General features: G+C 43.2%; 1 protein-coding gene across 3 annotated transcripts; it reads left to right on the top strand.

Annotated features, from left to right (window-relative positions):
• Positions 1-8,703: 8,703 nt before the first annotated feature.
• LOC137334794 (proline-rich protein 5-like) lies at positions 8,704-109,730 on the top strand. Of its 3 annotated transcripts, none has more exons than XM_067999772.1 (9): positions 8,704-9,046; positions 36,936-37,049; positions 38,723-38,803; positions 41,059-41,107; positions 54,539-54,596; positions 55,048-55,139; positions 67,966-68,106; positions 102,061-102,199; positions 106,480-109,730. In XM_067999772.1, exons 2-9 carry the CDS (start codon positions 36,946-36,948, stop codon positions 107,070-107,072), a joined length of 1,257 nt encoding a protein of 418 aa, XP_067855873.1. In that variant the 5' UTR covers positions 8,704-9,046; positions 36,936-36,945; the 3' UTR covers positions 107,073-109,730. The 3 variants fall into 3 exon arrangements, with proteins under 3 accessions (XP_067855873.1, XP_067855874.1, XP_067855872.1); XM_067999773.1 differs by lacking the exon at positions 8,704-9,046 and adding an exon at positions 36,402-36,701; XM_067999771.1 differs by lacking the exon at positions 8,704-9,046 and having other exon boundaries at positions 36,711-37,049.
• Positions 109,731-117,489: the final 7,759 nt, after the last annotated feature.

The following is a 117,489-nucleotide window of genomic DNA, read 5'->3' as shown; positions in this document are numbered from 1 at the left end:
TGATCTCCTAATTTCTTTTTTAAGTATCCCCCTGCACTTTTTGTACTCCTCTAGGGCTTCCTCCGTCTTTAGCCTTTTGTATCTGCCAAAAGCCCTCCTTTTTTTCCTAATCCATTCTCGTATATCCCCTGACATCCAAGGTTCCCTGGAGTTCTTGGAACCACCCTTGACCTTTACGGGAACATGTTGCCATTGTATGGTCTCAATCTCCCTTCTGAAAGACTCCCATTGCTCCGATGCGGATTTTCCTACAAGCAGCTGATCCCAGTCCATTTTGGCCAGATCCTGCCTTATCCTATTAAAATCGGCCTTCCCCCAATTTAGAACCTTTATTTCCGGCCCCTCCCTGTCCTTTTCCATGACCACCTTAAATCTCACCGAATTATGGTCACTGTCACCAAAGTGCTCACCTACTAGCACTTCTTCCACTTGGCCGGCCACATTCCCTAGAATTAGGTCCAGTACCGCCCCCTCTCTTGTAGGACTTTCTACATGCTGGCTCAAAAAGCTCTCCTGGATGCACGTTAAGAATTTTGTACCCTCTAAGCCTTTTACACTCTGAGTATCCCAGTTAATATTGGGGAAGTTGAAATCCCCCACTATTATTACCCTATTATTTGCACAATTTTCTGAGATTTGCCTACACATCTGTTCCTCTATCTCCCCCTGACTGTTTGGGGGCCTATAGTACACTCCCATCAAAGTACTTGCCCCCTTTTTGTTTTTAAGCTCCACCCATATGGCCTCATTAGAGGAACCTGCTAATGTATCATCCCTCCTTATGGCAGTAATTGATTCTTTAATTAATATTGCGACCCCCCCTCCTCTTATACCTCCCCCTCTGTCTCGCCTGAAGATTCTGTACTCCAGAATATTGAGCTGCCAGTCTTGCCCCTCCCTCAACCATGTCTCTGTGACAGCAACAATATCATACTCCCATGTGTTTATCAACACCTTCAGTTCATCCACCTTATTCGCAAGACTCCTTGCATTAAAATAGATGCCATCCAGCCTTGCCCTTACATATTTGCCCTGTCTTCCAAGCTGACTTGTTTTTTTCTCTATATTTGGCTGCACATCACCCCCTATTGTAGCTCCACTCTGTATCCCATCCCCCTGCCAAGTTAGTTTAAACCCCCCCCAACAGTGCTAGCAGTGTCCGTCTTCCACATCGCCTCAAACACCTCACAACCCCTTCTGCACTGCCACCACAGCGCTCCCGCATCAATCCTCACAGCCACTCAACTATCATCCTCACCGTGCCTGCACATACCCACCGTCCCTGTCCCCATTCAAACACTACCACACACCCCAATCCCCATACAATGGGATGGGCATGTGGCACACACATCCTCCCATCCATCTCCCACACGCTCAACCCACCCACACCAATGCTTGAGGCGTCTCACAATGCAATCATCACTCAATCACGCATCTGTGTTTTGCCTTGACAGGAGAAGAGATGCAAGAACGCCCGGGAAGGGGCACGAACCGGAGGGGGCCCGCCACACGAGGTGGTTCTAATGCACGCAGAGCTGGACGCCTTGGAGATCAGCCACACGCTGCATTGCCTGTCCGTGGCGGATGGCGAGGCTGGGGCTGCAGAAACGTCCAGTAACGGAAAGCTGACACTCAGCACTCATGATCGCGAATGATCTTAGCATCACTTGGCATCTGCCACACCTCAACATTTGTCCACATGCCTGATATTGCCCTTTGTTCTCTTGCAGGGCCGTCTGCGAGCGCCGTGTCTGTGGAGGGCGATCCCTCAGAGGACATGCCGGTCTCTGAGGGTCCATCGTCACATATGAGCCAAGCATCCACCAGCGCAGATACACACACCTCGGTGGGTCCCCCTCCTCAATTAGTTGGGATTGCACATGGTGAGTCACCGCGCACATGTGAGCATGAGCAGACCCTGGTGGCAGGGGCAGCCGCGGAGGGTCCGCGTCGGTGGGAGCACTCTTCTCCAGGCTCTGCTCAGCCGGACCCAGATGCTGAACCCAGGGGGCCACCAGTCAAAAGGAGAGTCGTCGAGGGGCACCAGCACATTGCCGAGGTACTGGAAGAGGTGCCACGCGCACTCTCCAAAATTGCGCAGGTGATGGAGGAGTCCAACTCCTGCATGAGGGCAATGGTGGCACAAGTACAGGAGGGTATCCGCGAGATAGTGTCGCGGGTAGGTGCGGGAACGTCTGCGGTGGAGGAAAGGCTAGCCTCCCTCGAGCGTCACGCACAGCTCAACATTGAATCCATCCAGGCCCTGACAACGGCTGTTCGGATTCAGGGTGAGCAACATTCTGCCGCCATAAACAGGCTGACAGATACATTAGAGGTGGCCTTGCAAGGCCTCACACATGCCATCCAAACTGCCGTCCAGCAGGGTGGAAGGGGTGATGTGGGCCTAGGCCATGAGAGGGAAGATGGTGAACGGGGACATGGAAGTGGGGACGCTACTCAAAGTGCCCCCACGTCTCACCCGTTGCCCCCCTCTCAACCAGTATCCGCAATGGTGCCTCCTCTCCAGGTGGCCAAGTCTGCCCCTGCACAGGTGCAGGAGGAGCAGTCTGTGGAGGTGCCCTCATGGGCACCGAAACCCAGAGGGCGTCGGCCCAAAGCATCTACCCGGTCAGGGCACGAACAAGAGCAACCTGCCACTACCTCTGCTGGAGCCACAGGGGTAGCACCACGTAGGGCTTCCCGCAAACGTAAGGCTAGGGTGTTATGAACACAAAGGGAATGCACCAGGGTGTATGACAATTTGTTATGTTTTTATTTATAGTCGTTTACTGCACATACACAATAAACACAATTGTTCTCACCACTACTGCCACCCCTTGTCCATTCTTGAGCGGCTAATGCAATAGGTCCCTTTCGTGGGGCTCATCATGACGACGAACACCTGGTCCCACCCATTGGGCACACTACAGTGGGTGCAGGAGTAATGGCACCACTCTTCTGTGGAGGGGGCTGGTATGGCCGCTCCTCTGTGCACGTGATGAGGTCTGGACACCTCAGACAGTCTGATGTTAGGAGAACCGTTGACATATGAGTGCCTCCCTGGCCTGACGAGCATCCAGGTGAGACGGTGTTCGGCCCATGGGTCCTTCCTCCTCCTCTTGCTCCTCCTCCTCCTCATCGTCGTCCTCAATATGGGTGGCGGATGTGCACGGGGCCTCCTCCAGCGGCACCCCTCTCTGTTGTGCCATGTTGTGCAGGGCACAGCAGACAACTATAATTCGTCCCACTCTGAGTGGCGTGTATTGGAGTGCTCCCCCAGAATGATCAAGGCACCTGAAGCGCATCTTGAGCACCCCTATAGCCTGCTCAATTGTAGACCAGGTAGCAATGTGGCTGTCATTATATCGACGCTGCGGCTCGGTGATGGGGTTCCTCAGAGGTGTCATAAGCCACGTGTGCCGAGGAGCCAGCCGTTGCCGGTGTTGGGTGAGTGGAAGAGGGCCGGGACGGTGGACTCCCTGAGGACGAAAGCATCGTGGCAGCTGCCAGGGTATCTGGCGCACACATGTAGGAATCTCTGGCGGTGGTCATGGAGTGATACCCCTTCCTGTTGATGAACAGTCCTGGCTCATGTGGAGGTGCCCGTATTGCTATGTGGGTGCAATCGATTACACCCTGCACCCGTGGGAAGCCAGCCACAGCATGGAATCCAACCGCCCTCTCCATCTGGCTGCGGTCATCCATGGCGAAGTTGATGTTGTGCGAGGCCCTGTGGAACAACCCATCGGTGATCTGCCTTATGCGCTTGTGTGCAGATGACTGACAGACCCCGATGATGTCCCCCGTGGCACCCTGGAAGGATCCGGAGGCGAAGAAGTTGAGGGCAGTGGTGACTTTGACGGCGACGGATAAGAAGATGCTGCTTGGTCCATCTGGGAGCAGCTCGTCATTAAGGAGGCTGCAGATGTCGGCGACTACCTGGCGACTGACTCTGAGCCTCCGTATGCACTGCTCCTCAGAGAGGTCCAGGAAGCTGAGCCTCGGTCTGTAGACCCTGTGCGGAGGGTAGTGCCTCCTGTGACGCATCTCTCTCTGCGGTTGCCCTCCCTCCTGCTGTGCAGGTGGATGTGCCACAGCACCGTGTTGTGGGGCTCCACGTGTCTGAGGCGGACGGCGTGGCCTGCGAGGCTGCTGAGGCTGGTGATGCTGTTCGTCCTCCGAGGAGGTCAAGGCGGCCCCCATCTGGAAGGTGTAGGTCTGAGGGGTTCTGCAAGGTAGGTAAGTGTGTCCTCGCACCGGGGTTGCGGTTCCACGTCGGTGAATCTGGAGGAGGGTGGTGGAGGGCAAGCGTTGCCCTATGTGACGGAGTGGCCTCCTGCGTTGGTGAAGGGTCTCCCCCGCCCCCCCCCCCCCCCACCTGTGGAATGCACCTTGGCAGCTGCCACAGGCTGCTGGCTGCAACACGTCCGTTTGAAGTGAGAGTGTTTCCCCCAGTATGGGAAACATTCTCAGTTCAAGGTAAAATCCCACCCTTCCTAATAAAACAGCTCAATCAGGCCTGTAAACGACCTGAACGAGCAAGATAAATACTTACAAGTGGCATCCCGCTGGCTTTAATTGCCTGCGGGATTCCCACCTGCGGGGTCTGCGCGCGCACGCCGGCGCATCCGTGGGGAACCCGGAAGTGGGCGGGTTCAAGACGGGATCCGGTCCCGCTCTGGGATTCTCCGATTTTCGGAGCCCCCCCGCCAGGAATGCACCCGATAGCGGGTGCTAAAATAGAGCCCACTGTCTCTCATCATAAATGCAGCCTTTCTCCCTCATCCTTTCTCTCTCCCTCTCTGTCTTCCTCTTTGTCACTCTGTCGTTCACTACCTCATGAACTGTCTTTCTCTCCCTCAAGCTCTCTCTCTCTCTCCATCTCAAGCACTGTCCCTCTCTATACCTTACTGCCATTGTCTCTGTCTCTCATTTTTCTCTGTGCCTCACAGGTACATCTCTCCCTCATGCACTGTCTCTCTATTTCTCCTCCTCTCTCTAATTACATTGAGCTACGCATAACTATTAATTCCATTGTGCAACAATCAGGCTGCACGTAATTCAGTACCAGTCATCTTGTAAGCCCCACAGACTTTATGGTAGAATGTTTATACTAGTTAGGGATATTTCTATCCCCCCAAGATATGAGAAAAGTTCCAGCGTTTTGCTTGATTTCCTTTGAGAATCATGGAGTATTTATTTATTCAGGAAATTAAATGGGTAGAGTAGATTCTATGATAAAGCAAATTGCGCCCTTGATGAACTGAATAGCCTTTTTGTGTCCCATGCATTTCATAACATGTCCTGAGCAGGGCAACTATGATGCACTAACCACAGGTACTGGATACTCCTTGATTCTGCATCCATAAGCAAAAGTACATGAAAAACTTTACAGGAAAGATGATTCCAGTTTAAGCCACATGATCCCTATTTTATAATTGCTCTTTGAGTAAAGCCTATAAGATGCGCAGGTAGGCAAGTCCCTTCTTCATATTTAGAGGACATTAAAAACGTGTGCGAAGATACAACTTGTGCACAAAATTTCACTAAACACGAAAGCAGAGACTGTGAAAAAGGTTGACAGCTGTAATTCTCACACACTCCGATGTTGATTGAGGTTTACAAAAAAACATTTAACAGATGCGCTTGCATTGTGCAAGAGCACTTTTCATACAAGCACTATAACAAAGTTCACTTATGTCCTTTGCTACATAAAAATGACATGCAATCCAATGTCGGTTCAGTCAGCCATTGTGGATGTTATCAGCACTCACCTTGAGTTAGCAGTTTCAAGTCAATCTACAGTTAACAAACTGCTTTTGATTAGTGGTTTATGAAATGATCAATTTGCTGACTGAATTAAAACCTTTGAATGTTTTCCCAAGTATTCATTATTTCACATTTATTCACAGTAGTGGATTGTTACTTCAGAAGCACAGGAGATAATATTGTGAAATAAAAGGGCAAAAGGGTAAAAATGGTTCAATGCTGTATTTTTAAACAGGGTAAGCGTCCAGAATAGTCAAGAACTTTGGGGTGATTTTCATCTTGCTGCTGCTGGTTTGTGCTCAAATGCAGGGTGAAAGGGGAACCAAAATCAAGCATCAGGTAGTCATGCCAAATTACCACTGCATTGACATCTGTTCACGTGCAAATAGTGGACTTGCACAATGCAAGCCAAGCGCATCTGTTAATGTTTTCAGTAAACCTCAATCAACGTCTGAATGTGTGAGAATTACAGCTGTTAACCTTTCTCACAGTCTCTGCTTTCATGTTTAGTGAAATTTTGTGCACAAGTTGTATCTTCGCACACGTTTTTAATGTCCTCTAAATATGAAGAAGGGACTTGCCTACCTGTGCATCTTATGGAGGCTTTACTCAAATAGCAAATAGGGATCACATGGCTTAAACTAGAATCATCTTTCTTGACATCATTTGGGCCCCAATGCCATTTTCGTCTCTGTGCGCCTGAGTACCACCAGCTCCTGCTCCCACCCACCTACCATGGATGGTGCAAGCTGGGAGCTGGCCTTTATGAATGATAATTAAAGGGATCCTCAGCTGCTGTCAGGTAAAGGTGGATGGAGCTTTTGGAGACGTTTTTTCTGGCAGTCGCTTGTGGGTTTTCCAGCTTAATGGTTCTGAAATCTTATGTAGTTGCTGCATTAAATTCGACAGTCATGTCTGCCGCTCGGCAGTGCTGCTGCATTCCATTCCTGGAATTTTAAAGTGCTGCATGTGAGCGTATCTGGTGGACAACTGGTTTAGCCATTCATCACCAGATCTGGCTAGACCACATCAAGCACTATCAGGCCCTGCTGTCCCCTCCCAAAACTGCTCACTACTTCATGATCATCCTGAGAGCAAAGATGGGCCCCCGGCTTCTTTTCTCCTCTACCAACCGTCTCCTTAAACCCCTCTCCCTGGCTCCCTCCACCCTCACCTCTATGATGCAAATGCAAGGAGCTCATGGACTTCTTTGTCACTAAGATTGAGACCATCCGTTCAGCTACCTCTGCCGCTTCCCTCCCTTCCCTGCTATAGCCCTGAACTTGCATCTTTCTCTAGTTTCTTTCATATCTCCCCTCATGCCCTCTCTGAGCTCATCTTGTCCATGAGATCCACCTCCTGCTTTCTCGACCCTATTCCCAAAAAACTGACCATCCAACTTCCCTTCCTGCCCTCTATGCTGCCTGATGTTCTTAACGGTTCCCTCTCCTCGGGTACTGTCCCCTCATTTCAAATCTACCATCTTCACCCGCCTCCTGAAAAGAAACACCTTTGACCCCTCTGTCCTAGCAAACGATTGCCCCATCTTCAACCTCCCTCTCAAGTCCTTGAACATGTTGTTGCCTCCCAAATCCATGCCAATATTTCCCGCAACTCCACGTTTGAACCTCTCTAATCAGGTTTCCGCCACTGCCACAGTACTGAAATGGCCTTAATCAAAGTCACAAATGAGATGCTATGTGACTGTGACCGTGGTGCACTATCCCTCCACATCCTTCTTGACCTGTCGGCAGCCATTGACACAGTTGACCACACTATCCTCCTCCAGTGCCTCCCTTGCATTGTCCAACTGAGTGCCCTCTTATGGTTCCACTCTTACCTATCCAATCATAGCCAGAGAATCTTATGCAATGGCTTCTCTTCCCATCCCTGCACCATTACCTCTGGATCTATCCTTGGCCCTATTCTCATCTACATGCTGTCACTCGGTGACATCATCCAAAGATATAATGCCAAATTCCACATATACGCTGATCACACCCAGCTCTACCTCGCCACCAACTCTCTCGACCCATGTGACATCGCCTGTCTCCGCCTCTGCCTCAGCTCATCTGCTGAAACCTTCATCCATGCGTTTGTTACCTTAAGACTTGACTATTTCGATGCTCTGTTGGCCAGCCTCCCCTCTTCCACCTTCCTTAAATTTGAGCTCATCCAAAACTCTGCTGCCCATATCCTAACTCGCAACAAGTCCTACCCACTTACCCACTTTGGCTCCTGGACTAGCAATGCCTCGATTTTAAAATTCTCATCTTTGTGTCCAAATCCCTCCATGGCCTCACCCCTCCCTATCTCTGTAACCTCCTCCAAATCTATGTTCCTCCAACACTGGCCTCTTGTACATCCCCCACTCCCTTCGCCCTCCCATTGGTGGCTGTGCCTTCAGCTGTCTAGGTCCTAAACTCTGGAATTCCCTCCCTAAAATCTCCACCTCTCTCTCCTTTTTAGGCGCTCTTTAAAACCTACCTCTTAAACCAAGCTTTTGGTCACCTGTCTCCTTCTTTGGCTCGGTGTCAATTTTTGTCTCCCTGTCAATTGTGTGAAGAACCTTGGGACGTTTTTCCATGTTAAAGGTGCAATATAAATGCAAGTTGTTGTTGAAGTTGTGACAAAATGACACAGGGCTATTCTCCTTCTGCAACATAATGAAATTACAAAAAAAAGGACTGCTTTATAATGCAAGTGTACCTGGCAAATTCACAAATCGCCCTTTATTTAGAGCATCCCTGCACAAATACAATAAAGGTGTTGTTATGGTACAGTTATCTCATTAAATGACAAGAGAAAGAGAACCAGCGGAAAACTAATCACTTATTCATATCTTGGCCCTTGCTTCTGACGTACCGTTTGTGCTCGTGTTGCTGTGGTTTGGGGGCGGATGTTGCCTTGAAGTCCCTTCTTCTGGCTGTACTCCAGTTCAGTTTGCAGTAAGCACGTTGTGCATCTCCCCACAAACATCTTACACCAGCCGGACGGCTGCAAAACGGGCAAGAAGAAAGAGGAAATAAAATTATAATTAAAATATAAGACAACCAGCAGAAGAACTGTTTTCATTCAAACGTACGCTCATTTGCAGAGGGGAACCCTCTCCACGCCGAGACCTCGATGGGTTTGCTAGCGCGGTGCGGTGAAACTGACGAGTTCGTCAATTGCATCGTTTGATGAATAAAATATTTGCAGTTGGCTGCAGGAGCTTCTGGTGACTGTTGCTGTTGGCATCTCACACTGTCGCTGTCTGCAGAGGCTGTAAGTTACGGTAGGTGAAAAGGATATATATCTTTTCAGCAAAAAAACCCCAATGTTTTTTAATTGCTACTTTTCATGATAAAGACAAGTGAAATCCCAGTAGGCAGATAGCGGGGAAGTCTTACAGTAAAAGCCGAGCGAGGTGTTAGAAGGGGTTGGATTGTCTTGGAAATTAGATGCAGTCACAAGAGCTGTTTCCTCCTCTCCCAAGCATCAAGGAGCCATATCTTGGCTGAATTTAAAGCTAGAATGTTGGAACTAGATTTTTAATGCAAACTTGGAAATGTTTTTAAACTGAAATGCAAGTGTGTGCAGTGTCAAATTTGAATAAATAGTATACAGTTAACATGTTTTACCGCCAATTTTGGGGAGGAAAGTCTATTGGAAAGGTCGTGTTGATTTCACCCACTGATGCAGTGTTTAAAAAGTTCATGTGCATCTTTAAACATGGGGTTGAAATGTTACCCCACCGATCTTTGACACACAACTTTGTGGGATCAGACCATGTCTTGTAGTTATATAACTAAGAATTGTGGTTAGCTACCAAACAGGGTGACTTCAGGGGACTGGGTGGCACAGCAGGTTAAATTGCAGTCCTTTCATCTCTGATAACCTGAGTTCAAATTCAAGCTAGACTGGGGTGGGGTAGTGTCTCACTTCTCTGCAGGCTGTGAGGGGTAAACTGGAAACGAGATTTGGCCAATATGGAGCCAGTTCTTGGTGGGTCCACAGCCCTGAAATAAACACTAAATTGATACTAATTCAAAGAGACCACAAGGATAGCTGTTGTGTGACAGGGAAATGTCACACCAATGCAGCAGGGTGCGCTGTTCTGAGATGGTAGGTTAAGACAGATTGTTGCGAAAGATACATCAAACTGTATACCTTTACCTGGGAGCACTTGACATTGACACTGGATCGCAAAAGACTTCGATTTCCTAGCGGTGACAATTCACTTTCATAAGCACAAAAAATCATCCAAATAGATGTATAATGAAGGCAGTGTGAATTTGAAGAGCAGATTGTACTTTGTTCATTAGCGAACCAGACTCTTTATGACTTTAGCTCCACAACATCAATCTTCTATTGGCATTACATAATTCAGGCTGACACTCCAGTGCAGTACTGAGTGGGTGCTGCACTATTGGAGGTGCTGTCTTTTGGATGTGACATTAAACAAAAGCCTCGTTTGTCATCTCAGTTGGACATTAAAGATCCCATGGCACTATTTTGAAGAAGAGCATGGGTCTTCTCAGTGTCTTGGCCAATATTTTTCCCTCAACCAACATCACTAATACAGATTACCTGGTCATTATCTCATTGCTGTTTGTGGAACCAAGCTGCGTTTCCTATGTTACAACAGTGAATACACTTCAAAAGTACTTCATTGGCTGTAAAGCGCTTTGGAACATCCTGAGGTTATGAAAGGTGCCATATAAATACAAGTTCTTTCTTTCTGTTGCAGCAGTATAAGTGATTGAAACCTGCAGTATTTAAACAGCAACATTAGTTAAGCCTAAAACTGATGGTGGATTTGGAGTGCTAGGCTGAATAAATGTGTCAGCATGTTTTTTAAAAATCCACTTTGGCATTACTATGCACCCAACTAAGCTATTGGTGAGAGTCTTCCCAGCAATGCTGGGAGTGTGAAGCAGAGGGCAGCTTTCCACATCACAGTGCTCCTAAACTCTAAATTGTAGTTTAGACTTTTGAAGAGCAGGAATTTCTCCTGATGTCCTGCCAAACATTCCTCCCTCAGCCAATAACACCAAAAACAGATTAACCGTTCATTGCTGATTGTGGAATCTTGCTGTCCTATTCTCCTACATAATAACAATCACAGTAATTCATTGCACATTTCAGAGAGATGCAAGTCTTTTTTTATTGGGAACTTGCTCAGGACAATTCCTAAACCTTTTAAATTTACACTTTAATGAAAGCTTCAATTCGAAGCACCCATATGGCCCCCATAATATTGATGCCAAACTGGTTCTATATGTTTACAAATTTGTACTGATGTTAGCTACCAAAAATTAAACAGAGGAAGCCAATGTGTTTGGTGCATGGCAGCAAAATATTACCATCATAAAATAATCTGTTCAAAACAATTACCCCACCATAAAGAGAACAAATTAGTGAAATAACATGAAGACAAAAACAATAACTTACATATGTGTTTATCATATGGAAATTCAGGCACTCAACTACAGCAGTATAGATAGACTGAGGACACAGGAGCAATCCTCCCAAAACTTAAAAATTTACTAATTGTGGTATGATCTATCGATCAAAGTATTGGGCACCCAAATTTGAAATCCTATTGATGTTTCTGCTCCATCATGTTGCAATTTGCATCAATGTGTAATCCTTATGGTAAACTCAGTTATACAAATTGTTCACTAATCCTTTACCAGCCATGTGCTGACACCACATCTGGCTTCATAAATTGAACAGATTGCTGTGAGAACACAATCAAAGTGTAGGTGAGTCACCCTTACATCAGCATTGTACAGTAACAAAGTTCACAAAAAAACAGCCTTCAAAACCTCATTTAAAATAAAACTGGAAGGCTGTTTTCACTCTAACTCCCATGTATAGTGCAATAGATATTCTATCTCTCTGTCGCTCTCTGTCACTCTCTCCGTCATGCTCTCTGTGTCTGTCTGTCTCTCTGTCCCTCTCTCCTCCTCCCATCTGTCAAATAATATTTCCTCAAAACTGTTTAAATGTAAAATGGATTGGTTCATTTAGCAAATACAAGCTGCCCTAAGGCGATTCAGTCTTGAAAATTAGAAACTGTTTACAAACTTTATGCACAAGGTTGTCTGAGAGTCATGTGAAAGATCATAATAGTAAGGAGTATGTAAAAGAAAGTGGGATTAATATGGTTTTAAATGAGGGAGGCATAATTATTGTGTGTTTTATGCAAGGTCAAGGTACATCATATTGTTATGAAGCGAAAGGTGTGTTGCAGCGATGGTGTTTGATGTGGTTTCTCCATTAATGAGGGATCTATAAATAATATGTCATATCAGAAAGAATTAATGTGAAGGCCATGTTATTGATATGGGGCATGGTTGTCATAGCAAGTTATTTCTCTAATCGTTCTGCACACACTTGTGCAAATCCAACAGTCTTCCTCCATACCATACCAAGAATGCTGGGGAAAAGTTCTGCATCACTGTGGCTGATTTGTTCCTGAGGGGGACCCTGTGAAAGGCTTTTCCACTGAGAACTCCTTTCAAAGCTCCACAGACAGCAATCTGTAAGTTTTTTAAAATAGTTTTAGAAAACCATGCGTTCTTGAACCCACGACCTTCTGACTCAGAGGTAAATCAATGGTTTACAGCTTAATATAAAGTTATACATTTATAAATTTTGAAGTTGGAGTGATTTATATCACGGTACTTTAGCACTTTGAAAAAAGTTACACCAGACAAGATTGACTGACTTCTGTTTTGTTTTGCGATTAACTGTTTTATTGCCAGCAGCTCAAGGGAACTTCCAGCTGTCTGAGTTGGCCAAGTTTTGGAGATTTTCAACCCACAAATTGTAACTCTGAAACAAACAATATTACAGCAAGAATGCTACTGAGTGTGACGGAGGGGTGGATAGTGAGTCCAGTAGCGGGGTGCTGATTAAGCACACTGCTCTGTCCTGGATGGTGTTCAGCTTCTTGAGTGTTGATGCACTGCACCCATCCAGGCGAGTGGTGAGTATTCCACTGCACTCCAGACATGAGCCTTGTAGATGGTGGAGAGGTTTTGAGAGGTCAGGAGGTAAGCCATTCATTGTAGAGTACCCAGCTTCTGCCCTGCTCTTGTAGCCATGGTGTTGATGGGGCTGGTGCAAATCAGCTTCGGGCCAATGGTAACATCCAAGATGTTGATGGTGGGAAACTCAGTGATGGTGGTAGCACTGAAGGTCACAAGGAGATAGCTGGGCTTTCTCTTGTTCGAGCTGAGTCAGAAGGTCATGGGTTCAAGAACACATGGTTTTCTAAAACTATTTTTTTTAAACTTACAGATTGCTGACTGTGGAGCTTTGAAAGGAGTTCTCAGTGGAAGAGCCTTTCACAAGGTGCCACTCAGGAGCAAATCAGCCACAGTGCTGCAGAACTTTGCCCCAACATTACCTGGCACTAATTGGCACAAATGTTACCTGCCACTTGTTAGCCCAAACCAGGATATTATCCAAGTCCTGCTGTGTGCTGTGATGGGCTACTTCATTATTGGAGGAGTTGTGAATGATGCTGAACATGATTTTTAACACTGTCCTTATAAAACAGCATATCATCTGACTTAACATGAGCAATGCAACAGAAGATCTGCTAGAAAGTACACAAGGTTTTCTTGTTACAGATGCAGAGAATCTTTTTTAAAATTATAAAAGAAAACCAGTTATTTCCCAGAGCTGCTAATCTACAGAGAAATAATCACTTTCTAAATTACTTCAGAAGGTGCGTAAGAGGAATTGATTCTGAAGATGCACCTATTTACAGCAGTTAGATCTTGTGACCTTAAAATAACAGGCCAGCTTACACACAACTGCAGAATAACACTTTACATGGTACAGTGCTCCTGTCCTTGTATTCTAAAACTTACCATAAGTAACACCATGAGAGATCTGCTCTCCATTTCTGAATAATGATGTGGCCTTTCTCTAATTTTATTTCCTTGCAGAAAGAAGGTTAAATAGTTATATTACTGTTTTCTAGTGCTTCTGAGGTCCAACAATTTGTTTTGCAGGTGAGACTCATTCTCAAAAAGTAGCCTCTGATTGACTTATCACTGGTTCCAAAAACAGTTTTTCAGCCAGGACATTGGAAATCAAGCTGGTGATGTTACTGAAGTGATTAAGACGATCTTTTAAAGTTTGTTTCAGTGCAACATCAGGCACTGCCAACTCACTTGATGAGCAGAGAACTGCAAAAATGAGTTATCTGGTTGCAACATTCCAGGGGTTAAAAGTTGCAGAGATTTGATCAGGTACTTCTTTTTGTAATTTTCCCCCAATTTTCTCCTCTCTCCTGAGGAGATACTTTTTCCTGTCATGTGGTCCCATAGCTGCTGACAATCCTTTAGTGCCTTGTCCAAATTGCCATTCTTAACATGTGAGCATAAGTGGTGAATGTTGGCAGCGTATTTTACCATGGAAGGGCACACAACTGGGCTCAATTTTGTCCTCGCCCGTGTCCACACCCACAGGCCCAGGAAGCCAATTGGTGCCCTAGCTGGGAGCAAGAAATTTAACACACACATCAAGAATCTTCCTGGCATGTACAACTTAGTTCCACATCAGGCAGTACCATTATCCATTGGGAGAGCCATAATGATTGTAACACTTATTGTACAATGGAAAAATTTAGTATAATCAGGTTTTAGGAACTGCTGCTGACTTTACTCATTCAACAACTGGCCTGTCAAGTATAATGCATTTCTATGCAACAAACATTACTCTGGTGTGACCAGAGCAATCTTTATGGCTTCGATTTTCAATTATGTGAAAAACTGGCCTTTACAACCAATTGAAAGAACAATTTTCTTTAAAGTTACTCCTACCATCCATTATAGTAACTGCTTAGGACAGGGTGGGGTCCACAAGTGTATAAGAATCAAAGTGAGAGCATAGCTGGCCTTCACATTTGTTCTGTAGCACAGCAATATTATAGTGGAATCTATTCATTAGTTCTTTAATGTCAATGGAGTTCTTAGTCCAATGATGGAGGATGTTTTTGGTGTAAACACTAGAGATGGTGTTAAGTAAACTAAATGTACAAGAAATAGAAAGTGTGAAAGTTAGTTAAAGGCTTATACGTATCAGACTCTACTGAAACCTTTGGAGATGCACAAATGAATACATTTTTATATGTTAAAAGTTTAAAATGAATTAATCAAGATTTATACACTTTCTTGACTTATATCACATTACTTGCAGATGCATACATTCAAGTTCTTATATAGTTCTGTACATTTTGATAGCACTACTTGTTGAGGGTTGCCAGGGCCAGAATTGTTCCTCGGTAGAATGGAGCTTAGGTTGAGTGTGAAAATTGGTGGGTTTCCTGGACACTGGGTGTTATAGTCCCAATTTGGACTTCCAGCACCATCTGTGTATGGCTGAGACTGGAGAACTATGGGAAGTTAAATTCCTCTGGTAGGGTGCGCATTCTCCATGCGACATTGGGTGTCTAGCTAGATTTAATCTGCAGATAAGCAAAAACACCGAAGAACTCAAGGTTTCCCAGCATGACCTCTTGAATTATGAAACATATTTAACCTTGGGATTTACTACATAAAGGCTTCTGTAAACTTTTATTCCATGTTTAAAAAAAGTGCTGGCAGTAAAATATACAGTTGTTTCTGATGAGCTGAAAACAGAAATCTACATGTATTTAAGAACTATATAGAAGTAAAACTGCCTGCCTGTCACAAATAGGCACAAATATGCTGTTTAAAGTTAAGTAAATGCCACCATATTGGCTCATTTTATTTCAGATGATAGTAGATGTTTAGAGAAGGCCAAGGTTTGGTATGAAGTGAAATTATACTGTAAGTCCATCCATGTGATGTGTTGAGTTTCATCTGGAACACTTTCAATTTAAACTAGGTCAAGTGCTTTTTATGAAAAAAGGGAAGCAGTCATGTTTTTTAGTATGGCTGTTAGACAGTAGAATTTTAAACCTGCCAAACAAATGCATTCTATACTCCCCATACTCACCCCAACCCTATCCCTTCCTTTTCTCCTGTAGTGTGTCTTCCATCATAATTGACATATGCTTATCCAGCCTGTTACCATACCTAACCTAAAGATAATGGGGACTGGCTGAATTGTGGAAGTGCTGTCCTGCTTTTTTTAATTAAAACAATGTACATAAAATGCATACTTCAAGAACAATACTTCGAATTTACTATTTCTTTAAATGGAGCAGTTTCATAGACAAAAATCCCACCAAATAACATTCCTGCAGAATCCAGCTCAAATATTAGAAACGGCCAGTTCCTTTAAAACCTACCATAATATTGTTTACAATTTGCACCGATATTCATATAATGCCAAGAACTCTCGAACATGGTAACGCCCACTATGTAGTATCCAGGCCGCTGCATTTATCCAAGTTACTTCTACTCTTCTCTATTGAACAAACATTTTCTAAACTGTGCAACTGATGTGAGGGCCAGGTATTGGAGAGAAACCAATTTTTTTCCTGCTGAATAAAACAGTGATTTTATCAATAGTTTTGTGCCACGTACAACATCCATTGGATGTCAACTTGTCTGATTTTGAAAGTATATGTAACTACACTTAAAACTTTTTAACCTTTTTTTTAATTTAGTATAATTAGGGACCGTCATAATTCTCAATTTTTTTCACAAAAGTACAAAGATTGTTCTTCAATATTCCCTCTCTTCCCAAAAATGGACTGTTAAAACAGTTGAAAATCATTATATTGTACTAGCTGATCTCCTGTGACATTGCTCATTGGTGGTTGGAACTTGGTTGCAACATTTAGCTCTTAATTTTATTTATCCTTTTAAGGTCACTGTTCAGATGCTTTGTGTCGGAAAGTGGCCCAAATAGGCATACCCCAGGGCAATTAGAAGCTAATTACTGTTGCTGTTGGAAGTTTCTCTGGATTGGTTGGTTCCCCTCCTTAGGGTGAAGCATTAAGATCAGGAAAAACAGCAGGAATTTATTGGGCCTTTCTGTTAAATGTCTTGGAACATTTTTCGACATTAGAAGTAATATATAAACACATTGTTATTGTTGTTTTGAAACTTCAGGCATATTAGCATGTAAAGGGCATCATTATACATGCATGGGGGATAGGGTTACCGACCCTCCAGAATTGCCCTGGAGTCTCCAGGAATTAAAGTATAATCTCCAGGACGTTGCTGCGAGAAACCTCCGCAGACTCCTTAATTGAGGAGGGGGGAGGAATGTAAGTTCAAAATTAAGTCATGTCTGATTTAGGATTGAACTTGTTTAAAATGCATGTAAATACCACAGTGTAATATTGAGCAACTTTTAAAGTAGAACAATTCAAAGAAAGCAGTATTTTTTGAAAAGGTGTATTGAGAATAAAGCTGGAAGAACTTTGTGCGCCATGAGTAGACACATGAATTTAGATGTAAATGACGTTGTTTAACGGTGACAACACACACGGCATCTCAGCGCCACAACGAGCTGCCTTCGAGACTGCAGCGGGGACGAGACTGTCATCCACCTCCTGGTGGACTGCCAAATTTGCGCAGAAGGCGTGGAGAGACACGCATTGGTATCTGTCCCGGTTCATCCCCAACAGCTCAGTAACATAGGACGCTGTGTTCTGCGGGCTGTTCTCCGGGACGCACACTGAGACAGATATTAATTGCTGCTGAAAGACTATCAACTCAGTGAAGGAGGTCCTTTGGTCCGCCCCAAACCTGCTGGTCTTCCATGACCAACTGCTGCCAACTGGCACGCTCCAAGGTCCAGGAATATGTGCTGCGGGACGCACTGAAGCGAAGTGCAGCCTATGTAAAAGCTCTATGGAGAAAGGGCACCATGTAAGGCCATTTCACCTTATATTGTACAGCATGTATTAGAAGATGTGTATGTGTTTTAAATTGTAATAATGGGATCGTATTGTTTATGATCTGTAATGTATTGATTTTGAATTGTAATTGTGACATCTACATTGAACTGTATGTATCTTTAAATTTTATGAAATAAAGTATATTTAGACATTTTTTAAAGAGACAAACGGTCCACCTGATAGCCTTTCAAAGTTGACAATGCTGCTTTAATGAAGTGACGCCTATTGTCTTCTGTCATGTTGGATGTTAGCTGCTACATCAAATTTGTACCATACTGCGCCGTGTTCATAATGCTGCCCTGTTGACATCTAAAGCAAGTCTGTTTTTATATTTGCAACTTTACAAAACCTGTGATCTGGAAACTGTCCTGATCTAGTTTTGCCAATATAGATAGAAGTAATTGGCCTTTGAAATTTGGTAAATATTTCTTTTCAGAATTTACCAGGCAGCTTGGTTTTATGGCACTTTTTTTGTTGCACGCTATTTTGTTGCAACATATTTTCATACATTACATTTATTAATACCAGATACTAAGTACATAGTACAGAGTGACAGCAAGTGAGCCTTATAAAGTAGCTTGCAAATAACTCCGGAGACAGGTTCGGTTGCATGGTTACTACTGACAGGATGTTCTGCTGGATTTGCCTGATGACTCAGTGTCTGGTGGGTTTTGGCTGTGCAGCATAGCTTTGTGAATTGCTATATTAGAATGAATGAAGCGTGTCTCTCGATGAAGTGTTCAAGTTTTGTAGATAAAGCTGCAGCTAACCAGGGACAGGGTCCAGGTTTTAGAAAACTTCTCCTGATTCATGATGAATCCATGAATTTCTGATCTTGTGTAAGTATAAGATGTGGGGATCATCTTGAAACTAGCATCCTGGTGTTGGAGATTTTGTTCAATTACCTTAGGGATTTGAAAAGAAATTTTACAGTTTTATGTTTGTGGGCATTTTGTCTGTGGAGATGAAATAAGATGGATAGAACCCACTACACAACTAATGGCACTGTTGAAAGAAATAGGTTGGAAAGGATGAATGACCTTTTCTCATTCCATATTTTGTCATGTTCTTATAATCTTGGTGTTCAGAAATGTTTGTACTAGGGAAATTAAACACAATCTCATTACTGCAGGTTTATTATCCATAAATAACTGTAAATGCTATTGCCCATGCATATTCTATCCAAAACAGAAACAGGAAAATGCTGGAAACACTCAGCCGGTCAGGCAGCATCTGTGGAGAAAGGGGAAAAAAGTTAACTTTTCAGAACTACTGAGGTATGATTCTACAGGCATTCAGGCTCTACACAACCTGATATGTTGACTTTTTTTTCCTTTTCTCCACAGATGCTGCCTGACCTGCTGAATATTTCCAGCATTTTTCTTGGGTTTATCAGATTTCCAGCATCAGCAGTGGTTTTTTTTTTGTGTATTTATTAATTAAGGCCTTTTTTAAAGAGTAAGGCAAATAACAAATTTTATCCAAGTCGGAATGGCCATCTAAATGGCAGTAGTGTGAAACTTGAAAGGCAGTCTGAGTCGGCCGAATGAGAAAGATGGTGCTGTCTCTAATAGAACCAAATTCACATTGTGTAGGCGAACTAAAAGGGGAACTGTCTACTTACATTATGATGTGTCAGCGTGCAAGTCACAAGCTAAGATTCCTCCATGTATCTTGATTTGAACTGAAAAGGTGACCTAAATTTGCCTTTACTATGTGTCCTGAAATGAATTCAAGATAAATGAGAAGTGAATGCAGTTCAAACTGTAAAGTACTGAAACTGTTTTGGGAAGTCTATTCTATCAGAAACCTCTGCAATATACTAGATTTCCTCTGAAGTGCATTGTCTGGAATTTCCATGGGAATTCTCCTGATCTTCTGCCGTAATTTCGGCAGGACATTGGAGGAAATCCTGGAGAAATAGCCGGAGATTGGAAGAACCCCACAGAATTTCTCCCCCCCCCCCCCCCCCCATTTGTCTACAGCAGTTTTTCTTTGTTTGAGGAGGGAAATAACAGTATAATTTATCATGCTTATCACAATGAGGAATATCAGTGTTTGGGAATGGAAGGTATTCCCATATTCTACATCTCTACTATCCTGACAATGCACCTGAACCCCAACCTGACAAGACCATCCCCAAATTCACCACCTGATGTTTACCTATCCCAAAATAACCATTCTTGGCTCTGAGTGATCAAAGCAAAAAATGAGCAGCTTATGCCACAGAATTGCACTACTAAGAACTAGACTGAGACTGTCCAAAATGATTCCTTTCAGAATGAATTCAAAGGAACATTGTTGGTACTAAATAACATTTGCTCTTAGCAGCTGGTCTCCTTTGGTTTTTACTATAATTGTGATAACAAACAAACATTTGACTGCAGAATCTTCTTTCTGTCCCCAGATATTGCCAGTTGACTTGGTAAATATTGTATTGTACAGCATTATCAAACTGCTGGAAACAACTAGTGACAATTCAATAATGCTACACTTTTTTCAGCCAAATTATTGATTTGAATAAGCATGATTCTTTCCTTTTTTTAGTGTATTTTTTCTTCCTCCTTGTGTCAGCCGTGGCTCAGTGGTAGCACTCTCACCTCCGAGGCAGAAGGTTGTGGGTTCAAGTTCCACTCCAGAGATTTCAGCACAAAATCTAGAGTGACATTCCAGTGCAGTGCTGCACTGTCAGAGGTGTCGTCTTTTGATTGAGACATCAAATTGAGGCCCTATCTGGCACTATTTTAAAGAAGAGTAGGGGAGTTCTCCCCAGTGTCCTGGCCAATATTTATTCCTCAACCAACATCATTAAAACAGATTATCTGATCATTTACTTCATTGTTGTTTGTGGGACCTTGCTATACAAAATTGGCTGCTGCATTTCCTACTTTACAACAGTGACTACACTTCATATGTACTTCATTGGCTATAAAGCGTCTTGGGACGTCCTGAGGTCATAAAAGGCTCTGTATAAATGCAAGTTCTTTCTTTCTTTCTTGTGCTTCCCTCTGCCACAAACCACCTCCACCAAAGAGAACAAGTGATTTTCCTTCAGACCCTTCCAGTGCGAGTCTGAAACTGACCACTATAAAGTGCATGATTAGGCCTGGGTAGCTGTTATCTTCCTCAGTGTTTACATTTTCTTTCCTCCTTTCTTGAAAGTGCTGTCTCCTACTGAGAGATGGTTCTAATTGTGCCAGTTGGCCTTCTTTACCTCATCCAAATGGACATTGTTCATGTATTATCCTTGATGATTAGTATCACCAGGCTATTAAACCATGGAGGATTGCCACAGCAAAGCTTGATTCTGCCCTCACTCAGCTGGCATGCCTGCATTTCCAGCAGAGATAACTGGATAAAGATCAAGAAGCAGAACTCCAGACAGTCCCTCCCCCCCAGTCCAGGGGGACTGAACCTAATTGCAATTCCCTTACTGTCACCCAAACTGAGGTTAACTAACTCAGCACAGTCCAGGGAATGAACCTAGAACCTTACCAATCTGCACTAGGTGATACTGAGCCATTGGAGGGATCTTTAAATACAATTTGCAGAATCAAGGTCCAAATTCTATCCCCACCTGGTCTTTTGGCTTTCCGAGTGAGACTGAAAATTTAATGACACTGAGTGCCAAATTATGGGCTGTTTTGTTCTATAGCTTCACATCCATTCGGAACTGGATTGAAACCATCAGAAGAGAAAGAAGAAGAGACTATTTTTATCTCATTAGTCTGGACTGGATATCAAACCTTGCAATAGACGATGACAGAAAACTTTTTGACCGTCAAAGTTGTTTCTCCAAACTCTTAATTTCTGAAGCATTAAAGTAATGACAGCTGCTTCCCTGAGATGTGAGTCACCTCAGGAGACTAAGACTCAAGAGAGGGGTTGTCACAGCCACCCACCATGCAACCTCATCTCACTCGGAGCACCCCTTAGGAGTAGTAGATTGGGAGTTCCTACAGTAAATCAGCTGGCACAAAGGGTAGACACGCTACTAAGAAGTAGTTACAGATGGGGTGATTGGAATTGTTGGCACTTTTTGGTGGATATGTTGTCTGTAAAGTACACACAATTTGTGCACATGAAACTCTGAGTTCATTTCGGCATGTGCTTTCTCTTTTTGGGGTTAGAAGAGGGCAGGGGAAATGTAGATTTTTGTCTTACAGAGGACCTTTTCAAAAGTCTTAGGCAGTGAGATATTGTAAGGTTATGAGGGGAGAACAGGGAGGCATGAAGTGACTTTATTTGGTGAGTCAACCTTTATTGAAAGCACTGATCTATGTGTTGCATCCTCCTTTCTTTGACTGCTGGCTGTCCTGTTCCACATTTTCCCTTCCTAAGCACCCTCCTCATGCTGTGGGGAAGGAGGTCCTTCCAACCATCTCCATCGTCGCCTTTAGCTTCCAGAGGCAGCAAGCCTTTCCTCGTTGCGATATAATGCAGAATACAGCAAGCTACAGTGATTCTTGAGACTCTTGCAGAGCTGTAAGGTCGGGCTGCACCAGATTTATCCAGGCACCTAAAACAGGATTTGAGAATTCCTCTGTTCTATTCTATGACACTTCTTGTAGTGGCGTAGTCTCATTGTATCTGTTGTCTCCCTCTGTCTACAGAAGCCTACAGGAGTCATCAGCATAACTACAGGGGATAGCCCCCATCACCATTCAGCCATTCTGAGTCATGAGAGCTGGCATGACAGTTGTCACATAATGAAAGCATTATAGCAGCTTCCTGGGTATCAGGTATTGATGTGCTGGATAAGATGATTGGTATTGAGCACTTGAACTTTAATAGAATGAAAACCTTTCTTAGTCATAAAATTGAGGGGATTGTTAAATGGGACTTTGAGTGCCCCATGTCAATTGCTCCTTGCACCTGTGAGAAGTGGTGATCAGCTGTCTGACGAATGTGGCAAAGGGCACCTGATGCAGTCTGGAAGGATCCAATCACAGAGAAATTTAAGGCAGTGGTGATTTTGACTGGTAGAAATCATGCTGTTCTTATGGTGAAAGTGGGCTGCAGGTCTTCAGTCAGCAGATGACATATCTCCCGAAAGCCTTTTGGGAGAAGCACAGCCTTCTGAGGCCACGATGGCCAGAAAAGTCTAAGTAAGATCTTCTTGGGCTATAGACCCTTGTGGGTTGGGATGAATGTATAGGGGTCACCTTCTGTAATGCCTCACTTCAAGTGCCTTCAAGCTGGCTTTTTCCTCCTCCACCACTTCTTTCCCCATCTCTTTTTCTTCCTAACCTAAGAATGAAGGGATTCCCTTTGAGACATATGTATCCCCAATGAAAAGCAGTACGAAAGAGGCGGAAATTTAGGGGTTAGCCCCGCCCCCTTGACCCCAATTACATAGGTGGATCAGGTTCCCGGTAGTCTTAAAGTTGGAACTGATGTTTCTTTTGGAGGATAATCCAGGTGCAGTCTTTTTGTAGCATATTTGAGGCAGTAGCGTCCAAGAACAATTTGACTCCTTTTGCTATCCCAAATCGGCCCCAAAATGTGCATTAATTTGGAGGAAAATCCAAGCCAATGTAAGCTTTGGTTTATTTACAAGAATAGGCCAGTTCTGGCACAACCGTTAAAAATTTCTGAATATGGTATGTTTTGGTATTTTCACCTCCCACCTAAAAATTAATAACTCTCCTGAAGCCAAATTGCAGAATAGAAAGATGATTGTATATTCATTTCTTAGTCCTGGATTTTGAGTTTGTTTTTATTAATAGTAATGGACGAGGAGAGAAGTTCTCAAGTGCGTAGATAATGTGCGAGGCTCAGAATTGGTGCAGCTGATTTATTTTCATTTTAAAAAGTGTTTGTTGTGGGAGGTGAGAGTCTCGAGTTATCCTGTACTTGAAGAAACAAGAATATACTCCATGGGTATAAAAGCAGCACTTGTACAAAGCTGAGATAAAGATGTGGAACATGATGTGTAATGATCATGAAAGATAACTATGTTCATCTGAATTATCAATGATTGAAAAGATATATCTATAGGGCTAATGCTGCATCCCATGAAGCAGAAATGAACACAGGCTCAAGCATAGCCATATTCAGTTCCTCATCTGAACCATCTTGAGTGTGTAGAGATTCGTTTGTGTATAAGGTGTCAGGCCAGAGAGCTGAAGAAATACATAGGGAATTTACATCAAAAAAGAGGAGAATGAACCCAGAAAAATATCCTTTCCCCCAAAAAAAGAAAGTTACAGATATCGACACAGCAATTGGGGTCTCCACATGTTCTCACGTTTATAACTTAAAGCCACTGCTCAGGTCCAAGTAGGAAACAGATACTGTGTGTAAAATTTCAGCTGCATCCATCACTCCCCCCCACCCTCCAGCAAACACTCTGAAAGAGGATAACAGCCTGTGGACTGCATTTATATTCATCAGTCACTGAATATCTACCCAAAATGTCAGGCTATCTCTGACCGACATTGCTAATGAACAAAATATGAGAACAAAGGCTGGCTGAGTAAAAGTAAATTATTACCCGATACAACATTTAGGTTTATGTGGCAGTTCAGATATATTGGGGCTGTTTTCAACTGATGGTTGCCCGTTTCTCATCTGAAAAACGGATGGCCAGCAATTGAAAATTGGGTGGCTGGGGGGGAGGGGGTGGGGGGGAAATAGTGTGGGTGCATCTCGGCCACCCCATTAATACAACAAAAACAACTTGCATTTATATCGCGCATTTAAGATAGTAAAACGACCCAAGGCAATTCACAGGAGCATTATCAAATAAAATTTGACATCAAGCTACATAAAGAGATATTAGGACTGGTGACAGGTGGTCAAAGAGAGGTTTTAAGGAGCATCTTAGAGGAGGAGACGTAGAGAGGTGGAGAGTTTTAGGAAGGGAATTCTGGAGCTTAGGGCCTAGACAGCTGAAGGCTCGGCCACCAATGGTGGAGCGATAAAAATTGGGGATGCACAAGAGGCCAGAGTTGGAGGAATGCAAAGATCGCGGCGGGTTGTAGGGCTGGAGGAGGTTATAGAGACATGGAGGGTTGAGGCCTTGGAGGGATTTGAAAACAAGGATGAGAATTTTAAAACTGAGGCATTGCCGGACCGGAGCCAATGTAGGTCAGTGAGCACAGGGGTTATGGGTGAACAGGACTTGGAGCGAGTTAGGATACGGGCAGCAGAGTTTTGGATGAACTCAAGTTTATGGAGAGTGCAAGGTGAGAGAGAGGCTAGCCAGGAGAGCATTGGAATAGTCAAGTCTAGAGGTAATAAAGGCTTGGCTGAGGGTTTCAGCAGCAGATGAGCTGAGACAAGGGAGGAGACAAGTGATATTACAGAGGTGGAAGTAGGCGGTCTTAGTGATGGAGAGGATATGCGGTCAGAAGCTCAGCTAAGGATCAAATAGGGTCAAATACCCAAGGTCCGTGTGATGCAATTTTCAGTTGGGTCTGTATGGGCATGAAATAAAGTTGAATGGCTGTTTAAAAATGAAAATGTAGGAACTACCCCGGTTGTAGGATCCCAATTGCATTTTCAGGTACAAAAGGGAAGCGCTTGCACCATGCACGCTCTGCCCATTTGTACCAGTGGTGGCCCAACCAGCGATCCTTAAATGGACTGCTGGAGGTCACTCAAAAACGATCCAGGAAGCTTTACATTTTTTTCAAAAACGCAAGCCTGCTGCCAGCTTGTTTGACGCCCCCCTGCCCCGAGCTGCCAGCTGTATCAGCATGGGAGCTTGACGATCTCCAGCCCTTCCAGAACCGGCAGGCTGCAGCAGGGTACCCGCCTAGTGGCTGCAGCTCACCAACAACATGGAAACGAGGCCAGGGCCTCAAAATGGTTTAGGAGTCATGCCAGCACAAATGAGCGGATGGTGTAGCTGCTCTGCTGACTTTCTGAGCGCTACTTACAAATTGCCCCATTTCTTTTAAGTAGTACAGAACAGGCCTTGTATCAACCAGTGCTAGTTATGATCTCATGCTGCCTCATTGGGTGAAGTTTGCCAAGTGCAGTCCATCAGATGTGTCCTCAAGATATCATTCTGATATCAATTTTTGTACTTGTTTGATGCCTGATGGAAAACATGTGTGGTTTGGCGAAATTGACCTGTTGGCTTATGAACTGTTCCATGGCTATTATTCATCCTACTGACTGTGCATGTGTTGAGGGGAAGCACAGTTCAATGATCATAATGCTGCATCATTCACATGGGTTCTGATCCCATGCTGGGGATAGGGTTTCCAATCCTCCAGGATTGCCCTGGAATCTCCAGGACAGTGCTGCGAGTAATCCAGGAGAAAAATCATAGTGGCATTAAAAAAAAATTGTGTTTTTAAAAATTTTCTTTGAACATTTTTGTTTATTAGTTGCAAAAGTATTGGAAATGGTAAATAAAAGGCGTTGACTGACAGTGAAGAATCATCCAATCGGATAATGAAGTGTCTATTCAATTTCCGATTGGCATAGGAAGGTGGTGCACCATGAGGATGGACGTGTCGGGCGACCAATGGTGGGAGTGTGTGGGTGGGGCCAAAGGAGGCAGGAGATTGTGTGATGAAACCTACAGGAATATGTCCAACCAGAGTTGGCAACCCTAGCTAGGGTGCTCTTAACACATGACCGGGTTCAGTAAGAACATCCAAAAGTGAGAGATACAGAGACTACATGCAGCTGAATGATGGGTTGTAGAGGTCACATGCAAACAAATGCTAGGCTATAGAACCTTACTCCTGACAAACAGTAGGCTACAATGGCAACATGTTATGAACAATGAGCTATAGAAGTTACACACTGGCAAATAGAGGGCTTATAGAGTCTACACCTTAGTGTGAACTAACCACTATGGTTCCTCTGTTTCCTCATATGAAAAAACATTGGCCAACTACTTTTTTCAATAAGACAGTTGCGCTTTTAACATTAGTAGTTATTTAAAAGAGAGTAGTTGTAACACACTCTTACGCAAAGTCATTAAACAACAATGTAACCAAACAAGAAGGCCAAGAGAGATGCACTTTGTTCTGAGTGGGCTGGTATTTAAATGTGCACTTACCCTTTCATTGATTTTCATGGGAGAAGAAAATACCAATGTGAGATACTTCTCTGGCCTAGTCAGCCTTCAAGTAAAATACACTAAATAATGGGACATTGTATGATAAAGAGATGTAATTTTAGGACTAAGCACTTCTGTTGGAAAAGTGTTCACAAAAATACACAAATTTTATCCAGTGACGGTGTCCTGTGGGTTGTTTCCCCCAAAGCTCCACAGTTTTGTCATCTACATTATTCTTCAAGGGTGCTTCAGTAAGAACCATGCGGTTTTAATAAGTGTTGAATGTGTAATCAGAAGCTTTATTCAGTAACCAAATGGCCATTGAGTTCCACAAATCCAAAATGGATCAAACTATTGAGGCAGAGCCTGTGCAATGCTTATTTGTTTATGCTATTAGTATCCATGCATAAACTATGGATAGGTTTATAGTTATCCATGAAGAACAACAGAGGTGCAGTTGGTAACTGTGCTATTCTTCACAGTTGTTTCTTCCATAATTCCATGAAGAATTACCTGAAATTAAAGAAATGAGAGCCTTCACATTCAAAGCCAATGGGCCAGTGAAGGAGTTAATATCCGAGGCCAAGTGTACAAGCATTTATTGCTTTAGTGTGTGCTTAGTTGATGAAAACATTTCCCTCAGCAGTAGTCAAATAACTGATGCCTCAGCGCCCACCAGAACAATAACCGCAAGTAAGGCATTAACTATGGTAATGTTCATAACCTTAACAACTGATGGAAAACCATGCTTGAACTCTTTTCTTGTTACACTCATCTGAACATCAGGATTGCTTTTAAAAATCAAATAGAGTTATGACCAACATTAATATATTCCTTTGTTCTCTAATTTCTGTAAAGTCTTCTAAAATGTTTTCTAAAGTATTAATGATTTTATTGGGGAGGCATAGAGAATAACTCAGCCCAATTTTAAGGAGCAGAATTAACATTAATAGGCATGCAGCCATAAGGCCAGCGATGATTCAGTATCAACTCTGCATTTTCAGCTCCCTCACACTATTATCATCAACAATTACTATTTGAAATTTAAAAACCAGACAAAATGAAACTATCAATTATATGATTATTTTTAAATGGTGAAACCCCCACTTCAAACCGTTTAGCAGCAGCACTAAGAAAATAAATTCCTCTTAGCACACAGTCATCCTAATTGCATCTTACACATCAGGAAGGGACTGTCACTTGCCTTGCTGATCTCCTTTTATCTCTAAATCATGTTGTCCAATAGAAATCACTTACTGGCCACAGGTATGGCTACGACTACACCGTTTTAGCCACATGCACTAATTTTAGTAGAAAACTTCTTTCACACAACATAGGTAAATGTACTTCACCTATTAACAAACATCTACCATGAATCACTGTGAAACTTTTCAATCTTTCTCTTTCACCAAAGTGTGGAATTCTGGCATGAATTCATCACATCTTAATATAGCTTCTAGGTTTTTGTCCAGCAGTTGCAGGCAGTACTTTAACTTCATCAGAGTGATTGTTGAGAATATTGACTCGCATAACAAGATGTCCCAGACCCGGCCCTGCTCTCCATCCAGAACGAGGTTAAATGTTGCCTTCCCTTTGCCATGACCTGCCCTGTTGGAGCTGCTAGTTATTGGTTGGGCTTGCTTTTTTCTACTGCCCTTTAGTGGTTATTCCAGTTGGTTAAGCTGGCCATGGTGACAGCTCACCTCTTCATTAAATACTGGTGTTTCCATGGTGCTGAAGTCCAGTGTTTATTTTGTAATATTGAATTTTCCCTTCATTTTTGTCCAGTGCTCCATTGCCATAGGTTTGGATAAGATGTAAACCAAGGGCCCATCTTCCTGTTCAGAGATTAAAAGTTCCCTAGCAGTATTGAAAAAAGATCAGGAGCTTCTCCTGGTGTCCTGGCCAACATTCCTCCATCAACCAATATCACCAAAAACAAATTAACTAGTCATCTATCTAATTCCTGTTTGTTGGTTCCTGCTATGTGCAAACTGACCAATACATCTTTTGACACAACGGTCATTGTAATTCATTGACTTTGAAGTGCCTTGAGATGTTTCTGACAAGGATACTATGTGACGATATGTAAATGCAAGTCTTTATTTCAGAAAGTGTAACCAGAAAAAATTTCCCTCTCTGAATTTCTGGACTTAATTTGTAAAACACTGGGAAAATTCCAGTGGATGCAACCATACGACTATTTCAGAGAGCGCTAAGTAGAGGATTTGCTTATGTACATGAATTTCCAACTTTGCAAGTCATAAATTCCTGACAATAATGTCCACTTTGAATACTTGGGTAAATGATTAAAGAGCTTTCACAGGTGCTCTGCCCTTGAATTGGAATCATCCTTCATTCAGGGTTAGAAATCTGTCACACTTTAGCAATTGTGGTACTAAATGTTATTTTTAGAATGTTGGCAAAGCACAGATATATAGTGGCACATTCACTATCTGCACTCCCAACGTCTGACTTCCTGATTATCCACCAGAATTTTTATGGGACAAAGCCTTGCATGAGACATCACATCATAGCACAGCCTGGTAATACAAATCTCTTATTGTCTGTCATAAATAACCTTCACAGTTAAAGAAAGATGAACTTTAATCAATGAAGTCATTGTATGTGTCTTCATTCTAATGCCAACAGTATTGCTGTAAAATACATGCTAGTCCAAAATTCGGCTATGCTTAAATGATCAGCCAATTTGCCTCATCCAACCGGGGGAGGGAGAGTTTGCTCCATTATAGCAAACAATTGAGATTCTGCTGTATCTCAGAGCACCTTGTTCAAAATACATATTTTTGTTTTAAACTCAAGTGTTACAATGTTTAGACTGTGCCTGATATTTCCCTCATGATCAGCGCCGAGGACCACATCATAAGTGAGCCGTCATTCCTTACAGACTGAAACGTGAGCTCATGTGCACAATATCTGGTACGCAGCATTCCCAGGGTTGAGCAGGATGCCCCTGTTACTGTAATTTGCTCAACGGAAATGTCACGATCCTCTCGTGTCCTGGTGTTCAGATGAAGGCAGAATAGCCACACTGTGTGAATGTGGGTATTAGGCTATAATCTATGATTTGGGTTTACAAAGTAAAAAATTAAACAGTAACAAGAAGTTGGGACAGCTCACAACTCGCAACTCCCACTGCAACATAATCAAAGATATGACACTTCAATAACTGTCTAAATAAAGCTGAACCTGGACAAATGCCCTTAACACCAAACTTATATGTCAGGTTGAACCCACTCCAATGGACTTTCACTTGTTCAACCCTTCATATTTCTAGAATAAGAAGAACTGTTAAAATAGAAAAAAAAAGAAAGGATTGCATTTATATAGCACCTTTTATGACCGCAGGATGTCCCAAAGCGCTTTACAGCCAATGAAGTCACCATTGTAATGTAGGAAACGCAGCAGCCAATTTGCATATAGCAAGGTCCCACAAACAATAATGAGATAAACGACCAGATAATATGCCGGAATTGCTCGTAAAATAACAGTGAGCCTAACAGCGCTCACCGTTATTAATGGGCAAATCGAAGAGCAAGTTCCGGTGACCGTACATGCGCAGTCAAACGCGGAAATCAGGAACTTGCTTTTCCTGATTCCCTGCTGATCTGACAGCTTCACATTAAAGAGATATCACAGGCAGGAATCAATGGAACAGCAAAAACTTGCATTCCTGCTGAGCTGGAAACTAACTAATCTTGCCAGAAAAAAAGGTACGCTGAGTTATATCAGTCTTAAACTAACTTTTAACGACGTGGTAAGTATTGACTGCCAAATAACCTCACTGGCACTGAAAATTAACTTTTAAAAACGTGGAGTTGCATTGCTCCCGATTTTAATAGTTTTTGGACATTTAAAAAATGTTATTTTTAAATTTTAAAATTTAAATTTTTTTTACTTTTTCTGTCTCTTTTTATCTCAGTCTTTTAACCTTACCCTCTCTTTATTTCGCTTTTTCTATCTGATTTTATAGTACATTTACTAATCATATCTGGTTCTTACTCTGCACGGTTTGTGAATGAGATTCACTTCCTGGTTCTCACAGCGTGGCTTGCTTCAAGCTGATTGGTGGAGGGGACATAGCAATCCTTTTCCCCCTCTCACAGCTCAGAGAAGCCCGGGAAAGGACGCTGCACTTCTTGCAGTTCTCAATTAAAACAAGTTGACGCAAAAAGACTGTGGTAACTTAGTGGGTGAGTTCAAATCTAAGGAGCGGCGGGCACCATTGGTTCACCGCTCAGAGCAATTTCTGGGCCATTCTGTTTTATTGATGTTGGTTGAGGAATAAATATTGGCGAACTCCCCTGCTTCAAAATAGTGCCATGGGATCTTTTACATGCATCTGAGGGGGCAGGCGGGGCCTAGGTTTAACATCTCATCTGAACAACAGCAACTCTGACAGTGCAGAACTCTCTCAGTACTGCACTGGGAGTGTTAACCTAGACATTGTGCTCAAGTCTCTGGAGTGACCCACAACCTTCTGACTCAGCGGCGAGAGTGCCACCACTGAGCCATGGTTGGCACCTAATGGCCAAAATGAAATGGCCAAAAGTTTCAGAATATATTTCTTGCCTGGACATTGAACAGCCAATCAACCTTTTAAGTCTGAGTCATCCTGTGGGACATCTGCTGCTGTGGGAAAGCAATTGCTTAAGTTCAGGTTTTTCAGGCACTTGACATTTACAATCAACAATAAAAATATACAGTGTTACCTGGCTGGCTGTAACACCTACTAACAACATGCAGTCTACTCTCGTTCATTCAAATGCATTTTTTGCTCAACGAATATTTGGCTTATCCAGTAGTTCAAATTAAGTAATTTTGGAACAGCACAAAAAAAAATCAAAGCAAGTCGTGAAAAGCACGTAACTGAAACTTGAACACTGTATAAGCTGTGCAATGCAATGTTCAGTCACTTCACAAACTACTCTATGATTGCTGACAGCACATTCGTCCACAAAGTACTTACTGTAGAGAAAGTTCCATCAGGACATCCAGCTTAATTGTCAGCCACTTCATCAGTATGACACAAAATTGGATGCCATGGCCATAATGAGGGCTGGTTCCACTACTTCTGCTCACTGGATTCTCTCACTTGGTCCTCTTCTTCACTTTCAGTCCCACTAGTGGAAGCATTCTCCCATACATCATCAACAATTTCCATGTCAGTCAACAATCTGGACGTCGAGGCCTCCCTTTCAACGCCTATGATACATTCAAATTTCACGTGTGGTGGCTGTTGTTATGGAGAACTCGGATAGCTCAGAGGTTTGTTGCTTCAGAGTCAGTTCTTGTTATCTGTGTGAGATCCTCACCTGTGTCAGATGCAGCTGCTTCCCCTGCTGGTGGTATGAATTTACAGTGCTGAAAGCAGTTGCCAATGGATTCTGCTTCCAGACACCAGTACTTCACATGAGCCCACAGCTGTCAGCCTTGTGATGCCAAGACTCAGCCACTCTTATGAGACGAGCCATTCACACCTTTTTATTGTTTCTGCAGATTACAGGCAGAGTAACACAGGGGTTTTGAAATTCTCAATAATTCCTAATCACGGAGCCCAATTGTCGATGCTTTCTGTGGGAACATTGCTTGCTTCCCCTTGTGTGGATCTGGACTTCGATTGTGTGGTGGTTTTGGAAGCAGCTGATCCATGATGCAAAAACAGGATCAATTACAAATTCTTTGGCAAATTCAATTGTCTTTTCCAACAAGACGAGATTGGAAAACCAAAGAAGGTTAGCTGCTCTGGCATGCTTGAACAAAGCTGAATTCAAAATTAAGCAGCAGATTTCACTGGTCAGAACCCATTTGGGGTAGAAGTTTGAATTCACCAACGTTTTGAATGGGGAGGTTCGAATGAAATAATAAATTTTCAATGAAAGGCATATTTTGCATGAATTCAATTCAAATTAACAGATAATTTGCATTATGTAATTTCAAGTTGAGAGCGGACTCCTCAGGTGGGTAAGCAATTAGCTCTCTCTCTGTAATCAGGTTCCAAAACAATGACAACTTCCTGGCCCAGGAGTCAAAGGCCATTGAAATCATCTGATGAGGTCTGATGTCTGCATGTTCTAGCACCTAGCCTTTCAGAAGGGACAGCTTTCCACAGCAAGTGGCTGTAGCACTTGAAACTATCTTTAAACTCCAGTAGAACATGTTAAAGAAAGACTTGCATTTTCATAGCACCTTTTACAACCTCAGGATGTCCTGAAGTGCTTTACAGCCAATGAGGTTCAAATAAATCATGAGAAAATATTATCGGAGAAGAAAGGGACAGAGACTGAGACTATGAGGCAGTGAGAGCTAAGAACACTGTTGTAAAGGGGGCAAGAGATAATCAAAAATTAAGGGTGAAAAATAAGGAAAAGTATAAAAGTCAATAATCCAATAAATCGGAGTCAAAGTTAAGTGTTATGTGTATCAATGCACAAAATATTCAGAACAAAATTGGAGAGTTAGAAGCATGAATAACTATGGAGGGATATGATGTAGTAGCTAAAACAGAGATGTGGCTTAACTTTGGACAGGTCTGGTAATATACTCCTTCAGTTACGTGGACAGACTGGAGAAGGGGTTATTCTCCTTAGTGCAGAGAAAGTTGAGAGGAGAATTGATAGAGGTGTTCAAAATCATGACGGGTTTAGATAAAGTAAATAAAGAGAAACTAACCATTGGCGGAAGGGTCGAGAACCAGAGGACACAGATTTAAGGTGATTGGCAAAAGAACCAAAGGTGACATGAGGAAAAACTTTTTTTACGCAGCAAGTAGTTATGATCTGGAATGCGCTGCCTGAAAGGGTGGTGGATGCAGATTCAATCGTGACTTTCATAAAGGAATTGGATAAATATTTGAAGAGAAAAAATTGTGACTAACTGGATTGCTCTTACAAAGAGCTGGTACAGGCTCAATGGGCTGAATGGCCTCCTGTGCTGTAACGATTCTATGATTCGATTACAAAATGTGCTCAAATTATTTTAATTCAATTATTTCAAGACCAATGCCACTAAGGTCTTTGATCTAAATTGACACTGACAATTTAACTTTAATACACATTTTTGATCATTTTATCATGCATTTCTGCCTTTTAAAAATATCCTGTTACAATTGCTTAATCTGCTTGTGCTGTTGTTCCTTAATTAACTTTAATGTGACAATTTGTCTTAAAATGATATTGGCTGTCTGACTGTGCATGTTAGAAATGCCAAATGGTCAGAATTACCACGGTTAGTTCGTGGCATGCAGAATAACAGATGGTCACAGGTGAACAGCAGGTATGCCTGTTACCCTGAGTTAGTTTTAGGCCAGTCTGACTGCAACTCATGAATCCACAAGTACACCTGAAAGCCCTATACCATCAATTTATTTACTCACCTGCAATTATTTTGCACATTATATACAAAATGCTATTTTATTCCCTTGATTTCCATTGGCAACAACTGGTTCCTGCCACATCAGAGTGAGTAGACTGTCAGGGTAATGAAGAACAATGGAATTTCACGGAGGCCGAGGGATGGGAGAGGGGTTCACCACACTGCATATCTACATACTTAGTGCAAAACTACAAAACATTTAGGCATATCAATCAGTTTACAGAGATTTATAAGTTTCAAAAAATACAAGCAAAAGATGTAAAGTTCCCTGCATATGGAAAACAAACCATTCATCTAGTTATTTGTATAGCATTGAAACCTTCCCATTTGGAATTTATGTATCATGTATGAACTACTTTACATTACTTGTACATTTACCTAGGTAATCATTAATCCTGCAACTCTGGTTTAAATTGAATCATATAAATTATAGCAACTATTTGGCTATTGCTACCTGAGCTACTGCTAATGCTTCAATCGGGGTGATGTACTCTAATCCCATGTCCCTACCCTTTTCCATATCTTTTTCTAATGATTATCAAAGTCCCTTTTAAATTTGCCTCAATTGTTACTTGTATGCAAAACATTTCATGTTCTAATAACCTGTGTAAAAAAAAACTTCTAATTTCTTTCTTCATCTAGTTCTAGTTTTGAATTTATACCTTGATACCAATTTGCCAACCAGCATAAATAATCTTTCACTATATACTCTCTCAAAACCTTTCATGACTCTGAAAACCTCTAATAAATTCCCCCCTTAGTATTCCCTGTTTCGATGAAAAAATTTTGACCTTTTCTTCCCAATTATAATTTCTTATTCCCAGTATCATTCCAGAGAATCTTTGCTGTACCCTCTCTATGGCTCTAGTATAATTTCTTAAAAAGCATCTTCACCATTCCCTTGTTCTCAAGTACTTCATCTCTAATTGGGCCCACTCAGTCTATGACGATCCATTTACTTTTTACATGCTTAAAAAAGTCCTTGCTATAAAATAAAACAACGGGATGCATTTCATCGGGACTTCTGCCACATTGGCGCTGTAACTTCAGCTGAAAATGGAGTTTCTGCCAAGCTTCTACCGAAGTTACAGTGGTGAAATGTCAGCTTAGTTTATGTGCTTAAGTCTCTGGAATGGGGCTTCAAGTCACAATCTTCATCTCAGAAGTAAGAATGTTACCATTGAGCCAGTGCTGCATGGGAAGTGTCTTTAATTAATTTGAATTCTGTGCCTGAATCTGAATCATTAATTGTTTCCATTCAAGCATAAGACTCATGAGCTCTTAATGTGGGTGAGGTTTCAGAGTGAAACACAACAAATTGTTCAACTTTTTGTTCAACTTAAAATTAATATTTAAAAACGTGGGGGTAGAGTTTACGCTTTGGGCGCAATTGGGAAATTGTGCCCAAGATGCATATGAAATTGTGCTGGCTTGGTTACGCTTCAAGTTTCCGCTAAAATTCATTTACATAATCACAAACGTAAAATCTTCCATGATCCAGCGCAATCGGGCAGTGTATAGCATGTAATTGTTTCTTTTTTAAAAAAACTTTCTATTAAGAAGTGTTCCTTGATGTACTTTATGATGATAACCTGGTGCTGTTTTATTAATAGAGCTGAAAATGGGTTTATCATCAAAAATTAGCATTTTTAATAAGGGTATCCAGTCTGCCGCCTGTGAGTTACTGATTCAAAATCACTGAAAATGACTTTAAAAAAATTATACTGAACTATTTAGTAGTTTCATTTGTGTACACTAGTCAGTTTCTTAGTAAATTAAATATTTTTTGATATGAAAAACTTTTAAAACGTGCTTACTAGTTCCTGTGCGCCTAAAAAAATTAGCGCAATTTGAAGAGCCTTCCCAAACCAGCGGAATATCTCAATATCGATCTGGGGGCATGACCAGTTTTGTGGGCGGGACCTGATTCTGCCGAATTGAATCTTGAACCAGCGTAAAAGATCAAGGAAAACAGAAATGTAAGTGGTTTTAGGCGTAACTCACCTACGTTTTAAATTCCCCGATGTTTTGCACTGGTCCGGCCGGTTCCACCCAGACTACAGTGGGATGTGGGCACAAAACTAGTGGAAACAAGCGGAAACTCCCCTCCCCCTCCAACCTTTTGAAGGGTCAATAGAAACATTTTTTAAAACTGCACTTTTAGCAATTAATTCAAAACGTGTGACCAATCTGTACAATGGCAGGAAGTGAGCTGGTGCCCATACTATGTTCAGTACAAGGTGCAAAGTGTCATAAAAGATTTTCTCCCTTTTAGTTCTATTTAAGGAAATTGCGACAGGAACATTTTGCACACTGTTGCGTTTCGCACTTTCTTTCTGTAATGGAACTGTTGGCCTTCTTCTTGTTCTTGATGAAAGTTTTATTTTTTGCTTAAACCCCGCTGCCAATATATTTTAAAACTTTTTTTTCCCTCACAAACTAATCCTTCTGAAAGCAGCACAGATTGAGTCACGTTGTCAGATCCGCTGCCCGGCAGTGTATGTGTGGGTTGTGCACTATTTACGTGTGTGACTTTTTTCCCCCTGTACTTACTGTAGGTTGCTGCTTACAGTTACCACAGTCGGCAGTCACTGGAATGTGGAATGCAGCTGAAAGTGCTCCCTCCCCCAAAAATATAAACTCTTGGTGAAATATTAACCGTTATTTGTGAGACTCTTTCTGTTTTTAAAACCACTTTGATAAGAGTTGGGTTTTTGGCGGGGTCAGGCTCGGTTTTATCAAATGTGGTCCTTTCTGAGGCCAACTTGACTGTGGGCACTGAAAGGTTTCTTTTCTTCCCCCCCTCCCCCTCAATGAAGATTTCCTCTCTCTCAGACACCCACGCGGGCTTCTCTCTTTGCCGTGTGCGTTTTTTGTACTAACCATGAGGAATTTCCGCAGACCGAAGTTCATGAGTTCACCCAGCCTCAGCGACCTGGGCAAGAGCGAGCAGGCAGCCTTGGAGGAGCGGGGGACCCAGCAGAGACGCGCCGGCTCCAACGCCACCTGGAACAGGTAAAAGGCTGCGAGCAGCCGCGCTCCCACATACACTGTTTACAAATGGGGCTTATTCCTCAGTAATGACACTCGCTCGTTGTTGTTTTTAAAATCTAACCTATCCGATGCAAATTTATATTATACAAACCCGCAGATCCGTCTATTCAAATGGGTTTGTAATCTGCCTCCTATAGGGGGGCAATCTTAACCTAACCCGCTCGTCGGTAAACTGGGTGGGTTAACCTGACTCACCGGGTGGAAAATCGTGATTGGGTGCAACGCGGGTTTTACACCCCGCCTGATTTTACTCTCTGTTGAGGTCAATGGGGAGTAAATTGAGCGGGGTGTAAAACCGGCGTCCCACCCGATCCCGTGGATTTCCCTCCAGGTGAGTTAGGTTAAAATTACCCATCTCTGCTAATATATCTCACTTCCCCAGTATTTGCAGTTCTGCGTTTTTTTCCACCCACTCCCTGTTCGCGACCGCCAGTTTGCCCGCTCTCATCCCAAGTAAGTGGATATACAGTCCCACTCCCAGACATATTCAACAGCCCTCCCTGCTGTGCGGTGCATGCACCCTGGTCTTACCAAGGAACATTACCTCAACAACAGAGATTCTTGTCGTTTCTGGGTTTAGCACAGTAATCTGCATCACCAAAAGGAGGTCAGGTTTATTGGATGCCCTCATCCTCACCCCACAAAGGAAACGTTCAGGAGTGAGGTGCTAGCTACACTGTTTATATGCTGGGCAATATCTACAAAGGAACTACTGAATTTTATACAATAAATTAACATACATAATAAAAAATGAGTTACAACCCAAGACTATGCTTTTAAGTATTTGAAGATATATATGATTTGTGTAAACAGCCTATATAGCAGTGATGGGCTGAATTCTCAATAATATACATCTTTGGCATCATCTGCAGCTGGAGCATCTTAGACAGAGCTCCTCAAACAGGTTTTAACTTGCTGAGCTAATGGGTACATGCTAAAGACAACTTGTGTCCCCAGATGGGTACTTTGAAACTAGTTTCTCTGTAATAGAATTGTATTAAACTCTGAGACATCCGCCTGTGAAAGGCAAGTATTTATTATTAATCTCATGCTTGCAATAGTTTTTTTTAAAATAAGTGGAATTGTTTGTAACGCTGCTAACGTTTAAGAAATTGCATATTTGAAAAGAGAAAAGTTAATGCAAAGCCTGCTTTCTGCCACTAGATGTTTGTAGAAATATGATCAGAGCCTTCCTCCAAAGAAAAGGGCCAGGCCTGTGAACAGTCTTTGTTAATCAATCAAGCCCCTTGTGTGTGAACCTGCACCTACTAGTCCTGGTCTGTGTACAGTTATGCTTAGTCATCCCTTTTAAACTAATTAGTGAAACCCACCAGATCCTTATTAATAAAGGAAATTAACTGCACTTTAACTCACAGCTGGCAGCCGCTCAGCGACCTCCCAGCCTCACCACTGGATTGATTTAATTTAATTGGAGTCAAAAAAGGACAAATAATTTATAAGACTGCGTGAAATTTAATGCAAAAAATGTGAGCTACTAACTTGAAATGCAGAAGTCCGACTGACCACCAGTCACTGCAATGTGCTAACAGGCAGTACCAGTGTGAAGTCCCATGACTATTACATTGCTCCAGTTTTAGACAAATGCTGAATAACATCCTTTCTTTGTTTTCCAGTATACAGAATGCTGTAATTGCTGTGTTCCAGCGGAAAGGTTTACCCGATAATGAACTTTATAATCTCAATGAGGGAGTCAGGTGAGCAGGAGGCAAGCATTTGTGTATTTATGAGGTGAACCTTTTTATCGCCTTGAAACGGTGGACTGTTTAATTGAGCATGCTTGATTTAAGAAGGAGGTCTTAAAACAAGCAATTCCCATGGTTAATTTGATCCACTGTGATTAGCCGGTCATTCATGAATTTCTTCTTCTTATGGAGAAGGTAAGTTTTGGTGAGGGAAAATGGTGCTTTCAGTAATAAAATACTCTCCTCAGCTAGGGCATGTGAAAAGACAGTAAATCTATCTGGTATAAGGTAATTGCACTTTAATTTTCCTTTCCCCTTCTCCCCAGTGACAAATATTTTCATGTCTGCTTCGCTGGTGTTAGCTACGAGACCTGTCAGCAAGCAAGCAGCTTCATAGGGATCAACAATGATCAGCATCCTTTCTTATTCTGGAATCATGGCTGGGAAGTGTCCAAGTTGGGACATTTCAGTGCATTAAACTTTTACGGTCTCCTACAGGACCGTAAAACTCAACCTTATTTTTTTCCTCCTCCCATTTTCTTCCCTACCCCTCTTAAACACAAGGCAGCAAGTCTTTCTTGGGAATGCACTTAAGGCAACTGTGGTCCTCCTGTAATTCACCTATATGGCTATTTTTATAATATATTCAAGCTTGGGGTGGGCTATTTGACTGGCTCATCTCAGCTGAGCCTGATTCTGTCCTCTGTTGATGTCCACACCTGCATTTCCAGTAGTGATTACTAGATAGTGATCAGGAGAGGAACAACAAACTCTTCCTTACACCAACTGTAATGCGCCCATTGCATCCCTGGCTGAAATGGGCTTACCCAACACAGACCAGGAATGGAACTTGCAACCTTTCCCTGTGAGATTTCAAATCACAGTCCTCTGATAGGTCTCTCATGCTGTACCAGCAGAGCTTTCTAGCTGCCCTCAATTTGTTGGTGTGTATGTGTGGCAAGGTTTGCATAAGGAATATGCTGTGTGTAACATCAGTAAGAGACACTTGTGCCAGTGAAAACACTCATTGCACCACATTAAAATAAATTAAATGAATTCCAGCACTACCGGTTAACACTGGACAACTTCTTTACCTTTCCGAGCTGAATGCTATCCCAGCATTGTAGTATTATTAGTCATGCCCTGGCTGAGATCAACGACCTCAGCATAAACCAAGGATTGAATCTGGGACCCTCCTGTCTATATGATTCACACCTCATTGTGCTTTTTCCCCACAGAGGGAGTAGCCCTTCATTTAAATAGTGAACACTTACAAACTATGAATAATGCATCTCATGTTGCTTCACTTTTTCTACATGTTTCAATTTATTTTCTGAGTATTTAGTTCAAACAGTGCTAATGACAGCATTGGTGAACAAATATAGAGAGGCTTAGTCACATAACTCAATATAAAAGACTTAAGTTAACATCAGTAAAGATGCACATTGTTGAAGTCTAAAATCTCTCCAAATCCATGCTTTAAATTGTACCATAAGCAGCTGTGGTTATTTTTTTTCCAATTTTCTCACCTATTCTGAGGTGCAAACTCTTAATGGAGTACTCCCAGTGACTGATATTTGACCTGAAATGTACAGAAAACAGACTGCAATAATAAAAATGTGTTGATGATAAATATAGAACATAACACATGGGGTGGAGTGTTTCACTTGCTAGTAGCAAGTCAAGAGGTTGAAATGGTGTTAAACCATAAAAGTGACACTGGGAGATTGATCCAAAACCATCTGAAACCTATGCTGTGCTGTGTATTCTTGAACACACATTGTTTTTTTACTGTGTGTGTATGTATGTGTGCACACGCGCATGTGTAGCTTGTTTTGAGTGATTTTATTCTGTTTTAGTCAACGTTTTTGTTTGTTTTAAAGCATTATTAAGTTGAAGTGGTGCTTTTAATTTGTGTGACTTTTGAGTTGGTAATTGTTTCCTTTGTTAAGTTTACTATTCATCGAGGTGTGGGAACACTTTCCAGTGTCACCATCAACACTAGCCAAGGTCAGTATATCATAGTTAAATGCAGAGTAAAGCTCACTCTACTCTGTCCAAACAATGTGCCTTGGTCGCAAACTCAGAAAAGTACCACTTACTGCAACAATGTGACATTTTTTCCTTTCTCATACCATCCTCCTATGGCCTGTTTGGGTGAGCTTACTAGTTAAGGGCAGTTTTGTGCTGTGGATCCATGCCATCCAGGAACTGGTTGAGACTGTCCAGACTCACTTTTAATCTTGATTTTCCCTTTCTTGGTACAGGCGGTTGTTGAAAACTGAGCTTGGATCATTTTTCACTGAGTATCTTCAGGTCAGTATGACATATTTTTCTTCAGTCACCACTCTGAAATGCTAATGTATGACAGACCTTGAATTTGCACATCTGCAATACTGATCTCTGCCCACATAGGGTACAAGTGGGAAACTGTCAACACAGTTGTACACAAGCTCCCATCTGGGGGTGAGGAGGAGGGAGGGTGTCAAAGCTTGGTCATTGAACTCATATCATTGTACTGGTCATCCACATTTAATGGGGCCTTGCTGTCTGAAACCAGGCTCCTCAAGACCCTTTACAAAGCTTTAGTGACACTGCATGTGTGTTGATAATATTTAGCATGTTGTGACATCATTGTGACAATTTGTACATATTGTGGACTATTGTATTTAGAATTAGGATGAAGGAGAAATGAAACACACTTGGAGATAGGAGGAAGTATAGTTATTCTCCAGCAGGCCTCGTCATGGTTTCTGTAGTGGAGATTCTTCCAGGAACTGGGCATTCCCCAAATTGATGGTATTGTGTGTTTTTTTTCCTCTCTCAGAGAAGAACCACTATGCAGTTTACATTTTTTGACTGAGCTTTTTAAATAACCTTCCTCTGACCAGTGTACTGTTGTGGAGAAATCCAAGCCTGCAACACTGCATATTTCCACCACTTGAACAGCGACCGTTGCCAGCTCTTGCTGGTAGATTTCTAGCTAGTGGAAATGAGCTAGGAGGGATACATTGTCCACAATACCAAACACCCTGTCAAAGGGGCTCACTTTTGAGCAGTGTCTTCCACGGGGGCCGCTGTCATAAATTCATTACCACACTTCACCACAGAGAGCTGTAACATGGATGTGTAACTTACTACATAGTGAGCTCCTCCGCTGGTTTCAAATATGCCACATGGGCTTGTTATCACAGGATGGGGGGAAGGGACCAGAGAAATTATGGTTGTGTTAGAAGTGCCGGTCTTGTCCACCACCATTCCTTTCCTCCCCCACCCCGGTCTCCTACCCACTCTATCGTAGGACCTCCATCTCTTTGCAATTCTTCGCCGATATTCTCCCTGCCCTTTCTAAGCTCATCTCGCTCATAAGATCCTCCTCCTGTTCCTTCCCCTCTTCACTCAACTCCTGACCATTCTGTTTCCCTTTGTCACTTCCAGATTTGATTATTCCAACATTCTCTTTGCTCTCTCATTCTGCACCCTTCATAAACTCCAACTGTCCAAAACTCTGCTGCACATATCCTTTCCTACACCCAAGTCCTGCTGACCCATCATCCCCGTCCCTACTGCCCTACACTGGCTCCCAACCCCCCAACATATCACATTTAAAATCCTTGTCCTTATCTAAAAATCCCTCCATGGCTTTGCCCCACCCTATCTCTACAATTCTCTCCAGCCACATATCATTGCTGAACACTCTGTTTCACTGACTCCGGCCTTCAGTGCACTCCCCCTCTCTTTGCCCCATCTTTAGTGACAAAGCATTCACTTGCTCTCTCCTACTCTTTGGAAGTACATCTAAACCTCACCATCTTTCTCTCGCTCCATTTTTAAAAACGTCCTCAAAACCTATCTCTTTACCAAGCTATTGATCACCCCTCCTAATTTCTCCCTTCTGGCTCAGAATCTATTTTCCTTACACCCATTTGTGAAGCGCCTTGGGATGTTTTCTTACATTAAAGGTGCTATATAAATACAAGTTGTTTCTACTGCTGTTGTTGTATAAGCCTTTTTGCTTACTCTAGGGAGGTTGAGCTAGCCCTGCTTTCTAACAGTATTTTCTTGATATCTTTCATGAGCAATAAAGAAAAGGGATCAATTTTGAATTCGAGCTCTGGCAACTTCTCACATTGGAAATGTCCATCATTGATGGCTACATAGGGTTGTCACATGTCTGACTGAGGACATCAGTTTTTGAATGTGTTGTGTGAAAACTTTTAAGTGGTAAACTAGACAATAAAAATCTATATTTTTAAAATAGTCTCATTATGCGGAGACAGTAACTTTTGAAGTTATTAAGGTTTTTGATTGATTTTTCATCAACAGTAAAGTAAATCTCAAAACACCCAAACCTATCCCAACATCTGCCAGGTTTTGGGCTTGGCAAAAGATGGCAATCCTAGGGCCACAGATTTTTAAACAGATCATAAATGGCACCTGAACCATGTTATTGGATTGAATTCACACTGTTTGATATTAGTGTTTCTTTTGGGGGTTCCTTTACTCTTGTACTCGAGATATTTTTGACTTCTGTGTTCCATGTTATTCTGTGTCCCAGAGAGACTGTTTTCACTTTCCCAGATATCTCGGTAAAAGTATCGTATGCCAAGGGAACAAACAGAGAGCCCTGTTTAGTTTATTTCAGCTACTGTTTTGATCCCGTGCTTTCACATGATCTTCCTTGTTTTCAAAAGGTAACAGAATAACATTAGGGTAGACCTAGGGTTTATCTTTAACTGCCAAACAAATGTATTAAATTGTAAAACAACAAGTGAATAGTAGCAATAACATAATACTGTAAGTTTAGCTCCTCTTGTAGTAGAAAATAATAAGTAGCTTGTGACTGCTGTGCTAAACTATGATGTAAGTAATATTCTTGTACAATGTTTTCTTTCCTTTTCCCACCATCCATGGAAACTATCTGGCCTGACTCTTCAAAAGCTTTAGACCGACTCATTGATTTGAACAAGACAGGTTGATCAATACCAACCAGCTTTAAATAGCTGTTAATTAAAAATAAGCTGTAAATCAAAAACATAACGTAACAAATCCCAAAAGATGTTTGTATTTGAATTGAATGGCTTGCTTCCCTCCTGGCCTCAGACACCAGTCTCCAACAAATTGAGCTGTTGTTTCAGCAACTGTATTGAGCTACACTGGCACATGACATCTATGAGTGAAGCTGCTTTATAACCTTTTATAAACTGGCAGAATTAAAGAAGCCAATACCATTCTAAATTTGAGGTAAAAATGCTTCCTTTTTATCACAATTGATAAAAGAACTTGTATTTTCATAGTGCCTTTCATGTCCTCAGAACATCGCAAATGGATTACAACATACGAACAATGATGGACAGGAAAAGACCCTCTGGCCCACCCAGCCTGTCTCACACAATTGTGTATATACTCTCCCCACCCCATCCAAAACCATGCGATCTCCTGGGAGAGGTGAAAAACCAGATTAAAAACCCAGGCCTATTTCCCAAACAAATCTGGGAAATTCCTCTTTGACTCCCTTAGGCAATCGAAACTGGTCCAGGAGATTACTCTGGCCCTGATAATTCTATACATTTCCTACCTTTTGTAAGAGGTGATCTCTGCCCCAGCCAGAAACAGGTCTGACTCTCGCTTGAGGGAATTCAGCAAATTGACGACCACTGCACAAGCCGGCAGCCTGTTCCAGAGGTCCACTGTTCTCTGGAAAAAGAACCACCTCGTGACATCTAACCTAAACTTAAAATTGTGACCCCCCCCCCCCCCCCCCCCACCCGGTCATCCCTAACCTATTTAAGTGGAACAAACTGTCAACACGAACACAATCTATTCCCTTCATCATCTTATAAACCTCGATCAAATCTCCCCTAAGTCCATGCTTCTCTAGAGTGTAGAGTCCCACCTCTTTTAGCCTATCTTGATAACTAAGATGCTTTAAACTGGGAATTAATCTAGTGGCCTTCCTCTGCACCCTTTCCAAACCCTCAATATCACCCCCCATGTGAGGAGACCAATACTGGACACAGTATTCCAACTGAAGCCTGACCAAGGTCTTGTACAGGGACAAAAGTGAGGTGGTCACACCACAGGGAAAGATTGCGCAGGCAGAAAGGAAATGGGTGACCGCCAGGCAGAGTAAAAGGACTAGGCAGGTAGAGCAGGAGTCCCCTGGGGCCATCTCGCTCTCAAACAGATATACCGCTTTGGATACTGTTGGGGGAGATGGCTTATCAGGGGAAAGCAGCAAGAGCCAAGTTTGTGGCACCACGAGCGGTTCTGCTGCACAGGCGGGGAGGGAGAAGAGTGGCAGGGCTATAGTGATAGGGGATGCAATTGTAAGGGGAACAGATAGGCGTTTCTGCGGCCGCAAACGTGATTCCAGGATAGTATGTTGCCTCCCTGGTGCTAGGGTCAAGGATGTCACGGACCGACTGTAGGGCATTCTGGAGGGGGAGGGTAAACCGCCAGTAGTCATGGTCCATATTGGTACCAACGACATAGGTTTAAAAAAAAGGGATGAGGTCCTGCAAGATGAATTTAAGGAGATAAATTAAAAAGCAGGACCTCGAAGGTAGTGATCTCAGGATTACTACCACTGCCACGTGCTAGTGAGTATAGGAACAGGAGAATAGACCGGATGAATGCGTGGCTGCAGTGATGGTGTAGGAGGGAGGGATTTGGGACCGGTTCTGGGGAAGGTGGGACCTGTACAAGCGGGACGGGTTACACCCGAGCAGGACCGGGACCAATGTCCTCACAGGGGTGTTTGCTCGTGCTGTTGGGGAAGGTTTAAACTAGAGTGGCAGGGGGATGGGAACCTGAGCGGGGAGTCAGAAGGGAGTAAAGTTGAGAGCAGCAAGAGAGGGGAAGACCCAGGGGAAATTTACAATACAAATTGTACAAACAGTTGTTCAAGAACAAGCGAAAGGGAAAAGCGTAGAGCAGTGGAAAGAAAGTGTACTTTAGGCACGACAGATAAAATAAAAACTAGAAAGCGTAAGGCGATTAACCCAGCATCAAAGCTGAAGGTCAGGCTAGGGTGTGTGGCCCAACTAAGAGTTCTATATACAAATGCACGGAGTATAAGGAATAAATTAAATGAACTACAGGTTCAAATTCAAATTGGAGGGTATGACATGATAGCTATTACTGAGACATGGCTGTAGGATGGTCAGGATTGGGAACTAAATATACCGGGTTATAAGGTCTACAGGAGAGATAGGGAAAATGGAAGAGGGGGAGGAGTAGCCTTAGTGATTAGAGATGAAATCACTTCAATGATAAAGGGGATATAACGAGAGATACGCAGCCAACAGAGACCTTATGGGTTGAATTGAGAAATATGAAAGGATCTAAGACTATCGTGGGAGTTGTGTATAGGACCCCTGGCAGCAGCTCTGAAGTGCTAGATTGTATAAATGCAGAGATTAGACAAGCGTGTAAGAAAGGCATAGTGGTCTTAATGGGGGACTTTAACCTTCACATAGATTGGGAAAAGCAGACTAGCAACTGTCAGAAAGGTAGTGAATTTCTTGAGTGTGTCCGGGATAGTTTTCTGCAGCAGTGTGTTCTAGAGGCAACAAGGGGGCAAGCCATACTAGATTTAGCAATGAGTAATGAACCAGATTTAGTTAACAGCTTAACTGTGCGTGAACATCTATCCAATAGCGATCATAACATGATCGAGTTCAATGTAGTGTTTGAAAGGGAAAAAAGTGAATCAGCTGCTAAGATTCTAGACTTGGGTAAGGCTGATTTCAATGGGATGAGACAAAGACTGTCCACAGTAAACTGGGCAAATCTGTTAATGGGTAAAACGACTGATGATCAGTGGGAAATGTTTAAAGAAACATTTAACGTGATACAGAATCAGTTTATACCCCTGAGGGGCAAGAACTCTACTTGCCAAAAAAAACAGCCATGAACAACTAAAGAGGTAAGACATAAGGAAAGGGCATACAAAAAGGCAAAAAATGGCACAGATCCTGGCGAATGGGAAAGATACAAAGATCAACAAAGGGTCACAAAACAGATAGTAAGAGCTACAAAAAGAGAGTATGAAAAGAAACTTGCAAGGGATATCAAAACCAATACGAAGAACTTTTATAGTTACATTAGGAAAAAGAGGGTGGTCAGGAGCAGTGTTGGCCCCTTAAAAACTGAAAGTGGGGATATTGTCATTGACAATGGGGAAATGGCGGACATGTTGAACAATTACTTTGCGTCAGTATTTACAGTAGAAAAAGAGGATAGCATGCCGGAAATCCCAAGAAAACTAATATTGAATCGGGGACAGGGACTCGATAAAATTAACATAAGTAAAGCAACAGTAATGAAGAAAATAATAGCACTAAAGAGTGACAAATCCCCAGGACCAGCTGGTTTCCATCCCAGGGTTTTAAAGGAAGTAGGTGAGCACATTTCAGATGCCCTAACTATAATCTTTCAAAGTTCTCTAGATTCAGGAACTGTCCCTCTGGATTGGAAAATTGCACATGTCACTCTGCTTTTTAAGAAAGGAGAGAGAGGGAAACCAGGGAATTATAGACCAGTTAGCCTAACATCTGTTGTGGGGAAAATGCTGGCATCTATAATTAAGGATAGGGTGACTGAACACCTCGAGAATTTTCAGTTAATCAGAGAGAGCCAGCATGGATTTGTGAAAGGTAGGTCGTGCCTGACAAACCTGATTGAATTTTTTGAAGAGGTGACTAAAGTAGTGGACAGGGGAATTTCAATGGATGTTATTTATATGGACTTCCAGAAGGCATTTGATAAAGTCCCACATAAGAGACAGTTAGCTAAGATAGAAGCCCATGGAATCGAGGGAAAAGTACGGACTTGGTTAGGAAATTGGCTGAGCGAAAGGCGACAGAGAGTAGGGATAATGGGTAGATACTCACATTGGCAGGATGTGACTAGTGGAGTCCCGCAGGGATCTGTCTTGGGGCCTCAATTATTCACAATATTTATTAGCGACTCAGATGAAGGCATAGAAAGTCTCATATCTAAGTTTGCCGATGACACAAAGATTGGTGGTATTGTAAGCAGTGTAGATGAAAACATAAAATTACAAAGGGATATTGATAGATTAGGTGAATGGGCAAAACTGTGGCAAATGGAATTCATTGTAGACAAATGTGAGGTCATCCACTTTGGATCAAAAAAGGATAGAACAGGGTATTTTCTGAATGGTAAAAAGTTAAAAACAGTGGATGTCAAAAGGGACTTAGGGGTTCAGGTACATAGATCATTGAAGTGTCATGAACAGGTGGAGAAAATAATCAAGAAGGCTAATGGAATGCTGGCCTTTATATCTAGAAGACTAGAGTACAAGGGGGCAGAAGTTATGCTGCAGCTATACAAAACCCTGGTTAGACCGCACCTGGAGTACTGTGAGCAGTTCTGGGCACCTCACCTTCGGAAGGACATATGGGCCTTGGAGGGAGTGCAGCGTAGGTTTACTAGAATGATACCCGGACTTCAAGGGTTAAGTTACGAGGAGAGATTACACAAATTGGGGTTGTATTCTCTTGAGTTTCGAAGGTTAAGGGGTGATCTGATCGAAGTTTATAAGATATTAAGGGGAACAGATAGGGTGGATAGAGAGAAACTATTTCCGCCGGTTGGGGATTCTAGGAGTAGGGGGCAGAGTCTAAAAATTAGAGCCAGACCTTTCAGGAGTGAGATTAGAAAACATTTCTACACACAAAGGGTGGTAGAAGTTTGGAACTCTCTTCCACAAACGGCAATTGATACTAGCTCAATTGCTAAATTTAAATCTGAGATAGACAGCTTTTTGGCAACCAAAGGTATTAAGGGATATGGGCCAAAGGCAGGCATATGGAGTTAAATCACAGATCAGCCATGATCTTAAATGGCGGAGCAGGCACGTGGGGCTGAATGGCCTACTCCTGTTCCTGTGTTCCTAAAATAGTATCCTTTGTCTTAAAGTTAATTGTCCTCTAAATTCACCCCAGCACCCTATTCGCTCTAGCTATTGCTTCACGGCATTGCTCATGAACCTTTAGGGATCTATGCACTAGAACGCCCAGATCTCTTTCTTTCTCCACCTTCTTTAATGCTTTTCCCTGAAGGGTTTATGTATGTTGAGCATTTGTCCTGCCCACATGCATAACACTGCATGCAAGACTCTTGTAAGACTCTACCGTTTTAAGATGGTCATACCTTTTGTTAAAATAGCAAACAAAGGAATTTAATAGAAATACATTAATGTGTTTGTTACTGGTAACGCACAGCACAGTTTCAACCCCATTGAGTATTGTAGCACTGTTCTAGGAGATCCTAGTGTAGCTTCTTGTTTTTTGTATTCAAGTACTTTGATGTTATTCACCTTAATAGTGGCAGAAGTTGCTAATTCCTTCACATGAGATAAACCTATGCTTCAAAATGGGTTAGATGAAACTACTAAAAAGTAGCACTGTTCCTGAAGGCACCGATTTAAGTGGGCTATAAATTCGGCCACGCAGCACCCGTTTTGTAGACGCTACACGGCTTCCTACAGTCCCAAAATGGTGTCCAGAATGCACGTGCCCCGTACGCCATCTTGATAAAGGCATCTGCGCACGCACAGATAACGAACGCCGGAACCATGTAACGTGAGGAGAGTATGCGTTAGGTCATTGTGCAACACTGATTTAAAGAGACATATACAATTTTGGAACTCAGTGCTCCAGCTAACGCACTGTCTTAACCACGCACAGCTGAACAGGTCATAGCTGGCCTGGAGGACACCGCCCCACCAGCACTATTTAAAGGGAACATGCAGGATTTACAGGCTAGTTGCTGGATTATTGCTTTTGGCTACTAATGCATTTGTACCTGTTTTTGGAGGTCTCCTATACTTGAATACTAGGACTAGGGAACATAGCCTAAAAATCTGAGCCACGACTTGCAGGAGTGAAGTTAGGAAACGCTTCTACCTGCAAAGAGTGGTAGAAGTTTAGAATGCATTTCTGCAAACGGCAGTTGATGCTAGCTCAATTGTTAATTTAATCTGAGATTGTTAAATTTTTGTTAACCAAAGGGATATGGGGCTACGGCGGGTATATGGAGTTAGGTCACAGATCAACCATCATCTCATTGAATGGTAGAACAAACTCGAGGGGCTAAATGCCACAGCGACTTGCTGCCTCCTGTTATGCGCCCCCTTCTCCTGCAAGAAAGCGGGACGTGTGTCGGTGAGTGTCCTGCAGGATGTTTGGGTGATGTGCCTGTCATGGTTGAATAGCTGCCAGCGTGTGTGAACTGTGAGTTGAGTGTGCGGTTTGCAACAGTGGTAATGTGTGAGGGTGAGTGGAAGCATCTGATTGGAAGAGTTGAGTAATGATTGAAAGAGTTTGTGGGCATGTGGGTGATGTGGGGGTCTTGTGCATGGAGCAGTGGATGTGGCTAGTGGTGCAGTTGGTAGGAGATGCCACTTGACAGTTGACCTCACTCACCTTGACCACTCGTGTCAAATTATTGAACTTCTTTTGGCACTGCATCCATGTTCGTGGTGCTATGAGCCTGGCATTGACTTCGTCCCCTACTGCCTCCCACTGCCTTTTGAACATTTGTCTGGAGGGCCTCTTGCCCCACTGCGGATGTAGGATGCCCCTCCTTCTGTCCACCTTCTATACCAAGGCCTCTAGTGCATCAGCAGAGAACCTTGGTGCACGCTCTCTTGCAGTCCTGGTACAAACTCAGATCGGCAGATTGCTGAGGTCTGGCGTGCAGATTGGAGGATGTGGGATTTAGTAGAGCACAACCTTTATTCAGCATATCTCAACAGTTTGAAAATATAGGGACGGGATCTATATCTGTGTTTTATGTGTGCGATGACTGATCTTCGTGCAGACCTGTATCTTATATTTTGCCTTTAAGAGGTGCCGGCTGCCTTTAAGAGGTGCCGGCTGCCTTTAAGAGGTGCAAGCCACTCACGCGATATCGGGGCCCCCCTTCTGGTGAGAAGCCATTCAACAGCACAGCCAGGCCTGGCTGCTCACTGGAATCAGGTAAATGACCAGGCAGCACGAATCTGATGTGCTGCCCGCATCGCAATGACCGGGCGCGAGTTAATCACACACCACGACCCCCGCGCTCAGATTCGGGGTTATCGAACTTAACCCCCAGTGTTTTCCCAATGTGTGCCGTTGCTAAATGACATTGGTGCTGCATTTGTGCTGATGTTACTTACTGGCGAGAAAACTGTATCATGTTTTAATACACTCCATTAACAGTAGAATTGTCCATTTTTCCCAAGCCAGCAATGAGCAGAGTTTGTACCTAGGGAAATGTCTGTTAACGCTATGAATTTAAAACTCTGGAAACACCTTTTAGATTGTTTTTAAATCATGACTGAGTTGGATTTCTTCAGTTCCACACAGGCTACTCATGAACTTCAGCCCAGTGCTTAACAGCAGAAATTGCTGATTCAGAATCAACCAAGACTCGGATCAACTGCAGAAATGCCCTTTCTCTCTCCCTCCATCCCCAGATCATATTCCTTGAAAGAATAGGAAATCTGCCTTTTTAATAAAATTCCTGAATCTGGCTGCTTTTTAAAGGAGGATTGTTGTCTTTGTCAGCAGTTTTAGAGCCAGTCTCAGTTTCTGGGGCAGGTGGTAATTGGCATGTTCTGTAAATGCACCCATGATTACTGACGGGAGAGTTAAGTCGATCAGCAGCAGCACAGATGTTTCCCAGATTGTGGTCCATTATCTCAATATTGCAGTTTCAATATTTGCACCAAAAGTGTCACAATGATGTTATCATGTGCACACTATTGCTAAACATGAAATGCTTTACAGGGTGCTTTATAGGTGAGCCCATGCCCCTTTTGTCATCTCTGTTAACCGATCCAGCCAAGTTCAGCTGGATTCAGCTTTTCAGCTGAGCGCTTACTTACCAGTGGGGCAGATAGCACCTGATTGTTATTAAATGGTTTGGTGTCTCAGAGCTACAACAAATCATCAATCATCAGGTGACTGACTCCAAAAAGCTGAGAGATCATGTATCTCAGACTCCAAGATGTATTTATTGTCCTTTAATTATTGTCCTTTATACAATAGCACACACGGTGCTGTTCTGTATACTACTCCCTCACATTCAATTACTGGTCCTCCAAAAACATGGTGGGAAAATGATGGAATTATAGCTTACTTCAACAACAACATTTTTTTAATATTAACAATATTTTTAGTGAAAGATAAAGCACCCTAAATGAATCTCTATTATGTTGATTCTGCTCCATCACACGGTCTGCTTTGTTAACCCCCTCCATCTGTAGCCATGACCTCACCAGCACTTGCTATTTAAATTAAAATATCCAGAAAAATTAGCAGTAACAAAATAAACATCATCATTCTTTGTTAACAAAAACAGAATTTTTAAAAAAGTTATTTTCTTTCTCCTGTTTTTGTTCCTTCAATATTCTCTCTGCACAATGCACCTTCCCAGACTCAGAGCACAGGCTGGATACCTGGGCTCCGATATTTGCGGGGAGGGAGCGGGGGTGCCTGTCAGCGGCTGGCAAACTGGAAAATACAGGAATGGCGGAAATCCTGCCTCAGGACCTCATTAAAACTTTTTTACTCAGTTTCCCGCCCTTAGCCAGCCAGATCGAAAGGCTGGCTGCTGGGAGGGAAAGCCTGCTGTACGAGGCCGCGGCCGGGCACCGGAGATGAGGGAGGGAGGGAGATCGTAGGGGGGGGGAGTGCGGGGCGGAGAGATCATTGTGGGAGAGGGTTCTGAAAATCATGGGGGGAGATCACACGCAGAGAGGGGGCAGTTCGCGCGCAGGGAAGATCGGGAGGGGGGAGATCATGCGCGGGGTTGGGGAGATCGCGTGGAAGTGGTCTGAAGATTGCGGCAGGTTTGCTGGGGGGGTGGGGGCCGGGGGGAAGCACTTCTGCTCCTCCTGGCCCACAAGCAGTGCTGGAAGAGCGCTTACCTCCTGGATCCGTCGGTTCTCGCCTCCCTTTAGCTGCCGGGTTTCCCGAGCCCCGGGTAAAACCGTGCTGGAGGCGTTAAATTCAAATCGCTGACAAAATATGAGGCACGGATATCCATTAACATATTATGATTACAGACCCATCTCTCCGGGGCGGGTTACTCGCCCGACTCCCATCTCACCCCGGTTAAAACAGAAGTAGGTGCGTTCGCGACGGGTTGATGTTGGGTTTTCCATTTTTAACAATTTAATCCCACCCCTCTCCCGCCCATCCTGGGGGATTAAAATCCCCCCCCTCCCCCCCCCCCCGCCCCGGTTTCAGGCCCCTGCAGCACAGCTCTGTAATTAGCTGCTAAAAGTAGTTTCATATTGATGATGTGCCTTAGGCAGAAAGACTCCCACCGCCGCCACTAAGGAGATTAACTCCACACTTCTGACAGCGTCTGGCACCCAATTTTTCCATGAGGTTGGAGGCATGAAAAACAAGCACTTCTTTCTATTAGCCTTCCAAACGGGACTGGAGGTACACAGGTGCTCTAAAAATGGGACAGTGGAGCAGAAAGGTCAAGGGTCTCCATTTGAGCACCAGTCTTCTGAAGCCTGGGTGCAAGTATACAAGTACATTTAAGAGGTGCACAGGAGCAATCCTGAGGTGACTGGTGCTCTGATTTTTTTCTTCCCTGTGGAGTAACGCTTGGTTGACACTCAGCAGCTCCTCGCTGTGGAACAGTTGATACCTGGAATTTGCCATGATGAAACTTATGGTTGTGAGCCCGGATATTCTAATTTAGAGGACTTTGCTGAACATTTATACATTGAAGATATCCTGCACTGCAGTGGTGTCAAAGTGTGTGAGAGATTTCTAGAGGTTGAAGTTCCTGTATTTACTAATTTTTTGCTAAGAATTAGCAGAAACAGAAATTCCACCCCTTAGTACCAAATAAAGTGTATTGCAGTTAGGTTCGTTGTTCTTTTATGAAGAGCTGGGATGTACCCTGTATGCCATGTATGTGATTTTTAGACTATTCCACAAACTCGCGAGTCTGAGTTTTAGCCCATTTTACAATTGTGGTGCATATTCCTTTTGTTAATCCAGTTTTGTGCAAATTATATTTGATTGTTGGAGAGTGGCAATCGCAGCCATTAACTCTGCTGAACAGATCAGGCAGGAGGAAAATGCTGTGTATAGCTGTTAAGATGCGAATATTACATCTTACAAACTAAAAAACATTTTTTAAAAACTTCAGCATGGTGGCTGCTGGGGAACAGTTGGGGCTTTGAGACTAGTGTATCTGTGGTAGTTTGAATTCTTTACAAAAAGTTTTCATTAGATTTGAATTCTATGTAACTGGACACAGGCATGATGGGCCGAATGGCCTCCTTCTGTGCTCTATGATTCTAACTACGTTTCTTTAAACTAATAGTTGGGCAAACATCCTCACACACATTCTAATTTAATAATGTGCTTTGAAAAATGGTTTGTTCCTGATAATAATGCCCCCTGTGATCCACATTAAAAATAATGTATTTTTGAAGTGAATACTGCAGTTTTAAAATTTTGCAGCTCCTGCCTTGGTTGCCATGGATCTTGAATTCTACTATGGCCCCTGAAGCTCCCAATCAGTACTTTCATTTACAAGCAGGAGCTGCATTCAGCCAAGTAATTCCTGATGGCGCGGGCCTTTCAAAGGAATGAAAGCTTCTCAACTCTGGTACATCTCCAACTGAATAAAGCAATCAGAATGTATGTAAATGTGGTGAATCTTGATTTTTTTTTTATCTGTTGTTTCCTTGTGTAGAATCAGCTGCTTACCAAAGGCATGGTGATTTTGAGGGACAAAATTCGGTTTTATGAAGGTAAGAAGACAGTTTTGCCAGTTTATTTCAACGATTTCCAGTGTGTGCCAGTATCATTTAGAAATCGTGATGCTGCTCCTGACCATCCGAGAGGGCTGCTTGCTGCCTGTTAATATTTTGGAAGAAAACTGATTCAAGAAATTCTTTGACATAATTTCTGCAGATGCTAAATTTTGGGCAGCCACTCATCTGATAGCACCTAATATTTTAAAAGTCTGCACATTTTAAAGTGTTTGGTTGAATGAATCTTCTAACAAATAGAAATGATCAGATGCCAGTGCAGGTACAAAATTCACATTAATAGCAAAACATTATGATAAATTATATTAAGGCAAAAATATATTGATCGTAACTAATTATCTATGAAAATGCCAAGATATGATGAATGAAAAGGACCTCTTTTACTGTTTTAGCCCTTCCTATTTCTTAGATCATGCGGTTTATTTTATAGGACAGAAATTACTCGACACGTTGGCTGAAATTTGGGACTTTTTCTTTTGTGACATTCTTCCTATGCTCCAGGCAATATTTCATCCTGTCCAGGTACGCTACTTGTTTTATTGAGACAATGCATGTCCCTTTCTTCTGTTCCACTCACTTCCAAAACTGTACTGTGACTCGCATATTGAGTTTCCGAAACTCATCTCTCTTAAATGGAGGGGAGACACTGGTGGTTCTATTCTGATGCTTATCAGTAACCAGCATTACACTTCTCAACAGAGGCAGATTACCACTCAGCAACTAATAACACAACTCCCTGAGTGGCTTTGAAATGAAATGAAAAACAAAACTGAATTGCAATTAACAAAAACCATGGCAGGGATCAACCCTGGTTCAATGAGGAGTGTAGAAGAGCATGCCAGGAGCAGCACCAGGCATACCTAAAAATGAGGTGCCAACCTGGTGAAGCTACATCTCAGGACTACATGCATGCTAAACAGCGGAAGCAACATGCTATAGACAGAGCTAAGCGATTCCACAACCAACGGATCAGATCAAAGCTCTGCAGTCCTGCCACATCCAGTCGTGAATGGTGGTGGACAATTAAACAACTAACGGGAGGAGGAGGCTCTGCAAACATCCCCATCCTCAATGATGGCGGAGTCCAGCATATGAGTGCAAAAGACAAGGCTGAAGCGTTTGCAATCATCTTCAGCCAGAAGTGCCGAGTGGATGATCCATCTCAACCTCCTCCCGATATCCCCACCATCACGGAAGCCAGTCTTCGGCCAATTCGATTCACTCCACGTGATATCAAGAAATGGCTGAGTGCACTGGATACAGCAAAGGCTATGGGCCCCGACAACATCCCAGCTGTAGTGCTGAAGACTTGTGCTCCAGAACTAGCTGCGCCTCTAGCCAAGCTGTTCCAGTACAGCTACAACACTGGCATCTACCCGACAATGTGGAAAATTGCCCAGGTATGTCCTGTCCACAAAAAGCAGGACAAATCCAATCCGGCCAATTACCGCCCCATCAGTCTACTCTCAATCATCAGCAAAGTGATGGAAGGTGTCATCGACAGTGCTATCAAGCGGCACTTACTCACCAATAACTTGCTCACCGATGCTCAGTTTGGGTTCCGCCAGGACCACTCGGCTCCAGACCTCATTACAGCCTTAGTCCAAACATGGACAAAAGAGCTGAATTCTAGAGGTGAGGTGAGAGTGACTGCCCTTGACATCAAAGCAGCATTTGACCGAGTGTGGCACCAAGGAGCCCTAGTAAAATTGAAGTCAGTGGGAATCAGGGGGAAAACTCTGCAGTGGCTGGAGTCATACCTAGCACAAAGGAAGATGGTAGTGGTTGTTGGAGGCCAATCATCTCAGCCCCAGGACATTGCTGCAGGAGTTCCTCAGGGCAGTGTCCTAGGCCCAACCATCTTCAGCTGCTTCATCAATGACCTTCCCTCCATCATAAGGTCAGAAATGGGGATGTTCGCTGATGACTGCACAGTGTTCAGTTCCATTCTCAACCCCTCAAATAATGAAGCAGTCCGAGCCCGCATGCAGCAAGACCTGGACAACATCCAGGCTTGGGCTGATAAGTGGCAAGTAACATTCGCGCCAGATAAGTGCCAGGCAATGACCATCTCCAACAAGAGAGAGTCTAACCACCTCCCCTTGACATTCAACGGCATTACCATCGCCGAATCCCCCACCATCAACATCCTGGGGGTCACCATTCACCAGAAACTTAACTGGACCAGCCATATAAATACTGTGGCTACGAGAGCAGGTCAGAGGCTGGGTATTCTGCGGCGAGTGACTCACCTCCTGACTCCCCAAAGCCTTTCCACCATCTACAAGGCACAAGTCAGGAGTGTGATGGAATACTCTCCACTTGCTTGGATGAGTGCAGCTCCAACAACACTCAAGAAGCTCGACACCATCCAAGATAAAGCAGCCCGCTTGATTGGCACCCCATCCACCACCCTAAACATTCACTCCCTTCACCACCGGCGCACTGTGGCTGCAGTGTGTACCATCCACAGGATGCACTGCAGCAACTCGCCACAGCTTCTTCGACAGCACCTCCCAAACCCGCGACCTCTACCACCTAGAAGGACAAGAGCAGCAGGCACATGGGAACAACACCACCTGCACGTTCCCCTCCAAGTCACACACCATCCCGACTTGGAAATATATCGCCGTTCCTTCCTTGTCGCTGGGTCAAAATCCTGGAACTCCCTAACAGCACTGTGGGAGAACCGTCACCACACGGACTGCAGCGGTTCAAGAAGGCAGCTCACCACCACCTTCTCGAGGGCAATTCGGGATGGGCAATAAATGCTGGCCTTGCCAGCGACGCCCACATCCCGTGAACGAATAAAAAAGAACTTCAAAGCACATTAAGCAGGTTGTTAATATAGCAGATGAAGTAATTTAGTGTATTGAGAGAATGAGAGATGAGGAATTGTTATGTAAAAGTAGTTGTGTACATGGGGAGGGAAAAAGAACTCTTCTCTGACCTCACTAAATGATGATGACACCATGGAATCATGGGCTATTTATAAAAGTGACAACTTCCAGAATGGAGCATGGTCATTACTTGTAAGAATGGGAAGTATTTATTTTAGTATTTAAGATATTAGTGGAGTTTTATTTTACGATAAGTGCAGCAAAGGATTGCAGATAAAGTTTAGTCGTGTGATTTTTTAAGCTTTGCTAAATTCAAGTATTCCATGGATCTATTTTTACTTTTATTGATTCTAAATCCATCAAGTGGTGGTGCTCTGTTCTTTACTCTATTGTTTAAATGTATTTGACTGGATTAACTAAGCAAATCATCTGCATAGTTTATGTATCAGCTTGGCTCAGTTACTGATGACCTCACTTCTGGCCACACAAGGACACAAGGTAATGCTCCAGGGCAATATTGAGGGAATCCCACACTCTCAGAGGTACCATCCTTCAAATGAAAAATCAAGCTCAAGTCCAGGCTTCCATTATTTCAAGAACAATGGGGAGTTCATGTGTCTTGGCCAACATTCCTCCCTCAACCAGCACCACCAGGACAGATTAGCTGGTCATATTGCAATTTGTGGATATTACTTACATAACAGTTACTGTACTCCAAATTCATTGTATGTGAAGCACTTTGAGATGTTTTAATGTAAGTGCAAGCATTTTTAGTATGTAAGTAGATTAGAGAATAGTAGCTTATTTCTCAAGTGAGCAGTTTCTTCTGAGGCATAACAGATTGTTGAAGGCCACACGCAAGGAAGGGTCCTGGGGGAAGAGGAAAGGGTATAAAAATATTCATTGAAATTTCAAATGTCAAAAACTCCAAATATCTTGCCCAAGCTCAGACCTACAGGTCAGTCACTGCTCCAGTGACATCACTGATGGAGCAGTATCCTGGAGCAACTTAATTAACCGCACTTGTCCTTGGTACTTTTGCCCAAAAACTGGTGGCCAGGAGGAAAAAAAATCAGTGTTACAAATTGGATTTCTCCACAGTGCCAACCAACACTTGCGATTCTGACGGGGAGTCCTGATGTAATGTCCAAGTGGGAGCCTTGAGGTAGTGCTAAAATGGAATTAACGGAGCCATCCCTGACTTCTTCAGCTTCACTTCAACATTGCCACCAGGCTCCTGTCTGGATATTGTGCAGCAGGACAAGTGTTTCCAGTGTTACAATGTGAGGCTCCAAATGCAGCAAAGGATTTTGTTTATAAGTTGTTCTCTTTTTAATAAAGATGATGAGCTCCCATTTAAATCTCTTTATGGTCTTTTCTTTGTAGATGTATTGAAAATATAACAGGAAAAAGGGTGCTGCAGCTTTAAAAGCAGCACAGTGTGCACCTGGTCCTGGCAGTGTGCTGTGCTGTAATGTCTATTGTACAATGAAAGGCAGTCTGCCTAATGAATATGTGAACTAGTAACCTCGGTAATAAAACTGAAACGACGTGCAGTTCAAGTAATCGATGTACAGTGATTTCTGTGCCGCAAGTCGCAGGATGAATTCCGCATTTCCTGTCGAGTTTGTTTTTGGCTTGTTATCCACCAGTGTACTGCTAAAGAATTTTTTATCAGGTGCTAGCAATTACAAATATGATTAATATTTTTACCCTTTTATATCCAATTACATCTGCTGTTAGCTTTTTCAACACAGGAGGCCCCGCCTGGTTTTGTGAGGCTTTGCTGACACTGCCGAGCCTCGCTCAGGGCAGGCGCAGATCATGAAATTGGCTGTGCAGACCAGCACGCCCAAATTGCAGTGCATTGCATCTCGTTGCCAGTGAAAGGTGCCAGGATTTTGGAGACTGTGCTGCTGACCAGCGCAAAGTTAATAGAAGCTTCAAAAGTATGGCAATCAATCCCTCGCTAGATTTCACCATTTTCTCACCAGCAATACGTGGCCATTTGAAACAAACGTTGCAGTGTTTGGATGGCATTCCTGTAACAGGGCTTCTTAAAATTGAGTATCACTTCTTTAATCGTTGTTGCAAAGTTAGGTTTTTTTTTGTTCATTGTATTGCTTTGTTTGCATTTTCATTGGAGGATTAATTTTTGTTGTTGTTTAGGTCTAATTTTTTATGTCTAACTATGTTTCAAACAACCGCCTTGCTTCTCACTGTATTTTTCTTGCAGCAACTAAAGTGGACAGGATGAGAATTTCTTTGGGGTTCTAATGATGTTTCTAGTTTTGGAGGAAGAATAGTTCCTGAGGGATCAAGAGAGGGAGCTATTATTGTTGTAGTATACACTACAACAACAATAATAACTTAGATTTATATAGCCGTTATAAAAAATATTCTTTATTACCCCAAGACCTACATTTACTGGCTCAGAGAGCTATCCTTGGCACCTCTGCTTCACAAAGGAGGCTATAGGTTGACCTGCAGAAACATGTACCACAGGTACAGCCCTTTCCATGGACATGAAGATCACTATTACATTTAATCCGACCAGATCCCTCCAAGCCACCACATACGCCAAATTAATCAGTTAGCTGTCTGCAGATGCATCAAGCAAGTGAACAGGGCCCTGTTTGCAAGGAGTAATGTTCATCATTTGGGAAAAATAATGGGGTAGATCTTGACATTGTGCGATAGTGTAAAATGGGTGATAGCGAATTGGCAGCCCGCTTTACATCTCTCCCGATTATTTCCATTGATTTCAATGGAAATAAAAATTGTGAGATGTGAAATGAATGGGCTGCCAATTCACTTTCACCCGTTTTACACTATCACACAATGTCAAGAGCTAGCCCATCAACTTGACAGGGCACAGAACTTTTTCCAGGTGGTCACATCACAATAGAGGACAGTGATTTCATTGTACATACTGAGCCTGGCCACCACCTCCTGATAGCCGTGGAGTGTCAAATATGGCCATCCTTCTCGCACCTACTTCGAGCAGCAGCGCACCCATTTTTCGAGCCATCAAAGGGGTCAGGTGCTGCACTGCTCGGTCACTTGCCCACACACTTTATTTTTCCTTGGCAATTCCCCCCACCCTGGCAAAGACTGAACCTTTATAACAGTTGAAACAACGTTTGCCCCCAAATGCAGCATTTACTTTTATGTAGACACATCTCTTGGGGCTCAAATTTAATGCATGTAGGGGTAAAACAGATAGAAGAGTAGAAAGAAAGATTGCATTTATTACATCTCTCTGAAACATCTCAAAGTGGTCCAAATGCAAATAATTACTTTGAAGTGCAGCTATTTCTTTTCATGTAGGCAAACACAGCAGGCATTCTGCATACAACAAAATCCCACAAAGAGCAAAGAGATGAATGAACAGTTGATTTATTTTTGGTGGTACTAGCTGACGGAACAATATTGGCAAGGAAACAGGGAGAACTCCCTACTCTTCAAATAGTGTCATAGGATCTTCAAGGTCTATCAGAACAGGCCTTAGTTTATTGTCTCATCCAAAGGATCTCACTTCTGACAATGCGGTATTCATATGTACTCAGGTCCTGTTGTACAGCTTGAACTCCGAACTTTCTTTCTCGGAGGTGAGAGTGCTACTAATGGAGCCAAGTCGACACCGTCAGTTGTTGGCTGTAGTTGTGCACCTCTTGGTGGCCCATTAAAGTGCCACTGGTGGTTTCTTACCAGCTTTCTCAGCCATGAATAAATAGCTCGAGCAGCCTGTTTGTTTCCCAGTTCCCTTGGCCTGCCTTCTTTCCCAAGCAGGACGGAGGGGATAATCTCGGGAGACATGTTGTTATTCTGAAAGTAGATTTTGTTTATTGTGTAGGTAGAAGAAATTGGGATCCCTAAGGAGGGAGCTATGAAGATTTTTAATTGCACAATTTGCATGGGAGGGAGAATATTTCTGCTCTGAACATTGGAATATAGTCAGTCAGGAGAATGTTGCAGGTCTTCACTACGAATAGCTGTGATTGCAAGGAAAAGTGTTTGATTCTGGAGTGGGATTTGTGAGGCTGAGAGTAGAAGTAGAAGTTCCATGCATTTGAATTCTGTTTCTGTCAATAGCCAACTAGGCTGGGTCATTATCAGTTTCTCTTCAGTTTTGTCGACCCATTGTGGGTACTACAGATGCAGGTGTTTTATCCAGATGTAAACGGGATATAGCTGAAATCTCCCATTTTTGTGATGTTGTGCATGGAGGAATGGGAGGCATGGAGAGCCAGGCTAACCTAGCGTGTTCTGAGCTTCTTGTCCTCAGAATCAGTTAAGTGCATCTATTATAGGAGGGCTGTGTGTGTGCACTCTTCATGGAGGAGGAAGGTAAGTACTTTTCTCTTTGAGACTGGATGTTTGATGCCCTTGACTTTAATTCTGCTCATCTTTGCTCATTAGTGGAACTGCATGCCATTCTATGAGCAGGTAAATGGGCCCTTGCCTAGAAGCATTTGGTTCTGGTGTTGTATGTGGGCATTTTTTTTTTATTCGTTCATGGGATGTGGGCGTTGCTGGCGAGGCCGGCATTTATTGCCCATCCCTAATTGCCCTTGAGAAGGTGGTGGTGAGCCACCTTCTTGAACCGCTGCAGCCCGTGTGGTGAAAGTTCTCCCACAGTGCTGTTAGGTAGGGAGTTCCAGGATTTTGACCCAGCGACGATGAAGGAACGGCAATATATTTCCAAGTCGGGATGGTGTATGACTTGGAGGGGAACGTGCAGGTGGAGTTGTTCCCATGTGCCTGCTGCCCTTGTCCTTCTAGGTGGCAGAGGTCGCGGGTTTGGGAGGTGCTGTCGAAGAAGCCTTGGCGAGTTGCTGCATTGCATCCTGTGGATGGTACACACTGCAGCCACACTGCGCCGGTGGTGAAGGGAGTGAATGTTTAGGGTGGTGGATGGGGTGCCAATCAAGCGGGCTGCTTTGTCCTGGATGATGTTGAGCTACTTGAGTGTTGTTGGAGCTGCACTCATCCAGGCAAGTGGAGAGTATTCCATCACACTCCTGACTTGTGCCTTGTAGATGGTGGAAAGGCTTTGGGGAGTCAGGAGGTGGGTCACTCGCTGCAGAGTACCCAGCCTCTGACCTGCTCTTGTAGCCACAGTATTTATATGGCTGGTCCAGTTAAGTTTCTGGTCAATGGTGACCCCCAGGATGTTGATTGGGATGGTGAGGGATTCGGCGATGGTAATGCCATTGAATGTCAAGAGGAGGTGGTTAGACTCTCTTTTGTTAGAGATGGTCATTGCCTGGCACTTGTCTGGCGCGAATGTTACTTGCCACTTATCAGCCCAAGCCTGGATGTTGTCCAGGTCTTGCTGCATGTGGGCACGGACAGCTTCATTTTCTGAGGGGTTGCGAATGGAACTGAACACTGTGCAATCATCAGCGAACATCCCCATTTCTGACCTTATGATGGAGGGAAGGTCATTGATGAAGCAGCTGAAGATAGTGGGGCCTAGGACACTGCCCTGCGGAACTCCTGCAGCAATGTCCTGGGGCTGAGATGATTAGCCTCTAACAACCACTACCATCTTCCTTCCTTGTTCTTTGTACCACGAGCCCAGTCTGCCCCACTGAGGGTGAAGGGCTGTGGAGGTGTCTTTTGGGTGCTAACGCCATAGTGGCTAAGCCACTAAAAACATTTTACAATTTGAGTTTGGCTTACTCTCATTGTGGTTTTTTATATCGATTTTCTACCAAATTGAAAATACAGAAATGTAGGATTTCCCATTCTCTAACCTGTCTGGGGGTGAGGTGGGCTGGTGTTTGTTGTAAGTAGGGTACTTTGGCCCTGAGGTGAGGTCAGGATGAGCAGGGTTGGGAGGAGGGGAGGACGTTGTTATCTTTCAGGTTTTCTTGTGCTCACAGCATAAAGGCAATCTCCATAAGCAAACCAAGGGGTAGATATTTGTCTTGACCGCCTGGTTCGGTAATCTGGTGGAACGGATCGCCACCCTTTATAGAATGCACTCGATTTTTAATCCATTGATTTCACCCAATTACCGACCAGGTGGCGAAGACAAAAATCTATCCCCGTCTCTTATGAACCAAAACCTGCGTCCTCTCTACATGTTGTTATTGGGAAAGTGTGCCATAGGACTAACTGGTACCATTTATAACATATATTGAACCACAGACCATGTGAGTTGACCACCATATTCTCCTTTGTTCTGCGAAAGACTGTAAATACTACACTCCAACCAAAGCACATTGTCTAAAACCCATAGATTTCTTTACAAATAAGGTGTTACACAGAAGAAGTGTAGTTCATAGCAAAAATCTAAAAGTATAATATTTAAAACAATAAAGGTAGATTCAGTCCACAAAGGGATTAGAATACCCATTGTAGAATATCTTTTTTATAACGTTCTATGATCTGCAGAACTCTTGGATTAAATATTTATGTAGTTCCCAATGCAATATCATATGTGGGTGACACAATTCAATTTTGGTAACCCACAGCATCCAGATGATCCATTCTGAACGAAGCTGAAATAAAGATGAACAGCTAGGCGAAGGATTTATACCATTTGCCTTTTATGTCACAGTTTTTAATGCTGACATTGTCTTTCTATCAAACATCAACTTGACGGTTTAGCTGTTACAGAATATAAATTAATCTATTCCCCCAGTCTGTAAGCTTGGATACATTAACGTTTCAAAGAGAGACTTGCCCTCGCCATCAAGTCATCGTTGATCTAATTAATTTGTGAATATAGGCAATGGCACCAACAATAGAGGCTAGCTGACCCAATGAATCTGTTAATGAATGTGGCCAGTTTTTTGTCGGTTGGGCAGGCCCTTGGCCTTAATGTTCTGAACAACTGTTTCTTTGATCTGGTAATTCTGGAATTTAGCCACTTTTGAATGCGGTTGGTTCAATTTTTAGGCCAAAAGATAGATGCATACTGGGTATACTTAGTTATCAGGTCTACTGGGCTTTGATCTAGAGCTTGCAAAGTAGTGTCTGGGTCAGGACCACAGTCGCTCCATCCTCTTGTTTGTTTGACGCTGAAGATTCTTATTGTGTTTCTTCTGCTGTAGTTGTTGAAATCATCGAGATTTTGTGGATGGTTGTCTTTGTACAACATTTGTTGTTCTAGTCTGATAAAGGGGTTGTCAGTGTGCCTCCATTGCCTCTTGATATGGGCCTCGGACTATAGGGAGACGCACTGGAGTCCTGCAGTTTCCTTTTGCAAGACACCAACACCATAAATCCTGTGACCTTGGCAAGTATTGCTGTATACAGAAGATCCAGTGATAGGGCCTTTTTGGGGTAGGTACCAGATATGTTGCAAGGACAGGGAGTGAGAAAGAATCTTGGACCTCTACAATCAGGCTTGCTGCAGAATTTGGTGAGAGCTGGAGATGGGATGCCTGAGCCCTTATTCTACTGTTGGAGCTGCTGTATCTACCTTCTAGTTGTGCTGTGGAGTTTCTGGGATTAGGTTCAGGCCTCTTTGTTGCGATGGTGTGTCTTACTGGAGGCCTCAGCTGTGAATTCTTACAGGGTTTATGAAGGATTATTACTTTTGCAGAATGCTGCTCCTGAGTCCAGTTAAACACTTTCTCCATGAAGAGCATCCTTTTGACTTTGCGTTGTGCAGTCTGACAGGTATATATGTAAGCTGCTGCCATTAGGTTCTGCTGGTGTTCTAAACACAGTGTGCTGTGTTTGATGCTACTGGAGTTTTCTTGATGTTACATTACACTGAGTTACATTAAGCTACGGCCCAGAAACAGGGTATTTGGCCCAACTGGTCTACTCCGGCGTTTATGCTCCACGCAAGCCTCCTCCCTCCCTACCGCATCCACCCCTATCAGCATATCCTTCTATTCCTTTCTCCCTTAGGTGCTTATCTAGCTTCCCCTTAAATGCATCAATGCTGTTTGCCTCAACTGCTCCTTGTGGTAGTGCGTTCCACATTCTTACCACTCTTTGGGTAAAGAAATTTCTCCTGAATTCCCTATTGGATTTATTAGAGACTATATTATATTGCTGACCTCTGGTTTTGGACTCCCCCACAACTGGCAACACTTCCTCAACATCTACGCTATCAAGCCCTTTCATTATCTTAAAGACCTCAATCAGGCCACCCCTCAGCCTTCTCTTTTCTACAGAAAAGAGCCCCAGCCTGTTTAGGCTTTCCTGATAAGTATACCCTCTCAATTCTGGTATCATCCTTGCAAATGTTTTTTACACCTTCTCCAACGCCTCTATATCCTTTTTATAATATGGAGACCAGAACTGTGCCCAGTACTCCAAGTTTGGTCTAACCAAGGTTCTATACAAGTTTAACATAACTCCTCTGCTTTTCAATTCTATCTCTCTAGAAATGAACCTCAGTGCTTAGTTTACCTTTTTTATAGCCTTATTAACCTGCATCGCTACTTTTAGTGATTTGTGTATCTGTATCCCGAGATCCCTTTGCTGCTCTAACCCATTTCGACTCTTATCCAAGCAATATGTGGCCGCCTTATTCTTCCTACCAAAATGCATCACCTCACACTTACCTATATTGAAATTCATTTGCCAATTACACACCCATTCTGCAAGTTTATTAATGTCTTCTTGCATTTTAACGCATTGTTCCTTTGCATTAACTATAGCGCCGCCACACACACACAATTTCGTGTCATCTGCAAATTTTGAAATTCCCGAGTCCAAATCGTTTCTGTAAATTGTGAACAACAATGGTCCCAGCACCGATCCCTGTGGAACACCACTTCCCAGCTTTTGCCGGTCTGAGTAGCTACTCTTAACCCCTACTCTCTGTTTTTTGTATTATAGCCAGCTTGTGCTACTTGTCCCCGTCTCCACATGCTCTGAACTTAGTCATGAGACTACAATGTAGTACCTTTTTATGGAAGGTATTTTGAAAATCCAAATATATTACATATTGCATTACCCTTGTCTACTCTTTTACTACTTCAAAGAATTCAATAAGCTTGGTCAAGCATGGCTTTCCCTTCTGAAATCCATGCTGACTACTCTTTACTATATTTTTGTTTTCTAGATGTTTTTCTATTACATAATTTTATTAAATTTCCAGCCAGCCCAGTGCAAGCTGGCAATGTCCTTTGGGTAAGGTGAGGGTGCTGGAGCCATGGCTGAGATCAGGTTCTGGTGGCCTCCCAGGCTGCTGGTGGGTGTTAATGTTTGAAATGGTGGGGGCCATAGTTCGGAAACATGAACGCTCACTGAGCAGAGAGTGAGAAGTATTAAAGCATCGAATCTGAGAGGAAAACTGCTGGAGATGACTGAATATATTTAACCGTTGGCCATCATGATTATAATTGAACAAATATACTGTGCGTTTTTAATCTAATACTTGAACATTACAGTATATTCTTATTATCACTTTGCTTATTCATTACATTGATTCCAGTACACCATGGGAAAAGTCACATGTCAACTAATGTTGTACCATTGTTGTGATGCTTTTAATTCATCCTCTCAGATTGTTTCCACCACCAGTGACAGACCAATAACCACCAATACTTCACCCACTATTGTATAGCTCCAAATACTCTCTTTGGACACAAATCGTGTTTGGAGGGGCAAAATCTATAATGGTGCTGCAGGGTGTTTCCATAGTTCAAGGGGACTTTTGTAAAAAATTCACACATTTACCATTACTGAAATTATTGTTACAACATTGCTGTATATTAATTAGTAATAATCTGGACTTGTCATCTTTAATGAATTTAAATAATACTCATTGGGATAGATTTTAACTTTCACCACTCAGTAGATCAGCTGACCCGTTATACACCCTGTTGGATTTTCCTTCCCATTGACTTCGGGCAGGGTGTATAATGTGTGGCTGATTTTCAATCCTGAGTTTACCATCTGGTGATTTAAATATTAAAATCTACTCCATTATCTTAGAAAGCCATATCTTTTGACTTTGAGTTGTGCAGTGTGACGGATTTATATGTCAGGAAGATTTTATCAAAGTAGGGCGACCTGGAGCTCATGGTATATGTGAGCTGCGTTATTCCTCTTGCAACGTTTGGTGAAATAAGTATCACTGTAGTGTGAATTTGGTGATATGGTTGCACTGCAGTTTGAGCCATTGGGTAAAGTCACATGTGTTTGCTATCAAGTGGCTTAACCCACAACTTTGTTACTGATTTTCTTACAACCATGTAAGTACTTGTTTGAGTACAAAGAAGTATGTGTCCAGGAAGTAGCACATCACACTATCACGCGTGTTTTACCCTTGCAGGATATTATGATATCCTTCTTACATTTAAAGGTTGAGAAAACATGGTAAACTGGGAGGTGGAACTGGGTGGGTGTGGTGCAGTGCTTTATTTCACCGCAAGATGCGGTGTGAGGGTCTGGATTAAATCTTAGCTACGGTCTGCACAAAAATACTCAGTATGGTTAAATAAAGCTAGCCCCTTTAATTTTGAATCCCAAATTCTTCCTTCTAATTGTTGTTCAATTTTTTTATTTGTTACTCATTGGTCTCACAGGGGAAGGAACCCACCGTCCGGCAGATAGCTCTGCTGCATTTCAGGAATGTGATCACGCTAAATGTGAAACTAGAAGACGCTCTGTCCCGCCCACGTGCAAGGGTCCCACCTTCAATCATTCAGATGCTGCTTATATTGCAGGTAGGCTTGAACCCTGTCTTTAATTGCAAGGGAAGGGGGGTGGGAGTAGAAGGTATGGTGAGATTCTTTATTCTCTCTGACCTTTTGCACATTAACATGTGGTTCAAATTGCCTCGTGCAATCTGCTTTTTAACTATGGATGTGGTGACACTGAGCGATGTGGAGTGTAACATCTATACAGTCAGTACACAGAATGGTTTGAATTAAAAACATACCCAAGGCTATCGGTAATTTGAAACAGGTTAATTTTGTAAAACGATGCATATTGTTTACGTGAGCTTCCCAGTAAATATGCTCCAATTTATTTTTAACATTTAATGCTCAATTGCAGATCTCTGGCTCAGTGCAATGACCTCATTACATCTAATCTAATTAGAACACCACAGTGTCTAAAATATCAAATCAGCGCAGTGCCCCAAACCTGTTGTAAAGTTGTTTGATTGTAGTGATTAATGCCGCCCTAGAATCAACTGGAGCCCGACATGCTTGTTTGTAGCATTCCATTAATTTCTATGGTATAGATTAATTACACCAGGAGAACAAAATGCTCTGGACCAATGACCCAGCCGAGATTTGGTATAACCTCATTTTTGAGTTTTAATCACTCACTTGGGACGTGTAGTAGTATATAATGGGGTGCTGGAACACCCTGTGGGACACCTTCTCCCATCATTGTAGATGTAGTAAAAAGTTAAAAAAAATGCAGATGCTGGAAATCTGAAACAGTAATAGGAAGTGCTGGAAACACTCAGCAGGTCAGTAGGAATCTGTGGGAACAAGTTGATACTTCCGGTGTGGCACCTTAATCAGAACTGGAAGGTATTAGAGAAGGCCAGCATTTAAAAAGGGACAGAACAAAGGGAAGGGGGAAAACAAGTTCGCACACAGACGCACAAGAGAAAGTACTTTACTTACCGAGCGTGCAGTTGAGGTATCAGTTGTTGGGATGGCTGTTTTTTTTAAAAGAATGGGTGTCTTTGTCAGTACTTAATTTCTTTTAAAACATGGTCTTGTACAAAGAATTATAATTAACTTTTAATATGCTTTTAAAAAAAATATTGCCAGCTTTTTCTGATGACAGAAAAACATGACAATTTTTCAATACTGACTGTTGCTGACATCATTCTGGGAAGCTGTGCAGAATGTGGGAGCAGAACGAGCATGCTCAGTTGAAATCACAAGAGGTATTCTAGGTTAATGATTGTATCTCTATTGACGTCAGTTAACCTCTCAGTCTATAAACCAGGGATATGGTTTAAGTACAACTATAAACAGCTGACTGAGAACTATATAATAACCTGAAAGTCCTAATTTATAGGTCTTGACTTATACACTTGAGTAGAATATAATTACTGTATTTCTTTTGAGGTTTTTTTGTGCTCATCTAGGGAAAAGGGATATAAACACTCGAGAATGCGACACTTTTTTCCTATAGCAGACACTCAGGGCTCGAATTTAGCAGGCCTGCGGGTTCCCAGCGGGTGGTCCTCCGGGAGCGTCGAAAACGCGGACGGCGAAATTAGTGGGTTGCCCACGCGATCGTAGCAGGCAACCCACTAATAGGAATCAATTACCTGCTCCTCCGGGGTCCACGGCGCTGGCCTGCGCGTCGGTCGGGCTGCGCATGCGCAGTACGATCTGTCAGCTGGAGGCTCTCTAGTTAAAGGGGCAGTCCTCCACTGACAGATGCTGCAACCAATGGAACAAATTACAGCATGGAGCAGCCCAGGGGGAAGGCTGCTCCCAGTTTAATGATGCCTCACCCCAGGTATCATCAGATGGGGTGAGGAGGAGGGGGAGGACACAGATCTTCCCCCCGGCGGGCGGGAGGAAGCGGCCTGCCTCTGCCACCAAGAAGGCCTGGCTCGAGGTGGCAGAGGGGGTCACCTGCGCCACCAACATATGGCCCACCTGCATACAGTGCAGGAGGCGCTGCAATGACCGCAGTAGGTCAACCGCAGTGAGAACACGAAGTCTTTCCCCTACACTCCGTCTGCCACAACACTGCCCCCACCCCAAATCTCCTTCGGCACCGCCAACACTATTCTGTCACATCACCCTTCATACCCACTCACACCCCATCCTCATCTTACCTCCACCTACTCACCTCGCCAGTACTCATCCTGCCACTAACACGCAACCCAATCCTCATACAATCTCATGGCTCCATCCCATACTCACCCTCTCGTGCATCTCCCTCACGGCCAGCCTCACTCAACCTGCCACCACCTGTGCTGCAGCCACAGGGCATGCATCACATATGTGCAGTAGGCAGCGTAAGGCAAACGTCTCGTCAGCATGAAGGGGGTGCACAAGGGTGTCTGAGAGTTTGTCATGGGTGTTACCCATATTGAATTTCAGAGCAACAAACAGCACACATTACATTGACACCACCACTGCCATGTCTCCGCGAATCCTGGAAAGATGCGGAGGAGAAGGTGTGGAGGGCAGTGGTGACTTTGCCAGCGACAGGTAAGCAGTTGGTGCTGGGGCCAGCCAGGAGCAGCTCGGCATGAAAGAGGCTGCAGATCTCCACGACTACATGTCGAGCGAATCTGCGCCTCCCTGTGCACTGCTGCTCGGAGAGGTCCGGGGAGCTGCGCCTCGGTCTGTGGACCCTGTGGCGAGGGTAGTGCCCTCTGCGACGCGTCTCTCTCTGCGGTAGCCCTCCCTCCTGCTGTGCAGGTGGGCGTGCAACAACACCGTGTTGGGGGGATCCACGTCCCTGCGGCGGACGGCGTGGACTGCGAGGCTGCTGGTGCTGGTCATGCTCTTCGTCCTCCGAGGGTCTCCACACACCACTCATCTGGCAGGTGTTGGTCTGAGGGGTTGTGCAGGGTAGGTGTGTGGTTCCTCGGACTGGGGCTGTGGTTTTGTGTCGGTCTGTCCTCTGGCTTGGCGGGGGGTGGTGGAGGGCAGGGGTTGCCCTATGTGACGCGGTGGCCTCCTGCGTGGGTGAGGGCTCTCCCCCGTGGAGCGCACCTTGGCACCTGCCACAGGCTGCTGGCTGCAACACGCCTGGTTGGAGGGAGACTGTTTCCCCCAGTGTGGGAAACTCACTGCCTTGAACCTAAAATCCCACACTTCCTCTTTTGACAGCTGCTTCAGCTCATTAACTGACCACAACGAGCAAGGTAAGTACTCTCAAGTGGAACCCCGCTGGCTTTAATTGCCTGCGGGATTCCCACCAGCGGGGCTTGCGCGCGCAGCCCCGCACGTCAGCGCAGTACCCGGAAGTGGCCGGGATTTCGTCGCGATCCGGTCACGTGACCAGAGATCGGGATTTTCGGGGCCACCCCGCTGGTAACCCGCCGGAAACACGCTCCTAAAATCGAGCCCTCAATGTCACATCAGGTGTTCTCGGGTCAGGCACAGCACAGTCAACGGCAGAGTGATGATTCTTCCGCTCTACTCCAGCATTGTACTTTAGCCTTAACCTCAGAAGAGCACCCCACTGCATCAGTGTGACAATTCTATTTTTCACAGCAACAGTCTTTTAAATCTCTGAACGAGTTTGTCAAATTAGGAGCAGTTTTATATTGCGAACCCTCACCTACTGGGACCTGGGTTGAGACTGCCCAAACTCATTTCATGTTGGATCCTTACAGCTATCAATGAAAGATGATTTTCATCTCATCAGTCTGAGTTGGATTTGAATCTAGCCCCAGAGATGAACTGTGGCAACTGGATTAAGTACAATCAGTCTCCTACATGTAGTTCACACTTGAATGTGGGTACATTAAATATTTGTCCCTACTGGAATATTCACAGCAGTCCTTCTGTTCTGCATGCAAAATTAAAAGCTGGTGCAGCACACCAAGCACTCCGTTATTGTTTCAGTAACCACTTCGAGGGCAGTACAAATAGATCCTCCATATTCATTCTGATTGACCACATTCCCAAGCACTTGAGTGAATGTAAACCATACACAAAGTGTAGTAATGCTGTGCATTTACTGTTTGAAAGGCTAAAAGGTTCAATTTATTTAATAGATGGATTTTGAAAGGAGCAAATATCTTGACATCTAGAAAAAGCTGTATGGAATGGTAACGGCCATTTGCTCCTTTATGACCCTATGACACTGTGGCATGGATCTATATATTCCAGTTTGGATGTAGGACATCAATGCTCCAATGTACCATGGGTTGTCCTTTTGCACGTGCTTCTCACCGCTTAGAAGTGTCTTAGCTTCTGCCAGGCCCTGTGACTGGAGGACTCAGAAGTGAGGCGCTATGATTACATAATTCACATAGGAAAAACATTGTCTTCTTTGCATGTGATACACATAATGAATAGTTATTGTGTTCACCATTCCAGAAATACCGATGATCCCTTTAACAAGCATGCCTGCTCTGTATTTTTCTTTTAATTTTCAAGATGTTCTATCTGATTTAGAAGAAAAATAACTAAAACTGTGAGCCTGTGATATGCAGATATCCAGGGTAAGCCTCTTGAAAAAGTATGAATTTGAGGTGGGGTGGTTCAAAGTATGAAGCAAATGGCTGGGTGGTTTCAGTAATTGTCAGAAACCCTGTGCAGATACTTTCACAAGATCCGTGTAGACGACTAAGCAACAGGTTTGTTAGAAAGTTTAATAACTTCCCTATTCATTCCCCATTACCCACAATATTAACTACAACACAAGAAGCTTTACATTTATTCTTTTATTATGATGTCCTGGAGTTCAATAATGTGAATTTATAGATAGTTGAGTTCATGCTAACTATGTTAAAAGTTGTGAAGGACTCTATTTAATTCTACTGAGCATGTTTAGGCCCTATATCTATAGCTAGATTAAAAATCTATCTTTAACTTTGGAACCAATTTGACTGATTTTAAGTGTGGGTTGTTAATGAGCTTGCCCCCGCGTTTCTGCACTGTAGAGGCATTCAGACTTTCAATCGGAGACAGCACACCCCTACTTTGTCATGTATGTAAAGTCATGCAATTTAGTGGCTAGATTTCAGTAGAAGTTGACCTTGGCCTCAAATACCCAAGCCACAGGTTGTGCAGTTGCAGATGGCTGACCAAAATAGAGCAGCGCAAACCCCAAGACTTACATAAACATATCTCTGCCCTGTATACTGTTCTCACTTCCATTCCCACCAGCTGAACTTGTTGAGAAGCCCGACTTCTATCCAGCAGACCCCTGGTTCATTCAACCCTTCTTTATTGAGCATCATAAACGTGACCAGGATGCGGAGTTAAGAGAAACTGAGCTGTTGAACGTCAAGGTTTTCATGTTTAGATTTGTTTATTTGTAATGATTGGCCTCTTGAAATAATAGCCAGCTCCTCTAGTCAGTTTCCATTTACCAGGTATTTTGTAGCAATTGTGAAAACCTGGGGTGGCTGGGGGTTGTGACAGTGGTATATTGAAACACAGTAGTTTTTATCTCTTCAACAAAGACCTCGGAAAAGGTTCCCAGTCAATTAAAGCTATATGTGATATGGCAGAGGGGACCAGAGAACCTGAGAGGAGGGAGGGGGAATAAAAATCTTACCTGAAAAGAGGGGGTTCAAAGTAATTGAATTTTATTTTACTGCTTTTTTAATAGTTTAGCAGAACTCGCAAAGTACAGAAGCTGACCATTTCAATCAATGATGAGCATCCATTTTTAGTCTCTTCAGGACATTTGAAGATGAGCAGGGGACTTCACCCCGGTGTATTGGCCAATTTTAATCAATATTACTAAAACAGATGATTTGGTCATTAACTCATGTCATTGATGTTTTTGGAACCTTGCTGAGCACAAATCGTGTCCTACATTATAGCAGTGGCTATACTTCAAAAAGTAGTTAATTGCCTGTAAGGGGCCTTGGGACGTCCTGAGATCGTGAAAGGCACTATATAAACGCAAGTTCTTTCTCTTTCTTAGTTATGGGGGCTGTGCCATCTTGCTGGTGACCAGAGAAAGGCCTGAACAATCACAGAAGTAGCTTTGTCATATTTAAGTTAGTACCATACAAACTGGGACTGCTGCACACATCACATTCATCAAAAAGGCGAATGGCAAACCTGCTGCATTCAGTTCATCGACTTCTGGGTTTTTTTTTTAACTCCGAGCAATCTCTAGAGAAGCTTCTACATGAAGACTGTATCATTTAATTGCTTCAGACATTGTGGTTTTTGAAATGATTGCAGCAAACATGCAACTTATTGCTGCGTTAGATCTTGCTGAGTGGGTGGTTTGTTTCCACACAAAAGAGTTTTTGACTTGGAAGCCAGCGATCTATAAGGCGACCACCCCTGCGTTAAACACCAAACTAGGGTCATTTTTAGTTTGGGTGGGGCTGTGGTTCCTCCTAGCATGAAAAAAAATGTTCAGTTCTCTGGTATTGAGTATTGTGGTTTAAAGTTCTTCGATCTCTCCTGGAATTTCTGGTTAAAGGAACCCCATGGATTTATGTTGAGATTAATGTCAGTAAAGACATTAAACTATACAAGCCGCATCAACGGAAGGCTTTGTAAGAGCACCTGGGTTTACAGAGGAATTCAAGACTTTGTAAACCACAGAACTTGCATTTCTGAATTTCTCTTGCATTCAATAGTTATTTTTACATCTTAGCAACAGCTTCTGGCTTGCTGCTGCCCTACATTTCCTTATAATGCTTTAACATTTCTTAAATTAAAATCTTAACTTTTTAAAATCTCTTCATTCCATGCAGCTTACTCCCAATCACAAAGCTTCCTCACTCCCCAGTCACTTGGCTCACTTTTTCTCTCTCAACAAACACAACAAAAACATGTAATTCATCTAATTTCTGTAGGATCATAAAATGGTTGTTGTTTTTGCCTACATAACAACAGCTACTGCAATTTCAAAGTAATTCATTTTTGTTTAAATCATTCCCTCTATAGCCCTCAGTTTGTAGCTTTGAATAAGTATTGTGGTATGTAGTAACAGGATAATAAAACAGGAAATGTTAGAAAAACACAGCAGATTAGTCAGCATCTGTAAAGAGAGAGGATGTTCCGATCAAAGATACACACCCAAAATATCATATCCTGTCTTTTCTCTTGTCTAGCCTGCTGAAAATTTCTATATTTATTTCAGATTTCCAGGATATCTAGCCTTGTTTTCATTTTTTAATATAATGTTGGCTTTATATCATAGTATCTACTATGTGTGCGTAGATTACATTGTTGGTAATTCCAAGTCTCCACAGTGCATTCTGCAGTAATAATGTTCTCACTGGCTTAAAGCCATCAGTGTGGTTGCAAATGAAACAACTTGGCAAACAGATATCACGTTCAGGAGGAGGCCCAGCAGGACCATACTAAGGTCGTGATCTTTGAAGAGGCAGACATGCTATCAGTATCTGATTGGAGGGAGTAGAGTATCCTTCCCTGGACATAAAAGATCCCATGGCACGATTTTGAAGAAGAACAGGGGAGTTCTCCCCTGGCATCCTGGCCAGTATTTATCCCTCAACTAATGTCACCAAGATAGATTGTCTGGTCATTATCACATTGCTGTTCGTGGGACCTTGCTGTGCACAAATTGGCTGCCACACTTCCTACATTGCAACAGTGACTATACTTCATTGGCTGTAAAGCGGTTTGGGACATCCTGTGGTTGTGAAAGGCGCTATATATACCCAAGTTTTTTCTCTTTCTTTCTATCAGTAAAAAATTAAAATATTACTAGTTTAGACCAAGAAAATGGGATGAGTCACAAGTCCAAATTAAAGCTCACACAAAGCAAGGAAGCACTGAGCCTTGCCTCCCTCCTCCAGATGGATATTCATTTAAGAAAAAAATCAGTTGAACAAAGGGGTTATAAGTTTAAAAATTCCATTTCTATTCAACGGAAGTGAGAATTGATGTTGACCCTTTTCTGGATTCCGTTGGAAAATATCAAAGATTCTCATTCAATGCTCTCTTTTTCAAATGTTTTAGAATCATAGAATCATAGAAGTTACAACATGGAAACAGGCCCTTCGGCCCAACATGTCCATGTCGCCCAGTTTATACCACTAAGCTAGTCCCAATTGCCTGCACTTGGCCCATATCCCTCGATACCCATCTTCCCCATGTAACTGTCCAAATGCTTTTTAAAAGACAAAATTGTACCCGCCTCTACTACTGCCTCTGGCAGCTCGTTCCAGACACTCACCACCCTTTGAGTGAAAAAATTGCCCCTCTGGATCCTTTTGTATCTCTCCCCTCTCACCTTAAATTTGTGCCCCCTCGTTATAGACTCCCTTACCTTTGGGAAAAGATTTTGACTATCGACCTTATCTATGCCCCTCATTATTTTATAGACTTCTATAAGATCACCCCTTAACCTCCTACTCTCCAGGGAATAAAGTCCCAGTCTGTCTAACCTCTCCCTGTAAGTCAAACCATCAAGTCCCGGTAGCATCCTAGTAAATCTTTTCTGCACTCTTTCTAGTTTAATAATATCCTTTCTATAATAGGGTGACCAGAACTGTACACAGTACTCCAAGTGTGGCCTCACCAATGCCCTGTACAACTTCAACAAGACATCCCAACTCCTGCATTCAATGTTCTGACCAATGAAACCAAGCATGCTGAATGCCTTCTTCACCACCCTATCCACCTGTGACTCCACTTTCAAGGAGCTATGAACCTGTACTCCTAGATCTCTTTGTTCTATAACTCTCCCCAACGCCCTACCATTAACGGAGTAGGTCCTGGCCCGATTCGATCTACCAAAATGCATCACCTCACATTTATCTAAATTAAACTCCATCTGCCATTCATCGGCCCACTGGCCCAATTTATCAAGATCCCGTTGCAATCCTAGATAACCTTCTTCACTGTCCACAATGCCACCAATCTTGGTGTCATCTGCAAACTTACTAACCATGCCTCCTAAATTCTCATCCAAATCATTAATATAAATAACAAATAACAGCGGACCCAGCACCGATCCCTGAGGCACACCGCTGGACACAGGCATCCAGTTTGAAAAACAACCCTCGACAACCACCCTCTGTCTTCTGTCGTCAAGCCAATTTTGTATCCAATTGGCTACCTCACCTTGGATCCCATGAGATTTAACCTTATGTAACAACCTACCATGCGGTACCTTGTCAAATGCTTTGCTGAAGTCCATGTAGACCACGTCTACTGCACAGCCCTCATCTATCTTCTTGGTTACCCCTTCAAAAAACTCAATCAAATTCGTGAGACATGATTTTCCTCTCACAAAACCATGCTGACTGTTCCTAATTAGTCCCTGCCTCTCCAAATGCCTGTAGATCCTGTCCCTCAGAATACCCTCTAACAACTTACCCACTACAGATGTCAGGCTCACTGGTCTGTAGTTCCCAGGCTTTTCCCTGCCGCCCTTCTTAAACAAAGGCACAACATTTGCTACCCTCCAATCTTCAGGCACCTCACCTGTAGCGGTGGATGATTCAAATATCTCTGCTAGGGGACCCGCAATTTCCTCCCTAACCTCCCATAACGTCCTGGGATACATTTCATCAGGTCCCGGAGATTTATCTACCTTGATGCGCGTTAAGACTTCCAGCACCTCCCTCTCTGTAATATGTACACTCCTCAAGACATCACTATTTATTTCCCCAAGTTCCCTAACATCCATGCCTTTCTCAACCGTAAATACCGATGTGAAATATTCATTCAGGATCTCACCCATCTCTTGTGGTTCCGCACATAGATGACCTTGTTGATCCTTAAGAGGCCCTACTCTCTCCCTAGTTACCCTTTTGCCCTTTATGTTTTTCAATATCTATATTGATTGTACTTCTATTTAATAATGGTACAAACTCCTCTAAGTTATTATCTTCCCCTCTTCTCCTCGGTCTCAAAGATTTGTCCCACTTGAGCCCAAGAGGCTAGGCAGCTGACCTATCACTCTGAACAGACCCAAAGGAGGTGTGTGAGAATGGCCAATGATAGGTCTTGATGTTATTTTTCTCTCCTCTCTCCGTGTATTGGGTGGAGGGGGGGAAAGCCTATCCTCCGTTCTACATTTCCACACAGGAATACAGCTGAGGTAATTCATTCTATAGGTACCAGCCCAAGTCCCACTACTGTGTGGCACCACACTTCAGTGCTGCAGTGCAACACACCATACCACCAAATACACCACATTTTTAAAATATTTCAGTTCCGGCCTCATAAAAAGGGTTTGATGTTTGTTAGTATTCACATGGTTATTTCCCTTTGTTGTTTTTGGATTAAATTTACATATATTTGATTGCTACTGTGGACTTGTGCACACCCACTCCCACCATGTAAAGAGTGCATAATTCAGACCTTATCTTCTCTGTGAGCCCACTACCTGTCAAATATCCATTCATTGTTTATCCTGCTCTGTGTCACTTGGGCCTTTGTTACTCATAAGAGTAAAATGCTTAGTCCATTGTCTTAGTTCTGTAAATCATTGGAAAGTTATTCAGCCCCACAGAAGAATTTACAGCAAATTCCTAAGCTGATCTCACTCCAGCACCTCGCCCAAGTGATCATTCTTCATTTGTGAGCCCAGACCATGATCAGTATCGGGGTGGGGGAGGGGTCTTGGCATGACGTGGATCCAGCCACCACCTGATGTGTGTGCGTATACACATGCACACTTTCCAGCTGAGGTAATTGAATATCAATAGAAGTGGAAAACCAAGGACCTGCCTGATCTACTTGGCTCAATTCCACAGTGGCCAATGCATTTACCAATTGAGCCTCCAGGGGCGCTGCTTTGCTTTAGTTATGATGTGGAGATGCCGGTGATGGACTGGGGTTGACAATTGTAAACAATTTTACAACACCAAGTTATAGTCCAACAATTTTATTTTTAATCCCACAAGCTTTCAGGGGCTTTCCCCTTCCTCAGGCGGTGTTCCACACCGCCTGAGGAAGGGGTGTGGAACACCGCCTGGGATTAAAAATAAAATTGTTGGACTATAACTTGGTGTTGTAAAATTGTTTACAATTGCTTTAGTTACACACTTGATCCATCTTACACTATGCTTTGTATAACTAAATGGGCTGCTCTGCCGGCCTTGTCTGGCTGAAGCCATTCTCACGCAACCTGCTTGACTCATCCAGTTAATACTGAATGATAGTTAAGATACTAGTACAGAACAAATAAGATACTCATCCAAAGTACAGGATCCTTAACACTCAAGAGGTGCAATTTTGACTGTACAATAGTGTAAAATGGGTGATAGCAAGTCAGCAACCTGCTTTACATCTCTTTCAAATTTTTAAGCTCATTGACTTCAGGAAATAAGAAATTCAGGAGAAACTTCTTTACCTGGAGAGTGGTTAGAATGTGGAACCTGCTACCACATGGAGTAGTTGAGGCAAATAGCATTGATGCACTTAAGGGGAAGCCAGATAAGTACATGAGGGAGAAAGGAATAGAAGGTTGTGCTGATAGAGTTAGATGAAGTAGGGTGGGAGGAGGCATGTGGAGCATAAACACCAGCATATACCAGTTGGGCCAAATGGCCTGTTTCTGTGCTGTAAATTCTATTCAAGAAATCCTGACCTATGTCCTGTTACAATTTGGTCCCATACTAAAAATGTCTTACTATGTTTGAATCATATGCATGGTCCTTTTTCATGTGCTTCGAAACTTATCTCCTTGCTCTTCTTATCTCCAATTAAAACAATGGGTGGGATTGGAGAAGTGGGTGGAACATGTTCAAACACGAGATGATTTAAGATTCCCTTTTTATCTTTGTTTTGTTCCTTGTATCCTGAGAGGGGGATAGTTTTGTGCATGAATGAAACTCTCTTGCTGCAGGTGCTTGTTCTTTGTTGTTGAAAACTGACTAAAAATCTCAAGTAGTAGAGAAGGAAAACTGTTGTTAAGGTCACCTTTAAAACACTGGCAGTCCCTCGTTATTTATTAATAGCTTTCATCAATGTGAGGGCTGCTCTTGCTTGCCTGAGCTTGTCTTCCTTCATCTCAGCAGGAAATTCCCATTGACATTTTTAAGCTGAGTTTGAGCGAATTTGTAAATTGGGTCAGAGCCCAGTGGAGCTGTCAGCTGCTCGGTGTAGCTTGGAAAGAGGCCAGAACGCAGCAGTTTCAGTCAGCTTCGTCAGGCTTCTGTGGCTGAAGCCTCTCACCCACCCCCCTCCCTCCCCAGCTACCCCAATTTACTCGTTGGTATTTACTGTAAATGCACGTTGAACCTGAAATGTGATATTGGCACTGGCTGTTTTGATATGTTCCCACAGGAGCAGATTTTAGGGATTTTTTTTATGAGCCCTTTTTGAGCAGCACTAAAACAACAAGACGTTCCAAGTGAAATTTGCATTTGAAGGGAAGTGCCACGGAAAAGGGACAGACACCGGTTTTAATTCCCAATCAGCCACGAAACCAACGGATGCAAACTGGCAGATGGAAAGGGGGAGAATTAGAAGAGTTAGACTGGGGTGGTCCCACATGCTTCCTGGCGGCCAGCTACCAGAGGCACTGGCATCATCCTGAGAGCAGGCATACACCCACCCTCTCTGCTAAAATTTGTCAAGCCAGGAAGATAATGGAGATTTTTTAAAATCACAAAGAAACTAGGGAAATTAGCCTAAAAAATAGAGGAGAGTAACAAAACTGATCCTAAATGCAACAGGAATGAGCTAATAAGAAAGAATACAGAAACTCAAGCTCTGGAGAGAGTAAGATTAAGAGGGGACTTCATTGATATGGCATGGGTAAAATGAACTTATAGAGTACTACTTCAAAGTAAATCAGGCCAGTAGGACAAAATATGGTACAAATAGATGGTTTTGAAGGCTAATCGTGCATTTCAAATACATCAAAAATAATAATGCTGAGCAACATTATCTGCACACATGGGGTCAGCTTCCACATGTACACTAATGACATCCAGTTCTATCTCTTCACTACCTATCACAACCCCTTCACTGCCTTTGCACTGTTAGACTGCTTGTCCAACATATCAAATATGTACCCTGGCCTCTGATTCCATCTCCCTGCCTGGCCACTATCTCAAGTTGAACTAGACTGTTTGCAACCTCGGCATCCTATTCGACCCAAGCAGAGCTTCCAACCTCCTATCTTCTCCAACACAAAGACCGCCTACTTGCACCTATGTAACATTACCCACCTCAGCCCCTGCCTCAGCCCATCTGCTGCTGAAACCCTTGTGCGCCTTTGTCATGTCCAGGCTCAACTATTCCAATGTTCTTCTGGCTGGGCTTCCATCCTTCACCCTCCATAAACTTCAGCTCATCCAAAACTGTGCTGCCTATATCCTATCCCACATCAAGTCCCGCTGACCCATCACCCCTGTACTTGCTGACCTACATTGGCTCCTGGTCCACCAACGCCTCCAATTTAAAATTCTCAGCCTTTAAAATTCCTTTGACCTCCGACTCCTTATCTCTGTAACCTCCTCCAGTCCTAAAACTCCCCCCCCCCCCCCCCCCACCCCCCTAGAAATCTGCATTCTTTTTCTCCCCTCGCCCCTCCATTGGCAGCTGTGCCTTCAACCGTCTAGGCCCCACATTCTGGAATTTCCTCGTTAAACCTCTCCACCTTCCCCTCCTTTAAAACCCATCTCTTCGACCAGGTTTTTGGTCACCCATTCTAATATCTCCTTTTTCGGTTGGGCGTCCATTTTTGTCTGATCACGCTTCTGCAAAGCATCTTGGGATGTTTTTCTACATTAAAGGCGCTATATAAAAGCTGGTTGTTATTGTTCCTTAAGTGACTTAATAGGTAAAAGTACCACATGATGTGCTACTTGACAATAGAAAGCAGAAAGTGCCAGGTGTGATCACCAGATTAACTGAACTCAGCTAGAATAGCAGTAGGGCACTTCAATTGGCGTTGATGTTCCCAGGCTAGGGAGAGGCAAAAACGGCCAGCGTTCCCACTTGATCACTATCTAGTGACCTCTGTCAGAAAGTGTATATATGATGTTCCCTCCAATAATGAGAGGGCCTGCTAATACTTGCTGTTTAGAGACGCAATATTAGGAGCTGTACTGGAGGGCAGCCATACAATGGACCCATACCTCAGTGTCCGTCATCATCACCATCAGGAAAGGCATTATTTCTAACTCCAAAAGTACAAAAGTCATCGGGATGAAATCACACTCTGTGATACCCATATGAAATTCCTCTGTCTGCTATTTAACATTTTGGTTGAAATAATAAGAAAGTTTCAGTCGAAGGGCCTGTTTCCATGTTGTAACTTCTATGATTCTATAAGTGCAGGCAATTGGGACTAGCTTAGTGGTATAAACTGGGCGACATGGACATGTTGGGCCGAAGGGCCTGTTTCCATGTTGTAACTTCTATGATTCTATGATTACTTGTGTCCAAATAGCCTTACCACACAGTGCACTTTTACTTCCCCCCACCCCCATCAAAAATGTGTTAATGTCCCTTTCCAGTAGTAATGGCCCCTTTCCATTTTATTTTCATGCCGCAGTATAAAGCTCCTTTTTCTTCCACAGTAAAAGATTTACATTGACCCTGATCTATTGCTCAGTGCCACACCACACATTGCATTTACTCCATTAAGCCACTTAAAAAAAGTCAGACAAGATGATTGTAAAGGTGAGATTTGTGACTGGATTCTATTTATTAAATCTGGGTTCTTAGAGAATAAATACAGGCTAAGTATATAGTAGGACGTCAGTTAATTGATTTAATATACAAAATGACCAAAATACCTAATGGAATCGATGTCAAACACAGCTTGTAAATTGCACAATAACTCTTTGAGGAATTTTACGATATTACTATTATCAATTCTGACTAAAGTGATTACACCAATCTCACTAACTTATGAGGTGAAAGTGTCTTCACAGGATGCTGCATACAAACATTACACTCGAGCAAGGAGGTCAATATTTAAGGCTAATACTTTTTAAACTCTAAATTTATGAAACTATGAGACCATTGATTAAGGACACAAAATATATTAGCGTTTAATATATTAAACTTTTGTTATGACCCAGATAATTACAGATGTTAGATAGCATCCAGCACATCTAGCTCCAATATATTTATTTGCTGCTTAAACCCATTTAGAAAGATGAGAAGAAAGAAAGAACTTGCATTTATATAGCGCCTGTCACGATCTCAGGATGCCCCAAAGCGTTTTACAGCCATTGAAGTACTTTTGAAATGTAGTCACTGTTGTAATGTGGGAAACATCTTTTCAGACTAAATATCTTTGTAATGCTCATCTCCTCCAGTTAATTTAGAAAGGGCACTTCTAATCGGGCAGAACTTTTATTCTTATTTTGAAGATAATTCATTCCTGGGCACATGTGGGAAACTGAAAAGCAATTTTCATATTGCCAAGTACTTGTCACCCGCTAGCATACTGTTGCAAAGATTATAGTCTACATTTTCCAAGCTGCCTGTGAGGAACGTAGCCACCAGTGTGTACAGTACTCAGAAAGTCACCCCTATATTTTAGCACAAGTGCAATAAATTTATCATTCAACTGAAAAGATGAATAGAATTACATGCTAGAAGCCGACTGCAGCAGTCAGGTCAGGCAAGATAAAGCAGTAGTAAGTGTCAGCAGACATGGCGGCAGAGCAGTGTTCGGGGGAGGCACAGCGCCAATCGCAAAGGAAGGGTAGATGAACCATACCCAAAATTACAGCTGTCGATTACTCGAGTAGTCCAAAAATATGGCCAGAATTGTAATTCTTGTGATACAGTTATGTAAGTTGATCCGTCTGGAAAAAAAGATAATACTTAAAAATTCCAGTCAGACTCCGAGCACTCATTGGTTGTGGGCTGTGTACTTTAATCAGCGCCCAGGCCCAGTTACGTTGCTGTGTGTGCTCTTGGAAGTTGCATCCAGAGCATTTCAATTTACATGTAATTTGAGTAGAATTGCTTATTTGAACACTACATTCCCTTTTTTTACAAAGTGCTGCCGTTTATTCGATATTCAAAATTGACAATCACATAAGTCACTTCATTAAATGGAGGCGATGCAAGGAATCTTTATTTTCATTGCCTTGATCCTATTTCTCTTTATATTAGACCATATTTTGTTGCTTCACCTTGGCTTTCAGAGTCCAGTGGGTTGGATGTTGGGGGGAGGTGGGGGAGGAAGGCTGGGTGAGGAAATGTTAAGTTTTAGACCTGGCTTCTGATGGAAGGGCAGACACCTTATGAGTTTTTGCATTTTCTTTATTAACCTAATATATCAAAAAGAAAGAATCTGTATTTATATAGAGCCTTTCATGACCTCAGTATGTCCTAAAGCACTTCACAGCCATCAAAGTACTTTTGAAGAGTAGTCATTGCTGTTATGTAGGGAAACATGGCAACCAATTTGTGTGCAGCAAGATCCCACAATCACCAATGAGATAAGTTACCAGATAGAGGGGTAGAAATTGGTCTCGGGCAGTATCTCATTGGTCACCCGTTATACACCCCACCAGATATTCGGTTCAGTTGACATCAGTGGGACCGAATATCGGGTGGGCGTATAACGGGTGACCAATGCGCTACTGCCCGTTTTGTGCTACAGCCCGAGACCAATTTCTATCCCAGTCTGTTTTATTAGTGATGTTAGTTGAGGGATAAATGTTGGATACAACTCCCATGACCATCCTTGAATGGTGAGGTGAGATCTTTTGCGTCCACCTGAGAGGGCAGGCAAGGCCTCAGTTTAACATCTCATCTGAGAGATGGCACCTCTGACAGTGAATCCCTCTGTGCTGCACTGATGTGTTGGCCTAGGTTATGTGCCAAAGTCTCTGGAGTGGTTTGAACCCACAACCTTTTGAGCAAAATGTGAGAGTGCTACCGTTGAGCCGAGGCTGGGACTTATGCATAGATGTACAGCTGTACTTTACAGGGAACTATCCAAGGATAAGGCCTTGTTCTCCCATTACTATTTATATATAAATCTTGGATTAACAAGGGAGTCAAAGGTTATAGTAGGTAGACGGGAAAGTAGGGTTGAGGTCACAATCAGATCAGCCATGATCTTATCAAATGGCAGAGCAGGCTCGAGGGGCTGAATGGCCTACTCCTGCTCTTAATTCGTATGTTCGTTTTTTTTTAATAAAACAGTATTAGAAGGAAGGATATTTAAAACTTTATAATTCACTGCTGCTTTTAAAATGCATAACTTGTTCTAAAACCTCATTTCATATAAACAATGATAAGAAATTTGATAAAGCAATGTAATTAACTGTTTTTATTTAAATCGATATTTTATCCCGAAAGCATCTGGTACCTTTTGTACTGTGGTGCCGGAGTGGGTGAGGGTCTGATTTACCAAACACATTCGGCAGGACCTCCGCATCCCCGACCTTGTCCGGCTCTTCGGCCGTTTTCGGCCTCCCCCACACCTCCCTGCCTCCCCGTAAATATCGGGGCTAGTGTGTCTCTCTGGGCACCTCAACAGTGGTTTGCAGGTCTTTGGTGTAGCTTAATATTACACAATCCCCAGCTCACCGTGCTGTAGTGGGAACCTGTCTGTTGCTCCAAGGCGGTAAGGAACAGCAGCACTGGAAGGATTTATAGTGGCTCGGGTAGCCATTAATCTTAAATTGTAAGTAAGCTAGTTTCTCCATGCTAAGTGCTGACGCGCACAATTATTTCTTTCTCTTATTTTGCTTAGTGCTAACGTACAAGATGTCCAAGAATTAAAAATTGGAAAAACATTCCTAAATGGGTTAGAAAAACATCCCTTTTTTTTCCATTGGATTTTATGTGCATCAAATTAAGAGATGTTGGGGAATTAAACTTTTCCATTTCAGGCATCCAGCGTAATCGCCAAGCACTCCCAGGTCAGTATAACTTCCTCTACTCTGCCCAACAATGAGCCTCGGCCCAAACCTCACAAAAGCACTCCCTACTGCACCAGTGTGTCACATTCCATTTGTCACATCAGCCATCTTATGGACTGTGAATGTGAATGCCAATTTAATGTCAGCTCATGCAAATTAGGAGTAGTGTTTTTTTTATTGTGGTCATGTGCCCATTAGGAACTTTCCTTTTCTTTGTCCTGGCCAATATTTGTACCTCAGTCAACATCACTAAAACAGATGATCTGGTCATTATCACATTGCTGTTTGTGGGACCTTGCTGTGTGCAAATTGGCTGCTGCGTTTCCTACATTACAACACTTCAAAAGTACTTCATTGGCTGTAAAGCGCTATGGGACATCCTGAGGTCGTGAAAGGTGCTATACAAATGCAATTCTTTCTTTTTTCTTTTTTCACTTGTCTGCATGAACAAAAATCTGCTGCTTGAACTATTAACCAAAGAAAATGAATCCAAAAAAGGAATGACTACCCTCTTTGGTATGACTGGAGACACAGGAAAAGAGGAAGAAATTATTCGGTGTGGGTAACAAAACCAAGAAAGCAACAAAACAAAAGGATTTGTGGTGGGGGGTGGGTGGAAATGGAGTTTAAAATTAAAAATGGAATGTTACTTTCCTTCATTGGCACGGCAGTTAGAAAGCACTTCATGTAGTTAGTTGGCAATTGGAATTTAACAGACCTGGCACAGAGGATGTAAAATTCAACTTGACCTCTGTCACCTCCTAAATTTGATTTATTGCAATGGTATGAGTCATCTGGAGGCAGTAGGACATATGGCCCACGTACACTGCCCTTCCTGAAGAACACATCATTTTCACTTCCCACCACAAACGGTTCAAACCACTGACGATGGGCCTGGCAGATTTTCATTTTTGTTATAAACGATGTCTTTTTTTCTGCTGAAATATCTCACTGCACTGTTCCAATGATTGTTATCTTTCAACAACTGTAAGTTCCTGCTTACTACCACATTAATCAGAAGGTTCCAATCTTTTTCAACAAATTTCAGCTTTCCCCCCCCCTCTTCACATTCATTAAAAGATGAAAATCTGATGCGGCCTACACGATGGCACTGACCATTAGATCACTTTGTTTCATCCCGACTCTATGGCACTATCACTCCACTCAGTCCTGGATCTAAGCCATGCCAGGCACAAGCTCACTGCAGAGCGGAGGAATGAGGCATCCATTACACATCATGAAACATGGAGGATATGTACCAAAGAAGGAAAAATTACCAAAACGGATATGGTCACTTAAATTCTAAATTTCCATCACTCACCAGACACAGACCGGTTCAGGTAAAGAAGGCCATTCAGCCCATTTGACTTCCTTAGAGACTGCCACCCATCCCATCTCCCCAATACAGCAGCGAGCTGCTAAATGAGTTCAGTAATCTGGGTTCAACTACCCTTTATGGTTACACCTGTTGATCACTTTATGTGTAAAAAAATACTTCCTGACATTTGTCCTAAACTTGCCTTTCACAATCATGTACCTGTGCCCTCTTATCCTGGTGCTCTGTTTTATCTGTTTCAGGTTTACTTTCTGTATCCTGTTAAGCATCTTGTAAATCTCTATACAATCTCTCTTGCTACACTTCCTCTTGAGCCTGATGAGTGACAGCTATCGAGTCATTCCTCATGGCTGATTCCTCTAACATGGGGGATCAGCCTCATTGCTCTTATCTGCACTATCTGTGGGACTTGTGTATCAGTGACCAAAGCTGTACTCAGTATTCCAGGAGCAGCCTGAACTTCGCATTGGACAGCTTCAGCATGACTTCTGGGGATATGAATGCCACTGATTCAGGAGTATATAACCCAGTGACAAACTCACTTTGTTTAATATTGTCTTGTATTTTTTGGGTATGTTGAGTGATAAGTCAACCAACTCCCTTGGCCTCTCAACTTCTTCCTTGGCAAGATCTATCCCACCCATAGAGTGCCTGTGACTCTTATTTTTACTTTCAGTCTACAGTACCTCTTAGCACTCTTTCTTTTTTACACTTGTTTAAATGTAAGATTTCTGTGTATGAACGTACATCCCAGGCTAGAGTTGAACTTAGGGCCATTGGAATTATAGTTGCAGCAAAACTGAATTTTTTGCAGATACTCAATTACAAGCTGCATTTATCTGCAACACAGCAGTGCTGCGGAAAAGTTCGGGTACTTAATGCATTTGAGTAAATTTATTTTTTCTCATTATTTGCTTTCTGTACCATTCATTCATTTTTCCAGCCAAGACATTAGACAGGACACCGCCGGGGCTGCGGGGGAGTGGGGTGGAAGAGAGTCTCCTCTTTGGGGCAGAGTTCCAGTAGGACAGGACTTCTGCCTAGGTCTCCAGACTAATGTCCTTCCTGATCCAGGAATGTTGTGCACAGGAATGGTTTGAGGTGACGCATTGCCCATTTTCTCTCCCTCATTCTGTCTGCAAGCAGCCTAATGACCCAATCCAAGTTTGGTAACTTTCCTTTCAGGGAATTCTCAGAGGCACAAAATGTTAATTTACCAACAGTCTGGCCCTATATTTGACTCATTTGCCACTATTTTAATAGGTTAAAGTTTGCCTCTTAAGCTTCTCAAATGGTTCCATGGCTAAATGCAGTGTTCTGATGTGGGGATAAGCCATATAGACTGGGAAAATCGCAGCTAAGATTCCTTGTCTGTGTTAAATTGGCTGATTTTTGCCAGCGTGACAGTTAGGATGTTACAGTTGGCCTCAATGCCCCAAAGCGGAAAAGGACAAACTCAGCCAGAGTCCTGCTCCTGCATGTAGACATTGGACAAGCCCAGCTGTGATGCCTCCCCACCCGCCCCCAGGTTAAGTAGCGTACCAATGTTAATTTTCTAGGCTCACATTAAGAACAAACATTTGGATGAACTACTCTAGGTTAACCACATTGGAGCCCATACCCAAGCATGGGTCAGCACCTTCAGGAGAAGAAGGAAAAAAAGGAAACAAAGCTGGGAGGGTGAGAAAAAAATGTAGTTTAAATAAAGGAAAACTTTCTCCAGTTACTTTTGAGCCTAAGTGATTGACATGTGCTCCTGTAACAATACTGTGTCAGCCTAATTGGTGAATCACTGATTGCAAACTCTGTTTTCACTTTGAAAGATCTGAGACTGGATTACGATCAAAAGGGTTTGTAAAGAATTCTGTTTCTGCTTTGAGTGCACATTGAAGTAACTGCTCTGTAGGATCCCACACAATCTTCTTCAAAGGTGTTTGATACACACAGAGAAACACCCTCTGTTGTCAGATCTATTGGAATTCCTTTGGTAAAGTTAGCACAATTATTCTTGCACAAAATGCAAGCCCACGTACTTAGCCGTGCAGTTGGCAGCAGCGACCTGCAGTTCTAAGAGTTGTTACAAAGAAATGGGTTGAGAAACAAACAGTGAATGACTTTTGGTGTGGGCTGCATCTTACACCTACCCTGGAGCTCTCAATATGCTTATAATACAGTTTTATTCACTCATTGCCTTCTGCTGTTGCATTTCTGCACACAAACAATCAGTAAATAATCAAGATTAGCAAGTTTCCCTGAATGGAAGAACTGTGGTGATTTTTTTTTCTAGGTGCTGTTTTATTCCATTTCATGGGATTCTAGTCTCGAGCAGGGGAAAGGGAACTGATTAAAATTCAAGGCAGTGACTGAGTAGGAGGCTGTAGTCTGGGAACAAGCAGATTTAGCACAGTTACCAAAGGTTTTCAGCTAATTTAAAAAAACAAGGCAATATCTTAATTGTTTAATCAGTTATTTCCTCTTTTTATTTTCTTGTCTGAGTTGTCCTACCTTGAAGGTGGTGGCTCATAGTGGAGGACATCTCACTGGTATCACCAGCAATCTAGTACACTGCTAAGTGGTCATTCTTCATATATTAACCTGGACGGTAAGTTTCAGGAGGCTGTTGGACTGTGGCAGCCATGGCATTGAGCCCAGTCATGCCTTCACTTAATGACTATACATCTCCAGCAGATACCACTGGTTAGCTATCAGGGGTGGAGATCCTGGCTGCTTTTTTCCCCACTCTGGGGCACAGAGGCTAATTATACCTATCACACTGCTGCCCTCAATGAAGACAGCTAACTCAGTACATAACAGAGGTTGAACCTTGTGCTTTTCTGTCCTGCGTAGCTCAGTACCATGCCATGTGAATTTACACACTGAGTTATTGGGGTGAAGAATCATTTCCTCAAACAAATGAGGGGGTTGGGAGGGGGGAAGAGATGGTGCATTTTTATTTTCCCATAACTTCACCCTTGATAGCAGCCCCCATTCTAGTTGGGAGAGGATCCCTGGTGGGCAAAACAAAACACACTGATAGATAACAGAAAACTTTACCTGCATAGATCAGTTGGGCCGAATGGCCTGTTTCTGTGCTGCACATTCTATGTAAATCAGTTTCAACTGATCTTAAAGCACCTTAAAAATGCTAATTAATTTCCCCCCCTCATTCAGTGTGATAAATATCTACAGTTGTGAACTTCACAAAGGGATTATTTATCTTCTATCAATCAGGTGTTAAAAATATATTCCGACTTTGGAGCAGTGGGATATAAAAGATTGTCCCAATTGTGAATTAGTTGCTTTACAACATTACTTACTGGATTATATTCTTACTCCCATTGCTCTCCATTGGTGTGTGACATAAATATATAATTATACCAAATCCTATTACTCACTATCTTAAATGCATCCCATACACCACAGGGACAATTTTCATGACCTTGCTGCCAGAGAACACCCAGTTCCCCAGGTGCAAAGGTAAGAAAAAACGGCAGGGACTCATTTTGCCGGGTTTCCATCCCTTCTTTGTTACCCCAGGATTTTTGGGGCTTTGCTGAGGAGGATGGGGGGAACAGGATTGGAGCTTGGTCTGCACATGGGGTAGGTGCAGGCCCGTCAGAAGCTTTCAAATGAGGCAGGACGGTGCTTTCCAGACTGCCCACTTGATCTTGGGGTCCCAGGCTGGGTGCCCCAGCGCAGGGGTGCCTTAAGAGCATGATGCTATGGCCTGCCCATGAATCCCTGCCAATCAGAGGGTCTGCAGGGTTAGGCCACAGACTGGAGGTAAAAATGGTTTTAACAAGATTTATCCCCTCTCTGGGATGTTGAAGTTTAATCAGGACTTTCTAGCTGCGGGGGGGGGGGGGGGGGGCGGCGTGGTGGGGTGGGGGGAGGTGTGAAAAGCGGGCCTGCGCTTTGGGTATCGCCGGGCTATATTAATAGTCCGGGACAGGAAATCCTGTTTCTGATGGGCCTGGACAGGGAGCAGTGCCATCCACTTAAGGAGTACAGTGCTTTAATTGTGGGAGACATGTTTTAATAGTATACAGGAACAAAAAGTAAAGTGCTAGTGAACCACATTCAGAAAATTTCAGCAATCTGCTCACCTCAGTGTCCCTCTGGGATCCTATTGAGGACCCTCGAGGATCCAGTTTGCCAGTTTGAAAACATATGGGGCATGATTTTAGCACGGCGGCGGGAACTCAGCGAGTGGGTCATTAGTCGTGTGGGAAACCCGGAAATAATTTCAGCGCGTCAGATTTTGCGATCACAACTCAATTGAAGGCATTTAATTTTACTTCCGGGTTTCACGTCTCCAAGCAGCGCAGTGGGCGTACATGACGTGCTGTGAGCTGGAGTATTTAAAGGACCAGTGCAAAAATTGATTTTGAAGGAGAAAGGAGGAACAAACGAAATGGAAGGACACAGAGCAACGGTAGCGCCCAGGTTCACCAACGCATCCCTTGAGGTTCTACTGGCTGGTGTGCGAGGCAGGAGGAAGAGACCTCCTTCTGCCACTAAGAAGGCGTGGCTGGAGGTGGCAGAAGAGCTGAGCAGCAGGAGCACTGTGCCCAGATCTTGGGTTGAGTACAGGAAGCGGTTTAATGACCTAACCAGGTCAGGAAAAGTGAGTTCATTTGCTGATTCACCCACATCCTGTGAAATGCAACCCCCCCCTCCACCTCTCACTCTGTGTTAGCAAGCCTAACATTCACTGAAAGTTTCAGCATCAACTAACCTGCACTTTCTATGCACTTCCTCACCTCCCCATTTATTCACCCACCACTGCCACTCACCCCACTCCTGATGCAATGTGATGTAACTGTCTGATAGTCACCCTCTGATGCATCTCTTTCGTGGTCAAGCTCACCCAAAGCAATGCATTCATAGGGTGAATACGTCACCTTCAGTCATTCACAGGTCTGTTCTTTCTCCCCTTGTAGGAGAAGAGAGCATAAAATGCAAGCAAGAGGAGCAAAACTGGAGGTGACCCACCCACAAATAGTTCAGTTGACAGATGCAGAGGAGGAGGCGATGGACATCAGTCGGATGGTTGCATGCCCGGCCGTTGGAGAGACAGGCAATTCGCAGATGGCTGGTGACAGAACTTTAACATCCTTCACACACATGATAAATTGATTTTATCTGTGTTTGAACTGTTCCACACTTCACTGTGATCGTTGGAAAGATTGTCACTTTTCCGATCAATAATTAATATTGGTTTCTGTTGTCTTCCAGGGCCTTCACTCCTTCAACAACAGTCAGGCGAAATGGAATAAGGCGGTTCCTCATAGGAGCTCATTCCTTCGGAGGGCGCACCGTCACATGACATATAGCCATGCACCAGCACAGATACTGTCACTTCAGTGGGTCCTGTTAGCCAGATAGTTGGGTTGTCACCTGGTGATTCACCACTCACAACTGTGCAAGAGCAGGCACTGGTGGCAGGGGCAGCTATGGAGAGTCCATGTCAGGGGGCGCACTCCTCTCCAAGCTCTGTTCAGCTGGACACAGATGCTGAACCCCGGGGGTCATCGTTGAGAATGAGAATGGTAGAGGTACAGCTGCACCTTTGCGAGGTATTGGAAAACGTGGCACGCACATTCTTCACAATAGCGGAGAGGATGGAGGAGTCAAACTTCATCGCTGGTGGAGTGGTGGCGCAGGTAAGCGCGAGAATGTCTGCGATGGAGAGAATGGCAGCTTCCATTGAGCTTCAAGCACGGCTCTCAAATGAGTCCATGCAGGCCAGGACAACGGCTGTCTGGACTCTGGATGCCAACAGGCAGACAGATACTTTAGCCATGGCCTTCAAACGCAGCATACTATCCAGTAGAATGGTGGGAGTGATGTTGCACTGGCTCGGGAGAGGGATGATGACGAAAGGGGACTTAGAAGTGGGGACTCCACTCAAAGTGTTCCCATGTCTCCACCGTTGCTCTTCCCCCGCCTTCAACCATTACCCGAAATGCTGCTTCCTCTCCCGATGGCAGAATCTGCCCCTGCACAGGAGCAGATGGAGCAGTCTTTGGCGGGGCCCTCACAGGCTCCACAACCCAGAGGGCGTAGGCCGAGAGCATCTTAGCAGTCAGGGCAGGGATCTGATCAAACTGCCAATACGTCTGCTGAAGCCACAGGGGATGCACCACGTAGAAGCGGCAGGAAGAGAAAGGCTAAGCAATTGTAATTCACCAAGGGTATGCACAAGGGTGTTTGACGAAATGTCATGTTGTTAATTTATATTTTCTTTTTGGTTATGTCACATTAAATGTAATAATTATCACCACCACTGTGATGTCTTGGCCATTATTGAGTCCCCTTTGCAAATTCGCCTTTCATGTGCTTCATCACGAATGCCAAGACATTATACCACCCATTGGGTGCGTGTGCAGGTGGTGTATGCGTGGTTGAAGGAGTGTTTTGTGCATAGGGTGCTGGGTTTGCTGGTGGTGGTAGTGGTTGTTCCAGGTGGCCTGAGTATTTCAAAGTCTTCAATTTGCAGATCTCATTATGAGAATCTGTTAGAGATGAAGGAATCACGGACGGCAATGTGCACCGCTGCTCTGGCGATGGGTTCCCCATCTTCATTTTCCTCCTCGTCCTCCTCCTCTTCTTCAATGTTGCTGTCAGATGAGGATGCTTCATGAGCGCATTCACCTCCTCCACCTCTAACCCTCTCTGTTGTGCGATTTTCTGCAGTATACAGCACACGACGATTATTCTGCACACCCTCGCTGGTGAGTACTGAAGGTCTCCCCCAGATTGATCCAGGCACCTGAAGTGCATCTTCAACATTCCTATGTCTTGTTCAGTGACAGACCTGGTGGTGATGTGACTCTGGTTGTACCGCTGCTGTGCCTCGTTGGTGGAGTTTCTCACAGGTGTCATGAGGTGTGTCTGCAAGGGGCATCACTTGTCTCCAAGGAGCCAGCCCTTGAGCCTGTCTTCTGCGTGGAAGAGGCCCAGGACTTGCACAAAATGAAGGAATCATGGCAGCTGCCAGGGAACTTGGCACACACCTGCAGAAATCTCCTCCGGTGGTCACACGCCAGCTGTGCATTGATGGAGTGATATCCCTTTCAGTTGATGAACAATCCTGGCTCATGTGCAAGTGCTTGGATTGCTATGGGTGTGCAATCAATTGCGCCCTGCACCCGTGGGAAGCCAGCCAGAGAGTTGAAACCCACTGCCCTCTCAGTCTGGCTGATGTCATCACGGGGGAAGTTCACGTAATCAGATGCCCTGGCAAACAAACCATCCCTCACCTGTCGTATACACTTATGTGCAGATGACTGAGACACCCTGGAGATGTCACTGGTGGTGTCCAGGAAGGATCCGGAAGCAAAGAAATTGAGGGCAGTGGTGACTTTAACTATGACGGGCAATGCGTGGCCACCAGGTCCAGCCGGGAGCAACTCTTCCTGAAGGAGGCTGCAGATGTCTGCGACCACCTGCCAACTCAATCTGAAGCCTGCGTAGGCACTGCTCCTCAGAGAGGTCCAGGAAGCTCAGCCTCTGCCTGTACACCCTGTCTGAATACAAGAATTCTCTGTGATCAAAGAAATCTCAGTCTAAACACAAAGAACTCCCATAGGTTGTCTGAGAGAACCGAGTGCCCAGCTGCAATACCTCTCCTTTTATTGAGATGTGTCAATCACAGGTTTAAAGGCCAAATTAGCTTCAGCTGCAATTTCCCTCCATTTCGATGGCATGTTTCAGGAGCCACTTTAAGGAGAAGTTACATTTTTTTCTGTTACAAAAAGTTAAGGAGCTAAAGTGTTTCAACTACTTGAATTGGCCCTTTAAATATCAGCCCACTGGCATTAAGTGGGGATGGGACTTCCGGGTTTCTGTTGTGTGCGCGCATCCTAACGCCTGGGTTAGACCCAGAAGGGGGCGCGTTGGAGCCGGGGTGCGATCCCACTCCAAAAAGCTAGTACTTTAACCATCCACCCGCCCCCAACCCGCCCGTTCTTGGGAGTTAAAATTACCCCCGTGGTCTATAAGAATATGCAATCGAGTGACTCCTTCCCAAAGAGAATATGACACCTCTCAGTGCTTGAGAGAGAGAGAGAGAAAACAACAGATATAGTCAGCTGAACTTACCACTACAACCGATCCTTCTGTCAAAAGTGAATCCCAGAGTGATGCTAATATGAAATAAAACAGTTGGACTATAACCTGGTGTTGTAAGATTCCTTACATTTGTCAACCCCAGTCCATCACCGGCATCTCCACATTGATGCTAATATTGGCAGTGGGGCAGCAGTAGGAGGGACAGCACGGTTGGATAGTGGGGAGCGGTTCTTCTAACATTATGTAAAGGGAGGCAAAAAGCAGTTTGAGTGAATTTCAAGGTAGAATAGTGTATTGATGCTCTGGCACACTGTTCAACAGGGGCTGGTGGTTTCAGCCTATAATTCCTACATACAACCAGAACAGTTCCAAGTGGAGACTAGTTGCTTTCTGACAAAGAGACAATGGAGGGTTGATAGAAAAATGCCATGGCGACTGTCCTGCATTTGCTACGAGCATGCAAGTGCTAGAAGCCACATCACAAGTGGCATTGGCAGAGGACTGGGAGCAAATTGCCTGCCTGCACTCTCCGCTTTCTACTATTCCATAACACTTAAAAAGGGCAATAAGAAACAAGTGTGAATTGGTATCTTGATGCGACATTCCAGAGGAGGATTTGGCCACTCCACTTCTGCGTGTACACTTTATTGTTTCACTACACCTTGTGTTTCAGAAGCCTCTTACCTCATCACGCGCTCTCTCTCTCTCTCTCTCTCTCTCTCATACACACACATATTCTCTTAGTCCAAGCTGGGCAGGAAGAGTACAATGAAACAATAACACAGCTGTACTTCAAATAAAGTTTCTGTTCAGGGGTTTCCAGGAATCCCAAGTGAAGCCAACATTTTTTCCATTCGTGCACAGACTGTATGTTGAACTTCAGTGACCTGGAGGCGCAGCTTGTTAACCTGTTGCACTGTGGACTACAGGACCTGGCTTTAAATTCCAGCCATGGTATTCACGCTTGGATTCTGCCCCCCTGCCCCAAGGTCAGTGCAGTGCTGAGCATTGGTACAATCCATATAAAGCATGAAGCAGGGAAGTGTCTTTGAGCTGCACTTCACGTTGGCCCTAACAATTGGCCTCAGAGGGGCCTTGGCAGAGATTGAGGGGATGTTTGCAGACTCTTGACTGTTCACTCAGACAGGGACCATTGTGTGCAGCCAGGGAAATTAGGTTTTTTAAACATTTCCTTTTCTCGCAAGTTTAGCTTTTCTTTCTTTAGGTACAAAGCCTTCCTCCACTAGAAAAAGCTTTGCTACAATTTCTATAGTGAAATGATTGTGTCTTTACTGAAACAATTATGAGGACATGCACACTGAATAGCCATTTGGTTTCAAAATAGAATAAATTTACTCCCCTCAACATAAGGATCATCTTAAAACTGCTGCTGTTGTGATTAAGTGCAAGACAGTGCATTGCACTATCACAAATCAGTGGTGACTCTCTGTTTTGTCAGGATGAAGCAAATTAATTTTTTTAATGAATTTTTTTCTCCTAAATTTCTGTCAAGATTTTTAGTATTTGTTGTATTGATACAGAATAGTGTAGCATTTGATGTGTAAAAGTGTTAGACATTGATAACATAAGACCACCAGGAGGTCATTCTGATGGCACGTTAAGGTGCTGTTTAACATTGGACAGATCAGTAGGACATGGATTCCCAGACTTGCACCTTCCCATCTGGTGAGTTCCCAATTTGTAAGCAAGCTGTCAGTGAGTTAAAGCAAACATCCCTGAGAGTGACTCTTAATGCCCAGTTCAAACGCAGCAACAGCAGAGGCCTGAGAGAAGATTATCTTCCCATTATCTACAGTTAGGAACAAAACATGCTGGGGGGAAGGAAAGAGTACAACCTTTGTGGATGGGAAAAAGTAAGTTGGAGAACTCGAGGCAACAAATACATTTCAGACAGAAACAGTAACCAGTGACTTGACAGCCTGACTGATATATTATTCATGCAATCAGTATCCATTCCAAAACGAGCCTTCTTGTGAGTAAAGCCTAATTCAGTAACATCGACCACATTCAAAGTTTCAGGCAAGTCACCTTTCTTTTGTTTTGCTCCACTGTGTTATATTCAACAAAAAGCCACCAAACTCAGTCTTTTTCAATAAAAATAAAAATATCTTCCCACTTCCTATTGGGATGTTGACTCAATTGCATTGTGCAGTTACCATTTCTCTTCAGATGTTCCACAGTAACGTTCCTCCCTTGGCTGCTTTCTCCGGATCAATTTGCAGCTATGTCGGGACGCATCAATACAGTGTTCCTCCGTCAGCTCTGCCTACTCAGCCCATTTATATTCTTTTCTCCAAGAAAAGGCAAAACAATGAACCTTTTTTACATTATCTATCTCCCTCATAGACTAAAATCAGGAGCAATAACTCTATGACTCTAAAAAGCAGAAACAAAACAATAGCAGAAAATGCTGGAAGTACACAGCAGGGGAAAATCAGCACAGTAAGTCAAACAGTGTGAGAAAAAGATCCGCAAGACATCTGGAAGGGTTCACAGCAGGCTCGAGGGGTCATATGGCCTACTCCTGCTCCTATTTCTGATGTTCTTATGTTTACCCAAGTAAGAGTTCTGTACACAAATTCAGCTTAAAGGGTATGATCGAGTAGCCATTACAGAGACCTGGCTAGAAGCTGGGCATGATTGGGAGCTAAATATTCCAGCCTATATGATCTTTAGAAAGGACAGGGAAATTGGGAAAGGAGGGGGGTGGCAATATTGATATGATACAATCAAGCTCAATCTTGTCCTCACTCAACACATGTACACCACCAGCAGGGGTTCATGAATAGTGATCAGGAGCAGGAATCTTAGCACACTCACCTTTCCTGAAACACGAGCACTGAGGCCAACTTCACTGGCTCTCCCTCTGTCACGGTGGAAATGAGCTGATTCAGCACAGGCCGGGGATTAAACCTGGCACCTTCCTGGTCTGTGTGACTGAGCTACTTACTGGATTAATTTACGAAACCATTCAAGGAGCCAGAAGTGATAAACTTAGCACAAAAAAAAGTATTAAACACTGTACATATTGCATTATACAGGATGTGCACAGCCTGGAATCTATAAAAGTTCAGGTGACATTGATATTGTGCTTAAACTTTATGATGTTATCTCTATTCACAGATTTGTTATTTCCTTGTATCTCACTATATACTGAATCAGTAGGGGCAATTTTAACCTAACCCGCGCTTCGGGAAACTGACAGGATCAGGTATAACGCTGGTAATACCACCACGCCCGATTTTACTCTCCATTGAATATGGCGCAGGGTGTAAAACCAGCATTCCACCTGATCCCATGGGTTTCCCACCCGATCCCATGGGTTTCCCACCCCACATCTAAGATTAAAATTACCTCTCGTGTTTATTTGTTGAAGCATCAAAAGTTTGTCAGATATATCTAAAAAAACACATTTCAAAATATAAACTGTAGACAAAGAAGCCAAGGGCACACCTTTTGATAGTTTAAGCAGCAACCTTCATTTCTTCTCTAATCCTGGTCTGAAGGAAAGTTCCTCTCTGGCCTTAAAGTTTAAGATGTCTGTTCATTGTTTCCACGGTGTGGTTTGGTTACTTTCCACTTTCCACTTGTCTTTTAGGGTCTCAGCACAGTCCATGGTCTCCATAATCAGTACCTAGATTTCAATAAAGATCCTATTTTGCACTGCACAGATGCAGCCAATTTCTAGGTATACCTGATAAAAGCAGGTGGCTAACCTATTTTCATTGTTTTCTTGACTAACATTTGATGTTCATTCCAGATTTGGATCCAACTGTTTTTTTTCTTTTACTTCTAAAACTTTACTTTAAAAGCCAGGTGCTCTTCCTCTCAAGCTAAATTCCTGGAGATTTCAACTATTTTGTTCTGGATATGCTGGTGGGGGGGGGGGGGGGAGATGAAGCGGCCCAGAAATACGGGTAACCCAGAGGTCCTGCCGAATTTAACGGCAGTTTGAGAGGCTAGCTGGTTGACGGGGGGGCAGGAAAGCCTGCAGCTCCGGGCCGCAGCTGCGGAAAGGAAGGAGGGGGTTGCAGGCTGGGAGCAGATAGTGAGCGGCGGAGAGGACATCGCGGGTCAGTTGGACTCATGCGAACAGAATGACCCATGATGTTCATGCTTTGAAAACTAGTGATACGGCCACTTTCAGGCCCGAGCAGCACTCAAACAGGATGCAGAAGAAGAGTGTGTGTTGTGGGGCCCGGAAGGATGTAGCAGGTGGTTAATGTTCTTCACATTTTATGAGATCTTTACCTTTCTCGTCAGTTGCAGAAATCAGATGTGACTGCCTCTTGTTTTTTGCTAGTGTCTGTTGGCTTTCGCAGGATACAAAAATAAGTTGTGTAATGTTCTATTGCAAATATATTTGGACTCTTCAGTTTTCTTAAGACTTGTGTGATGTTTGCAATTAGAGTCCCTCAACATTTGGGGAATCAGGGTGAAAAAACTATCTTCAAAATATTGATACAATTACAATCATCCATGTTTCTGATATCTGAGACCAGGGATGGGGGAAGTGGAAAAATATTAATGGAGAGGAGGTATTAGTTTTTTGACATCACCCCTTACCTAAACACATTTGAGGGGATTGTTCCATCACACATTTGGTGAGCACAAGTTTAGCCATTGACAAGCGGTAAATGTGCTGTAAGGAACTGTGATTTCAGCTGGCCCTAAAGTGCCGGTTATGAAGACTGAGTACAAATGAGAAAACATTTCTACCCCCTGCACCATCATCCCTCATCTTAAACAGCATAAAATCTGTAGCAAAAAGTTTGTAAATCATTAGTGGTGCAGCAATCAATCTGATTACAGGCCCTAGAAATACAAGTTCACAGCAGTTATTCTTCAGCTGTTTACAAGTTCAGTCTTCATAGTTGCCAACTGCTTGTTAATTTGAGTGTGCAGTCATCGATTCTGGGCTCCATGCGATGTCCCAAATGTACACACATTTCTGCATATTTAAAATCGTCTGGGCCTTCAAAGAAAAATGACTTTCTATTCAGATCTCAACAGCTAACCGCTAATTTAGTTAATCACACTAGAAAGCCTAATTCAAATATCGAACCGCAGTTCTTTTTCTACTGTTCAAATATTTTTGTTGTCTTGCCAACAGACCAGGTTGTTCTCCGAATGGTGACCACGTTAACAGATTTTGGTCTTTTACAACATCTTTTAAGGGAAAAGAGCTTTTCTGAATGTTTCTCCGGGTTCTTCTAATTGTGAAGCCCGTTTTATTTAGTTTGAGACCTCTGTTGGCTGGTGTCTTTGGTAGCACCTAGTTACTAACCGTCTGCTTTTGGAGTGGAGGTCAACTTTTCCAGCACCTCTTCATAGTGCTCACGTGGGGTCCAGCAGAACAACGCTGGCTGAAATTGCACCATACGGTTCACCACTTCTGCACATGGCAAGAAGATGACTAAGTGATCCTTACATATGATTGCACGACTCTGTAACTCCTGGATCGAGGCTCGTGCTGATACAATGTATGGACAGTCGTGCCGTCCCCCGATGTGGCCAAAGTGCATTAACAACTATGGATGTGGCATGTTCAGGTCATTTATTTTTGCCACACCTGGTTAACCTGCTTCTGTTGTCACTCTGTAGATGTCTCTCAGTGGGCTGCTGTGATTAGTCCTTAATGCTCAGTGGAGATGCATCCAAGTCAAAGACCTGTTGTTCTAGCTTCAGGAGATTCAAAGCTCCTGTTAGTGAATGAGACTCCCAAGTAAGGGTTTTGGTTTTCACAGAAAAAAAAGCTGAGTTGCAGAATGTGATCCCAAAACACTAATAAAAATCCTGAAATCCGATGTAATAAAAAAAACTTATTAAGTCAACTTCAAGCAGTGGCCTTGGTCTTTATTCAGGGCTGCTTTTCAGTTGAATGTTCTTTTTTGAGTTGTCAGCTTTTTGAAGCTGTTCATCAGCTTTTCTGAGTTTTGTAGGTTGTCATGTCTGAGACTTTATTAAACTATGATTGATGAAACGTGCACTTCTTACTTTAAGGGTGTAATCGTCGGATCACCCCATGATTCTATACATGGTAGGTTCCTGATGAGAATTAGCCCATGTTAGAGGAGAGAACATTAGTTAATTAAGTTAAGATGACCAGATTTTCAGAAGCCTACGATGTTATCCAGCAGTGGCAAATATGTTAAGATCATTATTACAATAAAGGCCCAAATTGAATCCTGTTTAAGGCCAGCATTTCTCCTGATGGCTCAATGGGGTAAATGCGCCACACAGTTTAGTGCTGAGCCATGTAGACCAGCAAGGTGTCAGGTTCAATCCCTGTTCTGTGCTGGGTTAGCCGATATCAGCCAGCTGTTCTCGGCATCTCCAAGCAAGAGGGGCGAAAATCATCCAGATTTCTTGCTCCTGATTGCTTTTCAGTGACGCCTACTGGGAAATATGCATGTGTGCTGGAAACACCTGCAACACAGTCAATTGTGAAGCTTACCCATGGTTGAATCACCTGCTGACACTCACTGTCTAGCCTCACACATTAAGAATGACCAGCGGGGTAAGATCCCACATTACTGCCAGTGCCTTAGGAACTATACCTCAGCATGAGCCATGACTGACAGGAAAAGAGAAAACTTGGAGAGGGAAATCCAGAATTATCCTTGCAACCATTGTTACCCCCCCACAAAAAAGATTATTGTAAGAGAAATTATATTAAGAGGCTTTCACTTCACTTACAAGCCTATTGACAAGTGAATGGTGGCTGTTACAGCCATGACCAGGCCAGTGAACTGACTTCTACTTCTATTCCAGGGAGTTCATGAATCCAAGGGTGTGACAGGGGACTACCTGCGGTTGGAATTGCTGATACAGAAGGTGGTGTCTCCATACCTGGGAACATATGGCCTGCACATGGGGGATGAACAAGTTACACAATCAGCATGTTTTCTGGGTAGGAACATTCATACCCAGTTCTCCAATACAAATTACAAACTATAAATCATTGAGAAAAAGAGTTAAATTATCTGTAGAACGGTTGTGTTGAATGTCATTGCAAGACATACGGTTTTGAAAAAAAATCCCAAATATATACAAGGTTATTTACCAGATGAAAGGTGTTAATGGTATTTTGAATAGTCTGGACATGATGGTGTTACTCAGCTTTGACTCTTGTAAGCTATTCTATTATATGTTGTACTAACCATGCTAATAGTGTTGTATCAGTTGTGATAACTAACCACAATCTAGCCCACTGACTTCCTCCAAAACTCAAGAGCACGCATAGGCCATGGCTAATGTCACACATTATGTCTGCCTGCCAGTGCACCATCTGTTGTCCCCGTGAGTTAAACTTGAACTGTTCAGGAACGTATAGGGCACCACAAAGTGCATTGGATCTGTGGTGTTGTCAGCTGCAGGTAGGAACATAGGAACAGGAGTAGGCCATTCAGCCCTTTTGAGCCTGTTCTGCCATTCAATGAGATCATGGCTGAACCGTACCCTAACTCCATTTACCCATATTCCTTAATACCCTTGGCTAGAAAATATCTATCGATCTCAGATTTAAAATTATTAATTCAGCTAGCATCTACTGCTTTTTGTGGGAGAGAGTTCCACATCTCTACCACCTTTTGTGTGAAGAAGTGTTCCCTAACTTCTCTCCTAAATGGCCAGGCTCTGATTTTAGGGTGATGTCCCTTATCCTAGACTCCCCACCAGTGGAAAAAGTTTCTCTCTATCTAACCTATCAATTCCTTTCAAAATCCTAAAAACCTCCATCAAATCATCCATTAACCTTCTATATTCCAGGGAATACAAGCTTAGTTTATGTAATCTCTCCTCATAATTTAACCTTTGAAGCCCTGGTAACAATCTGGTGAATCCAAATGTTACACAATGTTGGTCCACTGCCTGAAAACCACCTTGGTTGGGTTTCTTTGGAGGTGGCACTTCAGGAATGTACGCAGGTTCAGGTTTGGGAATGATCTGTATATATAGATGTATATGTGTCACATTAAGAAAGATAGAATATCCATAGATGTATTGCACTAAGTCTACCACAAAAGGGGTATGTCTTTCCCTTATTGGTGTTAGAGGTGAGAGATCTTCCTTTGGGATTGGATTCAGCTCTAGATTTCAGGGCTGAAAGGACAGTGTTTGAACTCCCTGTATAACCTAGTTTCTCTTTGATTATATCATTAACGTCCTCTTTATCATAGAGATGCACTCCGGCATTGTACTTTTTGAACCTTTTGACAGTACCCAATTGGAGTATTGTGTCCAGTTTTCACAACTGGAGTATTGTGTCTAGTTCTCACAACTGGAGTATTGTGTCCAGTTCTCACAACTGGAGTATTGTGTCCAGTTCTGGGCACCGCACTGTCCTTTCAGCTACATCATTAAATAAATTTAAAACAGAAATAGACAGTTTCCTAGAAGTAAAGGGAATTAGGGGTTACGGGGAGCGGGCAGGAAATTGGACATGAATTTAGATTTGAGGTTAGGATCAGATCAGCCATGATCTTATTGAATGGTTGAGCAGGCTCGAGGGGCCGATTGGCCTACTCCTGCTCCTATTTCTTATGTTCTTATGATATGAAGGCCTTAGAGGGGGTGCAGAAGAGATTTACTAGAATGATTCCAAGGATGAAGGACTTCAGTTACGTGGATAGACTGGAGCAGCTGGGATTGTTCTCCTTAGAGCAGAGAAGGTTGAGAGGAGATTTGATAGGGGTGTTCAAAATCATGAAGGGTCTATACAGAGTAGATAGAGAAACTGTTCCCATTGGTGGAAGGGTCAAGAACCAGAGGACATAGATTTAAAGTGATTGGCAAAAGAACTGTTGACCGGAGGTTACCGGTTACGGTTATTGGCTTAGTACAAAGAGGAGAAGAGTCAATTCTCTCTTAACTCTCAATTCGCTTTATTCACGCCTTTGAATCATATACATATAGCTTATACATCTGGTTAGATATAGACATGCAGTTTGCACCAGGTTATACAGTTTTATACCCAAACTAGGATCTAAACGCACACCCACTAGGTTTCTCTGACACTCCCTGAGTGGTCACAGAATATAAAGGATAATACCTGAAAAGGAGAGCTGACACTGGCCAGGCGTTCCATTCTCTCTCTCTCTCAACGTCATCTCTACGTCCCTGACGTAGGTTCTTCCACTTCCGCGATGGTTGGTCTCCGGAGTCTTCGCTCTGGCTTCACGCCCCAGATTCTTCATTCTTATTCCGAATCTTATCTCTTCAAGCTGTGCTGTCTCTCTCTCCCGTTGGTTTAGGCTTGCTCGCCTAGTCTGTGTCTTCTCCTCGTTGGCTCTGTCCCAAGGACTTAGGTAGCATTACCTCATTACTCCTTTTCTAAATAAGGACTTGTGTGTTATCACATCTCCTTTGTCTTTCACAAAACTTAGCTAATTCAAACCGGTTCCAGCCAGCTCAGGCCAGCGACTGAACTCAGATTACTTCAGTTCAAAAGTTGCTTTTGCCTGTGTGTCAGCAGCTGGGAATCTCAGGTTACTTCTGCAGCCCCTGGCCAACAGAACCAAAGACGACATGAGGAAAAACTTTTTTACACAGTGAGTGGTTATGATCTGGAATGCACTGCCTGAGGGTGTGGTGGAGGCAGATTCAATCATGGCTTTCAAAAGGGAACTGAATAAGTACTTGAAGGGAAAAAAATTGCAGGGCTCCAGGGATAGGGTGGGGGAGTGGGATAGCTGAATTGCTGTTGCAGAGAGCCAGCATGGACTCGATGGGCCGAATGACCTCCTTCCGTGCTGTAACCATTCTATGATTCATACCCATTCATAAATCGTTTTATTTGTTACAGCCAGGCAACATTGCATTTTCCATCCAAGAGAGTGAGCAAGCAACCTATTCCAGCCCTCTGTTGCTCCTGTCTCCACTGCATGTATATAATGACTGCTACCCATGATCCAAGCTTCTCTAGCTACCTTTATCCTTCCTGGATCGCCTTCTGCATTTCCTCAACTCCCGTCATCCTGCCTCTGCTTATCATTTCACTCCTACCTTCCCCAGCTATATTAAATTCTCCCAACTTACCTTACTAATTGCCCCATCCCAATACTCCCTCCATAAACCTTTTCTTCTGCTGCCCCAGGCTCTCATTCCCTCTGAGCAGGCTTATGGCCTCTTTCTACCTCAACCTAGGCACTGATCAGCAGCTTCACCCCAGCAGTCATCCAAATTGTTTTATTCCTCTTCTGAGGTACTTCCACCTGTACTCCCGAAACATTCTCCGGCAGTCAACCTCTCTAATCTCTCTGCAGCCGCACCCTCTCCAGTCTCCACAGCAAGTCTTCCCTTGTAACCCCCAACTTCCCTGGTGCACCTCTAGCTACTTTCCACAAATTTAAGATGAGCACAAAAAGAATTAAAGGGAAGTTTAAAAAAAATTGCTGTCCACAGAGGGTGGTTAGAATGTGGAATTTTTTGCCACAATCAGATGCTGAAACAAAGTCCGTAAATTCCTTGAAAAGAGAGTAAGACGTGGGTTATTAAAGGTTATGAGGAGTGAGCCAGAGAGCGGAATTAGACTAGGTGACTCACGGAGAACCTTTGGTGTGTTTCTGTGCAGTACAGTTCTATCATTCTAAGTGTAGAGTGGAAGGTGAGCACTTTACATATTGAAGGATGGAAAAACCAGAGGCGAGGTTCTCTTTGGTTAACCCTTTCCACTTATCAGCCAGTTGCAGAGTAATTTTGTATAGGCCTTGGGAGGAGGGAAGTAGGATGCCTCTCTCTCAACTGAGGCATAATACATGGTTTGAAGAGTCCTTAAAAAAAAGCAAAGTGGAGACAATACCTTTAATAAGATACTTGCCATTTTATGGCAATAAAGTGAAGTTCAGTTTTGTGGAAATAACACAAAAAACAAACCATTATTGCAATAGGCAAAGCTACATCAAAGCACTAGTACTTTAAAGGCATCATTTCAATTCAAACACCCCACTGAAACCTGAAGTGAGCTGTAACTTCTGAGACCTGTCAAGTCTCACCCATTTGAAGTGAAGCTCATTCATTTTGGTTGTCAGAAGTAATCTATTTCAATGGACACAACTCTCTGTGTTAAACGAGTTTGCAGTCAGATTTGCTGTTTTATTTCCCCTCCTAAATCTCAGTCTTAGCAATGGCCTCGTTTTGACTTTACTGATTTTTTTTTGTTAAAAGGATCAATTATATTTTTCTCTTTAACAGAAAAACGATTCTTTCCACGATATTCCAAATCGAATGAAATTCTGACCAAGAACCCAGTGGTGCGTTCAAAGAGCTACAACAATCCGATGCTAACCCCTGTCGCAGAATATGAAAGCGAAGGAAGCCTGGTCAACGGCACGAGCATCAGACGGCATTCTGTATCAGAAATGACAACTTGCATAGAGTCTGAAGGCTATTTAAATCTCAGTCCCTGCGTTACTATCCCCACTATGGACCCAATGTCTGTCATGACTGCCACAACAGCACAGAACCACTTGCCAGGAGAGCAAGAGCGGGCCAGCATAAGAACCATAAGTGAACTTCTCCAGTGCAAGACTATGAGCGAACCCATCATCAGCCAGCAGCAGGGTCTTTTCCATGTTCAGGACCCCAGAGATGCCCAAGACAATGCCTTTAAGTTGTCAAGTAGCCCCTCCCTGATACCAGCAGCATCATCCAGTCCTGAAAGCACAGTGGACAACATCTTGGAATCAATGGGTCCAGACTCAGATGGGATTTTTCTTGACTTTGGCCATAGGTGTTCAGAGACACCGACGTACAGCAGAGAGATGAGCAGACAAAGTGTGGTGTGACATTAAGACCAGCGAAACCAATAATGTAGTGGTGCAATAAAAGAAGAACCCGCAAACACAGCCAAGCTGTCACTGTTGCACTGCCAGTTATTAAACGCTCAAGAGTTTTTAAAATCATCAAACTGAAGGGGAAGAACACTTCTGACACAAAACCTCAATTTGAAGTGTGATTCCTAGAGTGCACTGTTAAGACCAGCAGCGTGTAATGTCTGCAACAAATTCATTTGAGCCCAAGCCACTCTTGTTGTAATGTATATATTGAATCCCAGTGCCAACTCCAGCCTGAGCCAACATAAGGAGACAAACTCCTAGTTTTCACATTTCTCTTTCCTCCCTCCGCCCCATTAATCTGTGTCTCTGCAGTGGGGAGGGGCTAACCGCTGAGGACTGCAGGAGTATTTCTGCAGTGCACAAAATCAGATGGCATTGTTTTAGTTTATTCTGAGTTAGTGCTCTCTCAGGGTTTGTGTTTTGCTCCAATTCAGGTTATGGCAAATTTACAGAGAAGCAGTTCTGTAGATCTTAAGTGACAGAAAGAAGTGACTATTTTAAATGAAGTCATCTTTAAAAAAACAGGATTCAAAGGGTTAATTTTCTAACTCCACCATATTGTTAGCACCGTTGAGCACTAAGAACCAAAGGTGTTTGTTGATTTAAAAATAATAGATCATGTTGCCCAATTTAGACATTTTTTGGACAAACTATAACTGTCATTCACAAGTCACCTTCCTTTACCTATTCCAAATCACAAAAAATGCCCTTATTTACTGCACATTTCACATCGTCTGCAGTGACTCACTCGGCAGGTCCAAGATTTATGGATTTTTTTTAATGCTCTTGATTCATGTGATAAATTTAAGTGTAGCCTTCTACGTATATAAATTTGATACGTGAATCGTGACTATTAAAAAAAACTGAGTGCTGAGTCTGTTAAAATCTACTGAACTGCCCATAATGCAATGTGTTATAACAGGAGATATATGACCTGTTAGTGTTTCAGACGTTTGAACTGCTGGTTAGAGGCAGCCTGGGAGCAACATCATGATTTCCATTACAATGATTTCATGAATGGGACTAGTAGGACTGAGGAAGTAACATAAAAAGGGAGTTCTATACAAAATGAGTGTTCCCAGACTGCCTCTAACCGACTGTGAAGCACAGTAACAAATGTGATTGAAAGATGTTGGTATGTACACAGATATCTCCCTTTACAGGAGAAATCAGTGGAATCGATTTCTCCTATTAATGCTGCTTGGTGGTTTGATCTGCCAATTTCATTCTGCTGCTGTTGTTTAAAGTGCAGAAGATTTCCTATTTCAGTGCTGGGGGCTCCTGCATGGAATACCCATGTGAGAAAGCACTTTGTAATTTGAATGTACCATAAGGGTGGAGAAAGAAGAAGTGGATTAGAAAAAAATCTACAGACACATTTTATCCAAAGTATTTCATCCAATAAGCTAGAATTGGGTCAGTCCAGTCTAGCCCTGCTCAATCATGCCCAAAGAGGAGACCAGTGTTTAAGGATATAAAACTGGATATCTTATTAATCCAACACAAAGCAATACAGAGAACCTGAACACAACCAAACATATAGAGTGTGGTGTACTAGCCAATAAGAGCAGTTACTGAAGTAATAACTTAAGTCTGCGGATTCAGTAGAGGGGGAGAAGATGGGAAGGGGGGTTGCGGTACCATTCAGCACAGACAGCACTTTATCACCTCACCCTTTCTTGGAAATTCTGCATTCAAAATTCTTACTTAACTTGCTGTATCACTTTGTTTGTAAAGGATATGAACAGCAGCCTCCAAAGCAGCATATTCATTTTTTTCTCAACAATTTTCTCCCCTGTCCACCTCTCCTGTCTTATCAGAAGGTGTTGACTCTTTGCTGAAGTACTGTTTTATGGGTACCAGGCCCCCTCTGGAACCTAACTCATTACAGCCTATTTGACTGTGGAAGCATTACCGCCAACCGCAAAAAAGGTCCTCACCAGGCATTGATAGCGATCAGGAACAGAAACTAGAGGTGCTAAGTCCAATTATAGTGCCCTTACTATTACACCAGTTGAGATCATTTAACTTAACACAAACTGGAAATCAAATCTCGGACTTTCCTGCTTTGTATGGCTAAACTACTCACTGGGTAAACTTGCTGAGCCATCGGTGGAGCTGGCAACAGAATCTTGATGCCACCGTTGACTTTCCATGGTGGAGGTGTACACTTAGATTTTGCAACCCCTATTTCTGTTGCCTGTCACCATTTTATTTTACTGCAATGAAGATGCATGGCCTGTCACTCCATATTCTGTAGAAATATGTTGCAACAAATAAATGCAATAGAGACCAGTTAACAGGCACTTTGTTAATGAAATCATTAGTTTCAAGAAAATCTTTGCTCATTCCCAATGCATTCTACTACGTTTGCTTAATAGAATCATTGGATATAGGGTGTGTGTGTGTGTGTTTTCCTTACCAATAATGTGCTCCATTATGAGGCTTACATACTTGTATTTATAATTGTAAGCATTCTGTAGAGTGATGTAAAATCACAATAAGACTAATGAATATTAATGAACAGTAAATCTTTACTTAATTTTCTTCACTTAAGAACTGTCTGGCTGATCAATACAATATTATTAAACAACTGACTTCATATGAGATTGCTATAGAAATTTCCTACCTGCATTATATATGTTTTATCATGCAAAAGTACAAGTTTATTGTTTAGGGCTGTAACAGTCTCATGATTTATTTTTGCTTAACATAGCTTGCACAGATGGGAGTAAAAATATCCTTTATTTGCTGGTTTCATGTTAATTTTTCCCCTTCCTTTCATGGTTATGTTAGAGTGTACAGTTCAATGGACACCAGTCACCCTCTGGTACTCACGCAAGTGGTCATTCTTCACAGAATATTGATCGGCTATTTGACCATGAGGGCATACTAACGCAAACGTGCGCGCGCACGCACGCACACACATAGAAATGAGGGGCAGGAACACTGGCTGAATTTTCCCCTCCTTAGCTTGGGGCCACTAAGATCAATTGTTGCATCCCTACTACAGAGAGTAGAGATCCCTAATTAAACAATCACAAAGAATTTTCATTAACTTTTCCCTCTTAATGTTTGTTTTGTTGACTTTTATTTTTTAATTTTGTTTGAATGGTGAGTACTGATGACATTGTTAGGGAAATGTGATTGGAGGTGGAGCTGTGAGGCAGCTGAATGAATATCCCTTGTCAGAGCTGAAGCACTCTACGGTGGAGCTGAAGCAACCTACGGTGGAGCTGAAGCACCCTACAATTGAGCTGAAGCACCTTACGGTGGAGCTGAAGCACTCTACGGTGGAGCTGAAGCACCCTACAATTGAGCTGAAGCACCCTATGATTGAGCTGAAGCACCCTATGATTGAGCTGAAGCACCTTACGGTGGACCTGAAGCACCCCACTGTGGAGCTGAAGCACCTTACGGTAGAGTGGAAGCAGCCTACAATAGAGCTGACGCACCCTACGATTGATATCCTCCTGCATTCACTCATTACACTCATGCTCTCTAAGTCCTTCATGTCTGTTTTCTCCTAGTGACGTCATCAGCACTAAAACAGTCTAAACAAAAGCAACCTACTTAAACCAAAAAAAGAAACATACCAAAATCCAAAATCTATGTAAATTTAATTTTTAAAATGAATACTTTAAGTTGCTTTATTTCTATTACATTTTTCTTTCCCTGTTACTTTCGACCTTTCCTGAAGGGACTCACTCACCCAGGGGTACAGTGTTACAGATATCAGCAGTTCTTTGGTATCTTGCCCCGGTAGCTTTTGTTTATTTGTGAGCCTATACAGTGAATGTCAGAAGGCTATTCAATCCTGTGCCGCTAAACCCTGCCCTCAACCAACATCCATGTACAAGCACTTTCCAACAGAATTCCATGGAAAGTAATTAGGAGCAAGAACTGGCTGATTCCCACAGCAAGTTGCAGTTCCCTGCTGAAACCACCCTACTTAGCACCAAGCAAAGAATGAACCTGGGATCTTCCTGGTCTGTATGGCTCAGTGATATACCGGGATATACTCTGAGCTTCCGGTTGCTTGCCACTTTAATTCTGCCTCTCATTCTGACCTCTACACTGTTCCAATGATGCTCAATGCAAGCTCGAGGAACAGCACCTCATCTTTCTATTAGGCACTTTACAGTCTTCCGGCCTTAACAACTTTAGATCTTAACCACCGCTCCCATTTTCTTGGACAGCAGGTGCTGGTAACGGAGGATGGATGCACCGGAGTCACTGGGAGTGGAGGAGGTGTGGGCTGGAGCTTGGGGTGGGGATCGCCTATAACTACACAGCCAGCAGGGTGGTCCGCACCCCTGGTGTCTACCCACCTTTCTCCACCATGTTCCCGGACCACGGGAGCCTTCTCTTTGCCAGATTTTCCATGTTTCCCTCCCCCTCTGCTATTTTGCTGTAACCATTTACACCTCCTCTGGACCCATCATTTGTTTCTATACTGGTCCCATTACTACCCCCTTTTGTCTTGCACCATCATCCCTTTTGTTATTTAATCATTCCAGACCTTCCCCTTTGTTCTTTCCTCCCCCCAACCTTTTTTTCCTGGCTCTGTACTTGCTTAAAAACTATCCAGCTGTAACTCCCAGTTCTGATGAAAGGTCATCGACATGAAACATTAACTCTGTTTCTCTCTCCACAGATGCTGCCCGACCTGCTGAGTATTTTCCAGCATTTCCTGTTTTTATTTCAGATTTCCAGCATCCGCAGTATTTTGCTTTTGATACTTCTGAGCAGTATTTTTTCAAACAGGTGTGTCGACTAACCCTTAGTTTTTGGTGCATTTACCCATACTGAGTGAGGTCCTGTTTTCTTCATTTTTTTAATGGAGAGTTGCTCCAAAGCATTCCGGCAAATGTGTGGTCAGCTACACCACATCAGAAACAAATTGATCCAGTTGTGAACAAGGTGACATTAATGAACAATGGATTACTGTTGAGCAAAACAGACTGCAGTGCACGAGAAAGGGTATCTCTCAGCACCAATACAATCAAAATGCATTTTTTTAATGTTAGACAAAGGTCAAGGCATACTTTAAATACTTTATTCTTTAGAAGTACAGGAAGTACCAAGTTTCTTCTAATGTGTTAAATTGGCTGATGAACACTGATCTAAATTTGGGCCTGTGGGGAGAAGTTGGGTAAACTACCATTTTACTCCAACTAACAGGTTTGAATTTCCTGCGTATTTGTGCCTTGAAATACATGCGTTCGGGACGCGGATCAAATACGGGGCCTAAAAGATCGCAGAATTTTGGACGTAAGCGAGTTATGCGTGTAACTCATTTACGGACAAATCTCCTCGATCATTTACATTTGTTTACAGATCCTCTCTCCTGAAAGTATCTCCGTCCACAAAACTGGCCCCGCCCCCCAGGTTACAAATGCGAGTATCCTGCAATTGCGATGATTCAGAGGCCCTGCTCAGAATGCGAGAGAATTTTATTTTCAACCACAGCAGGAAACAAAGTAATTTTTCTGGTGTTTTGAAATTTTTTGATCGTTTTTTAAAAAATCTTTCTTAGTCAGACCTGCACTGTATTTTCTGCTTCGTTGAATGCATTTTTATGGCATAAGTGAAAGCTTCGCTGATCACCCTGTGCCTAATGTGTATGAATGATGGTTAAATGATTTTGAAACTTTAGTTTTCATACTTGAAGAAATTATATGGTGTGAGTTCGCTGCTTTCCTTGGGCCCTGATTGTTTACCCTGATTTACACCGATTTTACGTTCGGGCGTATTCTAATGAGAATTGCAGGAAATCTGAGCGTAACGTGACCTTGGCAAAATGGACGCGGGATTGGCTGTATCTTCGAGTCTAACTTTCTTGTTGTGCCCACAGAGAAAATTCCAGGCCAACGTGTGGGGTTTTTTTTGCGGGGGAGGGCTCTTTTCCATTATTAGTTGATTAATTTAATATTTGTACAGATCTTTTAATTTTAATTTTTTTTTATTTTGCTTCTTTTTTAATTCCGTTAGTGTGAAGGTGATCCTGCTGCAGAAAGTAAGCTGTTGCTACGGAGAACCATTTGGCCAATCATATCTGTTTGGCCCTTTGCTAGAGCAATCTACTAATCCCACTGTCCTGCTCTCTCCCTGTGGCCCAGCAAATATTTATCCAATTTTTCCTTAAAAGATGCAATGGCCTCTGCCTTAACCAGGCACTGTGTTAAGGTATTTCACGCCCCAAAATACCTTATGTGCAAAGAACTTTCTCCTAACCCCTCTCCTCACTCTCTGTAATAATTTTGAATTGATGACTCCTTGTCACTGAATCCCCAACCAGAAGAAATTGCCTTTCTCTAGTCACCTGATTAAAAACTTCTCTGAAATCTCCTCTGCCTCTGTGCTGAAGTGGAATGGTCTCAGTATCTCAATTCTCTCCCTGACAACTATTATCCCAGGCATCATCCTGGTGGATAATTGCTATACACTATGGCTTTAATATCCTTTCTATAATGGGGTACCCAAAACTGCACACAGTACTTTAATGGTGGCCTAACCAACATTTTGCTGCATCATTTCATAAGGCTAACTTTACCCCAAATAAATATTTTGGATGAGCTGAAGTTTACAGCTCACGGAGGATGGGAGGCTGGCCAGGAGAGCATTGGAATAGTTCAGTCTGGAAGTGACAAAGGCATAGATGAGGATATCAGCAGCAGACAAGCTGAGGCAGGGGTAGAGATGGACAGTATTATGGAGGTGGAAGTAGACGCTCTTTGTGATGGAGAGGATATGGGGTCAGAAGCTCAGCTCACGATCAAATAGGACGCTGAGGTTGCGAACAGTCTGGTTCAGCCTGAGACAGTTGCTAGGGAGGGGGATGGAATTGGTGGCGAGGCTACGAAGTTTGTTGTGGGTTGTGATAGGTGCCGAAGATGAAAGCTTTGGTCTTCCCAATGTTTAACTGGAGGAAATTGCAGCTCAGCCAAGACTGGATGTTGGACAAGCACAACATAACAAAAGTTTGTGTATCTAAATGCTAAGCTGTATCCCTATAAATAAACAACTATTATACACACGGCTCCCCCCACCCTTTCTCTTCACGAGCTGTGCGAGCTAGCTAAAATCTACCTGTTTTCACTGAAGATCTCCATTTGTTCCAATCACAAGTCTCTATATATATTTGAAAATCATTTTCAAGCCTGTTACCAATTAGAATATAAGCAACAAACTTTGTAACATATGTAACAAAATAGGTTTACGGCTGCAAGAGGTTTTTTAAATCTCCTGTTTTGTGCCTGATTTAAAGGGACAGCTGCCAGCCTAAAAAAAGACAGGACTGCTTCATATCTGTCACAAGAAGGGTGGAGTGATCAACTTTGTCAAACACTGCAGAAAGGAAAAGGCGGGTTAGTGCACCGTGGTTACAGTCACAAAGGACATCATCGGTGACTGATGAGGGCGGTTCCAGTTCTGTAGCTAGTGGAAATCATATTAAAGGGATTCAAAGAGGAAGTGTTGGAAGAGATGGGTATGAAGGTGGTTGGTAACAACACATTTGAGGACTTTAGAAGGGAAGGGGAGATTAGAGACGGTGATAATTGGAGAGGACAAGGGGATCAAGGGAAGTTTTTATTTTGAGGAGAGGAATGATGACAGCAGTCTTAAAAAGTGGGGAACAAAGCTTGGAAAGAGGGAACCATTGACAATGTTAGAGAGCAGAGGGCCAAGCAAGGGTAGTTGTGTAATGAGGAGATGAGTAAGTAGGCATTTGCAAGCTCAGGTGGTAAGTCTTATGGATGAAATGAGTGTCGTGAGGGGCGAGGAGGAGATTAGGGAAAAGCTGTAGCGTGATACGGGGTCAGGACAAGGGTACGGGGAGGGATAAGAAAGGTAAGGTTAGGGGATGAGGAGATTGTAGAAGTATGGTCTCGATCTTTGAGACAAAGATATCCAGGAGCTCGTCATTTTGGGGGATTGAGGTGAAAAGGGGGGAGTAGAGGAAGAAGATTGGAGAAGACAATTTGTGATTGAAAAGAAAAACGTAGGATTGTCCTTACCATCTAGGATAATCCTGGGGTAATGGTAGGATTTAGATGGAGAAAGGGACGTACTAAATTGCTTTAGATCATGAAATCAGATCTGGTGGTGAACAACCAGGCCAATCATGTGTCAGGTTTGCTCCAATCTGTAGCCATTAGCTTTAAGGGTGGAGAGACAAGAATAGTACTGGGCAACAGCGGGGATTGGCGATAGGCAATTGGAGGGGACAAGAACAATGAAGGCCAAGGTAAAGGGACTGTTGAGGAAAAGAACTGCTCATCAGGCGGACTGTAGCGTTTGTGTCAAGGTGGATGAAATGCTAGCCGAAAGGAAGATGGGAGTTTGAGATGGTGTTGGAAAAGAAGATGGGAGATATTTTTCTCTGGAGCAAATTGTAGACGGATTTGAAGAAGGCAAGGCAATGTGAATGTCAGGAAGTAATTAGAGGTGGCTTGATTGAAGGTAAAGGCCATGGAAAGACATCTTGAGATGACAAGGAGAAGAGAGTTTCTGTGGGTGGGAATGTGTACATAGAGGGTAGAATTGAGTAAGGGCAGAAGAGAAGAGGAGAGGGAATGCGGTAATTAAGATGAAGATTGAAATCACTGAGGATAAGAAGTTGTTCAGTGTAGAGGGAAGCAAAGTAAGGAGAAAAGGGAGGAAATCTTAACCCAGAAAGGTGCCAGGAGACTTGGGAGGGCAGAAGACAAGGAAGATGTTTTAAAAAGAGGTAGGAGGGTGCGATGCTGAAAGGAGTAGAAGGTGCCCAATTATGAGAGTAGGACAAGGAACCACGGGTTCAAACTAGTAAAAAATAAATTTAGGACTAATATCAGGAAGTTCTTCTTCACACAGAGAAGGATAAACACATGGAATGGATACTTGGATAGTGTATTGGAGGCAAAAACTTAAGACTCATTTAAGAACCAGTTAGATGCTGCAATGGGGAGACTTTTAGAATCTTTCTGGATGGATGAACTAAGATGGACAAAATGGCCTTCCTCATCTGTAGTTAACTTGTGAGCTTGTGAATAAGGGGACAGGTGGAGATGGGACGTGGCACTGAGAGCCATGCTACTGCCATGATGGTTATGGTGAGTGACGTGATGAAATGAAGTGCCAGGTGGGGCAGCCTCATTTACGGGGAAAGTGTTGCCATCTGTGAGCCAAGTTTCAGTATAGTCCAAGATATTATTTAACCCAGAAGATTGTAGGTGGTGTCATCATTTTTTGTAAGGAAGCAGACATTTTGAAGGGCTTTATGTAGTATGTGCATGGTAGGAAACTAACAGAGATGATCATAAAGGGGGCAAGAAAAGAAGGGACAAAAACAGGAAGGAGACTGATAAGGTTCACTCCTAGAGGGGGAGATGGATAAGCTTTGCACAATGAGACAGTGTGAATTACTGTTCTGGGAAAACCAGCAGCCAGAACCATGGAGTGATGGAGGATGCAAAGAGCAGAACAAATGGGAACTGCGGGCCCATTCAGGAGAGACTTAATGCTGGACAAAGGCAGAGAGGAGATCAGTGGAGGAGCACCAGCAATGGGTTGAGGCAGGATGCAGTCAGACAAGAAATGGCAAGTGACTGATAACAGGGACCAAGGAAGTAGGCAATAGGACAAAAGGAGAAAGTGGAGTGGAGGCACTTAACAAGAAAAATGAGGGGAGGGGAAAGTCTCTTCTGGAGCAGCAGACAAAATGTGCACACAATAGACACAAAGGGGTAATTTTAAACCCAAGGAACGGATGGGTTAGGGGTTAAAATAACTGCTTTGGAAAGCGCGACTGCAACCTGGCTCCAACACACCCACTTCCGGGTTTAACCCAGGTGTGTTTGGATGTGCATGTGCATCCGAAACCTGGAAGTCCCATCCCCACTTAATGCCAGCGGGCGGATTATTAAAGGGGCAATTTACCTCATTGAAATAATTGAGGTACTTAATTTTTTGTTGATTCTAAGTCTGAAACTAATTTAACCTCACTCGCACATGGCTTCTGAATCTGGTCAGGTGAAAGGAGGCGAGAAGAGCTGGATCCATGCGGTGAGTGCCTTTATTGCACAAGCAGTGGGCCAGGAGGAGCAGGAGAGCTTCATCCAGGCCCAACAAGCTTGCTGTCGCGATCGGATCCCCGCGATTGGCCGACCCCCCCCAATGGTAGACCCCCCCCCTTGATGGTAGACCTTCCCCAATGGTAGACCCCCCCCCTTGATGGTAGACCTTCCCCAATGGTAGACCCCCGCCAGTGATAGAACCCCCCCCACCCCAGATTGGAGACCCTCCAATCTACCTCCAACTCTTCCCAAACTCCAATCTTCTGCTGACCTCCGATCTTCTGCTGACCTCCGATCTTCTCAAC

Source organism: Heptranchias perlo, chromosome 18, assembly GCF_035084215.1.
Source record: "Heptranchias perlo isolate sHepPer1 chromosome 18, sHepPer1.hap1, whole genome shotgun sequence".
NCBI lineage: Eukaryota > Metazoa > Chordata > Chondrichthyes > Hexanchiformes > Hexanchidae > Heptranchias > Heptranchias perlo.
The sequence above is the reverse complement of the archived record's forward strand: the minus strand, read 5'-3'. Positions and strand labels throughout refer to the sequence as shown.

Bases quoted from the DNA above. Each gene is read 5' to 3' on its own strand.
- LOC137334794 (XM_067999771.1), top strand. From the start codon at position 36,919: ATGAGGAATTTCCGCAGACCGAAGTTCATGAGTTCACCCAGCCTCAGC. The intron at 41,108-54,538 runs GTCAGTATGACA...TTCCTTGTGTAG, and splicing joins TTTTCACTGAGTATCTTCAG to AATCAGCTGCTTACCAAAGG. The intron at 68,107-102,060 runs GTAGGCTTGAAC...CTTCTATTCCAG, and splicing joins AGATGCTGCTTATATTGCAG to GGAGTTCATGAATCCAAGGG.